The 144,179-nt window shown below is 46.9% G+C and overlaps 3 protein-coding genes across 3 annotated transcripts in view; all 3 read left to right on the forward strand.

The window, feature by feature from the left end:
• The first annotated feature begins 4,319 nt into the window (after positions 1-4,319).
• On the forward strand, positions 4,320-15,248 carry HSPA2 (heat shock protein family A (Hsp70) member 2). Its single transcript, XM_088471243.1, has 2 exons — positions 4,320-5,863; positions 12,750-15,248. The coding sequence occupies exons 1-2, from the start codon at positions 4,436-4,438 to the stop codon at positions 13,227-13,229; spliced, it is 1,908 nt and encodes a 635-aa protein (XP_088327369.1). The 5' UTR covers positions 4,320-4,435; the 3' UTR covers positions 13,230-15,248.
• Positions 15,249-23,254: 8,006 nt separating this feature from the next.
• Positions 23,255-85,989, forward strand: PPP1R36 (protein phosphatase 1 regulatory subunit 36). Its single transcript, XM_088471328.1, has 10 exons — positions 23,255-23,290; positions 23,378-23,442; positions 24,887-25,014; positions 25,302-25,368; positions 27,423-27,521; positions 33,879-34,019; positions 39,133-39,175; positions 54,213-54,397; positions 79,974-80,168; positions 85,291-85,989. The coding sequence occupies exons 1-10, from the start codon at positions 23,267-23,269 to the stop codon at positions 85,511-85,513; spliced, it is 1,170 nt and encodes a 389-aa protein (XP_088327454.1). The 5' UTR covers positions 23,255-23,266; the 3' UTR covers positions 85,514-85,989.
• A 32,551-nt stretch (positions 85,990-118,540) lies between these two features.
• Positions 118,541-144,179, forward strand: part of BRF1 (BRF1 general transcription factor IIIB subunit) — a 328,507-nt gene continuing 302,868 nt past the window's right edge. The window contains exon 1 of the mRNA XM_088471247.1: positions 118,541-118,876. Within this exon, the coding sequence (XP_088327373.1) occupies positions 118,693-118,876 (184 nt within the window). The 5' untranslated portion in view covers positions 118,541-118,692. The remainder of the gene's footprint in view (positions 118,877-144,179) is intronic.

A 144,179-nucleotide genomic window follows, 5' to 3' on the forward strand; every position in this document is an offset into this window, starting at 1 on the left:
CGATGAATTATTCTGCCCGTCTGTAGTCGCAATGTGATTTCTGCGCACGTGCAGTGCGGCTTATACGCATGCACGATGGCAAACAATGGCTCGATCTGCGTGCGTAAGCGCCTTTGTGTCCAGTATTGAATTCTGGCCCTCTGTGCGCACACACTCTAAGGCACACGCAAAGATAGAACATTTTTATGTTGAGCAGTTTATCAAAAAAAGTCACCAGGGCAGCTGAGCGATGCTCATTTCTCCAGCGACACTGGCCAGCAGTGGTCAGAGTAATCTCATCGCTTGCCAGGCCAGTAAGTTGCCCATCAGTACATGCATGAGTCGGCATAATGGGTCTAGTATGTACGCTAGAACTGGAACCCACAAAAAAGAACTGTGCGAATTGAACATTCCACTTCCTTCATAGTTGATATGTGAGGGTCTAGTGTCCAAGTTGACACTTGAGCAGGACAGCTGCCTTACCAGCAGCAAGTTAGGAAATACTGGTTCCACTCAAACTGTGTTGTTCAGAATCTGATTCTTTAGTTTAATGATGTCCTTTAAATGATGGTGAATTAATATCTCCAAAAAGTTGTTTACTAATTTTCAAATTACTTGTCCGTGACAATATTTAAGCGAATAAGTTGAAAAATACATGTAATGATACGTGGAAAGCTTTATGTTCTGTAAAGGAGCCTCTCTCCTCTCCATGGTCCGGTGACCACCACTACAGCCTATTCATCTGTATAGTAGTCAAATGTGAACTCTCATCTGCATGTAATGTTAGCAGTAATGCTCATGTCTACCCATGGCAAAAAGAGCATGCAGGGGGATCATGTGATCTAGACAGTATTATGATTAAGGGGTCGATTCAGCAAGAGTGACGATGTTACCCAGAATATTATTGGGCAACATCGTCACAAGTTTTTATCAATTATGATAATTTATGGCTGCTAATCAGCGATATTTTATGCAGGGACAGCGGTTGTGGTAACACGCTGTCCCTGCGATGTCACAGAAGGCATTGTGTTCGGGATTCCGAAATCAATCCCCCCTGTTTTTTCTTCTGCGCATGCTCAGTCGGTCGGGAACAGTCTCCATCCCTGCTTGCGGTGACTGCCGACGGGGTAAGTACAGCTCCAGCCTGTCCAAATTGATTGAAATGTGTATACAGGCTTTATACTAGCCTGTATACATGTATATTTATGTGTTTTTATATTTAACCTTTGTATATAAATGTTAAATATAATCGCACATAAATATACATGTATAAAGGCTAGTATAATGCCTGTACACACGTCAATTAATTTCGGCAAGTTTAACAGGCTCTAATTGGACTTACCTGCCGCCGATCACCGGGAAGCAGGCACGGAGACTGGACGGGTGTACAAGATGCTGCAGGGACTTATGACAACATTTCCCTCTGTCCCTGCAGTTTTAGGGATATTTAAGTATTTTCCTCATATAACGCCATTCTGAAATGGCGTTATATAAAGCAAATATTTGTCGAGTGATTTAACACTTTTTGCTTTACTGAATAGCAAAAAGCGTTAAAGCACTGTAGATCAATGGCTGATCCCTACAGTGCGGTACTCTGCCAGATGGGAATTAGTGGAGAAGATAATTTGCGTTATCTTCTCCATTATCCCATTGCTGAATAGGGGATTTACATAAAAAATACGGAAATGATAGTTTCCGTAGTTTTTACGTAAAAAAAATCAATGCTGAATAGACCCCTAAGTGAGCAAAGAGTGAGCATGTCACCTATTAATGCAAAAGTGCCTCCTCTTTTGAGATGCTATCATTAAAATATTGTGGTCATTCAATGGACATTCCACAGGATTACTATGTATCCCCGACATAGGTCCACTGAAGCAACTAAGAAACCGTATGTACATCCACATAGGTCCTTATGTAATAAGCTGCTGGACAAAGGCACAGGATGGTAAACATTGGAAAACTGAGCAAAATTGCTTTGGATGAATTGCACTCAAAAATAAACCAATATGAGATATCATTAGCTGACTTATGTTATAGAACATGCTAAAGAACATTTTGGGACTGATTCTGAGTAAGTCCAAATGCAGATATCTGCAGACGATGCGTGCACTGTAGAACAAACAGGCCCGTATTCAATTTGAGGCGAAAAAGTATCACCGATGACGTCATTTCGTCAGGCGGAAGCTTATCCACATATTCAATTCCAAATACCTTTCGCCGATGCAGAAAGTCAATGCAATGGACCCGGCGAAAAAGTTTTGCCTATGAATAGCATGCGGAAAAAAGTGCAGAATTGGGGTTTTGGGGTGAAAACGTCAGAAAACCACCCAGCACCCTTGGGACAGCCTCCCAAAGATATACTGAGTCAAATAAAGTTTAAAAAATACTGCAGAACACCCCAAAAAAGTACTTTCACTTTGAGGGTGAAAAAGACCAAGGTTGGGGGACACACTTAAAAACTAGCGAAATAGACTCCAGGGAGTCCCCAAGTATGCCCCAGGTGTTTTAAAGTTTGCAGGTGCTTGCGGCAGGTGGATTTTTCACGATTTTTTTAACTTTAGCAACTTTAAAATATGCTACCCCCCATTTTCAGGTACCTAAAATTTGCTGGGACTAGTTATTTTCACCAAAAAATACTTCTAAATGCTATTCTTCACCTCTTATGCAAATACGCAAAACAGCACCTATTGAGACCATTTAAATACCCCAAATACCTTCAGCAGGCCAATTCGGGAGTATCCATAGTGATTCCCCATCTCAGTGCATCTTTTGGGTGGTGTCAGGCAGATTACTCCATTTTGGAGAGGACATTCTGCCTATTCAAGTTTCGCCGGGTGCCGTTTTCACGTACTTTCAAATTGAATACAGGGAATCGCAGGGATGCGCACAAAAAATTTTTGCAACCAAGACACGCAATATAGGCGAAAAGTCCGCCAGGCGAAAAAGTATCGCGGGTGCAAATCAAATTGATTATTGAAAGAGAGGACGCTCTGATCTTTCCATTGATAGATCAAGATTTCCGTTAAATGAGTATTTCTGAGTGCCAACCATGCGATCGCACAGAACTGATCTGTCTCCTGGGGTGTCATGGGCCTATAGCCCGCTTCTGTGCTCATTTGCAGTGTGTGGACTGAGATTGCCTACCTCTTACTGATTGATCTTCTGCAGCCAGCATGAGGTGGCTGTAACTCCCAATACTAATGGCGATGGGGACAGGTAAACAGGGCCCAGCATTATGCATGAAGACAGACGGATATTTGTATTAGCAAAAAGTAGTGCGCAGGCTGCCACGGGCGTACGGAAAAGCACCTGCAGATGTGTCTGACTCTGAATGAGGTCCTATATATTTGGTACTGCCTACTAAAGAAAGCAGTTCTGTGACTGCTGTGTCTCCTAGCATTGCTAATCTGCTCTGAGACAAACATTTTTGCGGTCAGTCATAGGACTCTGTGGGAGTGGTATTATGTTTAAATAACAGCAACTGCAGAAACTGGAGATCACCCAAACCCTGACTCGCTGCGCAAACCTGTCAGGCAGGAGATTGCCAGTGTCTGGTGCTCCAAAGCGGTTATTTGATAACATCAATGTTGTAATATCTGTATTCCATAAAGTAATGCAGGACACAGGGAGTAAATTTATTGTAGTTACTGATAACTTTTAAATGCCATTAAAAGTTTGCCATAGGGTTTCTAATTGTAAATGTTAACTCCATGAATTAGAATGAAGATATAACTAAAGTGCAGTAATTCAGATTTTTGTTACACTACTTAAGGTGCACAATTTAGTGACATATAGTATAAATTGTTCTATTGTGTAAATGTTTATATAGTGAATGAATTCTGCCTCAAATATACTGTACATTGTTTCTTTTCCCTTGCTTTTGCAGCCAGATGCATTCAAGAAGCAGAAAGTTGTTATATATAAGCATTAAAGGATAAATTTACTACAGCAGTGTCACCAAAACCAGGAATGATCCAGTATAACCAAATAAGGATAATAAATGCTTCCCAGATGCTGCAAGTTCCTTACACACAGGCATTTGGCATAAACTGGACCTCATGAATTACACAACAGGCCACGCCTACTATTCAAATCTGATCTCGGCTGCGGCCACACCTCCACAAGGATAAGTCCCATTGCCATAGAAACGTCTCCCTGAGTGACTGGAAAGGTGACAGTTTCCAACGCCTCTTTCCCGGCGGCTGTTTTGGATAGGTCAGCCGGTCTAGCGACGGTGTCCAATCACAGCGCTTGACAGGCTCGCGACTGCAGCAGGCAAGGGGCGATAGAAGCTGCCAGAGTCGAGATGATTCGTTGGAAGTTTCCAGACAAATGCGGCACCGGCCAATGAGGAGAGGGCTCGGGAGAGTATAAGAACCAGAGCGCAGGTGAGACGCCGCGCAGTTGCCTCGGAAAGACGCGGAGCAGTGACTGGTCAGCCGTGAGTATCGCAGGAATGTCGTCCAGTCATCCAGCTGTGGGGATCGACCTGGGGACCACGTACTCCTGCGTGGGGGTCTTCCAGCACGGGAAGGTGGAGATCATCGCCAATGACCAGGGAAACCGCACCACCCCCAGCTATGTCGCCTTCACGGACACCGAGCGGCTGATCGGAGACGCCGCGAAGAACCAGGTGGCGATGAACCCGTCCAACACCATCTTTGACGCTAAGCGGCTGATCGGCCGCCGATACGACGATGCGACCGTGCAGAGCGACATGAAGCACTGGCCCTTCACAGTCATCAGCGAGGGTGGCAAGCCGAAACTGCAGGTGGAGTACAAGGGGGAGAAGAAGACATTCTCTCCAGAGGAGATCTCATCCATGGTACTGACGAAGATGAAGGAGATTGCAGAGGCTTACCTGGGCAAGAAGGTCCCCAGCGCTGTCATCACCGTCCCTGCTTACTTTAACGACTCACAGCGACAGGCCACCAAGGACGCGGGCACCATTGCTGGCATCAACGTACTGCGCATCATCAATGAGCCCACGGCCGCCGCCATTGCCTATGGGTTGGACAAGAAAGGCAGTGGTGAGCAGAATGTCCTTATCTTCGACCTGGGTGGTGGCACCTTTGATGTGTCTGTGCTGACCATCGATGATGGTATATTTGAGGTGAAGTCCACGGCTGGCGATACCCACCTGGGCGGCGAGGACTTTGACAACCGCATGGTCAACCACTTTGTGGAGGAGTTCAAGCGCAAGCACAAAAGGGACATCATCAGCAACAAGCGGGCAGTGCGTAGACTGAGGACTGCATGCGAGCGGGCTAAGCGCACCTTGTCCTCCAGCACCCAGGCCAGCATTGAAATCGACTCGCTCTACGAGGGCATCGACTTCTACACCTCAATCACTCGTGCCCGATTTGAGGAGCTGAATGCTGATCTCTTCCGCGGCACACTAGAGCCGGTGGAGAAGTCACTGCGAGATGCCAAGCTAGATAAGTCACAGATCCGAGAGATTGTTTTGGTTGGTGGCTCCACCCGCATCCCCAAGATCCAGAAGATGCTGCAGGACTTCTTCAGTGGCAAGGAGCTCAACAAGAGCATCAACCCAGACGAGGCGGTGGCGTACGGGGCAGCGGTGCAGGCGGCCATCCTAACTGGGGACAGGTCTGAAAATGTGCAGGACCTGCTGCTGCTGGATGTAACCCCGCTCTCCTTGGGCATCGAGACAGCCGGAGGGGTGATGACCTCACTCATCAAAAGGAACACCACCATCCCCACCAAGCAGACACAGACCTTCACCACCTACTCAGACAACCAATCCAGTGTGCTGGTGCAGGTGTACGAGGGCGAGAGGTCCATGACCAAGGACAACAATCTGCTGGGCAAGTTCGACTTGACCTCCATCCCCCCTGCACCCAGAGGGGTGCCCCAGATTGAGGTAATCCTAGTTGCTTACCTATTCTGACATATGGGGTGGGTGTCGTCTAAAGTTCTAACACTTTATTATTAAAAGAGTTGCAGTGGTTCCCAAACTTGGTCCTTAAAACATCCTACCTAACAGTCCAGGTATTAAAAATATCCAGGCTTGAGCGCAGGTGACTTAAATAGTATCCTATTTCATTTTGATAAAACAATCTATGCTCAGCCATTGATATCCTTAAAACTTAGACTGTTAAGGTGCCAAGGCCAGAGGCTGCATACACAGATGCTGTTTCCTGGCCTCGCAAGCCAGCCAGCCTGAGTAAAGGCCCTCATACATCAGCAATTGATTGCAGCAATCGTGTAATTTGCAATCGATTGTGTATAAAAATCTTTCCCATTTTCAATCGATTGCAAATTGCACGATTGCTGCAATCGCTGATGTATGGGGGCCTTAAGCTTGAGGCCTACTCAGCTGGCTGGCACCGTCCACCGCAGCGCTGGTAACGCAAATGCAGCGGGCTGTCATATACCACCTGCTGCATTTGCATGTTTGCAAGGACGGAATTGCAAAGCTGCTTGCGTGCAGCTTCGCAATTCTGTCCCAAGCTGAATCACCCCACAAGTTTGGTAACCTCTTAAGCTGCTTTTGATCTACAGGTCCCAGGTACTTGCGATGCATTCTGGAACTTGCAGTTCTACAGCAAGCTCTTATTTGAATTCTGTTAGAGATTTTTAACTTCGTGGTTTAGAAACTAGTTGTATAAAATGGTATTTGTTAAAGTGATATTTTGTCTTTTCTAGCAAATAAACTCAGTAAGGCATGAGAAGGGTGTGCACTGACTTGCAAGATATTTTGTAATTCAATTAGACGTTATTGACACTATAGGAAAGAGTTGCATCAGTACGCGTTGGTATATGCTGTTATGCTTGGTCTAAGACGCGTCCCCTTTTCGTCACTCTTGGGGGCGTGCCTGGCACTTACGGACACGCCGGGCAGCCCCCAAGCCCTGCAGACAGGGAGAATAGATGCCGGGCGCATGCGCCCGGCGTCTATTCTCCGGCGGTAACCGGGTCACCGCACATTTCTTCACCCGCGGAACACTGCGACCCGCGGGTGAAGACGGTTCCCGCAGGCTGTTAGGGCGCTTTTTGCCCTCCTTCTCCAGGGCAGGGCGCTTTTTGCCTTCCAGAAAGAGTGCAGGGCGCCGCGCCCCGCTAAAAAAACCTAGCGGGAACGCTACCTTTAGTTACTGGGTTACGTCACTGCAGCATGTTGTGCTTGGAACCAGCTCTAGGACGAGTATGTAGTAGTTGTTACTATAATGTGCATATATCCAATCTCCCGATTGTACACTGAATTAATTGGGGGACTAAAACCATTTTTGGGAGACCATTTTTTTCTCTGACACTGCAGGAATGTGCTTTAGCCCCAAGCACAGAAAGGGTTAAAGCAGAACTCGGGTGAAGTCTTTGCTATGGTTAGAGAGTGCCTCTGGCACTGCCAATGTAATATAACCTAACATGGAGCATGGTCGAGCTTACATGTTTATTTCACATTTATAACGCGTATGTGATTATTTGTTCAGTTAGTAAAGGGGCGATGTAAGATTTTGCAGTCGGGTGTGGTAGTTTGATAATACAGTTAGTAAAGGGGCAATGTAAGATTTCGCAGTTGGGTGTAGTATTTTGATAATACCTGGTATGGGATCTGTTATCCAAGTTACTTGGGAATAATTTGATGCCTAAAATGTACAAAAGAATATGAAAAACAGAATATTTTTCTAGCATTATTTATCCTTGTGCATTACAGTGAATTTAGGAGAAGGCACTTAAAGGGTCTATGGGTCTCATTCAGACCCGGCCGCAGGCGCCGATGCGCTCGCAACCGGGTCGATGGTTAGCCCTGCGCACGCACAGCGGCCGCACTGCGCATGTGCAAGCCCCGGAGCGAGAGAGAAACTCTCGTGCCGGAGCTCGCTACCAAAGGGGCGGCTGTTGATGTTAATCGACAGCTTGCCCCGTTTGGTAGGCAGGCCGGGGGGGGGGTAGCTGAAAAACGGCATGCGTTCCTTTCGGAACGCATGCCGTTTGTGGGCGGCCGCACTGACATCATCAAAGCAGGAAGCTCTCTGGGGCTTGCGGTTGACGAGACCCAACCTTAAGGTCTCGTCGCAAGCCCCGATGGTAGCTATGGTCTTGACCAGGAGGCCGCACTAAAAAAAAAGAGGCGCCCACCCTCATTCAGAGAGAGCGATCGCTTCTTGCGACCGCCTCTGAATGAGGGCCTATGTTCTGTGGTGAGAGATAAAGTGAATGGAGATAAAGTACCAACCAGGTCTGGCGCTAGGTGTCTTGGCACCTTGTGCCGTCCCGTGTTCCCCCCGCTCCTTCGCACACCGCGCCCTCCCCCTGTGCTTACATTTTGCACTACTACCGTCGGAGGAGGGCGGGGCTATCCTACTGCCGGACACCGGCACCCCCGTGCGATCGCACAGCCCCGAACATACCTTGGAGCCGGCCCTGGTACCAACCAATCAGATCCTAAATGCCATTTTTCAAACACAGCCTCTAAAGTGAAAGTTAGGAGCTGATTGGTTGGTACTTTATCTCTCTCCAAGGCTTAGTACATAGACTCCTTAGTTATTAGAAGTGATGAGCACGAGGTGCATGTGACACTGTTGGGGACACCGACATATCGCCACCATCAACATTGCTCGTTTTCTCTTGCGTCCCATAGAGGTGCCCAGGGAAGTGTGCGGTCGGGATGGCCATTGGTGGGCTGCTCATGGATGGTCACCATCAATGAGTCCCTAGGTAATTTAGTTGATGGAACAAAACCATCTATGGTAAACGATCAATGGTTGCACCCCTCAATGGCCACCGATGTTGGTGGCACGGCTGGCTGCAGGCCAATCAGCGGCGGGGCTTAGTGTGCCGATGGAGACGGGCTAAGCCAGTGACGTCGGGAGCCAGAAAAAACCAATGGTTCCCAGAACCGTTGGATCTCTGCCATCAATAGCACAACCATCGTTAGTTAACCATCGATGGTTCTTAACTATCGATGGTCATCTCTAATCTGCGGTGTTAGTTTACAGTCATTTCCAGTGATGGGCGCAGCAGCACATTGCGACCACATATCACAGAGATCTGAATTGCCACCTTAGAGACTTTCAGGATAAAAATGTTCCCATACTTGTTAGGTTTGATTTCTTTAGAATATAGGTTTTATTGTATAAACGTGCATAGAATTTAAATCAACTCCTTCAAGATTGGAGTTTATTTTTTCCCTTTTGGTAACATTTTGGAATAAATAGCATTGTAGTTTTTAGAGAATGTAAAGCAAGAAGAGTTTAATAACCACACAGAAATTAATGTCACATTTAATACATAATAGCCCAATAGATTCTGGTTATCACAGTATAATGACCTCCCTTTTGATTTGAACCACGAGTCACCATGCAGATTGTTGGTGCCCCCCACCTCTCAGTTACCATGATCCGAATCAGCATTCCATGCACTGTCTGATTACACAGGAGTCCGAGGGGCTGGGAGACCAGATAAACTCACTTGCTGATTCTCTGCGCTGATTAAACATAGGTTACAATTTATACTATGTGATTAATAACAGACTCTAACGTGACTACATATCGCCAATGTAGCCCTAGCTTTACAGCGCATGGGAAAATTCTATACATTCTATTTACTGATATACAGCACATCGCACATTGGGCCCATTTATCAAGGATCGGCCAGATGTATAATCCGGGACATGCAGGGACACAGGCTTCGAAAGGAGCCTGTCCCTGTGATATCTCCGGAGACCGGCCGGCCACTGCAGGGGGTGGTGTACATGCACAGTCTGGTGGACTGCACATCCACCATAGCCGGGGACGTTTCCGGCGTCTCCCTCCGCCTGCTAATAGTGCGCGGTGTAGCCCAAAGGCCACCTTCAATTGGCGTTAGCTGCCGCATATTGGTAAATTTGCCAGCATCGCTTCCCTCATAGACACCTATGGGGGATGCGGCTGCCAACGGCCATGGAGAGATCACAGCAGGTATCGGAGATACCTGCTGCAGTCCCTCCTTAATATATATGGGGGATACTTAGTATTTGAGGTAAACCGTTTTCGGGGATTTTACCTCAAATATACTTTGAAACTGCAGTGTAGCGATGAACATTGGTGAATAGATGCTGGGCGCATGCGCCCAGCATCTATTCACAGAGAATGGAATTCTTGGGAGCAGCTCGGCATGTACATAAGTGCCGGGAACCCCCTAAAGAGTGATGAAAAGTTGTGCGTCTTAAAGACATGCCCCCTTTTCCCATGGCCACACCTAATTTTCGGGCGCGCACTCCGGAGTGCCCTTTCTCTAAATCCAATGCCCTGCCTGGCGCTAGACCTAGAGTGAACACTTGGTAGCTACAGATCCTTGCATATCACATATGGTAGCACATTGCACATCCCTGCGCAGCCCATGGTAAATGCACACTGCACATCCCTGCGCGTCCCATGGTAAATGAACATTGCACATCCCTGCGCGTCCCATGGTAAATGCACATTGCACATCCCTGCGCGTCCCATGGTAAATGCACACTGCACATCCCTGCGCGTCCCATGGTAAATGCATATTGCACATCCCTGCGCGTCCCATGGTAAATACACATTGCTCACTCTGCGCGTTTCATGGTAAATGCACATTGCACATCCCTGCGCGTCCCATGGTAAATGCACATTGCACAATCCTGCGCGTCCCATGGTAAATGCACATTCCTGCGCGTCCCATGGTAAATGCACATTGCACATCCCTGCACAGCCCATGGTAAATGCACATTGCACATCCCTGCGCGTCCCATGGTAAATACACATTGCTCACTCTGCGCGTTTCATGGTAAATGCACATTGCACATCCCTGCGCGTCCCATGGTAAATGCTCATTGCACAATCCTGCGCGTCCCATGGTAAATGCACATTCCTGCGCGTCCCATGGTAAATGCACATTGCACATCCCTGCGCAGCCCATGGTAAATGCACATTGCACATCCCTGCGCAGCCCATGGTAAATGCACATTGCACATCCCTGCGCGTCCCATGGTAAATGCACATTGCACATCCCTGCGCGTCCCATGGTAAATGCACATTCCTGCGCGTCCCATGGTAAATGCACATTGCACATCCCTGCGCAGCCCATGGTAAATGCACATTGCACATCCCTGCGCGTCCCATGGTAAATGCACATTGCACAATCCTGCGCGTCCCATGGTAAATGCACATTCCTGCGCGTCCCATGGTAAATGCACATTGCACATCCCTGCGCAGCCCATGGTAAATGCACATTGCACATCCCTGCGCGTCCCATGGTAAATACACATTGCTCACTCTGCGCGTTTCATGGTAAATGCACATCCCATGGTAAATGCACATTGCACATTCCTGCAAGTCCTATGGTAAATGCACATTGCACATCCCTACGCGTCCCATGGTAAATGCACATTGCACATCCCTGCGCGTCCCATGGTAAATGCACATTGCACATCCCTACGCGTCCCATGGTAAATGCACATTGCACATCCCAGCGCGTCCCATGGTAAATGCACATTGATAGGAAGATAAGTACACACTTGTCTTCGGAGAAATTGGCTTATTTTAGATATAAACTTGGTTTCATATTATGGGAAATATTTGTTAAAACAGTTCTGCAGGAAATCCCCCCCCCCCCAAATTGCACTTTTTGGGGTTACCCAAAAATTTAATAATCCTCAGGATGTATGTAGTGGGTACTGCAACAGATACCCCCTCCTGATCGCATTAGCAGCCCCCATAGCTTTCTAAGGGGGCTTCTATTTATTGGGTCATTCCATGTCAAGTGGACCAATTATGAAGATCGCCCCCACCTATTTTTAATAATATGCAATAGTAGCAAAACTATCGGCCTCAAAGTGGTGGTGGGTGTTTTGCTACTATTGCATAGTGTGAAGTAACATTTTCCCATAGTTAGTCTGACATATATGCCGTCCTTCATGTAAAATGTTATGATTATTGAAGATGGTCAGGTGGTGACCCCTGGCCCACCTGACATGGAATGACCCTATTTTGAGACTTACCAAGCTCTGGAATGTGAAGAACACCTGAGTTTGGCCTCGGTAGCTAATGCCAGATGGTGTTCGCTATTATAGCCTATAGGCTACACACCGTAACATTATCCGGGTCAGAGATCCGGCATCCTAGAATAAATTCCATTCTCTTTATGTTCTTAATGTCCTTCCTACAATCACAGCTAGGGAAGCCATGGAAACCTGGGATTTAGCCTCAAAAAGTCCAGGATTTTAATCCCTGGATTTCGGGATTAGTTTTTCTGCATTGGGCTTGTAGGTCATATAGATGCGGCCCGGGCAGTGACCTATAAACGGCAGTGCGGCGGAGTGGCGTCATAGGTCACGCAACCATACGCCGTGTCGCCCACACAGTGCTCACTCTAGGTTCGGTGCTGGCACTTCATCGCCCGCACCTAAAAAGGGGGCATGGCCACGAGAAAAGGGGGCATGTCTTTAAGATGCGCCCTCTTTTCATCACTCTTGGGGGAATGCCGACACTTAGAGACATGCCGGGTTGCCCCCAAGCTCTCCTCTCTATGTGAGGAGAACTGTGAACAGTTGCCTTACGCATGTGCTTGGCTTCTATTCACCGGCGGTGATTGCTGCACTGCAATGGGGGGGGGGGTGTTTCTCCTGTTGGGGCCAAAGTGTCTGTTATCAATTAAAAAATAAACGCTTCCTAGGATTCCAAAAATGGGGCGGGATTGGCTTCTAGTCAAAGTTTTACGTGAAATGACGCTTTTTAATTTTAATTAAATAAAAAAAATTTTTATACAACACTATTTTTTCATTTCTTTTTACTTTTTAGGTGACCTTCGATATAGATGCCAACGGAATACTCAATGTGACCGCAGTGGATAAGAGCACAGGCAAAGAAAGCAAAATCACAATCACCAATGACAAAGGTCGGTTGAGTAAAGAGGACATTGATCGAATGGTGAATGATGCTGAAAAGTACAAGTCGGAGGATGAAGAAAACCGAGAGCGGGTGGCAGCCAAGAATGGCCTAGAATCTTATGCCTACCACATGAAGCAGACGGCTGAAGACGACAAGCTGAAAGGGAAGCTGAGTGATCAGGATAAAGAGAAGATATTGACCAAGTGTAGCGAGGTCATTCAATGGCTGGACAGGAACCAGATGGCCGAGAAAGATGAGTTTGAGCACAAGCAGAAAGATCTGGAGAAGGTCTGCAGCCCAATTATTGCCAAGCTGTACCAGGGCGGCGCCTCCAGCGCTGGGGCTGCTGGGGGAGAGAAAGGAGGACCTACCATCGAAGAAGTTGACTAGATTTTCTAGCGGTAGATGTACTGCTCCCTGTCATACTACAGCAGTGGTTAAAAGGCAATAGTATGCTAATACATGTATATGTATACATTTTGCATCATATTAATGTCCCCTTTGACCCCCAAAGGCTTTCAGTCCCCAACATATCCCTCTTAGCAGTTTAAAAGTTGAACTAAGAGCACTTATGTTTTGTTGCTGGATCGGTGGTAGTAGCCAAGTCTGTCTGCAGCTTTGATGCTTTCGCCTAAGGTGAGGGAAGTTTATGGGATTGATTTCATTGAAGGTTCCTATAAAGGGTTTGTCATGTGGTAAAACTTTACCTGCTTATCCTTTTATTAAGTGCACTTGTTAACGTACAACAAAGCCTATGCATGGTAAGAATCATAGGTTATCAAAATTTTGTGATGGTGACATCTTCAGTATAGTGTTTATTAGAAGACTGCGTTTGTTGTATAGTAGATCGGTCATCTGTCTTCTCCTGTACTCTGTTATGTTTTGAGGATTTAATGTATTGTTATACACAAGTATAATGTACGGAATTTCATTGGTCCTTCTGCTCACACCCACCTACACACACTGAATTCAAGGAAATAAAGCTGGTGGGGAAGGTCGGATTGGCTCCAGATGGTAATGCGGCTTTGTGTTCTGGAACAGCATAGGTACTGACCTAGTAGGTTATGGGCGAGTTAGAGCTTGTTCATACGATTCACTTAGTTGCATAATAGCATTATTTTAGCAGCACAGAATACTCAAATTATATATTAATACTTCAAGAAATAATTTATGACTGGAATGAGAGCAACTGATCCTACGCGACTCTAAACTGAGATTAGGCATTTGCAGGTCTATACAGTGTAATGTGCCTGCTTCCTGCACACGTTAAAGACCATTTTGTGGGTTGAGTCAATGGACTTCGTCTATTGATTCACTAAAACTTAACATTGTACATTTTGCGTCAGTGATGTCACTATTTCTCATTGATTGCTTTATTTATCTTGAATATTGGTTCAACTAACAAAATGGTCCAATCTCAGGATACCAATAAGCAAGCACACAGAGCATGCATCAGTTTGGTTGCATCATTGTCTCATCCATGTTATTGCAAACTTAAAGCAAGTCCAGGAACGGAAATTCTGAAAACATGGCTTGTTAGGATTACTTAAGGAGAAGGCATAATCTATGCTGTTCTGTCATTGTTTTGCTGTATCCATGGAATGTGATATAGGGGCTTACACAGGAATTCCACATAAAATGTCATTTTGGGTACAGATCATAGCTCTGTTTATATGGAGTAATAGTACGCTGCGTTCTCTGATCCAGTGGGCCCTTAGAAGTCTACAGTTGACCTATGCGACTCTCATCTACACATAGGTCCAAGTGTAATAGCTTCCGCTTTTCAGAAGATAATATTTGTTGTTGCTCCCATTTGCCTGGAAAATAAATCCTCTAGGTCTGCACCCTGGTTCCATTAATAGCATAGAGTAGAGCAGAACTGGTGTTCTCCAGCCTTTGTGAGATGTCCGATCAGAAGAACCCTACACCTCATGTTATCCCATATTTACTTAGTTCAGGGACAAGAAAATCTTCCTTGTATAGTAGATAACTCTCCCATTACACATTAGGAGAAGTACGTTTTACTCCTGTACGATTGATTCCTCTTTCAAAGTCTGGATTTGACAATAGAAATAAGCCCTCATCCTTGTTAATGCAGTATTGGTCACCAATTTCTGCTATTACCTTATAGAAAATTGGAGTTCCCCAACTATACCCTGCTATATAGGATCCCCAGTGTAGCAATCCCATTGTCCAGGTTGGAATGGTTTACAAACTCCTATTTTTTGGAAAGCCTTAAACTTGTAACTTTCCTAACAGTGATGACTGCTTCTGCCTTCTCGCTGGGAGAATGTTCGGTATCTAGGCCCCTGCTAGCTGCTTGCTAAGCTGGTCTGTTATTGCCATTTTATACATTATTCTTTCCATGTTCAACTTTCAAGCCTTCATTCAATAAAGTATTTTCTTTAACATGTTGATGTGTGTTCCTAAGAACAATGTATGTATTATAAATATGTCTGTTTTTCCGCTTGGGGCAAAGTTTGAATACAGAAAAGGTAATGACTGCGAAATATATGAGTTCAAAGGAACAGCAGATATCAATCACCATCAATACAATTATTTAAAATGCATCAGAACTATCGGTAGAAAGTTAAGCTGCATACACATGTAAAGATTTTCTGTCCAACCATCCAACTAGTTGATTGGTTGGAATGAAAATCTGGTAATGTATGAAAGCAAATGACAATCAGCAATTTGCTCCCAAATGCTGGAAAATGGACAAAAACTGTTATTTGAACAAATTGTTTAGATCAAACATTTAATAAACTTGTCTGACGACCATTTTCACCTGTTTTCTGGCATTTAGGAGCAAATTGCTGACAATCAGTTACTCCCATACGTTACCAGATTCTCTTTCCAACCAATCAACTTTACGTGTGTACCCAGCCTAAACTTTGTGCCTATCCAGAAAGTCACCTTTCTAACCTTAGCCCAAGTATGCAAGAAATAACTGGGGGACCAGAGGCTGATCTGTAAGACCACTGTCTGTAGAGAGATCATGTTTATTTCACCCTTGGAATGACGGAACACAAAAAGGTGGTCACAATGCACAGGAGTGGGCTTTATCAAAACACCTGTGATACGTGATATTACTCCAGTTGCAATTCCCAAGTGATGCTCTGCTGTAAGCAGGCACACTGCACTTGCTGCATAGCAATGGTAACCATAATGCCAAGCATCTATATTCCCTACCACATGGACACTCACACATTGCTTTCATCAAAGGCCAGTATGTATCTAGAGTGGGAGGAAACTGGAGCACTTGTAACAGACAAATACAGGGAGAACTTACAAACCGCACACAGACCCTGGTAGGAACTGAACCGATGACACCAGTAATATGAGGCAGCAATGCTAACCACTGTGCTACCAGTCAAGTGGATATTGTATTGACTGGTAATCTGTATAAACAGCTTGCTATACATACTTGCCAACATGTGGGCTGTGTCGGCAGGGGGCAGCCAGGTAGGCGGTGCAGAGGGTGTGGTGCCACAAATGCGTCATTGTGGCCCAGCCAGCTGCTATACAAAGTTGTGATTCTTGCCACTGTGAAGTAAGGATGGGACCACAATGACGCGATTCAGTGCAGTTCGAGCCATCAAGCCGCCCAGACTGCCAGCTTCACTGGAGGGGTTTGCAGGTGACTTCCTCTTCCTGGAGTCCGGGAGAGCCACCCAAAATGTATGAGTCTTTCAGACGTTCCCGGGAGTGTAGGTAAGTATGCTGCTATTCAGTAACATTGCACATTCTAATTACTATAGAAGTCATCGTAGTTAACCCAACTTTACATATTAATCTATACAATTCTTAGCAATGGTTGTGAGTTGGAGTTACTACCTGGGTAACTTGTGACCAACAACATTGCATGTTTTCCTTCAAAGCCCGTAGAGGAGTGCTGGAATCTGCCATATTGCTGAATGTGCACATATCAGACTCAGGACTCCATTGAGGAACAATGCAGAGCATGGGGGTACATGGAAACTGCAATTCATGCCAGACTGTACCTGTGCTTCAGTAGATCAACATTGTCTAGGGTCAGGGGAACTAACTACCACCTTGTCCCATTGCAGCCATAGACACCCTTGGCTCCCACACTAACTTTATCCCAGGACACCCACAATGTCCCAATCTTCTCCAGAGCATTGCTATATATTTTCTACAACAGCCTATGGTTCATAATGGCTTCTTTCCTTATGACAACCCACTACTGCTTTCATTATCTTGATGCCCTTCTCCATTCAACTCAAACCCAGCTTGATCTGAATTCCAACAAACAATGTTGAACGGGCGACGGAGTATCAATAGATTTGAAACCACGGTTGTGTCTTGCTGCCTTGTTTGGGGATGCGGTCATAATACCGACAGCGGGTCTTCCGACGCTCAGAATGCCGGCGTCGGAATCCCCACACCTGTTAAAATCCCAGCCCTGGCATTCAGACCTCCAGCATCCCACAGGTAAGTAGCGGGGTTAGTGGGGGGTTAAAGTTAGGCACTAAGGAAGGAGGGTTAGGGTGCGGGGCGGGGGAGGTTAGGTTTAGGCACATGGGGGGATGTTAATTAGGTTTAGGCACCAGGAAGGTAGGGAGGGTTAGTGTAGGCAGCGGTGGAGGGTTAGGGTACCGACCGGCAGGTGTCGGTATCCTAACCCTGTCGGGATGCCGGCATCGGAATTCTGACCGCCGGAATCTCGAGTGCTGTCATCCCATACCCAACCCCTTGTTTGGATGAGAGGGGCCAAATGTACCCATGAGAAATTAGAGGAATGGGAGTTTGGTGTGTGCAAGCTTTCTGAGATAGGGGTACAGTGGTAAGTGTGGTGTGCAGGGGCTTTTGCTCTGTGGTGATTAGGCTTATAAAGATACGGAAATGGAATGATCTTGCACCAGACTTAAGGATAGGGCACTCTTAGAAAAAAGCATTTAAAATATAACTTATTTATTAATTAAAAGGTCATTAAGCATTCACAAGAAGAAGAAAAAAAAGAAGAGAATTCTCCTAAAGTGGCCTGCGCGGTCTCCTTTAAATAAACGTAATTTAAATAAATAAGGACCATACAGTTGTCAGGGTGGGAATAATCTGCAGAACACCTATGCTAGATTGCTGTGTCCACAGAGACAGGCATTCTATGATCAATTGTGTTATTGACTCCTTATTAATGTAAGCATAATAACCTATTAAAGGTAATAATTTATACAGATAACCAGAAGTTATCACAACTATAACTGTATTCTGAGTGAAACAAGCAGTAAGTAATATGGTGCATCAATACCGATGATAATATATGTTAGTCACAAAGGAACATGGTAATCATAAGACTCCATTTGTGTCTAAGGGGCCCACTTAATGATCACATTTTGCAATGCGATCAGGACATGCAATACCGCCCCTGATCGCATTACAAAATGCGATCCTATCTGCCGGATGTATTTTCCGTGGCATGGAGGGAGACGAGCTTCGAAAGGAGCCCATCCCTGCGATGTCTCCGGAGGGCAGTCGGGGCTGCTGTGCATGCGCAGTCCCGCTGACTGCACATGAGCGGCTCTCATTGTCAGCGGAGGGTTCCGTGAGATCCCTCCGCTGGCTAAATATGTGGTAAGTTGCCATAGACTACAGCAGCTAACGCTATCTTCAGATGGCGTTAGCAGCTGGGGCCAATATTGATACATTTGGCAGCATCGCATCCCCTACAGAAACCTATGGGGGAGGCGGCTGGCAGCAGTAATGGAGCGGTAATGCCTCCTTCATACATCCTGGGGATACTTAGTATTTGAGGTAAACCCCCGAAAACAGGTGTTTTTTCGGGGAATTTACAGCAAATTCACTTTGGTAAATGGACCCCTAAGGTTGGGTACACATTTGGCGATAAATAAATCGAGTGCATCGGCGGCTGTGTACACCCAATATGTCTGAGGACGACGTCGTTCACAAACATCAGGTCAACCCTGCAGCACAGCCAAAGATATAAATGCCTGCACAGTTATGATGTCAGCCCAGACCTATTGAGCGGCCATTTGTTAAGTGTGTGTATAGCTTACCGGCTGCTAGGATGGTGGATCGGTCTACTGACTGATCCATTGTCCTAGTGTGTACTACCCAGCATGAGTATCACTAGAGAGAGGGAATATACCCTTAATTGACATCAATCTAAAAACAACCTGATATGGCGTAACAGCCACTATATGGCAAGATGACAATATGAAGGAAAAATGACAAACACCAGTTTTTAGTGCAAAATTTCTCAAAATGTGGGTTGCGACCCCAGAGTGGGTCGTGCCAATCTCAGCATGGGGTCGCAACTCACCCACAGCAATTTAAAATGCCTGGACCAGATCCACTCAATGTTGCCCGCTGCGATGTTGATTCGCAGCGGTACGCATGCACCAGCAGTCCCCCGCTGGCCCCTCCCCACACTATGATTGACACCCATGAGACGTCTGGGCGTCATGATGTCACCCGGGTGTCAGTCACAGTGAAGGAGCTGCAGCCTATGTAGTTGGTAGGACGTGAGCTGAGTCACTGCCCTGCACCAGCAACAGCTAGTGGCAGCTAAAAATATAGTATTGAAAAGAGAGAACCATTTTTTATGGTACAGCAAGTAAAGTAAAACGTAGGACTAGGGTGATAAATAAAAGTAGGGTGATGTGTATAACTTTTATGCCACACAACCTTCCTTGTCCATCATCTTCCCTATATTTGTTTTATGCCATAAAAATATCTAAGGAAGATGATGGTCCTAAAACAAATATAGAGAAGATGATGGGCAAGGTAGGTAAAGTGCATACATTTTATGCCTCATCACACCCCCCATGCCCCTCATCTTTCTTATATATTTTTTGCCCATCATCCTAGTACCTAAATCACCCCACTAAATCTAACCTTCCCCCCCTCCCTAGTGCCTAACCCCAACCCACCCTGTAGTGCCTAACGCTAACCCTCCCCCTAATCCGCTACTTACATTTGGAATCCCTGCGGTCAGGATATTGACCCGCATCCCATATATATATTTATTTTTATGAGAAAAATCACTAGATCTTAAAAAAAAAGTGTAAATATATAGGGGCATTGTTTGGCAACGGCTGGAGAGCGTTACAATAATGAGTCTTCAGGCAACAGTGAAGCATAGTGGGGTGGTGTAGGTTCCTTGCAAATTTGGGGCTGTATATCAGCAAATAAAATTGTTGGTTTGGTCAGGATTAATGGTGTCCTTAATGCTGAGAAATACAGGCAGGTACTTATACGTCATGCAATACCATCATTGAGGCGTCTGATTGGCTCCAAATTTATTCTGCAGCAGGGCAACAACCCCAAACATAAAGCCAATGTCATTAAGAACTATCTTCATCATAAAAAGAAGAACAAAGAGTCCTGGAAGTGATGATATGGCCTCCACTGAGCCCTGATATCAACATAATCGAGTCTGGGATTACATGAAGAGACAAAGGGCCTGATTCAGACCCACTCGCGAGCGGCTGTCCGCTCGCAAGTGGGTCGATGGTCTGCACTGCGCATGCGCACGACGGAGGGAGCTCCGTCGTGCGCATGCGCGAGAATCGCGCCGAGCGAAGGACTTTCCTTCGCTCGGAGTGTCTGATCAAAGGGGGCGTGCTGTCGATGTTGATTGACAGCACGCCCCCTTTGGTGGGCGTGCCTCCCAGACGGAGGCGTTCCCAAGGGAATGCCTACCGTCAGAAGCCGGCCCCACTGACATCACTAGTGATGTCAGTGGGAGTGATTTTGGCTCTGATAGAGCCAAAATCACTCCTGGCGTTGCGGTTGAGAAACCATCGCAGTCGCGATGGTCAAGACCATCGCAACCATCACCCTGCACGCTCGTATATGCTGTGGGTGGTGACCCACAGCTATACGAGCGTCCAGGAGGACGCTCCATATTAATGGAGGTGGGCCCTGATTCAGAGCGAGCGCTCTGGTCAGAGTGTCCGGCTCTGAATCAGGGCCAAAGATTTGAGTAAGCCTACACCCATAGAAGATCTGTGGTTAGGTCTCCAAGATGTTTGGAACAACCTCCCTGCTGAGTTCCTTAAAAAACTCAAGGGAAGTGTACCTAAAAGAATTAAAAAATTGATGCTGTTTTGAAGGCAATGGGTGGTCACACCAAATATTGATTTGATTTAGATTTATCTTCTGTTCAGTCACTTTGCATTTCCTTAATTGCTAATTATATACTGCTAACAATTCTATTTTTGGAAGCATTCTTTGCAGCATTTTTTCCACACCTGCCTAAAACTTTTGCCCAGTACTGTATATTTATAAAACGCCAGAGGAGAAGGCACTCCGCACACTATTTAGCCGTGGTGCACTGCATGTAAATAGAATTCAGCATGGTAAAGCAGCACTCATCCAACTTTTTGGAATTTACTCCGTCATCAGGGAAAATATATTATTTTGATGCCTTCCCAAAAACATATACTTTTAAATCAGCATTGGCGCTTAAAGCCCAGTGCTGGTTACACCAAAATCAGGGGAATACTGACAGTTCCCCATGAAATCAGAGTAACCAGCACTGGGCATTACCAGCCTGGTCTGGTAGAGCCATACAGGGTCTCACCACAGTGTGGGCCCCACTTCAGCGTGCCTGCATCCAGCTCCAGGACAGTTGATATCAGGGCTGATTTCTCCAGGGGAGTTGGGCCCGCCAAAAAGTGTGCGGCTCCCTTCCCCCAGGTATAGCCAACTCTGGTGCCAATAGCACTCTTGTGGGTACAGACCCAGGGGTAGTAGAACATTCTAAATAATTGAAAGGGTGGATTCCCCTACTTTAAACCAGCACTGGAGCTTACCTCAAAACCAGTGGAAAAACTGACATGGAGTCCCCAGTAATTTGGGGGCAACCAGCACTGGGCTTCGTATCTACCCATTGGCCAGGATGGCACTCGCCAGGGGCGACGGCCAAAGGGGGGGCGCTGTCCGGCAGTGCCACCAGCAGCCAATGGGTGGATTACCCCAGGGGCTTGAACTAGCCCTGCTAGTCCCCCAGCCCCACAAGTATAGGGCAGACCGCAGTGATAGCTGTCTGCCCTACACACTAACAAACACACAAAGCCGCCAGCGGCGGCTGTGTGTTATAGCAGCCAGCCAATGAGACTCAGACAGATGCTCATTGGCTGCTGCGTCCACGGAGGGAGCCGTCTGGAGCTCACTCATGAGCTCCGCCTTCCGGCTCCCCCCGCAGCGGGTGATGGGAGAGACATCATGACGTCTCTCCCATGCCATAGTGCAGAGCGAGAGCAGGCCCGGAGGAGTGGACAGCGGCGGACGTCGGTAGGAGCGGGGATTCAGGTAACTTGCTTTTTTTTTTCTGTGTGTGTGTGTGTGTTGTTTTTTTCTGCCACAGCACAGGGGGGAGTGTGGCTACTAGGGGGCACTGTATAGGGGGGGCCGCTACTGGGGGCACGTTATGGGGAGGAGAGATGGCCGCTACTGGGGGCACTACATAGAGGGGACTTCTACTGGGGGCACTGCATAGAGGGGACTTCTACTGGGGGCACTGCATAGAGGGGACTACTACTGGGGGCACTGCATAGAGGGGACTACTACTGGGGGCACTGCATAGAGGGGACTACTACTGGGGGCACTGCATAGAGAGGACCACTACTGGGGGCACTTCCTGAAATTATGGGGGGAGGGGGGCGTCAGTCCATTACCTTGCCACGGGCGCTCAGATCCCTAGATACACCCAGACCCTCCAACGTAACCCATTCCATTAGGTACAAAATGCTCTACTCCTGGACTTCCTTTTTATTTGATTAGTGCAGCCAGCTGTTGTGAAACCTGTCTCATCAATTAACTAGCTCAACACAGGTGACTGCAGTCATACATTAGGTGGGAAGTCCAGGAGCAGAGCATTTTGTACCTGATGGGAGGGGTCATGTTGGAGGGTAGGTACACCCCTGCTGGGCTTTACCAGCCCAGGCTGATGAAGCTATAGAGTCCCCCAACGACGGTCACCACTGTTCCAGGAAGAGGCAACCTTGTTTTGAATCCATGATAGCCAGTGTGAAACTGCTCTATCTCTATACTGTAGAGAAGTTTCAAATCGGCCACCTTGGATTCAAAAAGAGGAAGCTGTCCTGGAGCTGGCTGAGATGCTAGGGGGAGCTTCTGACATATAAAAATTGGATACACAAACACTCCCCATTATGTGCAAAAGTGTTATCAGATTATAATCTGAGCAATGGAAAGAAGCAAAAGTTTATTTCTGGCACAATGTATTTCCTTGCCCTTTAGCTCCCTGTATACTTCATTCTGTTACTGCCGCCTGCTCCAGCACATACTATGCCCCGCCCCCTGTCTCAGCCTGCACACTAATGCCCCGCCCCCTCAGTGACACACACAATGAATGGTTACTTAGCAACAAGCACGTTCGGGATGTATTGCACAGTCAGGGAACTGATTACCACAACAACTCGATGTGGTTAAATACGATGGAGCTGGTGAGTACACTAGTATACTGTCAGTCAGTAAAGAACTGTTTTATTTGTGAGAATAGTTTATAAATGTATGCTGCATCCCACCTGCAGATAACGAAGCCCACCCCAGGACAATGGTTTTGGAAAGAAGATTCAAAAACGCTTGAATTCTCAGGGTAAAAGAGACATATATATATATATATATATATATATATATATATATATATATATATATATATATCAGACTGGTTATTACAGCAATTAATATTGTAATTTAATGACACTTTAGAGATTTTTAATAATTAAAAATTGCTCCAAGAAGTAAAAGTATATCAATTATTTATGTGCAATGTTTAAGACTAATGAAAATATTTGGCACTATATTATAGTTTGCAACTTTATGATCAGCTACTACCCAGTATATATATGGGATGTTGTCGGCATCCCGGCGGTCAGAATACCGGCGCTGGAATTCCGGCAGCAGTCGGACCACTAACTAGGGAGGGCCATCGACCATCGATGATTAATAATCATTGATGGTTTATGGCCGATGTCAAATGTTTTTTCCCATCGATGGGGGAGAACCAGCTGGTCTCCCTCCATCGATGGAAGAATATACGGTTACCCAAATATTTTTTTGTATTCTTTTTTACAAGGTGCCAGGACACAGAGTATAGCTCCGCCCTCACAACCACCTTAAAGCCACACCCCGAGTTCTGACTGGCCCATGGGCAAGTCAGTCATGGAACAGGGATGACAATCGGTTGGTGAAGCCATCGATGGTCACCCATTGCATACTTGGTTACCATCAATGGCCACTTTCTATTTTGCCATCGATGGTAATCATACCGATGGCCATCCCTACTACTGACATCCCGACAGTAAGTATTAAGGTTAGGGGGAGGGTTAGGCTGCGCAGAGGGGAGGGTTAGGCTGCGGGGAGGGGAGGGTTAGGCTGCGGGGAGGGGAGGGTTAGGTTAGACTGCGGGAGGGGAGGGTTAGGGTTAAACTGCGGGAGTGGTGGGTTATAGTTAGACTGCGGTAGGGGAGGGTTAGGGTTAGACTGCGGGAAAGGTGGGTTAGGGTTAGCATACTTACCAAATCCTGTTGGGATTCTGACTGTCGGAATGCCACTGTTGATGTTCTGACCACCGGCATCCTGACCGCCGGCATCCTGTACTCAACCCATATATATATACAAATAGCCTTAAATATCAAGGGTCCTGGGGCCTATGTATTAATAATTGTGACACTGCTCGTGATTATCAATCAGTATCAGCGCTGACCGCTGTCCCTGCAGGTTACTTTACAGGCATATTTGAGGAGTCTTTCACATTTGTCAAAGACTCCTTTGGGGGAATCTGACACTGCTCATGCGCGCACAATGTCAGTTCCTGAAGCTGCCCAGAGGCTGTGGGAGAGGGATTGTAAGATTGCTCTCCTGTCAGCTTGCCTCCATAGGATTAAAGCAGTTTAACATGTCATCCGTACCAGTCATTTGCAAAATTTGATTTGAGGAAAATAGTGTTTCAACATCACTCATCTCTAGATATAACTGATATAACTGTGTAATGCAATTAGAGACCCACGTGTAATGTAATCTTTTGCTACCTCTTTAAGAACATGTTCTACTTCCATGTCGTCTGGATCTAAATCCCAGGAAAGAAACTTCACTGACCAGGTCACTAAGTCTCCCAGGCAGATAAACAAGCGACACGATGGTTATGTGACTTTACAAGACGTGAAGAGTGAGTACATGTCCCTCCCATGTATATGAGATCTATGGGTCTTATTCAGCAGTGCATGCTAGTGATTACCAATGGTTGGGACTCCTTCCTTCCTTCCTTCCTTCCTTCCTTCCTTCCTTCCTTCCTTCCTTCCTTCCTTCCTTCCTTCCTTCCTTCCTTCCTTCCTTCCTTCCTTCCTTCCTTCCTTCCTTCCTTCCTTCCTTCCTTCCTTCCTTCCTCTACCCAGATCTCATAATAACTTACTGAATCATGTATCCAAGTCCTATAACGTATCCATTATCTTGCAGGAGTTGCCCTAATATTGCTTCAAGAAGATGAAAGACTTTGTATGGTTTCATTTCTAGAAACAGTAAGGTATGTCAGTTCTGAAACATAATCACATGACAGACTGACAGACATGTTGTCCTCACCAGATTCACTCAGTGTAAAATCTATAAAAATATATTATTCTGTTTATACAATCTTAAACAGATTCTTTTATGAATTTAAACCTACATTTAAACCTACATTTAACCATGTCATTTTAGAAGTGTATTGCCGATTTTGGGCTAGATGTACTAAAGCCTTGGAGAGAGATAAAATACCAACCAATCAGTTACTAACTGTCATTTCTCAAACGCAGGCTGTAAAGTGACAGTTAGGAGCTGATTGGTTGGTGCTTTCTCTCTCTCCAAGGCTAAATCCAGGGGTGCCAAGAAGGGGGAAGGGGGCTATGAATTACCTGGGCCTGGGCTTGCTGGAGGGGCCTGGCGCCGCCCACCCCACCCCACCCTCTTACATCACTGCAGCCCAGCACACACTGCAGGTCATACGATTTGTGTGGTGCTGCTACCGCCGACGTGGGACTCCAGAGAGGTAAATATTAAAAATATGGGTGCGTGGTGTACAATGTGGGCCCCCCTGAACCAAGGGGCCCGTGTGCACTGCACGCTTTATATATATGCCCCTGTATCTACCCCTACGGTACAGTTTCCTCCCCAAAACATCTTATTTTTACTGTTTTTCTGTTAGAACTAAAGCAGTTTTTTTTTTGCTTCTTTCTCATGTCTGTCAAATGTATATTCAGTATTATCACTAAATAAAGTGTGAGCCATTTTGTGCCTCAGTGATGTCACTGAGAACCTGATTCAGATCCGCACGTAAGGCTGATATTTACACAGTTTCAGCGATTGTTAGCGATTTGTTTTGTTATGTGAAAGCCGCACTGCACACGCGCCTCGATTGTTTTGCGATCACCCACACACAGAGGACTCACTCGCAAAGTGAGTGACAAGTGGTCAGCATTTGGGGGAGATAACAGTGGGACCATTAAACACTGTTTTCATGGTGTGCATAAAGTAGTCACTGTGTCCTTACTCGCAGCAGGAGAGTCCTCTGCGTGTGTGGAGACCCCGCTATGTCTGCTCCACCTTAGACTTACTCAGAAGGCTGAAGGACGCCTGATCCGCGTTTGATATTTCTGATGTTTCCAGGGTTGTGCGTGAGCGGCGGATGTAAGATGCTTTCAGTGGGCGCGTCTAAGCACTGGACGGCATGTGACTCATTAGCATATTTTCGCAATTGCGTAATTCAGTGAGAGATCGCAGCTGCAATTACATTTGTGTGCAAATCTGAAGCAGGCCCTGAATCCGAGTGCACTGATAAGTTCAATATTGTTTCAGCCCACAAAATAGCTGCTGCCACCACTGGTAGGTAATGATCACACTTTATCTAGACGCTTGTCATTTTACCGACGCTGGAAGACCGGCGCCCGGCATCCCGATCGAAGTGATGCCGTGCGCCGTGCGCGGGGGGGTGAGGGTTAGGCTTAGAGCTCTCGTGGGGGACTTAGAATTAGGCACCCCCCGGGAGGTTAGGGTTAGGCTAGGGGGAGGGAGGGTTAGGCATCCCCAGGGGGGACTTAGGGTTAGGTGGCGGGGAAGGGGGGGTTAGGTTTAGGCACTTAGAGGGGGGATTAGGGTTAGGCACTGGGGGGAAGGTTAGGGTTAGGGGAGGGAATTAGGTTAGTGAATACTTACCTTAGGGACGATCTGGATTTTCACCCATGTCGGGCAGCCGTTGTTGGGACTCCAACCGCCGGACAGGCGTCCGGTGGTAAATCATACCGATTCCGAATGGAACAAACCCTTTGGAAATCATCCATTATATTTTTCATGCAGCTTTCAGGCATTAGTGACTGGGAAACACATTAGCAGCGGATAAGTGAGAACAGGCCTTAAAAAGTGATATTTGATTCTATATAATATGTTGCTGCCTGCGCATATAGAGGAATAGACACTGATTACCAGAATTGTGGGGGTCTTATACTTTTTCATTCCAAATCAGTGGAAATATGTAGCTGAGAAGCAGCCATTAGCTTACAGGTTAATGTCTGTCTGAAGCTGAGACTTTTCTTCTGTTTTATTCAGTACCCAGCATATTGACGCCTTTCTCATGGCCCTGCTGTATTACCTGTCCTGCTTTTTGGAAAATGCTCAATATGAAAAGAAGCCAAAGTCGGTGATTCCGTAAGTCACATTATAGATAAACATTGGGGCTATGGCGATCTGATCTTAATGTTAAATTGGCTCCTGCAGTCAGCAAGCATATTCTGCCATCTTATTTAAAGTGCTACCGCTGAGATGATGGCATTACTTATATGCTAGCTCAGAGGTTCCTAAACTCCGCTATTACAGTCCAGGTTTTATGGATTTCCATGTTTGAGCACAGGTGACTTAATTAGTACCTCAGGCAATTTGATTTAACCATCTGCACTCAAGCATGGATATCCTTAAAACCTGGACTGCAATGGCGGAGTTTGGAAACCTCTGCTCTAACTACAGATAGTATCTTGAATATTCAGCAGTAGGAACCTAGGGGCTGATGCAGGGATGAATGAAAGTTAGTTTTGCACATGTAACTTGCGTGTTTTTGCACTGCTCATGCTCCGGATCCGAGCGTACACAAGTATGGGCAATTCAGACATGTTTGCAACGGAATCAGTATGAATGACCACCGGACGAGAACCCGGCGGTCGAAATCCTGACGCCGGCAGGCCGAACAGCGCAGATCCCGATGGAGGTAATTAAAGTACCTAACCCTCCTTTAGGGGTGCCTAACCCTAACTTCCCCCTGGGGTACCTAAACCTAACCCCCCCTCCCTGCACCCTAAACCTAACCTTCCCAGGGGGGTGCCTAAACATAACTCCCCCCCGGGGTCCCTAAACCTAACCCCCCCATCCCTGGCTACGTGGATACTTACCCCCGGCGTTGGACGATCGGTCTGGCGCCTATGTTAGATCCCTTGCCGGGATTACACTGTCGGGATTGTGACCGGCGGCTGCAATTGCATCCCATTTGCAACTCATTCACATCTCCACGTGTGGCTGGGGAGGCACTGTAGATGGTTGGTAATGAGGCGTTTGTGTATAGGCGAAGTTCAACTAGGACACGTCACGGGCATGTCAACGCAACTGCGAGCTACGCAGAGTTGTGCGCACACGGAGATACAGCTGTTTTCGGACTAATAACTTGCACTGAGCATAGGGCTGGTGCACGTGGGCAATGATAATTGTGATAGCTATGAGACTAAGACTGCGTTCGGATCTCCACTCCCCGTTTTCAAGCACCTTCCCCTGTTACCACCCACAAACGCCTCATCCTGTCACTCAAATTAGCAGGCACTCACTATTTTGCGGGCACACGATTTCCGACCGCACTGACTGGTTGGCGCATGCACATTACAACCCATACGCATGCGCAGATGTGCGAACATCGCTCGGAGCGAACAAGCGGCCGCTTACGAGCGGCTCTGAATCGGGCCCACTGTCGTCATTGCCCTCTAACAGTCCGGGCTTTAAAGATTTCTATGGTCGAGCACAGGTGAGCAGTGGCGTCACTCTGCGTGGTGACACCCGTTGCGGTATGCATATGGCTTGCGCACGCCTGCAAAAGTGGGCATGGCCCCGTGTCTGTGAACCCATGCCCCCTGGTTTATGAAGTTATGGGGGCATGGCTGCGAATCACACCCCCCATTCTCTCATCCATCTCCGCTGTTAGGTCACATAATCCGAGGGGATGACATCAAAATAGCAGCGCAGACTTGGGAACCAATACTCTAGCATTTAGCAATTACATGACATCATATTTTTAGTAAACTATAGAAAATCCTGCCTATGCGACCAGATGGCAAAGAATTAAATAGCCAAATTAGAAGAAATACACAAATGAGTCTCTATTTTCTGTGCCGTTCAAATATCCTCTGTAATAAAGCCATGGGCTGAGGGGAGCTTTATCTGGCACTTTGGCTGGGTACACATCACAACGATGCCAAAACACACTGTGCAATCCTGCAAGCGACGGACCGAGTTAGGGGGTATCCAATTAGCCACGGTAAATTACTACGCCTAATTACCTCGCCCGGGGCTATCCAATTAGCCCCGAAGCCGGCACTTATCAGGGATTTTGTTTCACCTGCCTGAGGCGAAACCAAATCCCTGATAAGAAGGTGTTTTTCTTCCGTTCACGGCACAGAAAATACATAGGTCCGCGACTTTTCGCAGATCCTATGTATTATCGTGAGAAAGACAGAAAATTTTCGAGTATAATAAACTGGGTTTAATTTGATAGCACGATAAAAAAATTGGCGAAAAATACCTGAACATCAGCGAAAAAACCCTGTTTTTTACGGCCGAAAATTTTTCGGAGCTAATTGGATACCCCCCTTAATGTTTGGTAGTATACAATTTATCATTGCTCCTGTACACACTAGAACAATCTTCTTTAAGAGGTCATGTCTTCAGAGGCCAAATCGGAACAACATATCGCTTGGTCTTCCGATTGTCCATCCACACTACACGATGTGCACCATGTCGTTAACGATATCTTCTGATTGGCCAACCAGAAGATGTCGTATATACGACGCATGCGAGCGCGCAATTTGGCATACACACTGTGCGATCGGCATTATATGTCGTTCAAATGTGCCTCAAAATAACATTGTGCATATATCGCTCGGGTACAGTCAATATGTGCCTTATTAGTTTTTCAGTATGTTTATATATCAGGAATAAGACTTAGATGTGATTAGGATAAAAGAGAATTTGGTATATGAATAGCAGTGATATGATAGATAAGGCTATGGAGAGCATTTCAGAGAGATGGGGGGATTGCTTTGGACACAGGTATAAAATATAATTTATTTATTACTAGTTATTTATATAGCGCACACATATTCTGCAGCGCTTTACAGATAATATTTGGCCATTCACATCAGTCCCTGCCCCAGTGGAGCTTACACTCTATGGGCCTGATTCTGACCTGCTTGCGAGCGCTGTACGCTCGCAAGCGGGTTGATGGTGCTGAAGTGCGCATGCGCACGATGGAGGGAGCTCCGTCGTGCGCATGCGCGAGACCCGGCGAGCGACGAGGAAGCCGTCGCTCGGGGTCTCGCACCAAAGGGGGTCGATGGTGACTGGTGACAGCATGCCCCCTTTGGTGGGCATGCCGGGGACGTGGCTGCCAGACGGAGGCGTTCCCATGGGAACGCCTACCGTCTGGGTCCGGCCCCACTGACAGTGATGTCAGTGGGAGTGATTTTGGCTCTGATAGAGGTCACCCACAGCTATGTGAGCGGCTAGGAGGCTGCTCCATTTTTAGGTAGGAGGGCCCTGATTCAGAGCGAGCGCTTTGGTCAGAGTGTTCGGCTCTGAATCAGGCCCTATATTCCCTACCACATGCTCATACAAACACTAGGGTTATTTTTTGTTGGGGGCCAATTAACCTACCAGTATATTTTTGGAGTGTGGGAGGAAACCCACACAATTAGGGCACTGGTGAGAATTGAACCCATGACCTCAGTGATGTGAGGCAGTACTGCTAACCATTACACCATCTGTGCTGCCCCGATATGGGTCAAACTACCATAATCTCTCCACTAGAGAGTCAAATTGGTTGAAAAAAAGGTTTGGAGTTGCTCATATACATGGTACCAGCATTGTGTCTTTTTCACATAATACGCACTGTAAGCCCCCCAGCCTGGTGCTATGGAGGGGAGGCGCGATCAGTGTGATCGCTCCCTCCCCACAGCCGTAGGAGACTGTTCCGGCTGCTGCAGCAGCCGTGAGCAGTCTCACACAGCAGCCCAGCACAAGCTGTGTGCTGAGCTGCTGTGAGGGAGGGGGGGGGGGCGACGCCGTCCCCGGGCCCCGCCGGGCCCCTCTAGCAAGCTGGGTTCGGGTAAACTGTACCCGCCCCCCCCCCCTCTCGTCGCCCATAGTGGTTATTAAAGATACAGGGGGTGATGCCATTAGACGCTCCGTCAATCAGACATTGGCCTATGGTTGCTCAGAATGTCCGTCAGAACATCGCCACCTGCACCAGTGGAACGGCGACTTTCGACGCAGTCCTTAACACAACGCGTCCCCAACACACCTGCCAATGTTAGCCATTCCTTCCCCCACAGTCACTGCCAAGGAACGCCTTTTAAAATTGCATGGATCTCCGAGGCGGGGTGCAGGTGGGGTCCGGCGCTGTGGAGGAGAAGCAGCTGGTGAGAGAAAGCCACTCCCACATCGGCAGTGACGGCAGATCCATAATATTCCAGTTTTAGGAATATTGGAATATGGGAGACAGTGCCGTAGTTAGCACTCTCTGGGCCTGATTCAGCAAGGAACGCAAAGGAGAGAACGCACGCACTTGGCCGATGTTTTTGTACTGCGCAAGCGTATGCATCGCACTGTGCGTTCGCGAACTGGCCAATGTGATCGGGTAAGCAGACGCAGCGTGGACGCAGACCCCTTCCGATATTGATTGACAGGAAGTGCTGTTTGTGGGTGGTGACGGGGGCTGGTCGAGCGAACGCAGGCGTGCCTGTGCGTTGGGATGCCGTTTTAGGGCGTCCATAATTAAGCCGTGTGGAGACGGACGCAGTGATGAGACTCTGTGCACACGGGAAGTTGTCAAGATCCTGCGCGAGGTCTGGTCAACCACTATTATGCAAATGTGGTCGATGGTTCTCGATGTTACCGATGCTTACGCTATCTTGCGTACTGAGCAGGCTTTGAGTAAAGGGAGATGGGCGGCTACATTTAGGGCTGGGCGTCTGCATCTTGTGCTGCTGTCTCCGTGCATATGCATTGATTAGCATATTCTCACAGTGGACGGGTGCGTGCACCTGCTAGCGTGCGTTCCTTGCTGAATCAGGCCCTCGGCTCCCTGTTCAGGCCACACCCCCTCCGTATGATGCCACGTGGAGGGGGCATGGCCTGCGTCAGGTGCCGGAAGCGGGTGATTAAAGCAATGCCCTGAGCATCCTCAGGATGCTTTGGGGTGCTGTAAGCTCAGCGTTGTGACCATCTGGAGCGTCCTGCTGCAGAGACTCTGGCAGCAGGTTGCTGTTACAGACACCCTTCTAGCCAGATGAAGGTGCTGTGGGTGAGCGGCGGTGCCGCCCCCAGAGCGCTGCGATCTGGGGGTCATTCAGACCCGCTCGTGAGCGGCAGTACGCTCGCAAGCGGGTCGATGTTCCCCCACTGCGCATGCGCACGACGGAGGGAGCTCCGTCGTGCACATGCGCGAGACCCAGCGAGCGACGGGCTCTCCATCGCTCCGGGTCTCGCACCAAAGGGGGCGTGCTGTCGATGTTGATTGACAGCACGCCCCCTTTGGTGGGCGTGCCGGGGGCGTGCCTGCCAGACGGAGGCGTTCCCATGAGTACAGCGTAGTTTTCCAAAAAACGACCGCAAGTTTTGTTCGCTCGTTCAGACCTAGAGGCGTGAACAGACCGCAAAGAGCGAACGGTTCATTTGAATAGCCACCCCTTTTTTCTGAACGAACGACCGCAAATAGCGTCCGGCTCTGAATGAGGTCCTTAGAACTATGACTTCACAAGAATGCGGCAGGTTATTTCATGTTGGCATACATGGATCTGCTGCAATGATTTCTGGGCACGCTGTGCCGGAACAGAATGAAAAGGAAGAACCCGAGGAAATTACTATAGCCTGAAGGGTCCTGCTCAAAGGCAATTATATACCTATCACTCTGTAGCTCGGAAGCTACCATGTGTTCTCCAATAAAGTGTGCTCTATGGGCCTGATTCAGAGGTGGACGGAATTGCAGAGCCTCACACAAGCAGCTATGCCATTCTGTCCATCTAAAGTACAAATGCAGCGGGAGGTGCCTGCATCTGCGGTCAGAGCCTTGGATCCCCATCACGACCATCGGTTGCGATGGTTGCTCCTTTGGACATCCTGCATCTCACAATCACAGATGTGTGCTAACCATCGTATATCTCTGACTAAGGCCCTGATTCAGAGCCGGACGCTCTGACCAGAGCGCTCGCTCTGAATCAGGGCCCACCTCCATAATTATGGAGCGTCCTCCTGGACGCTCGTATAGCTGTGGGTCACCACCCACAGCATATACGAGCGTGCAGGTTGATGGTCGCGATGGTCTTGACCATCGCCACTGCGAGCCGAAGCCTGCGGTTGAGTTTCTCAACCGCAAGGCCCGGAGTGATTTTGGCTCTATCTAGTGATGTCAGTGGGGCCGGCCCCCCATCTGGGAGGCACGCCCACCAAAGGGGGCGTGCTGTCAATCAACATCGACAGCACGCCCCCTTTGATCAGACACAACGAACGAAGGAAAGTCCTTCGCTCGTCGCGTCTCGCGCATGCGCACGACGGAGCTCCCTCCGTCATGCGCAGTGCAGACCATCGACCCACTTGCGAGCGGACAGCCGCTCGCGAGTGGGTCTGAATCAGGCCCTAAGGCCCTATGTGCATAATGCAGTGAGCTTTTGGGAAGAAGTGTAAACCTCCATTTGTTTTTATAAATCACAACCCCAAGATGTAGCCCCCTCATAATAATTCTGTTTGTGTTCCTAGGAACGTAATTGTTCTAAAGCATAAGGAAGGGGCTGAACATAAGAGAAGAACAGAATTTGCTCTTAAGCACTTTGGCTACATGTACTGTAACCTTATTCTCGGAGAAGGAACGGGTAATCAGCATCATATGGCATGTGGAAAGTAAGTTATCCTGTGACTTTATACCCTTCTCAACTTATTTATTACCACTTACTGAATATACAAAAAAAAAAAAAATCTAAAAATTTAATATCTCCCAACTGTGCTGGTTTAGGTGTGACAGTCCCAAATGCAGGGCTCTACCGCCGTCGGGACAGCTTTGCCCTGCGGGTGGGGAATTTGGGCGGTCTCTCTTATTCACAGCTGTGTTCGGTGGCAGGTGCACGCTGCAGTGAATGAGGGGAGTACAGGGCAGTCTAGGACTTGAAAAGCATTGAACACGCCCCATTGTGCCACCTCCTAACCCTATTTCTAGACAGCATAAATGTTGTGACGCATGTAATAATAAATCAAATTTAACAGTCCTCGTTCTGTGACAAATGACCTACATAACTCTGTCTGTACTACACCATACACAACCAAGTCACACTTGCCAACTGTCCGAGTTTTGTGTCATTTTACAGTGGAGGGCAGGGCCACGATGATGCCAATCAATGCACATCTTGTTATCAAACCCCTGGGCCTTGGTCTGCAGGTGGGAGCCTGACCCACTCTTTATGGAAATCTGGGAAAGCCAATCGGAATTCGAGACTCTCCCAGGCCTATAGAGAGTTCAAGGCCTGGTTCCTTGTGATTGGCTGTATGCTCATGAATATTCATTCAGATCACAACATTTTTGCTGATGGAGTTTGCTCCTTTTGATGGTTGCTCCTAGGGAAGAAGGGAATATGTCGGAGTGGAAGTAAAACATGGCATCTAGTAGTAGAATTTCTGCATTTCATGATCAGTATTGTTCTGTAAGGCTGACTTGTTTATAGACCATTGAAACAGAGGCCTGGTATGCTTTGCATGCCTTTCCCCATTCTGAGTTGTTTCCTATGCCCTGATGTGGCTGCATATACCCATTTTAATGCCGTGACAGAACTCTTTGTAAGCTACTGAGCTTAGACGCTGGCACTTTGCTCACCAATGTTTATTAACTGTTTACATACTTGTCCGCCAGCCAAGCACAGATCATTTCAGGACAAGCGGCTGGTAGTTTCTTTGTTCGTCACAGTAAGAGTTTGTTTTACTTGTACTACTAGAAACAAAAGAAATAAAAAAGCCTGCCGGGTACATGGAGAAAGATTATTCTGACTTTTACTCAGCAGATTTATTGAGGCAAGCCCTGACATACCATTTCTGAGATGATGCATTTGATCGTATGTTGGATATGCTGGATAGAAGCCCATGTTCTCAACCCTTGAATTGAAATAAGAAATGTTCTAGACTTTTGCAAGCTTTGGAGAAAGTACAAAGTGCACACAACACATACACACTGGACTAAGCGTAACATACAATAGTCCCGTGGTGCTGAGGCCAAGAGGTGGGTCCCTGCTCAGCACATCAGCCAAAGAGTCTTTTTTCTTTCAGCATTGAAAATTGGAATTTGGGGCCGAGAAATGACAAACAGATGGGGGTTATGTAAGGGGTTTACAGAGCTTCTTCTGCCCTCCTGCAACATGAACATTGATTTTTAATTTTCTATAAGATTTATTTCTGTGCTTGTTTAGGCATGTTTGTATTTTATCATGCAGACAACTACATTTTATTTATTGCCATATACCTGTATGTGCTGGTCTCGTGGTGCCCTGTCGTGGGTGTCAGTGAACATGCATATTGAGCTGCATTAAGATTAGGGATGTGCAGGCTCGGATAGGTTCGAGTTTGCACGTGGAGTTCGGATTTTTCCCTCCAAAAAAACGGAACTCAGAACGAGGCAAAACGTCATCTTACATGGACGAACATCATCATTCCTGGACAAAAGACCAGGAATGATGATGTTCGTCCATGTAAGATGACGTTTTGCCTCGTTCTGAGTTCCGTTTTTTTGGAGGGAAAAATCCAAACTCCACGTGCAAACTCGAACCTATCCGAGCCTGCACATCCCTAATTAAGATCTAATAGGCCACATGAGGATACTCATCTCCAATATACTTAGTCCCCTCACATGATTATACTATCACTGTGCGTCTTTCTTCTATACAGAGGCTACTAATGCATATATCTCCTTGCCAATAATGTAGCACAGTCCTCTTCGCCAGGCATACTGTACAATTCCCATCACCAGGTACACTGCACAATTCCCATCACCAGGCACAGTGCACAATTCCCATTGCCAGGCACAGTGCACAATTCCCATTGCCAGGCATACTGCACAATTCCCATCACCAGGTACACTGCACAATTCCCATTGCCAGGCATACTGCACAATTCCCATCACCAGGTACACTGCACAATTCCCATCACCAGGCATACTGCACAATTCCCATTACCAGGCACAGTGCACAATTCCCATTGCCAGGCACACTGTACAATTCCCATCGCCAGGCACACTGCACAATTCCCATCGCCAGGTACACTGCACAATTCCCATCACCAGGCACAGTGCACAATTCCCATTGCCAGGCATACTGCACAATTCCCATCACCAGGTACACTGCACAATTCCCATTGCCAGGCATACTGCACAATTCCCATCACCAGGCACACTGCACAATTCCCATCGCCAGGCATACTGCACAATTCCCATCACCAGGCACACTGCACAATTCCCATCACCAGGCACACTGTACAATTCCCATCACCAGGCACACTGTACAATTCCCATCACCAGGCACACTGTACAATTCCCATCACCAGGCACACTGTACAATTCCCATCACCAGGCACACTGTACAATTCCCATCACCAGGCACACTGTACAATTCCCATCACCAGGCACACTGCACAATTCCCATCACCAGGCACACTGTACAATTCCCATTGCCAGGCACACTGTACAATTCCCATTGCCAGGCACATTGCACAGTGCCCATCGCAAGGCACACTGTACAATTCCCATCGCCAGGCACACTGTACAATTCCCATCATCACCAGGCACACTGCACAATTCCCATCGCCAGGCACCCTGCACAATTCCCAGCGCCAGGCACACTGTACAATTCCCATCATAACCAGGCACACTGCACAATTCCCATCGCCAGGCACCCTGCACAATTCCCAGCGCCAGGCACACTGCACGATTCCCTTCGCCAGGCACACTGCACAATTCCCATCACCAGGCACACTGTACAATTCCCATCACCAGGCACACTGTACAATTCCCATCACCAGGCACACTGTACAATTCCCATCACCAGGCACACTGCACAATTCCCATCACCAGGCACACTGTACAATTCCCATTGCCAGGCACACTGTACAATTCCCATTGCCAGGCACATTGCACAATGCCCATCGCAAGGCACACTGTACAATTCCCATTGCCAGGCACACTGCACAATTCCCATCGCCAGGCACACTGTACAATTCCCATCACCAGGCACACTGTACAATTCCCATCGCCAGGCACACTGTACAATTCCCATCATCACCAGGCACACTGCACAATTCCCATTGCCAGGCACACTGCACGATTCCCTTCGCCAGGCACGCTGCACAATTCCCTTCGCCAGGCACGCTGCATAATTCCCTTCGCCAGGCACGCTGCACAATTCCCATCGCCAGGCGCACTGCACAATTCCCACCGCCAGGCACACTGTACAATTCCCATTGCCAGGCATACTGCACAATTCCCATCGCCAGGCACACTGCACAATTACCATCACCAGGCACACTGCACAATTACCATCGCCAGGCACACTGCACAATTCCCATCGCCAGGCACACTGCACAATTCCCATCGCCAGGCACACTGCACAATTCCCTTCGCCAGGCACGCTGCACAATTCCCTTCGCCAGGCACGCTGCATAATTCCCTTCGCCAGGCACACTGCACAATTCCCATCGCCAGGCGCACTGCACAATTCCCACCGCCAGGCACACTATACAATTCCCATTGCCAGGCATACTGCACAATTTCCATCGCCAGGCACACTGCACAATTCCCATCGCCAGGCACACTGTACAATTCCCATCGCCAGGCACACTGCACAATTCCCATCGCCAGGCACACTGTACAATTCCCATCACCAGGCACACTGTACAATTCCCATCGCCAGGCACACTGTACAATTCCCATCATCACCAGGCACACTGCACAATTCCCATTGCCAGGCACCCTGCACAATTCCCATCGCCAGGCATACTGCACAATATCCATCGCCAGGCACGCTGCACAATTCCCTTCGCCAGGCACGCTGCACAATTCCCTTTGCCAGGCACGCTGCATAATTCCCTTCGCCAGGCACACTGCACAATTCCCATCGCCAGGCGCACTGCACAATTCCCACCGCCAGGCACACTGTACAATTCCCATTGCCAGGCATACTGCACAATTCCCATCGCCAGGCGCACTATCCCAATAGCCGTACACCTTGCGCAGTCTCCATTGCCGGGCGCTCTGCACAGTCCCCATTGCCGGGCACACTGCACAGTTCGCATTGGCCGGCACACACCCTAAACAGTGCATGTTTTCCAGGTCTCCTCATACAAGTGAAATAATTAGCTCCACCTTTGGATCATTTAAACTGTGTCAGCGAGTAATGAATGCACCTGTGCATCTGCTGGGTGACCTGGAAAACGTGAACTGTGTGGGGTCCTGGGGACCGAGTTCGAGAACTACTAGTTTAAACAATCAGATAGACCAGGTCAGGGAATGGATGGCACTTGGCAACATATCACAGGCTGGTGTCAACCAGTAGTGGCTCCAGGCACGGGCAAGCTGGTCCGTCGCCCGGAGCGCTACTGTTTCCGGAGGGTGCAGGAAAGGCCCACCTCCCTCCCAGCGCTATAGGACATATTTAAGCTCAGGGGGAGGGAGCGGAGGAGGGAAGGGGCGGTAACACAGGACAGTGCTGGGCACAGCACAGCCTAGCGCTGGCCCTGGTCATAAGCTCCGTGAGTTTAAAACCTAACCTCGGAGACAGGTAATACACTTTTCGATACAATGTGCAATGAGTTGTATACTGTACAGGATGTGTAACTCTGTAGTATTGTTTTATATATATATATAGTTATACATATATATATATATATATATATATATAGTACTGGCTTAAATAAGTTTTATGATACCTTATCATTTCAAAAATATACAAAAGCAATAGGAACAATTTTTTTTAATATGTTACAGAAGCAGAGCATCGGCTACACAGAGAGATCGGAGATTCTATGAGGTACTGTAATAGTATGTATGTATTAGTACAGCACATTGCACTGATATTAGGGAACATGATTAGTGAACTTACTTTAAATGGAACTGTGGTCTGAGTAGATGAGGTAGATAGACCTCTGTAGTTTGACGTGAACCTAGAGATTCTATATATATAAATGTATACATCCATACCTACCAAGTAACTAATCATAGGGAATTTATGAAGACCTATATTTTAGTGGTCCATTTTTTGCACATGCATAATTGGAATCTGTTATCATTATTTTCTTCTTCAGGGTCCATAGGCTCAACAGGGAGACCTAGGGGTGTAGGTGATGGGAAACAATCCGGGCACCACGCAGTTAAAGCTTTTAGCTCCCAGGATGCATTGGGTCCACTCGCCCTATACCCTGCCCCCGAGCCAGAGGCACCTCAGTTTCGTTGGTGCCCGGCCGGAGTCGGGTCACCATTTGCAGTGGGTCTGTTCTTCAGCCCCTAAAGCTTATTTTCATTATTTTACTTTTACAAAGTATAGAGCTCGCAGCAGCAGACTGTCCGTGGGACATCTGTGCTGCCGCTCCGTCACCTCTCCGGTGCCGCAATGCCAGTACTGATCTGGGTATCTCGGCGGGGGCGTTCCGGGGGTCAACGCTAACCAGGGCCCCCGTAGAGGACTCAGACTGCACCCGGACATCAGGGGACAGGTACGGTGGGTCGCCGCTCGCAGTGACCCGCATGTTATGGCAGTCGATACCTCCGGTCTCAGGGGACAGACAGGAGGTGCTGGGTGTGGATACAGGCTCCGGCCATCACGTTCCACTGGACCACTAGGGACATATTGGTGCGGGAAACCAGCGTCCCAGGGTTTAATAACCGGCCAGGGGAGACAGCTTCCCTGTTTAAGCGGCTCCTCCCCTCAGCTCAGCGCACCTTTCCACTGTGGTCTGGCTTCCCTGGGCTGCTCTCCTCCTCCGGACACGCCCCCTCTGAAGTCTCCGGCGACCATTTTCTATGTTGCAGTCGCAGTTCTCCCAGGACAATGTGTGGTCCGGTCCTCCTCCATACCTCTCCCCAGGGTCAGCGTACTCTCCCCTGGGTCAGCGTATGTAGCATCTTTCCTGCATTGTATGTGACTTGTGCTAGCGCTATCTATCTGTGTCTTTTATATATATGTCAGCTTATGGCTATACCCTTTCTCTCATTCTGCCCTAATAGAGTGTGCCATATTTAGGCAACAGGTTCCTGCAGCTTACCTAAGCATAAGACAGTAACAGTATATTGCTCCCTGTTAGTATTTATACATACTCGTGGTTGCTTTATACTCAGTACCGTATATGCTGGCCTCTATTGTGGGCCTTCTGGCGGTCCCGGCTGTTTTTCCTCCTATGGGGGTTCCACAGCAGCTCGTCCCTCCCTCAAAGGGACTACCTCTGGTTATGCAGACCCCTCCTGTACCACAGCAGGTGGTCATTCCCTCTATGGGATTACCACAGGGTGGACCTCCACCATGGGTGGATGTTTTCTCTAACTCAGTACAGAGCCTAGCAGCAACCTCTACTGTTCTTCAGACCATGTTGCAGAGTGAGAAGCCCATTAGACCAGCTAAGCGTCCTGTGTTGTCATCTCAGTCCACACAACTATCAGAGTCTGAGATGTCTTCTGATGACGGAGAGGTGGCTGATGCCTCCAACCCTGACTCCCCTCGGCAAGAGGCGGAGCCTAAGTCAAGAATTAATATTCCAGCCTTGGTGCGTGCGGTCAGATCCGTATAGGTTATAGAGGATGACGAGCCAGCCCCTAAATCCAAACACCCCCTGTTTAAACAGTTGAAGGTGACTTCGGCAGTATTCCCTCTGTCAGATCAGATGGTGAATCACATGGCTGAGGCCTGGCAATCGCCTGGTAAGAGGTATCAACTTCAGAAACGTTTGACCTCTTGTTACCCGTGTTCGGAGGCTCATTGTAAGTAGTGGGAATCTCCCCCTGCAGTGGATTCACACGTTACACAGTTAATTAAAAGTGTAACGTTACCTATACCTTCCATTTCTTCCTTAAAGTATCCTACGGATAGGAAGGTGTAAACTTGCCAGAAGTCTATATACTCTCTTTCAGGAGCTGTTGCCCATCCGTCCATGGCTATCACTTGGGTAGCTAAGGCTTAGACAGTTGGGCCGATGCACTTGAGGACTCCTTGGAAGTTCCAGAGGATCAGATGTCACTGGTCGGCCATATTAGTGAGGCCGCTCTGGATGCTAGTTTACTGACGTCCAGGGTCTCGCCCGCAACCGTGTCTGCTCGCCGTTCCCTGTTGTTATGCTATTGGAGCACAGATGCCAATTCTAAGAAAGGCCTGGAGGCCTTACCCTATAATGGGGAGATTTTGTTTGGTCCAGACCTGGACAAGATTGTCAACACGTTAGCCAAATCAAAATCTGCATTTCTGCCCTCAGCATCTGCTCCTGAAAAGTCTCGTAGCTCCTCCTTTCGGTCCTTTAGTCCTCAAGGAAAAGCCAAAGGGCAGTCCTTTCCTAGGCAGTCGTCTGCCGAGAAAACTGCTAAGCCTAAGAAATAGGCCTGGAGCACAAAACACCCGGCCTCCAAACAGGAGGACAAATCTGCAGCCTGACGGGGCGGGCCTCCCTCTGGGGGACCCCAGAGTGGGAGGCCGACTTCTTCAGTTTGCCCAGTGCTGGTGCCAAACCGCCAAGGATGCTTGGGTAAGAGAAGTGGTCTCTCAGGGGTACTCCCTCTCATTCCTTCGAAGGCTTCCCCACCAGTTTTTCTGCACAGGACCTCCTTCAGACAAAACCAAGGCCTGGCAGATCCAGAAAGCCATACAGTTCTTGCTGCAAACGGGGTAATTGTACCTGTTCCACTATCTCAACGAGGGACTGGCTATTATTCTACTTTCTTTCTGGTTCATAAACCAAATGGGTCTTATCAGCCTATCCTCAACCTCCAATCTCTGAACAAGTTCCTCGGGATACCCAGGTTCAGGATGGAGACCTTACGGTCCATCATACTGGCTATGGAACCTGGGGATTATCACTAGACATTCAGGATGCGTACCTACATGTTCCCATAACGCCTTCTCATCTGCGTTATCTGCGGTTAGCTATACTGCAATGACACTTCCAGTTTCGGACGCTGCCCTTTGGCTTATCCACGGCTCCAAGGGTATTTACCAAAATCATGGCTGTCATGGCAGCTCACCTGCGGACAGGGTATCCGGCTCCTATCATATCTGGACGACTTCCTCTTATTGGGGAGTTCTCCAGAAGTGCTTCACCACCACCTGCAACTGACAGTTGCTTGTCTACAAGCACTCGGGTGGTTAATCAATTGGAAAAAGTCCTCCCTAATTCCCTCACAGAGGATGGTTCATTTGGGAGCCCTTCTGGATTCTCACCAGCAGAGAATCTAACTCCAGAGAAGATCTCCACGTTGCAGCTGCGAGTACGTAGATGTTTACGCAGTTGCCGGGTGTCAGTCCACTCGGCAATGCAGGTTCTGGGATCCATGGTGTCCACATTCAACATGATGGAATATGCATTCCAGGCCCCTTCAGGGGCTGATCCTCTCCAGGTGGAAGGGATTACCCCACCGGATCAGGGCTCAGACGATGGTACTCTCTCCGGAAGTGGCTATTGACGTCTCATCTAACCAAGGGTCTCCCCTTTTGGATCCCAGACTGGATACTCCTAACGGATGCCAGTCTCCAGGGATGGGGCGCAGTGACCGGTCCACACTCCTTTCAGGGCCGGTGGACAATGGTAGAGGCATCCCTGCCCATCAACATATTGAAACTTCGGGCTGTGTACAGGGCCCTCATGATGGCAAAGCACATTCTTCATGGAAAGCCGGTGCAGGTTGGGTCCGACATTGCCACCACAGTAGCTTACATCAACCATCAAGGAGGCACTGAAAGTCAGGCAGCAATGTCAGAAGTGTCACGCATTCTGACGTGGGCAGAATCTCATCTCCCGGCTATATCGGCAGTGTTCATTCCGGGAGCTCTCAATTGGGAATAATGATAAATAGTCCCCCTAAGAGAGAATGAGGCCCATGTGCAATCTCTGTACAGGCTTTGGCCTCTCTCGGATCCCTCCCAGTGTTCCCTACGGCGCCTCATTCTGTGCATGTGCAGAAGGATGTCAGAGGGACTTCTGGCTAATAACCCTGGAATTCTCTTTATCGCAAAGGACAGCTTTTATCAGGAAAGTTGTCCTTTGCACATTTCTAGGTACATATCGGCGTTATTAATGCCGGTATATACCTGATAAGCGGCGGGATGTACCGCATCGGCAATGCGATGCTTAGTACATCCCGCCCACAATCGTTTAGTCTCTAATGTTTACACTTCACAAACCATACAAAATGCAGCCACCTCCTCTCTTACACCAGCTTCCCCACTTCACAATAAGCATAAACATTTCAAATGAGCAAAGAGATAGGTGGGAATTTGGGAGGTAGAACGATAACCACCTATATTTCCTTTTCACAAACATCAGAGATCCTTGACGGATAGCAAACTTCAATAGCACATTGGTGGTATTTTCAATGCAATACTAGTATGAAATTTACTCAGATTAAATATCCTTACCTTTGGGAGACTGCCTAACTAGGTCACTCACCCACTTTCCTTTCATTCATCTAAGAATCAAATCAATGAATAGCCTGAATTTGCCCAGCCATGAGACTTTGTAGCTCGCGATGGAAAAGGGTTCATCCCATGTCCACCAGTTACAAGGCCAATATGACAAGGCTAACAACACCGGTACAGGATACTTTGCTGCCTTCTGTGCTATATGGGAACCCTGAAGTCTACAAAACACTATTCTGATTATTTATTCCACGCTGAAATATAGCAATATTACCTTCCTGCTTTTGGTTTGTGATACACTGCCTGCTCATTAAATAATACAGTATTCCTCTTCTCTTGGTTTGTAACATTGATTCAAGTCCAACAATATGTTTCTGCGGAATTTGCATTGCAAAGTATGTGTGTTCGTTTTCATTCCTACTGTCTTCTACCTACACAGCTAAAACACAGATCACCTGCTTTTCATCATCCTATTTTACATCTAATGTTCTGCTATTTAATGGCTTCCACAATGAAAAAATTAGAGTTATGGTAAGAACTTTGTTAACTCTCTTTCTTCGAAGTCTGTAGGGTCCACAGGGAGACCTTGGGGTGTAGGTGATGGGAACCAATCCGGGCATCACGCAGTTAAAGCTTTACAGCGCCCAGGATGCATTTGGTCCACTCTCCCTATACCCCGCCCCCGAGCCAGAGGCACCTCAGTTGGTAATAAGCCAAAGGCCGGAGGTGGATAAGAGAGAAGGAAGACTGGAACACGCAAGAATCACACTCACAGAGAAGAAGATGGGAAACCAGTGACGCCGGGTGTGCCAGGGTGGGTGCCCTGTGGACCCTATGGACTTCGAAGAAAGAGAGTTAACAAAGGTAAGTTCTTACCATAAAGAGAAAAGAAGGGAGCGCTAATAGAAGTCATATACATTTAATAACAATTCGTAAGGATAAAGGTAAAAATCACATATAAAAAGACATATAAAATACAAATGCAATGCACATGAGTAGAGATTTAAACTTAGCCTCATATATTAAGATGAATGAGGACAGCAGCATTAATATACCATATGAATAATATCCGTGGTTCAGAGGTATTTATGCTGTGGCAAGTGACCTATGAGAGATCATAAAATGTCCAATAACATAAAAAAAAAAAAAAAAAAAACCACGGATGATTCAATTTCCAGAAAAATGTATTGGTTTTTGGAAGTTCTGTAAACCCGTGCTATCCTGACTGATGTCCTTGCACTGTGATGGAAAATATGTCCCAATGGATAAAGTCGTTAGCAAGGGTTAACCCAGATAGGCATAATGACTTGAAATATGAATAGATGATTAAACCAGTACTTAACTGATATGTGAAGATGACCGGACCGGTCTAGATTGCAATCAGTCAGTGTTCCTCCTGGTCCTGTCCTCTCGTGTATAGCAGGCAGTGTCCAGAATGCCGCTCTGAGGTGGCCGTGTAGAAGGAAGACAGCGGTGAAAAGGTAATGCTCCGTCTGAGCTGGTTCGTGTATAACGGAGTGTAAAATTCAGTCCTCGCTCTCTCTGGTCACACCGCGAGCAGGACGGATGGAGCCGATACAAAAGCGGCTCACCATTGGCTCAGGGGAAGCAGCGGCTGAATGAAAAGCCGGTCGGCCTGGACAGAGACAGTTCGTGGGAGTCTGAGCAGTCCTGTAAGGCAATAATCCAAAGGTGGTGAGATAATAGGATATCCTAACACGTTTCTCTGCCTGTAGTAGTCTGGCAGTTTCCTCAGAGGTATTGTTTCCTACTTCTCACACAGGCTCAGTTATACCTACATTAATTAGACAAAATTAGGTAGCAGGTGTGGTCTCTGCTGTTGCTCGTATAGGATAACGAAGATTGAATTTGTTCTGATGATTGCTGAATAAATAATAATAAATAAAAAACGGTGCCTTTAGTCAATATTTCCAAAAGTAGAGGATGGGGATGTCCCAAAGCAGTCCTTTTAAGGGTGGGGACGCTCCTGCGCTGAGAGGAGAATCCGGCGCCCAAAGGTAGCATCCTGAGAGGTGAAGATATTAAATGCATAGAACCTCAGAAAGGTCTGGACAGAAGACCACATGGCCGCCTTACAAAGCTGAACAGCCGAGGCGCCACGGCGAGCTGCCCATGAGGGTCCCACAGACCGAGTAGAATGAGCCTTAACAGAAATCTGAACAGGCAGGCCTGCCTGCGTGTAAGCTTCTGAGATAGTCATACCAAGCCATCTAGCCAATGTTTGTTTGTTGGCTGGCCATCCCTTCTTGTGATATCCATAGAGTACAAACAAGGAGTCTGATTTCCGAAGAGAACTGGTACGATCCACATAAATCCTGAGGGCGCGGACCACATCCAATGAGGCCTCACCTGCCGAGAGGTCTGGTGATAGAAAGGCCGGTACTATAATTTCCTGATTAATATGGAAACTAGAAACAACCTTAGGAAGGAACTCAGGGCAAGTACGAAGCATAGCCCTTTCCCGGTGAAATATCAGAAAAGGAGGACGAAAAAAGAGCGATCAAAATTCTGACACCCTTCTGGCAGATGCAATAGCCAGAAGAAAAAGAGTCTTAGCTGTTAACCACTTAAGTTCCACTGAATCTAGTGGTTCAAATGTAGGACCCTGGAGGGCCCGAAGAACTACCGTCAAATCCCAAGGAGCCACCAAGGGGACAAAGAGAGGTTGAATCCGGAGGACACCCTGGAAGATGGTGTGGATATCCGGAAGCGGAGCGATTCTACGTTGGAACCACACTGACAGTGCAGAGACATGCACTTTTAGTGAAGCCAGGCGTAGGCCAAGGTCCAATCCAGCTTGAAGGAATGCCAGTATTCTGAAAATTTGAAACACCTGAGGGTCGTAAACTCTTGTACGACACCACTGGAAATATGTATGCCACACTCTGTGGCAGATCCTGGCGGAGGCAGGTTTACGCGCTCTAAGCATTGTGTTGATGACCGAGCTAGAGAATCCCTTGGACCTTAGGAGGGACGTCTCAAGAACCACGCCGTCAAAGACATCAGAATGCCCACGTCAGAATGCGTGACACTTCTAACATTGTTGCCCGACTTTGAGTGCCTCCTTGATGGTTGATGTAAGTCACAGTGGTGGCGTTGTTGGACTGAACCTGCATGGGCTTTCTGTGAAGAATGTGCCTTGCCATCATGAGGGCCTTGTACAAAGTTCCAACATGTTGATGGCCAGGATGCCTCTACTGTTGTCCACCGGCCATGAAAGGAGAGTGGACCGGTCACTGTGGCCCATCCCCGGAGACTGGCATCTGTTGTTAGGAGTATCCAGTCCGGGATCCGAAAGGGGAGACCCTTGGTTAGATGAGATGTCTGTAGCCACCAAGAGAGGGAAAGACGCACCTCCGGAGAGATTACTATCGTCTGAGCTCTGATCCATAGGGTAATCCGTTCCACCTGGAGAGGATCAGCCCCTGCAGGGGCCTGGAATGGAACTGAGCATTGTGTTGATGACCGAGCTAGAGAATCCCTTGGACCTTAGGAGGGACGTCTCAAGAACCACGCCGTCAAAGACATCAGAATGCCCACGTCAGAATGCGTGACACTTCTAACATTGTTGCCCGACTTTGAGTGCCTCCTTGATGGTTGATGTAAGTCACAGTGGTGGCGTTGTTGGACTGAACCTGCATGGGCTTTCTGTGAAGAATGTGCCTTGCCATCATGAGGGCCTTGTACATAGCCCAAAGTTCCAACATGTTGATGGCCAGGGATGCCTCTACTGTTGTCCACCGGCCATGAAAGGAGAGTGGACCGGTCACTGTGGCCCATCCCCGGAGACTGGCATCTGTTGTTAGGAGTATCCAGTCCGGGATCCGAAAGGGGAGACCCTTGGTTAGATGAGATGTCTGTAGCCACCAAGAGAGGGAAAGACGCACCTCCAGAGAGAGTACTATCGTCTGAGATCTGATCCACGGGGTAATCCGTTCCACCTGGAGAGGATCAGCCCCTGCAGGGGCCTGGAATGGAACTGAGCATCGTGTTGATGACCGAGCTAGAGAATCCCTTGGACCTAAGGAGGGATGTCTCAAGAGCTACGCCGTCAAAGACAGACGATCCAGGTCCAGGTAAAGGCAAGGACCCTGAGACAACAGATCCGGACGTTGAGGCAGCAGAAACGGAGTGTCGATGGAGAGACTCTGAAGATCTGAGTACCAATGACGTCTGGGCCAAGCTGGAGCCACCAGCAGGAAAGTGCCTCCGTCTTGCTTGAATTTCCAAAGAACTCGAGGAAGCAGGGACACTGGAGGAAATAGGTATGCAAACCGGAAGGTCCATTTCACAGACAGAGCATCCACCAGGCTTGCTTCGGCATCTCTTGTTCTGGACCCGTACACTGGTAACTTGTGATTGCAATGTAGGACTGAACCTGCAAGGGCTTTCCATGAAGAATGTGCTTTGCCAACATGAGGGCCCAGTACACAGCCCGAAGTTCAAATATGTTGATGGCGTCCGAAAGGGGAGACCCTTGGTTAGATGAGACGTCAATAGCCACTTCCGGAGAGAGTACCATCGTCTGAGCCCTGATCCGGTGGGGTAATCCCTTCCACCTGGAGAGAATCAGCCCCTGCAGGGGCCTGGAATGTAACTGAGCATATTCCACCATGTCGAATGTGGACACCATGGATCCCAGAACCTGTATCGCCGAGTGGACTGACACCTGGCGACTGCGGAGACATCTGCATACTTGCAGCTGCAGCATGGACATTTTTTCTGGAGTTAGAAAGATTCTGTGCTGGTGAGAATCCAGAAGGGCTCCCAAATGAGTCATCCTCTGTGAGGGAATTAGGGAGGATTTCTTCCAATTGATTAACCACCCGTGTACTTGTAGACAAGCAACTGTCAGTTGCAGGTGGTAGTGAAGTACTTCTGGAGATCTCGCCAACAAGAGGAGGTTGTCTAGATATGGTAGAAGCCGGATACCCTGACTCTGCAGGTGTGCTGCCATGACAGCCATAATTTTGGTAAATACCATTGGAGCCGTGGATAGGCCAAAGGGCAGTGCCTGGAACTGGAAGTGTCATTGCAGTATAGCAAACTGTAGCTGGTGAGAAAGCGTTATGGGAACATGTAGGTATGCATCCTGAATGTCCAGTGATACCATGTAATCCCCAGATTCCATAGCCAGTATGATGGATCGTAAGGTTTCCATCCTGAACCTGGGCACCCTGAGGAACTTGTTCAGAGATTGGAGGTTGAGGATAGGCCGATGAGACCCATTCAGTTTCTGAACCAGAAAGAGAGTAGAATAATATCCAGTCCCTCGTTGAGATAGCGGAACTGGTACAATTACCCTTGCCTGCAGCAAGGACTGTATGGCTTTCTGGATCTGCCAGGCCTTGGTCTTGTCGGAAGGAGGGCCTGTGCAGAAAAATTGGTGGGGAGAAATGAGAGGGCGTACCCCTGAGAGACCACTTCTCTTACCCAAGCATCCTTGGTGGTTTGACACCAGCACTGGGCGAACTGAAGAAGTCGGCCTCCCACTCTGGGGTCCCCCAGAGGGAGGCCCACTCTGTCAGGCTGCGGGTTTATCCTCAAGGTTGGAGGCCGGGCGTCTTGTGCTCCAGGCCTGTTTCTTAGGCTTGGAAGGCTTCTTGGCAGTGGACTGCCTAGGGAAGGACTGCCCTTTGGATTTACCTTGGGTACGAAAGTTCCGAAAGGAGGAGCTCCGAGACTTTGCAGGAGCAGATGCTGAGGACAGAAATGCAGACTTGGATTTGGCCAACGTGTCAACAATCTTGTCCAGGTCTGGACCAAACAAAATCTCCCCATAATAGGGTAAGACCTCCACGCCTTTCTTAGAATCGGCAACCATGCTCCAATAGCGTAGCCACAGGGAACGGCGAGCAGACACGGCCGCGGACGAGACCCTAGATGTCAGTAGACTAGCATCCAGAGCGGCCTCACCGATATATGCGGCTGCATCCCTAATATGGCCGACCAGTGACACCTGATTCTCTGGACTTCCAAGGAGTCCTCAAGTGTATCAACCCAACTCTCTAGTCTATAGCCTTCGCTCCTGAAAGAGAATATATAGTCTTTAGGCAAGTTTCCACCTTCCTATCCGTAGGATCCTTTAAGGAAGAAATGGAAGGTAATGTTGCACTTTTAATTAACCGTGTAACGTGTGAATTTACTGCAGTGGGAGATTCCCAATTCTTACAATGAGCCTCAGGAAATGGGTAACATGAGGTCAAACGTTTCTGAGGTTGATGCCTCTTACCAGGTGATTGCCAGACCTCAGCCATGTGATCCACCAGCTGATCTGATAGAGGGAATACCGCCGAAGACACCTTTATCTGTTTAAACAGAGGGTGTTTGGATTTAGGGGCTGGCTCGTCATCCTCTATAACCAATGCGGATCTGACCACACGCACCAAGGCCGGAATATTAATCCTTGACGATAGGCTCCACTTCTTGCCAAGGGGAGTCGGGGTTAGAGGCATCAAACACTTCTCCGTCATCAGATGACATCTCAGATTCTGACAGCTGTGTGGATTGAGATGACAACACAGGATGTTTAGCTGGTCATACAGGTTTCTGACTCTGCAACATGGTCTGAATGGCCGTAGAGGTCGTAGCCAGACTCTATACTGAGGTAGAGAAAACATCCACCCATGGTGGAGGTCCACCCTTTAGTAATTCCACTGTGGGAATGATCGCCGGCTGTGGTACAGGAAGGCTCGGCATAATCAGTGGTAGTCCCTGTGAGTGAGGGACGGGCTGCTGTGGTACCCACATAGGAGGAACAACAGCCAGGACTGCCAGCATCTGAGAAAAAAAACGCCCGAGGGGGCTCCTGTACTGATGTCAGGGGGTTCGAGGCACATGGTGGTTTATAACACCTCATACATAACCCATCCTGAACCACCTCCTCCTCACTGAAAAGTGCAGTACATTATCTGCAAGATTGCGGCATAAGTACAGGAATGTGTTCATTACCCTTCAGGCCTGCTTGCTAGGATGCGTTCGTTCGTAGCTGGCCGATTTTTGCATTATGCGCATGCGTAGGCATCGCAGTGTGCGTTCACGAACCAGTGCGAGAGATTGGGAAGCGTTCGCTCACTGCGCATAGACAGCCCAGCAGAGTGAGTGACGGGAAGCCGTTTGTGGGTGGTGACGGGCTGGCCATTAATAACGGGGGAGTGGAGGTACGAATGCAGGCGTGCCTGAGCGTCTCAACGCCATTTCAGAGGTGTGCATAATTAACAGGCAGCATCATAATACACGTCACCTGGCTTGTTTTTACACTGAAGTGCTCGCAGTGCTTGCGGTAGTGTATAGTCAGCCTCAAGCGCTGCGATCGCATCTGATGGTACACGATGTACCGATGGTTGGATACACTTCCTGGAGATGACATGCGCTAGTGGGCGTCTTAAGACAGGCTAGTGGGCGTCTGCATTCACAAAGTGATCGCACGCCAAGACATAGTGGGCATGCTAATGCCTTGCTGTGTGATCGCCTGCCTTGCTGTGGGTTAGCCGGATTTGCAAACGCATCTAGCGAGCGGTTCTGAATCAAGCTCGGTGTACAAAGCAACCACGAGTATGTATAAATACTAACGGAGCAATATACAGGTCCTGTCTTATGCTTATGTAAGCTGCAGGAACCTGTTGCCAATATATGGCACAGTGCAGCACACAACAGTGTGTGACACACCTCAGAAATATTGAATTATTATATATACATGAGGTCAGGTATGAACTACCCTAACAACACCTGTATTAGGGCAGAATGAGAGAAATGGTATAGCCATAAGCTGACAGATAGAAGAAAGACACAGATAGATAGCACTAGCACAAGTCACATACAATTATTATTATTATTGCATTTTATTTATAGGGCGCCACAAGAGATCCGCAGCGCCGTACATACAGAAAGGGTACACAGAACATTACATTTCAATACAGTGACCAACTTATAAACAGTGCACAAGTAGCAATTAGCAACACAATTCTCCATATACAGTACAGCTGGGAAGGTGAAGGCTGTCATAGAAGTGCTAGAGAAGAAGGCTTAGAGACAGTGGAGAGGAGGACCCTGCTCCTAGGAGCTTACAGTCTAGGGGGAAATGCAGGAAAGACGCTGCATAGCTGCACTATACTCAACTACGCTAGAGAGGTGTGCAGGGGACCGGACCATGCGTTGTTCTGGGAGAACTGGGACTGCACCTTAGAAAATGGTTTCCGAAGACCTCAGAGGGGGCGGGTCCGGAGGAGGAGAGCAACTCAGGGAAGACAGACCGCAGTGGAAAGGTGCGCTGAGCTGAGGGGAGGAGCCGCTGAGGGGAGGGGCCGCTTAAACAGGGAAGCTGTCTCCCCTGGCCGGTTATTAACCCCTGGGACGCTGGTTTCCCGCACCAATATGTCCCTGTGGAACACTTGCTACTTTATAGTACCTCTCGTTCCCATTCCTTTTATTCTTTTAACCCTAATATTGCAATATAAAATAGTAAAATAGCAACTCAGCTTTCCTACTGCATTACTGCCAGCTTCAGCTACATGTGCAGTGTGCCCAGTATCCTCTCGTATAGTGGCACAATAGCATGCGCCAGTGCACAATTCTCCTAAACACCGAACCGCACATTAGGGCCAGATTTCATCTATCCAGGGACAGGCTCTGCTGGCTTTACCTCTGACTCAACATCCTCCTCCTCCTCATCTCCACCCTCCTGCCAGCTCTTCCTCCTCACTAATCTGTCCCTGAGTCCTCCCTTTACACGCCATCTTCCACCAGACAAAAGACCACCAACACTTAACACTGACAAAATAAAGCCAAAACAAACACATGTAAGGCAAGACACACAAACAGACACAAGGACAAAACTTATAACTGTATAATACACTAGACACACCTTGCCATAAACACAAATCAGTCAGTAATGCAACAACACTACACCACCAGACCACTAAGTCTGTTTACGTATGCACCTTCTAACTGACCACCTATTGCATCTGGCAACTTGCTAAGCAAACTCACTGGAAATGCGCCACACAGGTCTTAGCAGTATGGGCCCTGGGCAAAGCAATGCACTGGGGCCCCTACTCACCCATTCACTGGAAAAAAATGTAAATGGTCAATAAAATTAAACCCTCCTGTATGCCCATCAGACCTCTCACACAAGCCGAGAGACTCTGTCTGAAGCTGGCGGATGAAGTGAAACTGGGACTGAGGTGAGTACTCGTCACTGGTGGGGGGGGAATCAGAATACAGTGCAGCAGCAGCTGGCTTATAAAAAATATCACAAATTTACAAACTGGTCGGGCTGCAGGGGGGCGGGTTGGTGGGCCCCTACAAGCTTCGGGCCCTTGGGCAACTGCCCAACAAGCCCTATGGAAGAGATGGCCCTGGCGCCACAGGTTCCAGACAGATTACTCTCGATGGAAACTCACAACCTTTTGCATCTACCCCTTGGTGTAGAGAGGACTGTAGGACTTGGCAAACATCAGAATGAAAAATGTGTGTAAGATGAAACACACTAAGATTGTTACCGAAAAGACCAACATGCCTGAAAAAATTTGGAACAGGTCTTTTAGAAAACAAGTTGGGAGGTAATGTTTTTAGCCCATCTATATGCTAGATTGGCCTTTACCAGTTTAGGTTTCGGGTCTACAGCAAGTGCCTCATTTTAGCTTGCCTTTGTCACAGCACTGTTTGCAACTGATATAAATCAATACATATGACCCATTGATACATTTAAAGTCAGGAACAGATGCCCCTCACATAATGGACAGATTGCAGAATTGAACGCAAGTCAGCTTTGTGGACAGATCTGTATACAAGTAAGTGACATGTCTATTTGCAGCTGAAAGGGCGTAACTGGCTGGCGACGCGACGTAGGCTCATGTAGGCTATGTATAGTGCGGGCATTCCAATGGAATTGCAGATTATGCAGAGTTGTGCTCACACATAAATAAGCGCCAGTTTTCTGAGGGATCTCTTGCACCAAGATATCAGAATAGGTCTGCACTGATAGTGATGATGGGTACCAAACCAATCGTATAGATAGGCCAGCATAGGTGCATACAACTGTGTATACAAGTTAATGTATGCATTTATATCTGTGCACGCAATATGGGAGCAATTACAGCTTACTTGCGTTAAACTGTGCATCGGCTCCAGAATATTTTAATATAGGTATATGTATTATTTGCACTTATTTAAGATATCTCTCAACACAAAGATAGGAAGACAAGGGTAGTGTCAGATTGGGCCATCCTTCTACACTGGCATATTATAGTGATAAATGACATTTCACGGAGTACCATCCATTACTATATGTCACTGAAATGCCTCTACCATTTGTGAATTGAGCTACCCTTACATGGAAAACATTGTACTGACTGAAATTGGGAACAGGGTATTCATTTTACAGATGAGGAATACAATACACGAAGTTCTCACTCTGTTTGCTTGTTCCATGCAGGGTCTGTACAGCTTCTGTATCCATGTTGGCTGGGTGGTGTTCAGGCGCAAGGAGCTGGCGGTGATTCAGGCAGAGATTGGCAGGCTCATGCGTTCCAACACTTTCAATCCTGCCCTGAAGATGAATGATGTGCAATCTGAGCCAGACAAAATGACTAAGAAGACAACTACATATGCAGAGAACTGGTACAATGCTCTCTTCTATACCTGTGATAAAGCCTATATATCAAACACAAGCCAGGGGGGGGGGGGGGGGGGATTTGCAGCGTGTACTAATAACCTGGTCCCGAGCTTGCTGGAGGGGCTCGGGTCAGCTGCTGAGGAGTACATTGTCCCCAATTGCAGCACTGCTGCTGAGGGGAACTAATAATAGCCATGTGATTACACGGAAATGCTGTAGTGCAGGAATGGCCAACCTTGTCCTCGAGATCCCTTAACAGTTCACATTTTCCAGACCTCCTAGCTGGCGCACAGGTGTGGTCATTACTAACTGTCACATTTTCCAGACCTCCTAGCTGGTGCACAGGTGTGGTCATTACTAACTGTCACATTTTCCAGACCTCCTAGCTGGTGCACAGGTGTGGTCATTACTAACTGTCACATTTTCCAGACCTCCTAGCTGGTGCACAGGTGTGGTCATTACTAACTGTCACATTTTCCAGACCTCCTAGCTGGTGCACAGGTGTGGTCATTACTAACTGTCACATTTTCCAGACCTCCTAGCTGGTGCACAGGTGTGGTCATTACTAACTGCCACATTTTCCAGACCTCCTAGCTGGTGCACAGATGTGGTCATTACTAACTGTCACATTTTCCAGACCTCCTAGCTGGTGCACAGGTGTGGTCATTACTAACTGTCACATTTTCCAGACCTCCTAGCTGGTGCACAGGTGTGGTCATTACTAACTGTCACATTTTCCAGACCTCCTAGCTGGTGCACAGGTGTGGTCATTACTAACTGTCACATTTTCCAGACCTCCTAGCTGGTGCACAGGTGTGGTCATTACTAACGGTGACATTTTCCAGACCTCCTAGCTGGTGCACAGGTGTGGTCATTACTAACGGTCACATTTTCCAGACCTCCTAGCTGGTGCACAGGTGTGGTCATTACTAACTGTCACATTTTCCAGACCTCCTAGCTGGTGCACAGGTGTGGTCATTACTAACGGTCACATTTTCCAGACCTCCTAGCTGGTGCACAGGTGTGGTCATTACTAGGTCACATTTTCCAGACCTCCTAGCTGGTGCACAGGTGTGGTCATTACTAACGGTCAAATTTTCCAGACCTCCTAGCTGGTGCACAGGTGTGGTCATTACTAACGGTCACATTTTCCAGACCTCCTAGCTGGTGCACAGGTGTGGTCATTACTAACGGGCACATTTTCCAGACCTCCTAGCTGGTGCACAGGTGTGGTCATTACTAACGGTCACATTTTCCAGACCTCCTAGCTGGTGCACAGGTGTGGTCATTGCTAACTGTCACATTTTAAAAGATGCGGTGCCGTCATTTCTACAGACACATTCTACAGATCCACAGGTGTTCTGTAAAACATGAAGTTTGAACATGGTCACCCCTGCTGTAGCGAATACAAAACAGCTTACCTAAAGGGGGGAAAAGAGGAGAAGTGCCTGCTGATGTCACTGTCATAGTGTCTGGGAAAACTAAAAAGCAGAGGACCCCTCTTCTCACATTGCAGCTCTGGCTGCAGGGGTACAGTGTGTGTGGCCCCTAGATGCAGACAGGGTGGAGTGTCTGTAGCATAGCGCTCGGGTCCCTGTGTGCAGCAGGTGGGTACTGGGCAGCAGCGACAGCACTGATCTCACATCGCGCCGCTTCTGTGCTCCACCCGGGCCTGCCTAGTTCATGTGCACAGACAATTTGGCAGCTGCCAAGAGAGTAGCCAATCAGAGGCCCCAGCGGGGGTACACGGCAGCTGCTGAGGGGGACATTGTCCCCCTTTGCAGTGTGTTGTGCCACACATAGAGATTTTAATTTTTTTTTGGAGGTAGCATGGCCACGCTTCCCGGATTTGCCACATTCCCGAGTACCTTTGCCCGTGTGAGCTCTAGACAATGGTGTCATGTTAACTAAAACTACTTTTATTCTTTTCGGGTATTTTTATGAACATCCTATTTTTCTTTCCTTTGGTTACAATTTATATAATAATTGTAGAATGTCTGTCCCGCCTCCTCGGTGCGGGCAATAGAAGCCTGGGTGCACAACCCAAAGATTCCCACTGCGTACGAGGTAAATGGGTCAGACTTCGGAAAGGAGGACCGGCCACAGGGAACAAGGGGGTGTATTCACTAAGCCTTGGAGTGAGAGAAAGTGGAAAGAGATAAAGTACCAACAGAGGCGTCACTGGGTCTAGTGACACTCGCTGTGCACTCCGTATCCGCCTTGCGTCCAAAAAGGGGTGTGGCATCATGGGAAATCCCTCTGGGGATGTGCTCAGCATCCCCAGTGATGCTGGGCTGCCCCCGAAGACTAGTTCTTGCACTGTCGGCTCCTGTCACTGAGGAGGAGCCGGCATCTCCGAGAGTGACACCTGATGCGGCCAGCACCCCCATAGTAACACCACTGAGTACCAACCAATCAACTCCTGACTGTCATATTTCAAAGACAATCTGTAAAGTGACAGGAGCTGATTGGTTGGTAAGAATGGAAGAGGGCGGGATGGAGCAAGGAGAGGGGGGGCAGCATTCTAGCGGGACGGAGTGATTGTGGGGGAAAGGCTGAGGCGGAACAGAGGCCCTGATTCAGAGCCGGACGCTCTGAAAGAGCGCTCGCTCTGAATCAGGGCGTCTTATTTTTTTTTTATGGAGCGGCCTCCTGGCCGCTCGCATTGCTGTGGGTTGCCACCCACAGCTAATGCGAGCGGCCAGGATGATGGTCGCGATGGTCAAGACCATCGTGACCATCGGGCTTGCGAAGAGACCCTTGTGGTAGGGTCTCGGTGACCACAAGCCCCAGAGAGCTTTCGGCTCAAACAGAGCCGAAAGCTCTCCCACTGACATCACTTGTGATGTCACTGGGGCCGCCCCCAAACGGTAGGCGTTCCCATGGGAATGCCTCCGTCTGGGCAGCTGACCCGCCCACCAAAGGGGGCGTGCTGTCACCCAACATCGACAGCACGTCCCCTTTGGTGCGAGACCCAGGGCGACGGATTGCCCGTCGCTATCCGGGTCTCGCGCATGCGCATGATGGAGCTGGCTCCGTCGTGCACATGCGCTCTGGGCCACCATCGACCCGGTTGCGAATGCTCAGCGCTTGCGACCGGGTCTGAATCAGGCCCAGAGTGACGGGGGGAGCGTGGAACAGAACAAAGTGGATGAGGTCAGAGTGGAGGGAAGGATGGGACAGGTCCAATAAATTAGTTGTATTATAATTATCATGTTTGCTTTGGGTCACACTCATTGTGATATTGAACAGGTAGCCTGATATTGTCATGTATGTGGATAGTTTTTTAGTTTCACAAATTAGTTGTATTATCATCACTAATAAGTTCATGGTGTTCTACATATCCTGGGTGGCATTTTATATTTAATACCACTGATTATAGGATGTTGTACTAAAATTAGACTAAAACTACACATTTGATTTTAAGCAGCACAATAGAATCAATATATCGAATCTATCTATCTATCTATCTATCTATCTATCTATCTATTTATCTATCTATCTATTTACATTGTTTATATATAGATTTATCATAATGTTAATATATAACATTTTGGTTAAAACAAGCGTACCTTGCATTGTTAGATGTCATAGTAGAGTTAGTAACTGACATTTCTCTACAAAATGGTGACCTTTCTACCAAAGCTGAGTGACATCACAAATGGCTGTTTAGGATGTAAGCAAGTCACATGGTCAGCATACTAAGGTAAACAATCACATTATCCATGCATTTTGCCATTTTATCTATCTATTATTTATATTAAAATAAGCATACACTACACAGTCAGTAGACATATTAACAATTATAGTTGACAACTAACAGTTCTATAGCAAGTCACATGATCAGCCGATTAAGGTTATAAATCACATCCTACCTGCAGTTCAACATTGCAATCTAGCTATCTTTCTATCCTTTAGGTTAAAATAAGTATACACTACACAGTCAGCAGGCATATTGACAGCTACAGTTGATAACTAACAGTTCTAAAGCAAGTCACATGAACAGCTTATTGAGGTTAAAATCAATCTACCGACCCACAATTATTTTCATATATAACATTTAGGTTAAAACACCTGTCGAAGCTGGATTATTGGCTGAGACAAGATCAGTTTAAAATTGAATCGCAGCGACACCATTTCGCGAATGACCGCCTAAGCGCCATTTTAGATAAACTCACTCTTTAGTACATGTGGCGATATTACTAGTAGCATCATGCGATTGCATCTGTGACCATCGCATTAAGTTACGGCGATTCACCAAAAGCCCATTTCATGACTTTACGTAGTTTGGGTGCTCTGGATAAAGTGTATATTATTATAATTCCCCTAAAGGATATTGCATTAGCTAAACAGAGCAAATGGCCACGTGACAACTAGCCTGTGTAGACAAGCTTCCTGGATATAACGTCTGCTCTCACTCCAGGTGGCCCTGCTCGAATACACACCTTACATTAGCAGGCTTCCTGAAATAAAACACCTTCAAAGCCAAGAGTGTTATCTTAGGTTTTGGGTCTTGTAGCTGCTAATTTGCATTTACACAAGAGTCTGGGAGAACAAAGGACTTTACTTTTGAGCCTGGGAAGGGTGGGGGCTGCTGAGAGAGGGGGTTGTGTGGATCTATAAGGATCTGCATTCCACACTGCTAGGTGTTCACTTAGTTTAAGTGAGATCTAAGTGCACCATTTCTCATACACACATTAATACGCACAATTGCGCTGGTAACTAATCGCATATTAGCGAATGCATAAGATCCTATATGAAAACGCTGTTCATTAGCTTTATGCGCACGCATCTGCTCCAAGTTAACTAGCGTCTTTATATCAAACCCCGCATACTCACACAGTACATATCCACATACAAGGTTCCATAAGCTTTAAGGGATAAGATTTAAGTTCGTTCATTTAGTATAAATGCTGTGAAATAAAGATTATTTGGTAACTAAGGTTTTATACAAGCCGTGTTTGGTTTTGTACTGATGCGTACTCTTTCAACAGAATTCCGGTATTATCGGTGTGGAGATTGCATCATGCATTCTAAATTTATGGACCGCAGAGACTTCAACAAAATGTATATAATATGAACAACTGTTTGGATGTTGCATGAGGCGGGAAACCAGACACCCTCAGTTGTTGGAGGCTGGGTTGTGTCTATTTGAATCAGCCTGTTAAATGCTCTGTAACAGATGTATCCCCCTTGGGAACCAATGGCATCAGCAACAAACCTCTATTGTGTTGTCTATTTCTGGGGGGTATAAATGTGTGCTCCAACACTGGGTCTTAGTCTTCTTGCTGAATGCTGATTGACGAAGGGGTTTCTTGCTGATGCCTAACATCTGGTCCGGAAGCGCTGCGTATGTATACTGTACTTGGGTCTGTATAATTTCTTTGCACCGAATTGTGTCTGGATCAATAGCATGTAACTGACTGTACTTTTACTTGAATAATACTTCCAGGTCTGAAGTCTTTATTTACTGTATGACTGCGTACGCAAATTAGCGTCATCCTTAGAAGGTATAGGCAGGATATTAGAAGGTATAGGAAGGAATGTATAGAGGTTCTAATATAGATTCCTTAGTTGGGGGCTCGTAGTGAAGTCACTTACCTGCTCACACGGTACATACGGTTATCGATATTTCAGCAAAGGGTGGAGTGGCCACATGCAGGGTTTACCTGCAACCGCTTTGTGCTGAAAGATCGCTATCCGTTTCCGTGTGAGCCAAGGAAGCTGATTAGAATCCAGGGACAAGAGAGGAAAAAGTTTGTTTTCCTTCGTTGATAGAACCTAACGTTTAAAGGGGCGCCGCAGTATTGAGTACGCGGCTGAGTCACAGTTTTGCACACAGTAAAGACGCATTTTTGCGTATGCAGCTAAAAAGTTGTCATACGGTTGTGTGGTAGTCGCATTATTGTGTATGCGACTGGTCGCACCATAGCGTATACGTACTTCCGGTTGTGCTGCCACGGTGTTTAAACAAAGCTGTTGAGGTTTACATTTTTCAATTGTTATCAATATCTGGGTTAACGTGTATTTTTCTGCGCAGGAAAAAAGTGTGTAACAGTGAATGTTTGTTGGTAGGGGTAACTTGTTCCCTACAGTTAGAGGTACCGTATGACCTTTAAGGGTAAGTGCTAGTCGCTCGGTAAGCAGCTTACCGTTCTATACACAGTAGCAGGTGTACATGTTGTCTTTGTTGCAGAGAAGGTGTGGAAGTTGCCTATTTAAATCTTATCCAGGTGTGGAAGTTGCCTATTTAAATCTTATCCAGGTGTGGAAGTTGCCTTTTTCAAATCTTATCCAGGTGTGTGGGCGCATCCTGTTAATATCGTCCACAGGTAAGTGAAGGTATCTTGATTGTCTTTCACCAGTTTAAATCTTTATTGAAAAGCATAGGAGTTGTCTCAGAATGGGGGTCATGCAAACAATAGAGATGTTAGACAATGATGTGCTGCTAATGGAAGCGCCGATCGGATCGGCCCGTCGTATTATGCATACTAAGTACGGTACTTATGCGATAAGGTATTGTGATGTATGGTTTAAAATGACGATGAAGAGTGTTAGACCGTTTCCCAGAATTGGTAGTTTTGATAAAAATTTATTAGATAATGTCCAGGATCACATCAGTCTGATGCGCTCCCGAGAAAAAAAGGTTAAATATTATGAATGTTTAAATTTGTGGCAGCATGAAGGGGATGCGTGGCTTAAAAATGCGCAAGCGACGCAAAGTAGCGTTGCGAGCGCATTGCCAGAGAATACATCCGCGACGCTAAATTGCAATACGGGCGAGCCGCAAAATGGCGCGCACGTGCGGCAAGGTAGCATTGTGGAGAGTATTGTCAGCAGTTCACGCTCACTTCCCCCACCTTATGTGGATGGAGGTGCAAGTACAGTTATCCAAAATACCCATAAAAATGTAACAAGCAATTTGTACCCTCTCTTAAGCAACCATAAGGAAAATGTTTATGATGTGGATGATGAGCCTATTGTAATGTCTGCCATTTCCCATGCTGTGCAAATGATAGATGCTGCATCAACACAATCACGAGTGGTGCCACCATCTTCATCGGTAACAGCAAGGGAAGTGCTAACACCCTCTGCACCCGTAGAGGAAGTTGTTAATACCATACGTAGCAGCAACAGATTAACCCCCCAGCCAGGTAACAAGGTCAAAGGTAGCAGCGCTGCCGGTCTGCATCCCATTCTGACAATAACCGTTCTGAATGGATATGCAGATGCGAACGGTGTAGTGCCCACGAGAGAAGTAGTAATGCATTGTCCTTGGACAAGAGCAGAACTAAGGGGGTCATTCAGACCCACTCGCGAGTGGCAGTACGCTCGCAAGTGGATCGATGGTCCCCACTGCGCATGCGCACGACGGAGGGAGCTCCGTCATGCGCATGCGCGAGACCCGGCGAGCGAAGGACTTTCCATCGCTCCGGGTCTTGCACCAAATGTTGATTGACAGCACGCCCCCTTTGGTGGGCGTTCCGGGGGCGTGCCTGCCAGACGGAGGCGTTCCTATGGGAACGCCTACCGTCTGAAGCCGGCCCCACTGACATCACTAGTGATGTCAGTGGGAGTGATTTTGGCTCTGATAGAGCCAAAATCACTCCTGGCCTTGCGGTTGAGAAACCCGACCACAGGGTTTCACTCGCAAGTCCGATGGTCGCGATGGTCAAGACCATCACGACCATCTTGTTGGATGCTCGTATATGCTGTGGGTGGTGACCCACAGCTATACAAGCGTCCTGGAGGACGCTCCATTTTAATGGAGGTGGGCCCTGATTCAGAGCGAGCGCTCTGGTCAGAGCATCCGGCTCTGAATCAGGGCCTAAATTCCATCATAAATTATTTCCCTGATCCAAAAAAGGAACTAGCCAAATGTCAAAGATTTTTGAGAAATTTGGGTAGTTCACATGAGCCAACTAATAAATATTGGCGTGTGGTGTTAAGGGCCTGTGTACCACACAATACCGACGTGACAAAATTTATCACGGATTGTGTATTGGATGGGGACGTTCCCTTAACAGACCAAGTAAACCAAGGTAACATTAAGCAAAAGGAGAGTGAATCTGCAGAAGATTATTGCGAACGGGCTCTGCAGGCTATCACCCAGTACACTGGGATAGAAGATATTAAAGATAGCACTCACCACAGGGGAATTATAGTCACGGTACTCATGGACGGTCTGAAAGACGACTTAAAGACTCGGGTTCAGACCTCACAACCTGGCTGGAGGGGAGTCACAATAGATACACTCATAGAATCTGCCATAGAACATGATAAAAATATCACAAAGAAGAGAGAGACCCAGAGTGAAAAACTAATGGCTGTCAGTATCCAAGCTCTGGAAGGAATGACAATAACATCACAGCCAACCGACACACCTGTACCCACACACACCTGCACCTGAACAGTTACACGTCCTCACCAATCCCACACCACAGCAAACACATCCTTACCCCACATATCATACACAACCACAGGTCTCATGCTACCCACAAACTTCATACCTCCCACCATACCCTTTTCCTCCATATCCTTACCCATACCCACCATCTTTTCCTCTTGCTCAACTCCCAGAAAAATCCTTTCATCCACCCCGTTCAAAAAGATGTTTTAACTGTCACCAAGTGGGACACATAAGTAAGTACTGCAAAGTGAAGAACACCACACATGAACACGAGTTTCCCATGGGTTCATAGGCAACCCTAGTATCTTCTCCTAGGCCTTATATGACTGTTTACAATCTTTTCAACCTGCCGATTGATCTGTTCTAGTGTAAGATGTGGACGATTTATTGTTGTATTTAGGTCATGTTTAAATGATATTAAACTGTTGTGCTTTGTCTCCCACTCAGAGGACACAAGATTGCTAAGGATAAACGACAGGCTAATGTCGAATACTCGGAATACTATCCAACCCAGTGGCCCAGGCATTATTTTGAACAGTAGCTATTAATAACAAGATTTAATTGCAGGAACCTGTATGCAGATACTATGGCCCTCATTCAGAGCCGTACGCTCTGAGCAGAGCGCACGCTCTGAATGAGGGCCGGGCTCCATTTTCATGGAGCGTCCTCCTGGACGCTCGTATAGCTGTGGGTCACCACCCACAGGCTATACGAGCGTGCATTTTGATGGCCGCGATGGTCGTGACCATCGCGACCATCGAAATTGCGAGCCGGAGCCTGCGGTTGAGGTTTTCAACCGCAAGCTCCGGAGTGATTTTGGCTCTATCAGAGCCAAAATCACTCCCACTGACATCACTAGTGATGTCAGTGGGCCGGCTTCTGACGGGAGGCGTTCCCGTGGGAACGCCCCCGTCAGGGAGGCACGCCCACCAAAGGGGGCGTGCTGTCAATCAACATTGACAGCACGCCCCCTTTGATCGGACACAACGAGCGAAGGAAAGTCCTTCGCTCGTCGTGTCTGGCGCATGCGCACGTCGGAGCTCCCTCCGTCGTGCGCATGCTCAGTGCAGACCATCGACCCACTTGCGAGCGGACAGCCGCTCGCGAGTGGGTCTGAATCAGGCCCTATATCCCTAGAATTATTAAAAAAATGATAGGGGGACTTATTTTACAGGTGACGTTTCCAAGAACATGTGTAAGGTGATGGGTAACAACACTAAGATTATCCCAGACTGTCTTTTTCTTTATTTGCCCCCCTTTGAGATACTGTTCAAACAGGCAGCCTCATGTGAAAATATGAAAATGAGGTTACTGTGCAGGGTCTCACGAAGATGAATGAGAATAACCGAAATTGAAAGTGTTATTTTCCAACATGTCTGATGCAAACTGTTATGATGTCGAACCTGGGGAATTTGTTATGATCCGAATTTTTTTTAGCTCAGGTTGTTTGACTGATCGGTGGAAAGTCCGTATCTGACGTTGTTGACGATACCGCATCCTCAAAGGGTGTCCGGGGAAGATACGTGGGTCCATTCCGCTCACTGTAGGGAGGTTAACCGGCCGGTGGAGATACAAGGCGGAGACAGGGCCGATGGCGTGGACCTGTCGATTGCGAGCTTGTGCCGGGAGGATTGAAAAGGTGACGGTGAGATATCTGAGCTAAATCAATGTGTAGATCAGTGCTTCCAGCAATGTAGCGGTCTGCTGTGGTCATCCTAGTTCTGTTTTCTACTTCAGGGTCCATAGGGGTCCACAGGGTGACCTTGGGGTATAGCTGGATCCTCGGGCACCACGGAGTTAAAGCTTTCAGCTGCTCCCAGGATGCACTTGGGTCCAACCTCCCCTATACCCCGCCCCCGAGCCACAGGCACCTCAGTTTAAGATGGTGCCCGGCCGGAGTCGGGTCACCCTGCGGGGGGGGGCTGCAGGAGCAGCCCCCTAAAGCTTTTTTATTTTAACTTAGTTAAATTTTTTTTTTACTATTGTTTTTTTCTCCAGAGCGGCAGCGATGGGCTGTCTGTACAGACGCCCACGCTGCCGCTCCTTCTCCCTGCTGGCGCCGCGACGCCAGCACTGAACTGGGGATCGCGGCGGGGGAAGCCAGAGTCTGTACTTGCCGGACTCTGGCTTCCCCCGGGACTGCTGCCGGAAGACGCCGGGGAGATTAAGGTAAGCCGCGCACCGCTGATTAGCGGCGGTGCGCGGGTTCCTTGTTAATGCAGTCCCATGCCCCCGGTCTAGGGGACAGACCGGGGGCGCTAGCGGTGGCGGCGGGACCCCCCTCCAGCGGAGGCATACCCCGCCAGACCACTAGACCAGCAGGGTAAATTATGCGGCAAGCGGGATGCCGGCAACCCGGGGGTTAATATGCTAGCCAGGGGAGGAAGCCTTCCCTGTCTAGCGGCTCCTCCCCTCAGCTCAGCGCGCCTTTCAGCTCGTAGTCTGGCGTCGCTGAGCTGCAGATACTCGGCCACTCCTCCTCTGAGGTCTCCAGCAGCCATTTTCTTTAAGTGGCAGCGCAGATACTCTCAGGGAGCACGCGGACTGGTCCCCCTGTGTACCTCTCCCCTGCAAAAGGACAGTGTACACAGCACTATAGCCCTCCCAGACACTGAATCTGGGAGGTTGATTGTAGTGGAAAGGTGCAGTGAGTATATCTTCCTGCATGGTATGTGACTTTTGCTAGTGCTGCCTGTCTGTGTCTTTTTTCTACTTACTGTCAGCCTATACCTATCCCTTTCCTTCTCCTACAAGCCCTACAGGTGTGCGGGGGAAGGGTGTTTCTACAGACCTCACCTATATAAATCACGTATTTGTGAGGTCCGTCACATACAGTTGTGTGCTACACAGTACCATATTGTGGGCTGTTGTTCAGCACACTGGTGAGTGCGCACGTTTTCTTCCTAAGTCATGTCTGAGGAGGAGATTGAGCACTCCGGGGCTCCGGTATTGTTCTCCTGCAGGCGCTGTTCTGCAGGAGTGGATAGGGAGGATTTGTCACAGGACGGCCTGTGCGGACGGTGCCAGGCGCTCCCTGGTATGTCTAAACCTCCCATGTCGCAGGAGCCACCATGGGCGATGTTTTCCCAGGTGCTGGTGTCCATCGCGGACCGTCTGTCGGTCCCGACTGCCGCCCCTACTAGGGCGTTGCCCCTGCCTGCCATCCCCCATTCCCCGGGTGTCCCACAATTATTGCAGACTCCCCCGGGGTCTCAGCCTGTTGGTCCCTATGCGGGGTTGCCAATGTATATTCAGTCCACCCCTGTGGCACAGCAGGCTGTGGTGCCGTTTCAGGCTCCTGTGGCAGCTCCTCCACCCTGGGTGGATGCGCTTTCCCACACTGTCCAAGATTTGGCGGCAGCATCTTCGGCTTTTCAGTCGATGTTGCGCAGTGACGTGCCCTCCAGGGCGTCTAAACGCTCAGTCATGGCGCAGGCTGCGCATCTTTCAGATTCTGAGGGGTCCTCGGATGATGGTGAGGTGCAGGATGACTCAGCCTCAGATGCCTCAGTCCAGGAGATAGACACTAAGTCTTCCATCAATGTGCGGGCTCTGGTTAAGGCGGTGCGGGCCATTCTTTTGATTGAGGATGAGGCACCTGCTCCCAAGTCGAGGTATCCTAGTTTTAAAAAAGCTAAGGTTACTTCTGCAGCGTTCCCCTTGTCTGATCAGTTGACTGATCACATGGCGGTGGCCTGGCAGACACCCAGTAAGCGTTTCCTGCCACAGAAACGCTTGGCGTCCAATTATCCATTCCCGGAAGCGCATTGTAAGAAATGGGAAACTCCGCCTGCAGTCGATTCCCATGTAACACGCCTCATCAGGAGTGCTACTTTGCCATTGCCGTCTATATCCTCGCTGAAGGATCCTACGGACAGGAAGGTGGAGACTTGTCTAAAGTCTATTTACTCTCTCTCAGGGGCTGTAGCCCGGCCGTCCATGGCCATCTCCTGGGTGGCCAAGGCCATTGAGGGGTGGGCCAACGCCTTGGATGACACGTTTACGGATGAAGCTCCGGACGTACAGAGGGCGTTGTTAGGACAGATGAGAGATGCCGCCTCCTACATTGGAGAAGCATCGTTGGATGCTAGCCTGTTGACCTCTAGGGTTTCGGTGGCAGCAGTGTCTGCTCGTAGATCCTTGTGGTTGCGGTCTTGGAGAGCAGACGCGGATTCAAAGAAAGGCTTGGAGGCCTTACCTTTTAATGGAGAATTACTGTTTGGTCCGGACCTGGACAAAATAGTAGATACCCTGGAAAAATCCAAGTCAGCCTTCCTCCCTTCAGCTACTACACCTGCTAAGGTCCGGAGCTCGGCCTTTCGTTCCTTTCGGGTTCAGGGCAAGGCAAAGGGTCAGTCCTTCCCGAGGCAGTCCGCACCCAAGACCGCCTCAAAGCCAAAGAAGCAAGCCTGGAGTGCTAGGCGCCCTTCTTCCAAGCAAGAAGATAAGCCTTCTGTGTGATGGGACGGGCCTCCCTCTGGGGGACCCCAGAGTGGGAGGCCGACTTCTTCAATTCGCCCAGTGCTGGCACAATACCACCACAGATGCCTGGGTGCGAGAAGTGGTCTCCCAGGGGTACGCCCTGTCCTTTCGGCACAGGCCGCCTGGCCAGTTTTTTTGCACAAGTCCTTCTCAGGACAAAACCAAGGCCTTGCAGGTTCAGGAAGCCATAGAGGCCTTGCTGACGGCGGGGGTCATTATACCCCTGCCACAGTCTCAACGTGGGATGGGGTATTACTCTACGCTGTTTCTGGTGCAGAAACCCAATGGCTCTCATCGCCCCATCCTCAATTTGAAGTCCCTGAACAGGTTTCTCACGGTTCCCAAATTCAGGATGGAAACTTTGCGTTCCATCATTCTGGCGATGGAACCAGGGGACTATATGGTCTCCCTGGATATCCAGGACGCCTACCTCCATGTGCCTATAGCAACATCGCACGTCAGCAACGGATTTTTCTGATTCCAGAGAAGGTCTCCTCCTTACAGCTGCGGATTCACAGTTGTCTGAGCAGTGGCAGAGTGTCGGTGCACTCAGCGATGAGAGTTTTGGGGTCCATGGTGTCGGCATTCGACATGGTGGAGTTTGCCCAGTTCCATTCCAGGCCCCTGCAGGGGCTGATTCTTTTGGAATGGAACGGATTGCCACACAGGATCCGCTCTCAGATGCTGGTGTTGTCCTCGGAGGTGCGTCTGTCCCTAGCCTGGTGGCTGCAGACGGCTCATCTCCTAGAGGGGCGCCCCTTTTGGATCCCGGAATGGGTTCTGCTCACGCCAGATGCCAGTCTCCGGGGTTGGGGGACGGTGACAGGCTCCTTGTCACTTCAGGGTCGTTGGTCGGCGGAGGAAGCGCTTCTTCCCATCAACATCCTGGAGCTGCGGGCAGTATACAGAGCCCTGCAGTTGTCCGGCACCGCTCTTCACGGAAGGGCCGTTCAGGTGCAGTCAGACAACGCCACCACGGTGGCGTACATCAATCACCAGGGAGGGACTCGCAGTCGAGCTGCGATGTCGGAGGTGTCCCGCGTCCTGGCTTGGGCGGAGCGCTATCTTCCAGCTCTCTCGGCAGTTTTCATCCCAGGAGTCCTCAATTGGGAGGCAGACTTCCTCAGCCATTACGACGTGCATCCCGGGGAATGGTCGCTTCATCCAGAGGTATTCCAACTACTCGTGGACAAGTGGGGGCTGCCAGAGCTGGACCTGATGGCGTCCCGTCACAATCACAAGCTGCCTGTGTACGGGTCAAGGACAAGGGACGCAGGCGCAAGTCTGATAGACGCGCTGTCGGTGAAATGGCTGTTTCAACTGGCTTACTTGTTCCCTCCGATATCTCTGCTGCCTCGGGTCCTGCGCAAGTTCAAACAGGACGGAGGCACACTGATCCTGGTGGCCCCAGCGTGGCCCAGAAGGCCGTGGTACTCCGATCTGCGGAGCCTGTCCATCGACGCTCCGTACCTCCTACCTCAACGGCGGGACCTGTTGTCTCAGGGGCCCTGTCTTCACCCAGATCTGGGTCGACTATCTTTGACGGCGTGGCTCTTGAGACAGACGTCCTGAGGTCTCGGGGCTTTTCTAGCTCCGTTATTACCACCATGCTGAGGGCGCGCAAGCCTGCTTCCGCGAGGATCTATCACAGAGTGTGGCACACTTTCTTTCAGTGGTGCGAGGCCAGAAACTATGATCCCCAGGTGTTCCGGGTTTCGCGTATTCTGGCTTTCCTTCAGTCGGGTTTGGAGTTAGGATTACGTCTTTCTTCGCTGAAGGTGCACGTGTCTGCTCTGTCGGTGTGGTTCCAGCGCAGGATCGCTGCTATGCCGGACGTACACACCTTTTTCCAGGGAGTTTTGAGAATCCAGCCTCCCTTTGTGCCACCTGTGGCCCCGTGGGATTTGGCGGTGGTTCTTCGGGCCTTACAGGGTCCGCCTTTTGAGCCCTTGGAGTCAGTGGAACTCAAGTGGCTAACTTTTAAAACTGTTTTCCTCTTGGCAATTGCTTCTGCCAGGAGGGTTTCAGATTTGGGGGCGCTTTCTTGTCGTCCCCCTTTTCTGATTTTTCATCAGGACAGAGCGGTGCTTCGCACTCGTCCTGAGTTCCTGCCTAAGGTGGTTTCCAGGTTCCACATTAATCAGGAAATTGTTGTACCGGCCTTTCAGTCGCCTGATCTTTCGGCTGGGGAGGCTTCCTTAGACGTTGTCCGTGCACTCCAGGTTTATGTGGACCTGACTAGTTCTGTGAGGAAGTCGGATTCTTTGTTTATCCTCTTTGGTTTTCACAAGAGGGGTTGGCCTGCCAACAAACAGACTCTAGCCCGTTGGCTTCGTTCTGTTATTATTGAGGCTTATATGCAGGAGGGTTTACCTGTTCCAGCCTCTGTTAAGGCTCATTCCACTCGGTCTGTGGGCCCTTCTTGGGCTGCTAGCCGTGGCGCCTCTGCTGTTCAGCTCTGTAAGGCGGCCACCTGGTCTTCCATTCAGACCTTTTTGAGGTTCTATGTGTTTGACACCTTTGCCTCTTAGGATGCATCCTTTGGGTGCCGGGTTCTCTTATCAGCACAGGAGCGTCCCCGCCCTTAGTTGGACTGCTTTGGGACATCCCCAAGGTCACCCTGTGGACCCCTATGGACCCTGAAGTAGAAAACAAGAGATATGGTAAGAACTTACCTTTGTTATCTCTGTTTCTACGAAGTCCATAGGGTCCACAAGGCACCCGCCCTGACGCACCTGGCTTCATATGGGCTCTGTGACTGGTCACCAGTTTTCCGTCTCCCATTTCTGTGAGTATGGTTCTTGTGTGTTCCAGTCTTCCTTCTCTCTGTTTCGTCTCCTCCTCTGGCCTGGGCTGCTTACCAACTGAGGTGCCTGTGGCTCGGGGGCGGGGTATAGGGGAGGTTGGACCCAAGTGCATCCTGGGAGCAGCTGAAAGCTTTAACTCCGTGGTGCCCGAGGATCCAGGATCCAGCTATACCCCAAGGTCACCCTGTGGACCCTATGGACTTCGTAGAAACAGAGATAACAAAGGTAAGTTCTTACCATATCTCTTGTTTTTCCAGAGTTTCTGTCGTGATGATCTGTTTGGGGATACCCAGTGTCTGTGATGGAGGACCGATTGAGGAAATGGGAGCTGATGGCAGTGCTGATGGAGTGGAATCAGGAGGAGCGCAATGCCAATCAGGGGAATGTCTGACCAATCTTAGTACTGTTATTGTGTTACCTGGGAAGAGTAGCCCCAGAAGTTATGACCCTCACACATGTTGAAATGCTTGGTATACATATACTTAGACATGCATAGAATGTATTATTGAAATGTTATTTTTAAAACACCTCAGATAATGTAAAGACTGCTTTTATAAGACTGGTGCATCCCTACACCTTTCACATGATATTCCAAGATCCGCGGTGTGCGTATAATAGTAGTTTTATGTCCCCACTCAGAGACACATTATTGATGGATTAAGAACCACCTTGTGCCATCCCATAATAACACTAAATAATATGTAAATGTAAGCCTAAATTAAATTTTAATAGCAGATTGTGATAGCATGTTGTTCGCTATCAAAGGGTGGACTGTCTAAATGCTGTGAAATAAAGATTATTTGGTAACTAAGGTTTTATACATGCTAAGTAAGCCGTGTTTGGTTTTGTACTGATGCGTACTCTTTCAACAGAATTCCGGTATTATCGGTGTGGAGATCGCATCATGCATTCTCAATTTATGGACCGCAGAGATTTCAAGCAACAAAATGTATATAATATGAACAACTGTTAGGATGTTACATGGGGCGGGAAACCAGAGACCCTCAGTTGTTGGAGGCTGGGTTGTGTCTATTTGAATCAGCCTGTTAAATGCTCTGTAACAGATGTATCCCCCTTGGGAACCAATGGCATCAGCAACAAACTTCTCTATTGTGTTGTCTATTTCTGGGGGGTATAAATGTGTGCTCCAACACTGGGTCTTAGTCTTCTTGCTGAATGCTGATTGACGAAGGGGTTTCTTGCTGATGCCTAACATCTGGTCCGGAAGCGCTGCGTATGTATACTGTACTTGGGTCTGTATAATTCTTTTGCACCGAATTGTGTCTGGATCAATAGCGTGTAACTGACTGTACTTTTACTTGAATAATACTTGTGCTTTGGAACCACAGATTCCAGGTCTTAAGTCTTTATTTACTGTATGACTGCATACGCAAATTACCGTCATCCTTAGAAGGTATAGACAGGATATTAGAAGGTATAGGCAGGATATTATATTAGAAGGTATAGGAAGGAGTGTATAGAGGTTCTAATATAGATTCCTTACACCATACCTTACATGGTCAGATGTCATGTCAGCAGATACAGTTGATATCTGATAGTTTTCTACAAAATGGTGACCATTCTACTGAAGCTGAGTGACATCACAAAGGCTGTTTATGATGTAAGCAAGTCACATGGCCAGCAGTCTTGGGTGTAAAATCACATTATAAATGCATTTTGCCATTGCTATCCATCTATCTATCTATCTATCTATCTATCTATCTATCTATCTATCTATCTATCTATTAATCCTGCTCTCTATCATTTTGATAAAAATAAGATTACATTACAGTCAGCAGGCATTTTAACAGTTATAATAAAAAACTATAGCAAGTTACATGACCAACCTAAAGAGGTTAAAATCACATCTCTCCTGCACTCTACCAATGCTATCTATCTATCTTTATTTTAATATATAATATTTAGGTTAAACAAGCATACTGTACCTTACATTGTGAGATGTCATATTAGTAGATATAGTTGATAACTGACCATTCTCTACAAAATGGTGACCTTCCTACCAAAGCTGAGTGACATCACAAAGGCTGTTTATGATGTAAGCAAATCACATGGTCAGCATACTAAGGTGAAAAATCACATTCTCCATGCAATTTGCAATTTCTGTCTATCTATCTATCTATCTATCTATCTATCTATCTATCTATCTATCTATCTATCCTGCTCTCTACCATTTAGGTAAAAATAAGATTAATTGATGAGGGAGCCCACTCGAAAGACGCAATATTAGACTTAATACTTACAAATGGAGATATGGGGCCAAATGTAATAGGGTGAGAGTTTAGAAAAGTGAGAGTTTCTGCCACTTTTTAAACTTTGCCAATGTAATAGAGTCCAAAAACAAAGTAACAGAGTGAACTTGCATGTTTTTTCAGACTTAAAAAACTCTCACGATTTAAAATCTCATTTAGATGTTTTCCCATTTTGAAGATAAAACTCAACCAATGTGAGAGTTTACTGCTAAACTCTCACATTTTCTAAACTCTCACCCTATTACATTTGGCCCAGAATATCTGATGTAAAAGTGGGTGAAAACCTGGGATCCAGTGATCATCAAGCAGTATGGTTCAGAATAAAGACAGATTCTGGCTCACCCCATACAAAAACAAAGGTGTTAGATTTTAGGAAGGCTGATTTTGCAGGGATAGGAAGATGTGTAAACGAATCTTTGGCAGAGTGGTGGAACTTGAAAGAAGTGGTGAGAAAATGTAAAAAGTACAATATTAAAGGCAACAGACCTTTGTATCAAAAGGGTTAGGAAAACCACACGGAAAAGGAAGCCAGTGTGGTTTGGGAACGTGGTAGCAAGTATTGTGAAAGCAAAAAAGATGGCCTTTAGGAAATACAAACAGACGCAAAATAATGAGGACAAAGAGGTGTATCTTGTAAAACAGAAGGTGGCTAAGAAAGTAATCATGTGAAAAGGCAAAAGCTGAGGAGAAGATGGCACAGTCAGTGGGTAAAGGGGCAAAACTTTTTTTAAGTATATTAGCGAAAGGACAAAAAAAAAAGGTGGAATAAAAAGACTAAAGACAGAAAGAGGGAGTCTTGTTGAGGGAGACAATGTAATAGCTGATCATCTTAATATTTATTTTTGTTCAGTACTCACTACTGAGAGAGAGGGCAAGGGGCCACAGTTAAGTTGCAGGTGTAATCAGAAAAATGAGGTAGGAACAAGCACATTTACAGAGGAGAAGATCCTAACAGAACCCTCAAAACTGAAAGTGTGTCACGACCGGCTGTATGGTATCCCCTGCTGAAGGGTGCAAGCTGAGGGCTGAAGAGGGAATCTGTGACGTGGGACCTGTACACAAGACCTCCTCTTCCACGAGTGCCAGTCGTTGGCGAGACCTGACCAAAGGTGCGGAATCTAACCAGCAGGGAGGTGTTCACCAGTGACCCCTCCAAGCGGGATATGGGTTTAGCTGCACCCAGCAGGGAGTCACAGTCCTTTGGTGAGGTGTCTGGTACTCACGGGAACAGAGAATTTTGCTACAGTGGCCCTAGAGGATATTTCTACCAGAAATATTCTATACCACTGTATAGCTTCCAATTTATACACCAGAGGATCTATGAGGCACAATGGCGCTGAGGATTGGCACTTGTAAAGTACACTATTGAGAGGTTCCGGATACACGGTGGTACAAAGAGTAGGCAGGTGTTCGTCTCACAGACGATATGTCGGAGGATGCAGTTTAGCACAATGAAGTGACAATTGCTCCACACAAAGGCGAGATGTACAGGAAGCACTTTTGCGCAACAAGGTGGCAATGGCTTCGCACACAGGCAGGATGTTCAGGACGCACTGTTGCACACTATAGTCGGTACTGGTAAGCACAAGTATAACACAAGGCTAGGACCTGGAACAAGATAGCATCAGTAGACACTGGAAACGACAATATTTCTCAGGCAACTTCCTTCCGTCCGGAGGCAGACTTTATAACCTAAGGTAGCAGATCATAGGTGGACAGCGTCAGCTGACCACTACCAGGCTACCATTGGGTAAAGGGCAGTCGGGTGATATGAACTGTCATGGCCACGTCCATAACGGCGACCGCAGTAACCAAGGCATGGCGTGAGACATGGATGTCCACATGGCTCTAAGAGTAACGCTCAGCGTGTCACCCGCCATTGCACCTGGCGTTTGACCACCCAAGGGATCAGGGGAAGCCGGCACTGTGGTGAGTAATGGCCGATCCTAGGCCGCATCCTGACAAAGTGGATAAATCAATGGGGCCAGATGGGATACATCCAAGTATACTAAATGAGCTTAAAGGGGTGCTGGTAACACCATTAATAGAATTATTCAACCAGTCACTAGCTACTGGAGTAATTCCAGAGGACTGGAAAAGAGCAAACATTGTCCCACTGCACAAAAGTGGAAGCAAGGAAGAGGCAAGCAACTACCGACCAGTGAGCCTTACATCAGTAGTAGGGAAATTGATGGAAAAACTCTTAAAAGAATGAGTCATAGATTATCTCAAATCCAACAATTTGCAGGATCCCAAACAGCATGGATTTACTGGGGGGAGATCATGTCAAACAAATCTTATTGACTTTTTTGACTGGGTGAGTAAGGAAATAGATAAAGGGGGCCATAGATATAGCTTCTCTAGACTTTAGTAAGGCTTTTGACACTGTTCCACATCGCAGACTGTTAAATAAACTGGAAAGCATGGGATTGGATACAAATATAGTTGAATGGATAAGATCATGGCTGTAGGATAGGAAACAGAGAGTTGTAGTAAATGGAGTGCAGTCTCAAGAGGGAAATGTTACCAGTGGAGTATCTCAGGGATCTGTACTTGGACCAGTACTTTCTAATATCTTTATTTGTGACATTGCAAATGGTATTGAAGGGAAACTATGCCTTTTTGCAGATGACACAAAGGTAGGCAACAGGGTAGACACACCAGGAGGGGTAAAACAAATGATTGATGTTCTAGGTAGACTAGAGGAATGGTCAAGAAAGTGGCAACTACAGTTTAATGCCAAAAAATGCAAGATCTTGCACTTGGGTCTCAAAAATCCAAGGGCTAAATATAATATTAATGGCACTATACTGGAAACTACTGAAGAGGAAAGAGATCTAGGAGTCACTATTTCAGGTGACTTAAAGGCAAGCAAACATTGTAACAAAGCAATGAGGAAGGCAAGTCAGATGCTTGGTTGCATAGGGAGAGGAATCAGTAGCAGAAAGAAAGAAGTGATAATACCACTGTATAGGTCATTGGTACGTCCTCATCTCGAATACTGTGTTCAGTTCTGGAGGCCATATCTCCAGAAGGATATTAATACATTAGAGACTGTACAAAGAAGGGCAACTAAAATGGTGCAAGATCTACACCACAAAATGTACCAGGAAAGACTAAAAGATCTTAATATGTATAGTTTGGAGCAGAGAAGGGAAAGGGTGGACATGATAGAAACGTTCAAATATATAAAGGGTTTTAACAAAGTAAAGGAAGGAGACATTCTTCAAAGAAAGAGAAGTATTAGAACAAGAGGACATGTTCTGAAACTGGAGGGTGGTAGGTTCAGGGGAAATTTGAGGAAAAATTACTTCACAGAAAGGGTAGTGGACAAGTGGAATAGCCTCCCATCAGAGATGGTAGAGGCTAAGAGAGTAGAACAATTTAAACATGCATGGGATAGACATAAGGATATCCTTCAGAAGAAGTAAGGATCAATAAGGGTTGAGGTAACAATATGTTTGAAAATGGGGCAGACTAGATGGGCCAAGTGGTTCTTATCTGCCGTCAAATTCTATGTTTCTATGTTACACAGTCAGCAGGCATTTTAACAGTTATAATAAAAAACTAACAGTTCTATAGCAAGTTACATGACCAACCCTATGGAGGCTAAAATCACATCCCTTCTGCATTTTAACAATTTTATCTATCTATCTATCTATCTATCTATCTATCTATCTATCTATCTATCTATCTCTCTATCTATATATTTAGGTTAAAATAAGTATACACTACACAGTCAGTAGGCATATTGACAGTTACAATTGATAACTAACAGTTCTAAAGCAAGTCACATGAACAGCTTATTGAGGTTAAAAATCAATGTATCTACCTACAATTCTTTTCATACAGTATATAACATTTAGGTTAAAACAAGCATACCATACATAGTGAGATGTCATTTCAGCATATACAGTTGATATCTGACAGTTCTCTACAAAATGGTGACCATTCTACTGAAGCTGAGTGACATCACAAAGGCTGTTTATGATGTAAGCAAGTCACATGGCCAGCAGTCTTAGGTGAAAAATCACATTATCCATGCATTTTGCCATTGCTATCCATCTATCTATCTATCTATCTATCTATCTATTTATCCTGCTCTCTATCATTTAGGTAAAAATAAGATTACACTACACAGTCAGCAGGCATTTTAACAGTTATAATAAAAAACTAACAGTTCTATAGCAAGTTACATGACCAACCTATAGAAGTTAAAATCACATCACTCCTGCATTTTACCAATGCTATCTATCTATCTATCTATCTATCTATCTATCTATCTATCTATCTATCTATCTATCTATCTATCATTATTTTCATATATAATATTTAGGGTAAACAAGCATACTGTAGCTTACATTGTGAGATGTCATATCAGTAGATATAGTTGATAACTGACCATTCTCTACAAAATGGTGACCTTCCTACCAAAGCTGAGTGACATCACAAAGGCTGTTTATGATGTAAGCAAATCACATGGTCAGCATACTAACGTGAAAAATCACATTCTCCATCCATTTTGCCATATCTATCTATTTATAATCAATCTATTTATCTATCTATCATTTAGGTAAAATTAAGCTTACACTACAGTCAGTAGGCATATTAACAGTTATGCCAAAGTAGGAAGTAACTAACAGTTCTATAGCAAGTCACATGATCAGCCTATTAAGGTTATAAAACACATCCTACCTGCATTTGACGCTTTCTGTCTGTCTGTCTATCTATCTATCTATCTATCTATCTATCTATCTATCCATACCTTACATTGTGACATGTCATCTCAGATAGTTGATAACTACAACATGGTCAGGACCAGATTAACAATGGGGCGGATGGGACTACAGCTGTCAAACTGGTCACACAGTCAGCCATAAATTATGAGTATTAAAATGTTTTTTTTTCTAGTTTTCTTACAAAATGATTTATTATTTCTATTTTTATGTATTTAGGGAGACAGTGGGATTGATAGTGTATTAAGGTGTACACACACACTTGGTTCTGGTCACTTGTCACACCCACACAGCACTGGTTACAGCTTCTCACCTTCTCAATATAGGCCTTTGAACATTTTCAGCCCTAGGCCCATGTGGCCCTTAATCCGGCTCTGTGTCAAATGGCACCCGAATCGCAGCGGGAGGGAGTTATATCGGATCCAAAACACGCGAAATCCGACGCTGGGAAGATTATATTTTGCCTTGTTTTGGGATCCAAAACAGCGGGGAGATACGGCTCGAATTAACTCGGATTTTTCCCGAAAACCGAACCCGATCATTTCTAATAATAGCAGTTATTGTTGATAACTAACACATCCTACCTGCATTTCACCATTGCAATCTATCTATCTATCTATATCTGAGGCAAGTAGTGGCCTACATGATGAGGCAAAAGCTGCAATGTGCTCAAGGGGTTTACACCGGTAAAATTTACGGGGCCGAAGAGGTAATCTCTGAGTAGGATGTGAGAGTCAGTCACTGAATGCTTACTTCCTACATTGGGACCACAACTAGCGCTATCATTAGGCGAACAAAGGAGCTCACTAAGTTTTGTGATCTTATTTTTCCTAGCAACTCCATCCTGACTGCAGTCCACCCTGGGAATTTCACTGGAACACTGCCCCTTCCTCTTTGGCTGACTGGAGAGAACGGACATGTTTAATTATTTAATTTAACTTGTATGCTTCCTGCCTTGTGCTGTGATGCTGGCCCAATAAGGGAAAGAAGTTACATTTATCCTATCATTCAAGTTATCTTTTCCACGTCAGAATAACCTAATGTCTCTTTGTACCAGCAATGAATCATCTATTCATATTGTTGACTATCACTGTGTTGATATTTATAATGTTGACACCAGAATGACAACATTTTTGATATTTACATGGTTAAAATGTCGACATCATGAAGGTTGACTCCTGGAAAATGTCGACATGGACAGAATGTCAACATATCTAATGTTGCATAGTGAAAATGATGAAATCAGCATTAGGGTTATCGTTAGGGCTACACTTACCATAAGAAGACATTATCAACATTATGGCCAAGTCGATGTAATGTACTGAACCCATCTATAATGCACTATAGACATAATTAATCACCTGAAGCTCATGCAAGAAAAGTACTGCAATGATAGGTGATTGAACTAACTGGATGATGACACTAGTGTACCTAGCAATTAAAATGAGCTTTTGCACGCTGGAAAGAGTTTCAAAACAAACAGTTGGTTTTACATCATTAATTGATTTACACAGCTTAGTCCAAAAACATTTGTTACTTAGTTATCACACTTTTAAAACTATAGCAATACAATAACTTATTGTGGATTTTCATGTACATGTAATTGTGTTTCAGTATATTAACATCTCTGAATATTGGTATGGCTAATCACAGGAGGGACGGTTCCTGTGTTACCAAAGTAAAAAAGTGATTAGAGCCAACCAAAACATTAGCATAGGCTGACATGCCCTCTTTTGGCTAATGTTGGGTCTGTTTAAACATGCTTAGAGTGTGCACCTGCATTCTCTCTTTTGTTTAAACATGCTAAGCACTTGTTTAATAAGCCCAGTGTTTATCCTAGCCATATTACTTACTGCCAGCTACCCAGGGGGCAATATACTGTGCCAGGAAATGTCTAACAGAGCAACTACATTTCCCTGGAGAAAACTTATATCCACAAGTAGCTTGTACACATCAACTAATAGAATGCACAGTTTTTCTTTATAGCTGTGTAAATTACAATGAGACACCACCCTGAGCATTTAACTATGGAGCCTCACGCTCAGATATGCTGTAACTGGGCTCTGTATTTCCGTATATCCTTCAATAATTTCATCTAGTACAATGTACACATCAACATCATATAAAGCTTACAGTTTGCAGGAGAACAAATTTCACCCCTTTTATTTTGGATTCTGCGCCATTTGTAATATCCCAAATTCTGTTAATAAGGATAATAATGCATGTTAACATTTTTCTCTCATATTAAAGTTTGGGTATGTATTCTTGAACCTTAATTTGTTGTAGACACACCCTATTTACTACAGCACTGGAGACCGTGGAGCCCTGAACCAGCCAAGTTCAAACGTGTTCTCAGTGCAATTGTTATTTTTAAGCCAGTTCAATTTGGACTAGAGATTCCGCAGATCGAGTTCTCAGCTCACAGCTACAACAAAAGACGTTACAATAAACTGTACAATGTTGCCTGTTTGAGCTTAAATGGATATATTTATAGTATTGTTCAAACAGTTTTAAAGTGGAACAGCAAACAGTATTGTATTGAGCGCAAGGTTTGCACAAAAAATTACTAAAATATAATATACAATGTGGCCATTAAGCTTTTCTCTGTTCACATTGCAGATTTTTCGTTTAATCTCCATCTTTTTCTTACTGACAGTAAAAAATATGACCATTCTTTTGCATGACTGTTTTTAAATTTACTGACATTTGCCAGCCATCGTACTGTGAGCCTGAGTACATTACCATTAGTCACTGTGTAGGAAGTGATGTTTCCCGAAGAAGGTCTTTATCTGGTGTACTACAGCTGATAGGGCTAAATAGAGTGTCGTGTTTATATTCAAATTCTAGTAACAATATGTTTTTTCTTGGTGAAACAGGATGGTGAAAGCCAAACAACCTGCAATCAAGAGCTTATTTACCCAACGCTCCCCGCTGCTCATGTCGGTCATTCCAAGACCCAAGGAAAGATCTCAGTACCTGTTCCAGAAACATGTTCTTCATCCAGAAGACTGCTCTGAGCCCAAAGGTCCTGCCAGCTGGATGGAAATGTTTCCTGCTGAAATACCAACTCGGTATGGCATTTACTCTGATGCAGCCACTCGCTGGCACTGACCTTGTTTCTATCTCCAACCTTGTCTACATCTGTGTTTAGGCAAAGTACATCTACCAGTCACCTCTATATGTGTTGCCTCATATCACCGTGATTTTCAATAATATCCTTAGCAGCTGTTGGAGCGCAGGACTCGCCTCCAGCATGATGAGGAATGCTGCGGGGCGCATGGCCTAGCGGGCATGAGGCAATGGACCTGATTCAGACCCGCTAGCTAGCAAGCTGCCGCTCGTTGCAGACGATGTTCGCTAATCTGCGCATACATATGATTCGCAGTGCTTGTGCGCAAGACACTCTTTGCAATCTGTTTTTGGTTGCTCGTAGACCACTACCAGGTAGCTACTTTGAGTGACAGATAGCGCCGTTTGTGGGTGGTAACTGGGGAAGGTGCTTGTGAATGGGGGAGTGGTGTTGCGGACGCAGGCGTGTCAGGCCGCCAAAACGCAGTTTAAAGGGCGTGCATAATTAGCAAAGTAGCGTCATTGGTCACGTCACCTGCATGTATTTCAGGCCGCACTGATCACTGTGCTTGCGGCGGGTTAAGGCAACCTCAAGGGCTGCGAGCAGCTCCTATGGCTCTCGATGGTCCCGATTAATCCTACAGTTCCCGGAGATGACGTGTGTTGCGAGTGGCAAGGGGGCGTCTATATACACTTGCGAGCGCACTTTGCCGTAACTCGCAAAGACATAGAAGGCGTCCTTACGCGACGCAGTGCGAGCGCTTAATTTAAATATCTGGCCCCTTTTTGCCAGCGAGTGATCACATCTTGCGAGTGGGTCTGAATGAGCTCCAATATCCCTATTTCGCATACACGCAGGATGTCTCCCCTGGCAGAGCCATAACTAGACTTTTTGGTGCCCTGTGCTAGTGAGAGCATTGACGCCCTCCCATTTTTTAAATAGGGACATAAGATAGTGCACCTGAAAAAGAGCCATGGCTTCATGGGAAGGGCCAGGGAAGAGATAGGGGTACTCCTGGGGCAGCCAGGAGATGCTGGGGATAAAAAAAATGAGGGAGCTACAAGTGTGAATGATAATAGACACGAAAATTGACAGGCGCAAACAGCGCCCCCTGCCCTGCGGTGCCCTGTGCCATGGCCACGCCCCCTTAGAAAAAAAGGCAAAAATAATTTTTGAAACGGCGCTGGGGAGGGGGGTGTTGTGTGCCCCTCAGCCTGTGCACAGCCAATGTTGGGTGTGATCAGCGTGATCACTCCCCCAATAGGCATAGGAGACTGCTCCAGCTGCTGCTTTAGCAGCCGCGAGCAGTCTCCCAGTGCAGCCCAGCACGCAGCAGCGTATGCTGGGGCTGCTGTGAAGTAAGAGGGAGGGGGAGCGGTGCTGTACACTGGCCCCCACCGGGCCCCTCTAGCAAGCCCGGGTAATTAGTACCCGCTCCCCCCCTCTCGGCGCCCCTGGGGCCGGGTATGCAAATTTCGCGATTGCGCTGTCTAGTGTAAGGACGCCCTCTATGTCTTAGAGAGCGACGGCAGAGTGAGTGCACGCAGGTATAAAGACACCCACTTTCCTTTCTTAACACACGTCATCTTCAGGAAGTGTATGATTAATCTGAACCATCGAGAGTCATCAGAGCTGCTCTCAGCCCTTGAGATCGACCCTACCCCGCCGCAAGCACTGCGATCACTGCAGGCTGAAATACAACCAAGTGACGTGTACAATGACGCTTCCATGCTAATTATGCACACCCATAAAACTCCGTTTTGACGCCCAGACACGCCTGTATTCGCAGCACCACTCCCCCGTTCACAAGCACCTTCCCCTGTTACCACCCACGAATGGCACATTCTGTCACTCAAAGTAGCGTCCAGTCTGTGTACTACGAGCGCACAATTCCCGAGTGCCATGAGTGACTCGCGCATGCACATATTGACGCATGCGCAGACAGGCGACTATGGGCCATAGCGTGCGTCCGCGGCTTAGCGTCCGGGTCTGAATCAGGCCCATAGTATTGGAGAACCATTCTTTGTTAAACTTAGGCTAATGGGTGTCAGCATACACAGAGCGATCGCTTCCCATAGCGTCACTTTGAAAAATTTGCATACGCTGGATGCGAGCGGCTCTGAATGAGGTCCTGAGTGCCAAACATGATTAATGTCCTGCAGTCATGTGTGCTGATTGTAGGTATGTATGGGACATCAGCCCTGCCGGAGGTCAGTCATATGCAGCAGTTAGAAGATCTGACTAACAGAGGACATAGGCCCTGATTCAGAGCCGAACGCTCTGACCAGAGCGCTCGCTCTGAATCAGGGCCCACCTCCATAAATATGGAGTGTCCTCCTGGACGCTCGTATAGCTGTGGGTCACCACCCACAGCCTATACGAGCGTGTAGGATGATGGTCGCGATGGTCTTGACCATCGCGACCATTGCCAGTGCGACCAGAAGCCTGCGGTTGAGTTTCTCAACCGCAAGGCCAGGAGTGATTTTGGCTCTATCAGAGCCAAAATCACTCCCACTGACATCACTAGTGATGTCAGTGGGGCCGGCTTCTGATGGTAGGCGTTCCCTTGGGAACGCCTCCGTCTGGCTGGCACGCCCCCGGCACGCCCACCAAAGGGGGCGTGCTGTCAATCAACATCGACGCCCCCTTTGATCAGACACAACGAGCGAAGGAAAGTCCTTCGCTCGTCGCGTCTCGCGCATGTGCACGACGGAGCTCCCTCCGTCGTGCGCATGCGCAGTGCACACCATCGACCCACTTGCGAGCGGACAGCCGCTCGCGAGTGGGTCTGAATGAGGCCCATTGTTCTGCCCAGTAAGTAATTGGCACACAGAGGGCACTACTTTACAATACCAGGAAGGGAGGAAAGAACATTTCTTACTACTTAGGCTTTAAATGTTCTCTGTAACGATAACAAAACTGAATGATTCTCTTTAGCTCATTGCTGGCAAAGTGGCAAATGTTATTTAACTTGGCATAGAACATTCAGACTTTTGGTACAGTCTGTTTTGCTAATAGTTTAGACCCTTTAGACCCATACACACTAGACGATATTTTGAACAATATGGCCGATTCCGACGCATCGGAACAACAAATCGTCAAGTGTGTAGGCACTAAGGGCCTGATTCATAACGGATCGCTATTGAGATAGCAACTGCGATTACACACGCAGTCCCACTGCGAAAATTTGTTAATGATTGCTATCGCAATGCCGTCGCAGCCTAACGTAAGGACGCCCGTTTCACCTTACACACATCCGTAACACTTAGCAAGTCTGCGAAATCATCAGTAACATCGAGTACCTTTGGATCTGCACGCAAACAAAGTCTGATCTTACTCAGAAATTGCTAACTTCATCGCACGCAGTGAAAGCCCAAGCTGCGTATGGCATCACAGTGGCTAATGTATGACACTCACTCTGTGTTGGGTCTGCGTAGTCACTGTGATCGCGATCCAATCGCAGTGGAGCCTTCGCGTACGTGCACTGTGATGCATATGCATGCGCAGTAAATAACAATCGGCCGTCTGCGTGCGTAATCGCAGTTGCGATCGGTAATGAATCAGGCCCTAAGTGCACTCCCGTGGCATCGTCCGTCGCATCTTCAGATCTTTTCTACATGCGGGAAGATCTGTCAATCTCATTAACGATTCCCAGCAAATCGTGCAGTGTGTACGCACTACCGGACGATCAGGCGATATGGTTACATTATATATTTAATCTAACCACCAAACGATGCACGATATATTGTTTGGTCGTTTGTTAGATTGCACGGTGTGTATGCACTAGATCGTTTGTCCGGGAGTTCAAGGTAAATCGCTGGCGACATTGCATCGTTTGCAAGTCGTCTAGTGTGTACCAGGCTTTAGACAAGTATTGATGGAAGTAAAATATGTCCTCTGTGCACCCTGCAGCCTTATTTTGGTGACGTAACATTACAAGCAGACGGGCAGAGCAGAATCATATATAGGAGACATTGTTGAGCATTATTACAATGTACCAAAGGGAATGCGCTGGGAGAAATGTGCTCTGAAAATCATGCAGGTGTCAGGATGATCTCTCCCGCTGCCACTTGTCACATGAGCAGCATTATATCATGTGGGGCACAGCGCCTACGGCCCGTATTTAATTAGCCGCGAAAAGTCGGAATCCACAAAATAGTATTGCCGACTGCGACTTTTCGCCAGGCGGAAACATGTCTCTGAATTCAAGTGCAAACACTTCTCGCATACGCGAAAACGCAATGCAATGTAATAGGCGAAAAAGATTAGTGGAGAAGAAAAGTACAAATCGCTATTTTGGGGGGCCAAGGTGGGGAAACCACTCAGCATCCTTGGGACAGCACCCCAAAGGATAAACTTTACTTTAGCGCCTTTAAACCATGCTTGCACCCATTTTCAAGTTTTACAAATTTGACAGGACTACTTATTTTCTCCAAATAAAAACTTCTTAATGCTATTCTTCACCACTTGTGCAAAGACGCTAATTAGAGGCAATTGTACCAACTTACGTACCCCAAACAGTTGTATTAGGGCCAATTGGGCACTGCTACATTGATCCCCAATGTTTCTGCATCTTTTTGGAGGGTTCAGGCTGATTTCCCCGATTCTGACACCACTTTTCGCCTGTTCTGACTTCGCATGTCTCTGTTTTCGCTTCTTTTGGAATTGACTAGGGCGAATCGGGGGTACGCGCACGATAAGTTTCAACGGCAAAAATACACGATGTAGGCAAAAATTCCGGTAGGCGAAACTTTATCGCGTACGTGAAACTAATTGAATACGGTCCTATGTTGGAGAAGTGCATGCACTTTTTTTTTTAAAATGTAGCCGGCCCAGATTAAAGATCCTTCTGACAGCTGCGCAATCAAACATTTTTTTTTCCTTTACATTTTGGATTGGGTCCTGAGCTAATTCTGTACAAATGCTCATCTGAATGAGCCCCTCTGTCCTTTATAGGAAATATAGAAAAGGTTTGATACCATCAAGGCTGCAGCATGTTCAGATATGCAATAAAAGTCATATATCACTCTGGAGTGGTTTGTACATTTGCCAGACAGTATAAAACTACAAGTCAGGACAGCAGCCATCCTCCTCACTCTCTTGTCTCTGCTCTTTCCAAACAGGATTGGGATATTAGGAGAGCCTCAAAGCCAATATCATTACAATCTCATCCCTGTCGGGGCAGAAGATGATGAGGAGCCTGAACTGCAGGAAAACAAACACACAGAACCCTCTTATTCCCGCGGCTTGTCCTCACAATACTCCCACTTCCGCCCAGGGACTGGACGTCAGAGCATGGTTATGTCAAGAGCCACCACGGAGGCAGCATACTCTGATGATAACTGAGGATTCTGCAATGCACCCAGCGCACTATCGTACATAATAAAGTCACTTTTAACTATATCACAAAAAATTCAACAAGTGCTACATTACATTTTCTTCCCGTGCATCTGTGCCCTGTTTTATGCATCTCAGGAGTCTATTAGATCTTGCAGCATCTGCCTGACTCTGGGTGCCATCACTCAGCTTAATGGCTATTAGTACTATACAGATGTGTCCTCGTACATCTAGCCACAATACGCCATGCAGCACGACTTGCCTGGGGCGTCTTTTTTTTGCAGCTACATTGTAGCACTTCGTATACAGATTCAGAGACTCAGTCACACATCAAATGAATCAGAAAGTCCCTAGTTGCATCGCATTGCATTTTCTGCAAAAAAAAGACACCCAGAGTTTCACGGGACCTGGCGTGCCGAGAGGGGCTTTTTAGCGCAACTGCCGCAATGATGTATAAGGACAAATCTGTTATAGAAAAAAAGCCTAGGTGATTTTTGAGTTCACAAAAGAAGAGAAAAAAGTATTCTTTGGTGTGTACAATACGTCACCCTTGGTATAAGGAGAGTGCAGGTGTTATCATTGAGCTCACTTCCCACTAGGGAATGATAAGAGCAACATTGTTTCATAACGGCATCTTAGCACAATTGGACACATTGTATCCATAATACTGATCCCATCCACTTACAAGAATAGTGGATATAAGCATAACGGCTAGTAAGGGGACACATGATGTCACCAGCATTATTGAAGCTTGCTATTGTATGTGGAACAGCAACGTATTTATGAGAATGAATAACGACAGCCTTGAATAAATTTATTATATGCCTATTAATAATACAGCTGTAGATAATGATCCATTGCTAACTTCAGTATGACAGTGGAGATCAATGCAATGGGCGATTTAAATTATGATGTTGTTGTTATTACTTGTACATGTGAATATACAGAAAATATGCAATCCGCTTGATTAGATGATTATATCAGGTATATAGGACACATGACATATGATATCAAGGTCCTTATGATAATAGTGGATGGACACAAATTCCCCATTTATAGTAACCGATTTTTGTGATTGAGACAGTGAGGATACAACTATTGGATTCCCATTAACAGAGATACAGCGCACCTTGATGTAATATATGTTGGTCTCCTACAGACGCCCATAAGAGACGTAACACTACATTATTTTTGATGTAGCTAGTCCAATAAATATAGAATATATCAGACATTGTAAGGTGGTTATATTAATTGAATTGTTTAGATTTTTATATATTAATTAAAATACCAAAAAATTATTTAGCTGAATCCCATTTTAAGGATTGATTAAAGGTTATGTTTTATTCAATTGGTGTAATTATGGGTCATTATCGTTGTTATATTTTGTGATTAGGTGGAATTAGAATTATTTACATAAATATGTTTGTCTTTGAGTGCCCTGTGATAGGAAAACTTTTTTTCTTTTCTTTTGTGGATATCTATTTTATTCCTAGGTGCACCCCCCTTGATGAGAGTCAAGCAGAATTGCTAATGATTTATAAGGGGTAGGGCAATATCAAACTATTATGATATAATGTAAGTGGTCTTTGCGGATTTCTTTAACTATCTTGTTGTGATTTGATATTGTTGTGATCTCTGAAATTAAGAGGCAGGGCCGGCTCCAGGGGTAGCTGCGCCATGTGCCTGTCTGGTGTAAAGCGTTTCTAGGGAGCGTGGCCTAATTACCATAGGTCACGCCCCCTAACTGCTGTTATTTGGGGGCATGCCGGCATGGCACGCCTCCTGTGTAACGTAGAGGCTTGCCATGCGTCCAATTGGCTGGTGTCCAATTTGCCAGAGACTGTATCTGAGTGGGTGTCTCTCTAGTTGGACCGAGTCAGGTAACAGCAGTCAGGAAAGTAGATGTTAATATCCAAGGAATAGAATTAGTGTCCAGTCAGTGAGGAAAAGTATTTGATGAATCACCAAGAACAAATGTGTACCTAAGCCATTTTTCAAGTCTATCTCAGATCCCCCCAATTGCATCTCATATAAAATAAAGGTAATTATTACAATGGCCTAATAATTCCACATGGAATATCATCCGCTATTTTTCTGCTCAAGACATAATTTGTCCAGAGTCCTTTTGTAATCACTTAATATACTGTGTTGCATTAATACAACAGGAGGAACCACAAACAAATTTGGGAGACTAAATGCTGACTTAGTAATACCAGTAGGACAGTCTGAAATTAGTATAATAAGCTACAGCCAAGAGTTAGCATTGTAAAAGTCACTGGAAAATTTCAGCATGAAGCTCAGGTTGCAGAACATTTATTGGGCCATATTCAGTTAGTGGCTATGTTCAGTCATGAAGTGCAATTGCGCACTTCATTGACTATATATGTTATCCCAACATCTCATCTCTATGGGGTACAAGGAAACCCCGGTGGTCACAAATTGAATACCCCCCATTGAATGAAGTTAAAAATATAACATTTAGTTACGTGTTTTGATGCTACAAGTGACATTATCAAAAGGCAATATTAAAGAAATAAATAATCACTTGATTTAAAGTGGACAAATCCAATCACATCAAAAAATAAATACAAATTAAAGACAGAAATAGCTTATAGCTAAATGTTTCAACAAATTTGCAAAAATCACATTCTCTATTCACAACTGTTTTAGGGAAGGTTCTCAGTTCCTGGATCCTAAGGCAAATTGGGAATTAATGAAACATATTCTGAAAGTGGCCTCATATTGTCGGCATGGTCAAATTGTCACTAGATGGGGTCAAATGAAGAGGAGGTGGGGAAATGTATATGCTGCTGGTGTGGGTGCCAACATTTGTGGTGATGACATGGCCAGAATGGTAAGTATTGCTTTATAGAGTGTGGTTCCCCCAGGCGATTACAAGTCACATATGCTGGAATTTCTGATAACCCACATCATGAGCAATAATTAGTGATAAGCACAGTCAGGGATAATGCCAGAGGTTCGGTACACTTGTGAATCAAAGAAATGTTAGTAAGTGTGGTCCAAGTTAATGCCAAAGGTTTGATATTCTAATAATTAATTCGAAGCACATGAGATAGAGACTGATCTCCCATGGACACAATAATCTGGAAACACTACAGCCAGTTTGTTGTTAATATTGCGCAAGGTGCAAGTGATGATGTCACTCGCAAGTCCATATAGTTAACTCCATCAGAGCATATGCTTGTATGAGACACAGTGCAATAACATGAACCTGCTGGGGCAACTTTGCTAACATCTGCCTGCAAACTAGGCCTCCTACATCTCAAATGAAATGCCAAAGATCAGAAAGCATTTGCAGGCAAGATGATTTTAAAGGCTGGCTCTTAGAGCATAAATTATCGGGTTATACACCAGAGGAGATGGTGTTAAAATTGCTGTGGTTTGTGACATCTGGTGATTTGCAATCATTAATAAAATTAGGTCATCTCTGTAGTGGTCATTTAAGTTTGTGACAAATTAACAATTTGCACAGATGTTGTAGTTTGCCAATAATCTGTCAAAAAATAGTGAAACTTGTAGCACATTTGGTGCCCATTACTGTGCCACAACCTTTAAGGACTTTTACAAACATGCCTTGTTCCTCAATTGAGGGTTGATGCAACATGGGTACTACACCAGGTTGCATAGTGTATCTTATGTGGTTTCACACTGCACATGCCAGAAAGCAAATGCATACAGTACATATACCCAGCTGAGTCATACACACAACCAGAGTGGATGGTTCTCATACAGAAAAAATTCCATAGCTTTTGACATGAGGGGGAGTGAACTTGGAAAAATAAGCTCCCCAGGTCCATGTGTTTCCCATAAGGCCTATCAGAGACCCCACATTCCTCCCATCTCTATGTCCTGTTTTGTCCCCCTCCCTAAACTGTATGTCCAACATAGTAACCCCCCTCAATCAGTATATCATGTATTGCACTCTCCCCCCTCACGTTTGATCTGTACTGTTTTATATCTCGCCCCCCAAAAACTGTATGTCCGTATTGTACTGGTACTCTCCCCCCTCATCTGTATATCCTATAGTGTATACTTCCAATTTCTATGATTTTGTATTGCCCCCATCTGTATGTTGTGTACTGTGCTGCCCCCATTTTGCATGTTTTGTATGTCCACTCTACTCTACTAACTACTCCAGTCTCTATGTTTTGTTCTGCGCTGTCAACCCCAACCCCCCCAATTCACACTCATATACACACAAACTCACATACTCTGTGGCCCCCACCAGTCATCTGCAGTGTTGATGCTTGTGGTTCTTTCAGCCAACAGGGTTGCAGCGCTGCCGTGGAGTCAGAGAGTCACTGGGACTGGCAAAGGTTGTTGCTCTCAACTGCAACCCCTTCCTTGCTGGCTATGCCACTGCTATGGACAAATTACCTCCATGCTATGGTAAGCTTCAATGCTGTGGACATCTTCCATGCAATACTTCACCTGGATCAGATATATTAGTGCCCCAGAGTGCACCATATTTTTTATATATAATTGCACTGAAACAAAGGCAGGGATACCTGTGGCTGGAGACCAGCCACACGTGTGTAAAATGGCCGCTGCGGCACTGATGCGGTTAACCCTCATGCTGCAGTGCCATTTTCAAACAGACCTTTAGGTGCAGGGCGCCATGTCCTGCAAATATATATGTAATGTGTTTTAACATGTTATATTAAATGTGCTGTGCGCAGTTGTGGAATTTAAATATACAGATTATGCACTTATGAGGAATGTATAAGGTATTAAGTTTTAATTTAAAGGGTAGACAAATTGCTCTTTAGACATCCACACATAGGTAGTGATATGATAATGGGTAAACTGGACAAGCCTTTTCTTTGAAATGCAAAGTAAATTGTTTATTTATGCCTTGGTGTAAAATGTCCCAGCAGGTATGGAGAGCAGACAGTCTTTGTTTTTCAGAATCTCCTATTTTGTGTCACTTTCTAAAAACTGAAGGTGTTAAGGCTGGGAAAGCCAAACTGATTCATGCATAGATACTTCTATTTGGAAGGATGAATGTAATTTACCATTTCCTGTGAAATGTTATATCTATATTTTAGGGGAGTGTTATACTGTATGCTAAATCAGTTTGTGTTTAGGAAGCAACTGCTTTTAGGTGGTAGATTGGAAAGGAGGAAATTGGGTAACTCCTTTGAAATGTAAGATGTGGTTATTTAGAGATGTAGTTATAATACTGACGTGCGGCATCCCAGCTGAAGAAATCCCAGCGCCGGAATGCCACTACACGGCTAGAAGACCGGCACCAGAATACCGACAGGAGATGACATCCCGATGCTGGAATCCCGACAGCCAGGATGCTGAACTTAAGTATAGTGGGGTTGGTTAGGACTTAGCCGCGAGGGAAGAGGGTTAGGTTTAGGCATTATGGGGGGGTAGTTAGGCTAGGGGAATGGGAGGTTAGGGTTAGGTACCCCTGGGGATGGGTTAGGGTTAGGCACCACTGTGGGGGGGTTAGGTTTAGGCAGTAATGGGGGGTTAGGTTTAGGCACCAAGGGGGAGGGTTAGGTTTAGGCACTAAAGGGAAGGGTTAGGATAGGGTGGGGGGAGGGTTAGTGTTAGATGTACAAACAGAGGGTTAAGAGGAGAAGGGGGGAGGGTAAGTATACTTACCCGACCCTTGTTGGGATTCTGAACATCGGGATGCAGCTGTCGGTATATTCACAGCAGGCATCCTGACTGCCGGGATTACATACCCATTCCGTTATTTATATTTTGTGAGAAAACATGATTGGATAAAAGGAACACAGGGCCTGATTCAGACCTGCTCGCGAGTGCACAGTGCTCACAAGCGGGTCGATGGTCCCCGACTGAGCATGCGCCACCTCCGGCGTTCGCATGCGCGAGACCCGTACTGTGACAGCAGCTCAGTCGCAATGGGTCTCGCTACAAGACGGGGCGGCTGTCGATGTTGATTGACAGCTCACCCCATTTTGTAGGCGGGGAGGGGGGGTGGCTGCACAAACGCAGGCGTTCCCTTAGGAACACATGGTGTTTGTGGACGGCCCTACTGACATCACTCGTGATGTCAGTAGTGGACTTCCTGCTCTATTAGAGCAGGAAGTCCACTTGGGCTTGCGAGAGCTGAGACCCTACCACAGGGTCTCCTCGCAAGCCCGATGGTCGCGATAATCACGACCATCACCAGGCCGCTCGCAAAAGCTGTGGGTGGTCACCCACAGCTTAGCAAGCGGCCTGGAAGCCGAAAAAAAATACGGATTTACCCCCTGTGGTGTTGTTTGTAAGAATTATATAAAAAGAGGGCATGTGAGCCCTGTATGTGTGTATCTTTTTGAACATCAAGAACTGCTGTAACATCTTTGTATGCTGACTCCCTTAAGCTGAGGGAAGAGTCTTTATTAAGACTATTGAGCAATAAACATCTTTGCCTTTACAACGACTGCATCAGAGTCCTGCGACAACAGAATTGCTATTCCATTCTCCGGCTGTTCTGGATTGAGCCCAGCATCTCCATGCTCAAGCTCTCTGCCAGCTACCTTGCGGAGCCTGGTCCATTGCGAAAGATCAGTGGATATCAGCCAACGCCAACCAGGAGATGTGGCTGCAGCTAGTCGACACATACACAACAGTAAGTAGTTCCAAATGCCGAATTGCAATAGTTTGGTGGTGCCAGCTACATACCTGCCCGGTGTGTAGTGGGTGGAGTCAGTGACAGGCGGTAACTGTTGGTAAGAGGGAATCCCTGATGGGGATCGAAAACCCAAGCTGTGATTGGCCAGCAAGTGAGGTCATCCGGTCACAATACCTCTTTATGTGCAGCTGCTAAGGACACTATTGCGTTGTACCCTAGAGCGCTGTATTCTCATTACCATACTATTATCTTCCATGCAATGGACATCTTACTTTCAAATATCACTTCCCTGTTATGGACATATTACTTCAATGCTCTATGGGCACCTTTATTGATTGCTTTGGACACATTATTATCATGGGGATTCGACAGCAGTTGGAATCCTGTCTCCAGAATCCCAAACACTGTTATCCTGAAGGTAAGTATTAGGCTTGAGGTTAGGCACTAAGGGAAGGGTTAGAGTTAGGCTGCAGGTGGAGGGTTAGGGTTAGGCTGCAGTAAGGGAGAGTTAGGCTGTGGGAAAGGTTGGTTAAGGAGAGGGTTAGGGTTTGCAGGTGTCGGGATTCTGACGGTCGGGATGCCGCTGTCAGTATTTTGACCGCCGGCTCCTGACTGCCGGGATCCTGTACCCAATCACTTCCATGCTATGGACATCTTTCCTCCATGCTTTTGACATTTTCCATGCAATGGACATCTTACTTTCATGTTATAGATACATCATTTCCATGCTATGGACACCTTACTTCCATGTTATGGACACCTTACTTTCATCGTCTGCACTTCTTACTGTTATGGGCAACCATGTTCTGGAAGATTTGATAACATGTACGATCTATGAACAGTATGAGCTAGTATCACAGGAGCCTCAGCAGTACCAGGGCCATGGATTACTCTCAGTGGCCCTCTTGGGGGACTGTACTTTTTCCATGATCTATCTCTGTCTGTGCCTTGCTGCTTTTCTCCATTTACCTCCTCATGTCTTTACATTTGTAAAGTAACGTGGTATTTAGTTATTCTGCACATTGTAGATATGTTGCATTGAAACGATACAGCCTTTTCATATACTATTACATATTTTAACCATATGATAGGTTTTTGCTTGCCTGGAGGAGCTATATTGGTTTTCTAAGTGAAATATTATAAATCTTTACATTCCTACTGGTTGGATAATGTATTATATTATAGCTAGAGGCAAACTAGAAAGAATTTTACATTTACAAAATGTCATGCTTCAGGTTACATTTCAAAAGTACATTTTCAAAACTACGCCTGATTCCCCAACAGACTATGGGCCTGATTTAGCCGAGAACGCTAGTGCACTGCTGATCGCAGATTTCCAATTATCAGGAATGTGCGCATGTGCAGTACGGGACTGCGATCCTGCGCGCAGTCCGGCAGAAGACTGTCAGCGATTGACAGTTTGCTGCCGTTTCTGGGTGGGGAGGGGATGGCGACAGCATCTGTTTCCCAAAACGGAGGTGTGTCGCCGCCATTGGAGGGTAGTGAAGAGGCCAAGATTTCTGTCAGCTGACGGAGGTTCCCTGGCCTCTTTTGTGCATCTGCAGCAGCCGGCTTGCACTCAACCGGACAATAGTAGCACAGATGATCTGTGCTGCGCCCTTGGATGCAGCTCGGATCAGTAATGTATGCAGGAGGTATGACGCCTCCTGCTGCATTACCATATTAGTGCTATGGCAGCTTTGCAATAGCAAAGCCATCCGTTGCTGAATCAGGCCCAATATTAGCCATGGACAATATGCATTTGAATGATATGAGGGCCAGACTGGCCGCGTGCCCTCGACCATCGGTTGCGATGGTGATCTGATGCTTCATCCTTGGATGCAGCACTCAGATCGCAGATGCATGCAGGAGGCGTCTATTTCCTACAGACCCTTCCTGCTGCATTTGCATTTTAGCTGTACGGTATTGCACAACCCCTTCTCTGCGGCTGTGTAATAACGTCGCGTTCTAATACCACCCACACCTGAATCATGCCCTTTGATAACATGAATATTGTGTGCCTTACTGTCAGGGCCAGATTAAAGGCAGGGCGACAGGGGCGGTCATCCTGGGGCCCCCACACACAGTCCCCGACCCCTGGCCACAGCGGGCAGCAGCAGTGACGGCGGGACCCGGGAGCCCTGACAGCGTGGAGCAGAGACAGATACGTTTTTTCACAGGGGTGTGGGCGGTGAGGGGGAGCTAATACTGGGGGCAGTACTTTAGGGTACACAACTACAGGGAGCATTGAAGAAGCGTCACAACTACTGGGGGGCATTGCAAGGGGCACAACTACTGGGGGCATCAGAAAAGGGGCACAACTACAGGGAGCATTGAAGAAGAGACAAAACTACTGGGGGCATTGCAGGGGACACAACCACTGGAGGCATTGGAAAAGGGGCACAACTACAGGGTGCATTGAAGAAGAGGCACAACTACAGGGGGCATTAGAGAAGGGGCACAACTACAGGGGGCATTGGAGAAGGGGCACAGCTACAGGGGGCATTGGAGAAAGGGCACAACTACAGGGGGCATTGGAGAAGGGGAACAAATACAGGGGGCATTGGAGAAGGGGCACGACTACGGGGTGCATTGCAGAAGGGGTACAACTACTGGGGGCATTGTAGAAGGGGTACAACTACTGGGGGCATTGTAGAGGGGGCACAACTACAGGGGGCATTGCAGAAGGGGCACAACTACTATATGTGTATATATATGCATGCGTGAGTGTGTGTGTATATAACTTTTATTGATAGGGGCCCCCACATGTTTGTTGCCCAGGGGCCCCCACAGAGCTTAATCCGCCCTGTTTACTGTGACCTCTAGGTTGACGTCTACATGTAACTATGGGCCTAATTCAGAGGTGGACGCTAATACAGCTGCAACGGCGTCTCTTTACACAGCACGCCTGCTTTATGCTAATAGCGCAGTCGATGGAATTACACAGAGATGCAGCTCTAATCCACCGCATTGCATAAAACGTTAGACCATCTGCTGCACATCATTCGCACCATTGGACATTAGAGCAGCACTATGGTTGCTCAGAATGTTTGTCGGAACATGGCCGCCGGTGCCAGTGCAACTGCAAAAAAGACATAGTCGCTGGACGCGATATACCCGCACCTGACTAGCTGCCCCCTGTTACCTCCCAGGAACGCCTGCTGTAATTACCTCTCTCTACTACAAATTTGGTACCGCTTCCTCCGGCAGTAACCATCAGGACCCGTGCGCAGTGCGACTCGGACGAATGCGTAGTACAAAAAACATCAGACAGCTGGGAAAATATCGGCACTGTGCCCACTTCTTAATCGTGCCCTTTATCTCTACTGCTATTTATAGTGTTGGATCATATGTATAGTGTTGGGTTACTCTTAAACAGTTTATAATCCAGATCCTGCAGGATAAATTTGAATAGTGGATAATTCCAGGCAGAATTGTCACAGCTGTGAGTAACCAATCCCGTGTCATCTTTTCCATCTAATTTCCAAACACCTGCCTCCCTTCCCAGCCAAGAACAACCATGCCTTCCTTTTAGTTATCCACTGGGGCGCTCGCTGTCAAATACAACCAGAGCCAGGTCATCCATTAAGCAAACTAGGCTCCTACATAAGGTATCATGGTAGCTATATTTAGAAAGCAGCGGCTTTCATAAGCTGCCGATTCTCAGCGGGGGATCGGTATGAATGACTGCCGGAGGAGAGGCTGGCGGTCTAAATCCTGACGCCGGCAGGCCGAACAGCGGAGATCTCGACGGAGGTGATTAAACTACCTAACCCTCCTTTAGGGGTGCCTAACCCTAACCTACCACCTTAGTGCCTAACCCTAACCTCCCCCCAGGGGGGTCTAAAGCAAATCCACCCTTCCCCGCACCCTAAACCTAACCCTCCAGTGGGGGTGCCTAACCCTAACCCCCCATTCCCCTAGCCTAACCCTCCCGGGGGGGTGCCTAACCCTAAATCCCCCGGGGTGCCCTAAACCTAACCCCCCCTTCCGTGGCTAGGAGAACGCGTAGACTGTACCTCGATCTGTCCCGCGTTCCCGATTCGGTCCCGATTCTGGCGTATTTCGACGCCTATCAATAATCCCTAGCCGGCTTTCTGCCGTCGGGATTGTGCCGGTCACATGACTGCATCCCCTCGGTGGGTTGGAGCTTTAAATTTAAGGCGGCGCTCACATTCAGTGTAAAGCTTGGCGTGCATTACACTGAATGTGAGTGCCGCTTTAAATTTTCAGCTCCAACCCACCAACAAAAGCCGCCACTTTGTAAATATAGCCCAAGGTGTCCTACTTGGGCTCTGACAACTATTGTCTGTTAATGCTGGCTGGGGTCTACTGTCCCTTTAGCACATTCACATGCACCCATACTGTGTATGTACAATGGGTTGCTCATGGCTGGTGTTTATATTATATTACAATTTATTTTTGCATTTCCACTGTATCACCAACATTTACAATCTATATATTTTTATAGCGCCAATAGTAACTTGTCTTATACAGTGTATTTTTGTCTATAAGGTTCTTTTCTGATCACTGCATTTAGTAGCTTGAATGGCAACCATGCTAATCTTTAGTCTCATTTATTTATATTGCATAGGTCATATAAATCAGTTTTCAGGGGGAATTATCATGATGAATATACATCATGATGATTCTGAGGCACAGGCAGGCCCGGATGCTGTTACATCTAGCGAGTGTTAGCAAACTGCACATGAGCACTTGTGAACATAACGCATCTAGCGTATCTCTGAGCGATTCTGAGCTGGACGGTTCTCGGTGGTCCGTGAAAAGGGTTTTACTGGATGTCAACTGGCAGGCAACTGGGTGTGCGTATGTACAGAAGAGAACGGTCTTGTGGTAATGTCATGGGTGTGCAGCTAGACCTACCCATATTCTGAGTTGTACTATGCCAGGAGGGATGAAGATAGGTGTGAGTGCCGATACCAGAGCCAGCCCTAGGCATAGGCATTCTAAGCAAATGCCTAAGGCATCTGCAATGCCTAAGGGCATTCCACGGCTCTGCAGCTCAAACCCTCCCCCCCTCCCTGTGTGCCGCTGCCTCAATCGGAGCTTATCGCAGCAGTCAGCCAGTCATGTGACTGGTGACAGCCAGGTCAGAATGAGCTTCTGCACAGAAGCTCATTCTGGCTACAGGAACCAAGGAAGATGGTCCCATGGTCCTTTGCAGAGCAGAGCCATGAGTCCTTATTTTAATATTACAAATTTAAGAGAAAAGAATTGCCATTCAATAATATGGCTGATATGGCAGCTGCCTAGTCAGGTATACTGTTTGTTATTGAGTTGTAATAAATCAATATTTAATTTTTGTATTTCTTAATAGTTCATAATAGTTTCCTGATAAAACTATTGAGCCTGACTGTTGAAAGTTTGAAAATGTTCTTGAATATGCGACTTTTCCATAATGGATCTGATGGTAAAATACCCTGTTCCTTCATTTAAACATGGCATGAAAATAGCACTTAATCATAAGATTAGCCTACAAAATATGTCCTGTATTCATACTTGCATACTGTACCGGAAGTGCCCCGCAGCCCCAGAAGAGAGGCCGGATCACCCGCTCTCCTAGTGAAGTGCGAAGGATGGGGAGATAATATCAGGAATCACCGGTATGTATAAAGGGGAGGGGCTAAAATGACACTACAGTTCTGCCCCACCCCCTAATGTGGTGTTATTATTAGTATTATTATAAGGCGCCACCAGTGCTACGCAGCGCCTTACAGAGGGCAAAACAATAAGGAAGTACAGGGTAAAACAGTACAGTACAGTACAATACAGTGCACAAGTAACAAATAGCACTACAACTCTTATCACAGCAACTGATGCAAGGGGTGCAAGAGAAATATACAGCATAAGCTGAAACTTGTACCTATCAGCGTGGGCGCAGATAATGGGTCTAGGTCGTCTGAAGAAGCAAAAACAACGTAGGAGTAGAGACAAGGGTCAGAGACCCCAAGGAGGAGGTATAGAGTGTAGCTAATGTGCAAGAGAAGTAGGTAATGAGAAGAGGAGGGTCCTGCTCATGGAGCTTACAGTCTAAAGGGAAAGGGGAGACAAACGGAAGACACAAGGAGTGAGCCAATGTAATGGGAGCTAAGGGCAGGAAGCAGGAGTGGGAGAATTAGAGGGTGCAAGAGTGTTGTCAAGGTCCGCTACAAGGGATTCCTCGGAGGACTGGGAGTCAGGGGGTTATGGTGGCTAGGAGGCAACTGATGGGTGTCAATAATAATGTCCTCTTTATTGGTCAAACCCAGGTGTTGGCTCAACCTGACCAGAGGCGCGGAGTCTAACCCACTTCGTGGTCTTCACCAGTGACCCCTCCTATTAGGATTTTGGTTTCACCGCACCAAGGGCCTGATTCAGACCCGCTCGCAAGCGTGTAGTGCTCGCAAGTGGGTTGATGGCCTGGCAGTGTGCACGCACAAGCCACGGAGCGAGTGAGAAATTCACTCGCTCAGGGGCTCGTTACAAACGGGGCGGCTGTCGATGTTGATCGATAGCTCACCCCGTTTTGTAGGCGGGTCGTGGGGGTGGCTTGCCAAATGGAGGCGTTCCCGAAGGAATGCCTGCCATTTGGGGGTGGCCCTCCTGACATCACGAGAGTCGATGAGACCATTCTGTTCTGGAGTGTACGCAATGGTTAACTGGTGCTCGAGGCCATTTATTTTTAGATGGTCACATTCTTGTGTTCGGGTTGTCCCGTCATTGTCAGATCTCAATATTTTTAATAGCTGACTCATTTGAGTGTCCACCAGACTTTTGCAGCCTGCTATTTTGTTCACTACTTCACTCTTGGCTTTGATGATGTAAACGTGTGTCATTCTCGTGAAATTTTTGAGTGAATGTTATCAATTTAACTTCCACTTAACCACACGCGTCTGTATGCATCAATGCTAACGGTGCCTCAGCTCCTGTTGCTTACTTTGGGAAGGGACAGAGGGTCTGCTTACTTATTATACAGATCTCACACACCAGACTCTCAGTATCACTCATAGCTAAAGTATATCCATCACCATTCCATCAAGAAGTTTTTGGACGTTATCATACCCCAGGTGGCCTAGCCGACCGCCCCTCCTCCCCCAAAATCTATTTCCAGCTGCTCACACTTGACTTTGGACTATAACAAATATTCTTACCTGCTCCTGGTTGGCGAGGCTGCTGTCCAGATACAATGATATCTGATTCCAAATGCTGCCTAGACTCCACTGCTGCTAGATGGGATGTGGAGGAGATACTAGATGTCAGGACAAAGTATGAAGAGATTTAACACATTGATGGTCAGATGCGGCCATTCTGCGCATGCATGACCCAGTATTGCCATATAATGCAGGCGCACTGCACGGGAAGCCTGGTCTGAGGCCTCCAGGTACAGATTCAATTGAATTAATATATGGAATTAGCATAAATATATATACACAAGTATATAGCTATATTACACTTTTAGAAACAAGGAAAAATGCTTTATTGTACTAATAAAGGCCCTGATTCAGAGCTGGCTGCTCGTTCGCTCCGAGCGATGTTTGCCCAACTGGGCATGCGTACGGATCGAAATACGCATGCGCGAACCACTCAGTGCGGCCGAAAATCGTGTGCTCGCAAAATAGCGAATGCCTGCTATTTTGAGTGACAGAATGAGGCGTATGTGGGTGGAAACAGGGGAAGGTGCTTGAAAACGGGGAGTGGAGATCCGATCGCAGGCGTGCTTAAAGGTCAAAACGGGCGTTTTATGGGTGTGCATATTTAAAACAGCAGCGTCATTGACCACGTCACTGGGTTAATTTAAAGCCAGAACTGCTCGCAAGATTGTGGTAGCAAAAACCAACCACAAGAATAGCGAGCAGCTCATACCCTGTTCGATGTACTCGATTAATCTAATAAATAGCGGACATGACGTAGGATGCGAGTGGCCAGGGGGCGTATTTTTCCAAAAAACGAACGCAAGTTTTGTTCGCTCGTTCAGACCTAGAGGCGTGAACAGACCGCAAACAGCGAACGGTTCATTTGAATAGCCACCCCTTGTTTTAGAACGAACGACCGCAAATAGCGAGTGGCTCTGAATGAGGGCCAAAGTATTTTCTTCCTACAACAGTCTTCACAATCGCCATCTTTGTAGAGTTGCTTGGGTGATCATGTCTGGTCCATATATATATATATATATATATATATATATATATATATATATATATAACAAGATCCAAATGTATTTACATAAATATCAATATATCCCCTTCATTAGCTTTCAGGCGAGCTGTCCCCCCTTCTCCTCTTACCTGTCAGCAGCAGCTCTCTCTTCTGTCCCGCACACGCTGCTGTGTGCTGGGCTGCAGTGGGGTCAGGAAGGCTGCTGCCGCAGAGCGACAATCTCCTCTGCCTGTGCGGGGGTTGGATGGAATGGGGGAGCTATCACACTGATTGCTCCCACCCTGGATTTGCCCCTGGCTAAGGAACTCACAATGCTTTCCTAAGGGGACATGGCCATGGCCATGCCCCAAAAAAGTACTCGGACCCTGCCAAGCTTTCTACGGCCCTAAATATAACCCCCACCCAGCGCCGGCTAATAGAGCCCTTGTGCAAGCCTACTACGGCTAGCACCTAAAAAGGAGGTGTGGCCTTGCTGGGATGGAGTATGCCCTCAGTTTCATCACCACCCCCAGAGACTTGCCCTGCACTGCTGGCTCCTCTTCAGTGACCGGGAGCTGCACAATAACATCACAGTTCAGTGCCCGGCTCCCTATCAGATTGACTCAATTGTAGTACATCGCGGTCAGCCACGTTCTGTAATGAAGAAAGAGGAGGTAGACTGGCCGGAGGAGAGGATCGGGGTCCTTCGCCTTCCGCCCCTTCCCTCCTCTTACCTGCAGCTCCTCCTTTCAGAGACCCAGAGGTTAAAATACATTGTCCCTGCTGGCTGCCAATCAATCAATTCCTGTCAGAGGAGTCACAAAGCGCCCATCATGCACCGCCCAATAGGTGATGTGGGTGGTGCCTCCCACTCTGCCTGTGACTGGTACAAAATGCGGCTTAGCTGTCTCATTCCAGTTCAGAAGAAACTCCCCGATGGGACACTGATGGAGCAGACGCCTCTTACACGGACCACCACTGAGGAGACTGGAATGGAGGTTTGCGGCTGCAGCTTGCAGCAATGATAGAAGCTGGCTTGGCAGCGCTATGGCCAATAACATCTAGAGAGTAAAGAATATAATGGTGGAGTTTGGTGGGTGGTCAGGCGCAGGGAAAATGGCGCTGGTGATCTCCTTTATGACTCCGGTCAGTTGATCACTTGGATCCTGGTCCGTGACCCCGGTCAACTGATCGCTGGGCTCCTGGTATGTGACCCCGGTCAACTGATCGCTGGGCTCCTGGTCCGTGACCCCGGTCAGCTGATCGCTGGGCTCCGGATCCATGACCCCAGTCAGCTTGTTGTTCAATTGACCGTAGTCACAAAGGAGATCAATAATCACCATGCAGGAGTTAACTAAGGAGGGATTGCAGGGTGGGGGGTTGGGCGGTCATGGGGGGTAGCCGGCGGCACATGCACGGTCACACGCTCAGGGTATTTTTTGAGACACAAACCCTGAGAAGTTCAGGTAGAGGATTAGTAGGGACAGAGCTTTTTCGCAAGCACTGTTCCTGCATGCAAAATTTGATACATGCTTGTGGGATGAGGTCAGGAAGCCGGAGGTCGAAATGCCAACTGCCGACTTCCCGACACTGAAAGCCTGGCATGGGACTAAAGATAGGCGTCTAAATACCGAATGTAGGTAAGCCAGGCGTCGGGAGCTCTTAGCTGCGGGGGGGGGGGGGTTTACATAGTTATTTTTTATACATTTTACTTACTTTTGCGCAATATAGGGTCGTTTTCAAAATTTTAATTATATCTATTAAAAATTATATTTTACACTTGGAAATTCTATGTGATTATCCACCTTAAGAGTGCCCCAGCAACGAGCTATTCTATTTCTCCTTTTTCTGTGCTCTATGGTATTATTTGGGCTTTGGGAACACCACCAACGATAACTGATGAGTCATTATAATTTGATGTAAAATTGTTGGTATCTAATCACTGAGTATTTGTTTTGGTTCTGTGCGGTACCCTCCTTTTTCTGGTTCTAAGTAGTTGGTCATTGGATCAGAAGATCAGCTGAGTGACGGCAGGACTACCATTGGGAAAGAGTAATCAGGTTATATGGACCAACATGGCTGCGCCCATACCCACCACCACGGGAACCAGGACGCACGCATGGAATCCCTAACAGATCCCGGGGAGAATACTCAGCCCACCACTCACCTCCACCCCTGTCGACTGAACATCTAAGCTCAAGGACACCGGCGCAGTGGTGAGTAGCAGCACCACCGGGAGGAGGTTAGGCTTAGGCACCCCCCCCCCCCCGAGGAGGGTTAGGTTTAGGGTGCGGGGAAGGGGGGTTAGGTATAGGCCCCACTGAGGGGAGTTTAGGGCTAGGTACTGGGGGGGAGATTAGGGTTAGGCACCAGTAAGGGAGGGTTGGGGGGGGGGGGTGAGGAGTAGGGATAGCCTACTTACCTCCCCTGTCGGAATCTACATCTGCCGGCCTTCCAGCATCGGGATTTCAACCACCGGGCTTCCATTCGGCGGTATTACATGCCCAACCCATCCTTGTGATGTAATCAAATATTGCATTGCGTATTTGGGCAATATTATCACATCCACATCTGAGATGATGATTGTACTATATAAGCCCTATAGTGTAATAAATGCAAAATAGATTACATTTGTTTTTCTTTTGTGTGTTGGAGGGGGGTCTGGCAAAGAATATTGTTGTAGTTCCGCCACTAGAGTCATCACTTCTTCATAAATCAACACCTAAATTATAACTCCTGTAAAATAAAACAATATATTGACAAACAATACAAAAAATTAGAGAAAATGTACTGTGCAATTGCTTAGTGCTGAAAAATAGTGTTTATACCAGGAATAGACCTTAGAGTCTGTCTCTGGAAATTAGGGAAAGTTGACATCTATGGCTTTTGTATACTAGTTGTATATACTGCAGCGCCATCTATTGATTGTTCATTGTCTAACTATGATTTTTGGAAGGGGGGAACAGCAGAGGCGAATTTTAGGGGTCAGACCTCCTTTAGGCGCAACATTGAATGGCCACCCCCTAAATTTACTCTTTTCATTATTAGTTTAAAAGCCTTAATTTGGCAATTGTCAGTATAATATAATAATAAAACAAGCCATGAGCTATGACATTTCAATTAAATATTTAATTATGCACACATATTTACTAAGTAGGACAGTTTACATGGGCTTCCTTCTTCCTTTCAAAATTTGCTTTTAAAAAATGTTGGTCTGACAGTAATAAAGTAGACGTCCAATTGGCACCCCTAGGCACATGCCTCAAGTGTCTAATGGCTAAGTCATCACTGCGGAACAAGTATTTGGATTCTTCCAAAGATAAACAATATTGTCCAAATAATGGTATAAGAGGAGGGTGCCCTACCAAGGAGAAAACATTTTTTTTTGACCAATCAAGTTTAAGGTTTTATTGATTAAACTAGCTGTTGCTGCAGCTTCACCCATGATGAAATCGCTTCTGCCAACATTTTTTTATTTGTTATTTGAAGTGTTCTAGTTGTATTGCTTTACATAGGGGCCCTGTCGTGGGAGAGGCCAGCAGGTGACCAGCAGCGCTATACAGACTGGTGGCAGCAGCACCTTCACCCACCACTCCCACCAATGTCACTGTATGCCCTGTGCACAAACTGCTATGTAGTCTATACTATTCACCCATCACTCACACCAATGTCACTGTGTGCCCTGTGCATAGACTGCTATGTAGCCAATTCCTACTCACCCGCCACTCAATGTCACTGTGTGCCCTGTGCACAGACTGCTATGTAGCCTGTCATATTCATCCACCACTCACACCAATGTCACTGTGTGCCCTGTGCACAGACTGCTATGTAACCTATCCTACTCACCCACCACTCACACAAATGTCACGGTGTGCCCTGTGCACAGACTGCTATGTAGCCTTTCATCCTATTCACCCACCATTCACACCAATGTCACTGTGTGCCCTGTGCACTGACTGCTATGTAACCTATCCTATTCACCCACCACTCACACCAATGTCACTGTATGCCCTGTGCATAGACTGCTATGTAGTCTATACTATTCACCCACCACTCACACCAATGTCACTGTGTGCCCTGTGCATAGACTGCTATGTAGCCTATCCTACTCACCCACCACTCAATGTCACTGTGTGCCCTGTGCACAGACTGCTATGTAGCCTGTCATATTCATCCACCACTCACACCAATGTCACTGTGTGCCCTGTGCACAGACTGCTATGTAACCTATCCTACTCACCCACCACTCACACCAATGTCACTGTGTGCCCTGTGCACAGACTGCTATGCAGCCTATCCTATTCACCCACCACTCACACCAATGTCATTGTGTGCCCTGTGCTCAGTCTGCTATGTAGCCTATCCTATTCACCCACCACTCCCACCAATGTCACGGTGTGCCCTGTGCACTGACTGCTATGTAGCCTATCCTACTCACCCACCACTCACACAAATGTCACGGTGTGCCCTGTGCACAGACTGCTATGTAACCTATCCTACTCACCCACCACTCACACCAATGTCACTGTGTGCCCTGAGCACAGACTGCTATGTAACCTATCCTATTCACCCACCACTCACACAAATGTCACGGTGTGCCCAGTGCACAGACTGCTATGTAGCCTATCCTATTCACCCACCACTCACACCAATGTCACTGTATGCCCTGTGCACAGACTGCTATGTAGCCTATCATCCTATTCACCCACCATTCACACCAATGTCACTGTGTGCCCTGTGCACAGACTGCTATGTAGCCTTTCATCCTATTCACCCACCCTTCACACCAATGTCACTGTGTGCCCTGTGCACTGACTGTTATGTAACCTATCCTATTCACCCACCACTCACACCAATGTCACTGTATGTCCTGTGCACAGACTGCTATGTAGCCTATCATCCTATTCACCCACCATTCACACCAATGTCACTGTGTGCCCTGTGCACAGACTGCTATGTAGTCTATCCTATTCACCCACCACTCACACCAATGTCACTGTGTGCCCTGTGCATAGACTGCTATGTAGCCTATCCTACTCACCCACCACTCAATGTCACTGTGTGCCCTGTGCACACACTGCTATGTAGCCTATCCTATTCATCCACCACTCACACCAATGTCACTGTGTGCCCTGTGCACTGACTGCTATGTAACCTATCCTACTCACCCACCACTCACACCAATGTCACTGTGTGCCCTGTGCACTGACTGCTATGTAACCTATCCTACTCACCCACCACTCACACCAATGTCTTTGTATGCCCTGTGCACAGACTGATATGTAACCTCTCCTATTCACCCACCACTCACACCAATGTCACTGTGTGCCCTGTGCACAGACTGCTATGTAGCCTATCCTATTCACCCACCACTCACACCAATGTCACTGTGTGCCCTGAGCACAGACTGCTATGTAACCTATCCTATACACCCACCACTCACACAAATGTCACGGTGTGCCCAGTGCACAGACTGCTATGTAACCTATCCTACTCACCTACCACCAGGGGCGGATTGGCCGTTGACTTCATCGGGAAGATTCCTGGTGGGCCGACACACGTGGGGCCGCCTGCCGACCAGCTGACTTTTTTTTTAAGTTAAACATGTTGTTGAGGTTGTTGCCCTGTCCCGGCGGAACTACTGGAGACAAATTGCGTCCGAAATGCTGTAGCCCCACCCCTAGTAGTGTCGTACTCAAGCAGCCCTCCGATGCCTGTCATAACTTAAAACAAAGCTGACCGCAGAGACTGTATTAAGGCTTGTACCGATGGAGCCACCATCCTTGCTGAAGTTGGGGGTGTGGCTCACTCAGCGCGATCCTTCTCAGCCATTACCTAAATAAAGTCTATAGGTAGTAGCCATGCAGGCATTAGCTACAGAGCACAGCATTGCCCCCAGCTCCTCTCTTCAGGCACCTTACATGGCGTGGTGAGATCTTCTCCCACTGCCCGTGTGGTGTGTGCTGCAGTGGGGCTCCGAACTGACTGTCCCGCTGCTGAGCTTTATCATGCAGGTAGCAGAGAAAGGGAAGGCCTGAGCTGGGACTCGGAGGCACATAGCCATGTGACAATACCAGCTCATGTGCCAGGGAACAGACACCTCTCCAGTCAGCAGCAGCACAGCAGCCTGTGTAATACCAAGGGAAGCATGAGATCACAGCTCTGGGTAAGGCACTTTACAGAGAACTATGGACTGAATAGGGTTATTCTGCTGGTAGTGGTACTAATGCTGGCACTGGGGCTGGGTGCTAGGGGCTTCAGGTTCTACCCATCTGCTTGTGACTGGACAGTGAGGTATGGAGAGGGTGAACTGCTGGGGACCATAGAAGTCTGCAGGGACTATATGGTTCAGAGGAGCACTGGACTATAGGCAATTGGCTATCACTTCGTGCCCCCAAGTGCAGCCCAGTAACTTCAATATTATATTATAGGGCAGCCAAACCAACAATCATGAAGCTCAGCTTCTGCAGTACATCTTATCAGGCAGCAGTGAGAATGGTTGTAGAACCTGGAACCATGTCCTAGAAAGATGTTCTGCAGCAGCTTGTCCAGCCCCTAGCTGGGAATTACTAAATATGCCAGGATGCAAGTGTTACATTGCTGATGGTGTTATATGAATGTTAACATAGCATGTAAGTGTTATTTTATGAGAACTATAAGCCCTATTGCATGCTACATGGATTTAGTTTTCTAATACAAATCACCAGGGTATATGTCACTTATGAATGGTTATACTGTATGTACTCCATTACAACACTTGTATATGATTTTGATTTAGGCAAAAATTAAATGTACATGCAATATTGTAGGGTGTATATCCCAAACTACTGACAGTAAATCTATAGATTTATGCTCTGCATACATTATACAATTATCTGGCTGACCCGCCAATTATTGGCTTTCCGGACAGATAACTGTATAGTGTATGCATGCGACTGACCTCAAAATATCAACCATCATGTCCGTCAGATGCAATATTTTTAGTTGCAAGCTGGCCGCATCTGGCAGTGTATGCGCTGCTGCGGCTGAATGACCAACATTTTCCATGTTACTACACAGGGGAGGAACCCAGATATTGTGTGGCCATACTCTGATATATCTCACAGTCAGTGTACGTCCATGATATCTGCTGTGTGTCAGGCTGCCTGATGAAGAGCAAAATTTACTAAGTGGCGAGTTCTAAACCCCGTGGGTTTGATGGCGGGTTCTATTCTGTTCTAATCCCAGTGGTTTGGTGGTGGTTTGATGACGGGTTCTATTCTGTTCTAAACCCCGGGGGTTTGGTGGCGGTTTTGCAGTGGTTTCTAAATGATAGCCCTGTTCTATTCTATTCTAAAATGTGTTTTGACGGCGGTGTTGCAGCGGTTTTGACCTTAGTAAATCTGCACAATACCGCTGCAAAACTGCCATCAAAACACATTTTAGAATAACAATATATATAGAGAAAATCCAAGTGCTATACCTATAGAATGTTATAATATTCTCTAAATATGTAGTACCTAATGAAAAGCCAGCCCTCTACAGTGGGGAAACTGGAAAATCCCCCCAAAAAAGAAAGTATCAATAATGAAGAAATAGTGGGGTGCTAGTCATAGATAAAATTATGAAGGCATTTAATGATAAAGGGCAATATAAGTAAACTCCAAAAGGTAAACACACATATAAAAATACATCAATAATATTAATAAGGTAAAAAACATCCAAGATAAATAAAATCAAATACAATACATAAAGAAAATAATAAAAAGAAATAAAATAAAAAGAAAATAAAATAATTAAATAGACACACAATGTATGCATACACAATAGTAATAAATCAGCATGCATCACTATTTGTATGGTGCTACACATATAACCACATATAGTATAATAAACCACAGAGCAATGATATATGATAAACACATAAATATAGCAAAATGGTTTGGTTGGTGTAGATTGAAATAATAATACCACTTGGCAAAAAAGATACGTGTCCTTTGAAAAAATATATTTATTTTTATATATGGAATTGTTCCTGCTAGAAAAATGTTTCCAAACCAAAAAATTCCCTGGAACAAGGTATTAATAAGTCGTAGCTCGTTGGTATGTAGCAATCCTAATTAGAGCTATAGATAGATCCAAAGGGAATATTGGTAATTGAGGGCTATGGAGTTGCAGCATGGGTTGCCAGATGGGAAGAAGTTAACCACATGCATGTGTATTTAGTAAATGTCCCGCTCAGTTTTTCTACCCTGATGGTGTCCCTTCTATTTAGACAGAATGCTGCATGGCCAGCAAGCCAGCAGAGGTAATTGCCACGATGATGGTCAGATGAACAGGGACCCATGATCAGGGGAAGCAGTAGCCCATACACTGTAAGCCTCTCCACAGCGGGCACTCGTAACGCGTTTCTCCACCTAAAAGCCCATCAGCGGTTTCCTCAGACAATGTGACTCACAGATCCGGCAGCCGCTATAAATACCATCTCCAATTAAATGGTAGCAGGTGTTTTTTCCGGACTTAATGTAGCGCATGTGTACTCTCATATCAGTGTCTCCTCGGTTAATAGTAGAAGTGTTCTTCAAACTACTGTTGCACATGCGTATTCAACTGTCACATCAGACTCCATTCCGAATATGTAAAAAAGCCAATTGTGAAGATTGCAACATTGTATTTATACGCTGATTGCTAAAGATGTTATAAAGTATCCAGTTATAAAGATAGCAGCATTATATTTGTATATTGACTACTGAAATTGCCAACTGTTTTGATCACTTGCTCTGATGTAAATCATCCTCTTAACACAATAATATGTTTATAAAATAGATGTTAATAAAAATAAAGTATTATTAAATTAAAATATAACATAGAAGGCTGCCCATATTAAAAAGCAGCCCTCGTGTGAAACAGAAAGAAAAAAATAAAAATAATAATACATTGTGTGTCTATTTAATTATTTGATTTTCTTTTTATTTTATTTAGTTTTATTATTTTCTTTATGTATTGTATTTGATTTTATTTATCTTGGATGTTTTTTACCTTATTAATATTATTGATGTATTTTTATATGTGTTTTTACCTTTTGAGTTTACTTATATTGCCCTTTATCATTAAATGCCTTCATAATTTTATCTTTGACTAGCGCCCCACTATTTCTTCATTATTGCTACATTTTAGAATAGAATAGAACAGGGCTGTCATTTAGAAACAGCTGCAAAACCGCCACCAAGCCCCCGAGGTTTAGAACAGAATAGAACCCTCCGTCAAACCGCCACCAAACCACCAGGGTTTAAAACCCGCAGCTTAGTAAATTTTGCTTGTTATGTCTGTCTGTCTGACATTTTATCTGATAGTGTAGGCCCAGCATTAGAATGCATCATTAAGACCACGGGTGACTTTGGACAATTGTATTTTTGATTTTTACTTGTGTCAGGCATCACATTATAGTGTAAGCACGCTGGTCTTACACAGAAAGACAGAAAGAATTGCGCATGAGCAGTATGGAAAATAAATATTGTATTAGATCATGTGCATCCATGTCATGCCTGTCATGTGTACACAGGGGCGGATTGGGAACTTAAAGTGGCCCTGGAAAAAATGCTGAGTGGCCTCATTCAAATTTGGCGTCCCAAAACAATCATAAGTTGTGCTAGCAAACAGCCAACTTGACAGCCATACAATACAGAGAGCACCTTTGTGCCTGCCATACAGCACAAACAGCATCCCAGCCAAGGGCATAGCTATAGTAGGTGCAGAGAGCAGGGGCAAACGCAGGAATTTTATAGGGGGGTTTCCAAACGGTTGATTAAAAAAAAAAAGCACCCACAACTACATATATATTTGTGTGTATGTATATCACACACACAGCACGCAGCACACACTCTGTCACACACAGTATGCACCCTGTCACACATCACGCAGCACACACTCTGTCACACACAGTATGCACCCTGTCACACATAGCATGCAGCACACACTCTGTCACACACAGTACGCACCCTGTCACACGCAGCACACACTCTGTCACACACAGTATGCACCCTGTCACACACAGCACGCAGCACACACCCTGTCACACACAGCATGCACCCTGTCACACACAGTACACACCCTGTCACACACAGCACGCACCCTGTCACACACAGCATGCATCCTGTCACACACAGCTATTGATACCATTTAAACAGTATCGATATTAGAGAGATTTGATTGCACAGACCAGATTGCCCATACCTCCCATCCCAATATAAAATAACTTTGTCACACAGAAACAGTTTGCGATTCCAGCACACACAAAGGTACTATTGTAAAAAGGGTATAATCAGCCTTAATCTATACAATGCAGCTATATACAGGATAAAGACAAAGATACAATTACCAATACTTCGCCATGCGGTCTGGATCCAGACTAACAGCTGTCTCTCAGATAGCTGGGTGTTTCTCCAGGGTCAAGCAGAGAAGGACAAAGGGAGAGGAAGAAGAAGTTGGGATCCAGACTGCATAGGAATTTATAGGTGTACAATTTCCTTTGAACATAAGTTAAATACTCAGAGGGGCTCCCTATTGGCCCTTTATTACTGAGTCACAATGGTTGTTGCTATTCATTGGTTAGCAGATGGTTGACGTCACTGGAGGTTGAACTGTGTTAGAAGATCCCTTTGTCCTACCCTTGGCATGCAAATCTACAGGGGATGTGCACAGTGATTTTTACAGTATAGAGTATAATTCTTGGCAGGTCTTCATAACTCGATAGTGATCCCTTCCATATTCATTCTGTTGGTTTCATATTCCTGTTGAGACAGAGGGAAATCGGTAGATACTACTCCTGACCCATTTATCTTATTCCTAAACCCAGATATCATATAACTGCTATTTAACATGTAACATTCACTGTATACCTTTAAAACACATAAACTTCTATGTTTGGAACATTTATTGTGTAAGTGGGTGAATATTTGTATGAGAGGAAAGAGGTGTTTATGTACTGTAAAATGGCGCCTAACCGTTGTGAGCACAGAAGCATGGCTCGCCATTCACAATATGGCGAGTTGCGGGGGCATGGGATGCGTGTGCATGTATAGCGAGCATGTGCAATTGCGCGTGCGCAAGTGCATGCACGAATGCGGCGGGAGCGTGTGTTCACATAAAATGGCCGTGGATGATCAAATCGTCCAATGGATGTCGTGTTGCGATTCGTGCACAATTAAGCGATCGCAACCAATTTATACGGTTTCGACACAGCAGACTGTCACAAACAGCATGCACCCTGTCACACACAACAGACCATTACACACAGTATGCACCCTGTCACACACAGCAGACCGTCACACACAGTATGCACCCTGTCACACACAGTATGCACCGTCACACACAGCAGACCCTGTCACACACAGTATGCACCGTCACACACAGCAGACCCTGTCACACATAGCAGCAGAACACACACACAGTATGCACCATGTCACACACAGCAGACCCTGTCACACATAGCAGCAGAACACACACACAGTATGCACCATGTCACACACAGCAGACCCTGTCACAAACATCAGCAGCACACACACACAGCACGCAGCACACACTGTCACACACAGTATGCACTCTGTCACACACAGGGCACACCCTGTCACACACAGTATGCACCCTGTCACACACAGCACGCAGCACACACTCTGTTACACACCTCTCTGCACAAATTACTTACTTCCTGCATCCAAGGAGTTAATCATCACGAGTCAGCTTGCCGGGCTGAACGGGACCCTGGAGCAGTGTAGGGATGAGGAGTGCAGGCTGCCTGTGTTACTCAGTCAGTCACAGGAACACACACTGCACTTTTGAATTTGCTGCGTTTAGCTTCCCCGCACATGGACCCCATTACACTTATTATAAAGAACGCTACCAGGGCTATTAATATACCAGTGTGCCCCCTCAAGCCCCAAAATACCCCTGTACCTTTAGTTTCACAGCTGCTGTTCATCCCTTTACTCCACTGCATCCCCGGAGGTGGCCCAGTTCTCAATCAGAGTGTCCTCCTCTGCTCTGCTGCGGACCTCCTTCTAAGTGCAGGACTGCTGGGTGATCCTCGTTCTCTCTCCCACTGCCACGCTCCCTCTGGGAGGACTATAAGGCAGTGTACGGGCAGCTCCGATCGTGGGGGGTGGCCTGCAAGTGGTGCAGAGACGGAGACAAGGCTGTCTCCGTCTCTGAAAAAAAAATTTGGTCCCTCAGGGGGGGGTTTCGGGGTACTCAGAAACCCCCCCTGTGTGCGCTACTGGAGAGTGCGGCTGCTACGGGCACCCTCTCCCTGCACTGAGTTACACTGCCATTTCCTGAGCCCCTACTTTTCTATTCTCACCAGAGTGCTGCTGCAGGGCATCTGTACCCAGAGCTGATCCAAGCTACAGCCATCTCTAGCTGTTGCATACATGCATTGTGATGTCACAATGCAGGTCACAGCCCTATATAAAGGATGCCCAGCTACTGGCAGCCATTTTGTGGTGACATTTGTCCTACATTGATACTCTCTGAGTAGTTCATGTTTTATGTAGGCGACTGGATAACGACTACTGATATGAATTTTGGATTATATCTCCCAATAAGGTCCTGAACAGCAACATTTTTAGAAAAAGAATCTGAATAACATCTTAAGGTAAGGACTTTATAACAAATTTTGGCCTGCCACCCTTACCCCTCCTTCCATTTTACCTGCAATTTTTAATTTAGAAACAATGGATAAAGCAAATTATTTATCTGATATGACACTGCATGACTTAGAGGGGTATTCAATATGAAACGTTAACTTCACTGTCGAAGTTAACGTTTCATATCAGAGTTTTTACCTGCGTTAAAGTATCGGGCGCGCTCCCGCTTATACCCGTATTCAATATAAAGTTAACGAAAATGGGAAACTCCGAAGTTGGATTTGCGTAAAGTTATGAATTTTTCCTTAAAAATATTGTAAGACCCCCTAAAGTTGTAAAAACATGGGGATCACTATGGGTACCCCCGTTTTAGCCTTTAATTGAAAGTCGGGGATTTAAATAGCCGCAGCAGGTGTTTTTTTTCCCGACATTGAAGAAGTGATGCAGAAGAGCACTTAGGTTATTTTTTTCTTTTTTTTAAGTGGTCCCATCAAATTTGGGGTACATGAAAATGGGTACTAGCATATTTTGATGTCCCTAAAGTTAGTTTTTAAAAATTCTGCATTTGTGCACCTGCCGCTATAATTCTATTCTTCAAAACACCTGCCGCATACTTGCAGAATAGCCCTGAACCTATTTCCCTATTCTTAAACAATTTTTTCCCATTTTTTTTTTTTTCACCCCAATTTTTAAATTAATTTTTTGGGGTGTCCCTATTTTTTTTAAAACTTTTTTTGACACAGTTCTTTTTTAAATGTCATTCCCAGGGGTGCAGGCTATTTTTTGTAAGCCTGCACCCCTAAGCCCCAATTCTGCACTTTTTTTCGACACCTATTCAATGGTGAAAAGTTATCCCCATTTTATATCAAAGACTTTTCAAAACTGCGATAAGTCTTTGAAATTGAATATGGTGTAAAAGTCAAACCTGCGATAATGACGTCAAAACTGCGATATTAACGCAAAAACGATGTTATCGCTCCCATATTGAATACCCCTGTTAGATGGATACACCCTTGTCCAAGTGGAGGATTCAACTCCAGGCCAGACTGTTAACACAATCCTACTGGAGACCTGGATGCAGATTCAACATCCAATATATGCCTACACACCTGCACAATTTTGTAGCAAATCTCAGACAGTAGGTACAGAGAATGGGGCTGCTACAGGGCCCAGGCGGCCTTTCAGTGTTGCTGCGGGGCATCTGCTGCCACTGGCCCAGTCGTCTCTGCCTCCACCTCTCTTCATTAACTGATTTATTAGTGAATCATAGCCTTCTTATATACCATGTTGTTTTCCAGAAACATTTAGGATTAGGGAGACTATATATATATATATATATATATATTATATATATATATTATATATATATATAGTATAGAATAGTGTTCACCCTCCGGGGTAAGTAACACTGCACGGCACTACAGGACTTAAATAAGTAGAAGTTTATTGCCATATATATGTATGTGTATATATATATATATATATATATATATATATAATATATCCATGATGGTGGCACTCAGGAAAAAAGACAGACCCGCAGGGTGAGTAACCAACATTTCAATGCTGTCTTGGGTAGTGCATTTTCGTCAGTCTTGCACCCTGACGAAAATGCACTACCCAATACAGCATTGAAACGTTGGCTATTCACCATGCGAGTCTGTCTTTTTTCCTGAGTGCTGCCATCATGGCTATATGACAACTTCTTTGCACTTTGTGTACAGCTGTTTGGAAGGCACCAGATTTTAGGTATTTATTGCAGTGATTTGCACATATTGCGGAGTGCTGCATCCTTGCAGTTTATATATATATATATATATATATAAATTTTTTTATTTTTTTTCGTTTTTAATGCTTACTATATGCTAATTACAATTTATTTAATATTACATGTCAGCTAAGTAGATAGATGTTAGGTAATTTACAATCAAAATTTGCCTGGGTGGGGGGCTTTGGAAATTTTGCTATTGGGCCCCCATAGGTCTTGCTTGTGATCCCAGTAAACATCTTGCAGTACAAAGAGCGTCTCATTCACCACCACCAGCTTGGTTACCACCATAAAGTACATAAATCATTCAAGGGACTGGCACACATTAAATTGAGCATCCTAGTGACAATACAGCACAAACAGCTACCACCATACAGCAAAGGCTATATCCCATCATCACAGCATCCCAGTGATTGCCATAATGTACTGACAGCACTCCATTGAATGTCATACAGTACATTGAGCAACAAGGTGATGCCATACAGTACATCATAATGTACATAGCACCCCAGACTTGTAGCTTGATCACTTCTGGGTGACAAACTCCTGAAACACCAATCTGGCCATAGCCCATGTCCAACAGACTGTGTGGAGACAAGCATGGGAGATCACCATACTTGAGTGACCCTTGTTGCCCAATTACTGTTGCATGTTGAACAAAACAAATTAAATAATCTACCAGTGAAGCCTACAACCAATCCTCCCTGCTGTTTAGGTGTGCATAGTTATTCTAGTCTACATCAGTAGTTTAAGTAATTGTTTCCTATAGATTAGTAAAATTAGCCAGTATTTTGGTTTAAGTTATTATATAGAGATATGTTTTCTCATAACCTGCCACTAGTTAAAGTTAGTATTCTGCAGACTAGAATACGAAAATGCCAAATTATGTACCCCTGAGTTGGTTTAATCACAATTGTAATTTGATTGCTGGCAATCTAAACAAGGTGTGCTTCTGTTATTTTGATAAAGGGATCTTCATATGTTCATATGTGTTCTTCTGTTTTTTTGATAAAGTGATCTTCATATGACGGCTAGTCCGCATGGAATCTGCTGAAAATGGCCATCCAAAGCTGACCGCCGCCAAGGAGGAGACAGACTCTAGAGGTCCAGTAAGGACTCCTAGCATCTGTCTCCTCCTTGGCGGTGGCCATTTTTGGATGGCCGTTTTCTGAATCTGCAGCCCCCAAGCCACCGTGAGTCAGCCCTTTTTCACCCCCTGCATACTGGCACCGGGTGCACGTGCACCTCTAGCCCCCCCCCTAGTTGCGGCCCTGATATGGGTAATCCACTACATGTTTGTGATTTCAGTGTGGCTCCTTTCGCTTGTGCATGTGAATATTTTCTCTGTTCAGTGCTGTGCATATAAATAATATGGCAGAATAGTGATAATGTTGTCTTTGGTGGTGCCCCAAACTAGTGGATATCAGTGGGGTAATGCATAATTAGGTAGGGGTATGGGCTGCACTTGCCACAGGAAAAGGAGAACAGAATAGGGTTCATGTGAGTCTCATATATAATTGGGCAAAAGGGAGAGGAAACTCTGAGAACTGGGATTTGTTTGTGAGGGGTCACGGAGCGTAAACAGACAAGATTGGTACACATAGGTCAGAAGATGTGTAATTCTTAATGAGATACATACACAGCCTCTTTGTTCTTTCACTGCACTGAATTGTTTAATTACAATGGGGCTGACACAGAGTGCAACGCAAGTTGGCAGTAATAGCTCTATCATTGCGTGTTTGGAACAAAATACAGATATTCACCCACATGCTGATGTACTGTAAGCATCATTGCCACCAGACTGCCACAGTCCAAACGCTTGGCTTCCTAGCCGTCATTATTTTCGGTGCACAATTGCACCAGTGTATTTACAGATGTATTTACACTTAGGAACGACTCTGCATAGCCCGTAATTCCATGGACATGCTCCTAATAAACTATGGGCCTGATTCAAACCCACTCGCAAGCCGCTGTCCGCTCGCAAGTGGGTCGATGTTGTGCACTGCGCATGTGCACGACGGCGGGAGCTCCGTCGTGCGCATGCGCCAGACGCGACGAGCGAAGGAAAGTCCTTCGCTCGTTGTGTCTGATCAAAGGGGGCGTGCTGTCGATGTTGATTGACAGCACGCCCCCTTTGGTGGGCGTGCCGGGGGCGTGCCTCCCTGACGGGGGCGTTCCCAAGGGAACGCCTACCGTCAGAAGCCGGCCCACTGACATCACTAGTGATGTCAGTGGGAGTGATTTTGGCTCTGATAGAGCGAAAATCACTCCGGGTCTTGCGGTTGAAAACCTCAACCGCAGGCTCCGGCTCGCAGTTTCGATGGTCGCGATGGTCACGACCATCGCGGCCATCAAACTGCACGCTCGTATAGGCTGTGGATGGTGACCCACAGCTATACGAGCTTCCAGGAGGACGCTCCAGAATTATGGAGGGCGGCCCTCATTCAGAGCGTGCGCTCTGCTCAGAGCGTACGGCTCTGAATGAGGGCCTATATCTACTATATCTAATTGTAACTCATAGAGGAAACAATTCCCCTGTAAAATGTTCTGTCCTAGGTCCAGGGAATATTTTAAATGTCAATACCCTGGAGCCACAACAAAATGGGGCACAGCATAAAATTTGACCTTTACATTAATTAAATACGTGGGGTATAGTACAATACTTTATAGCTTTGATTTGTGTGTTAGTTCTGCCTACTTTTTATATGTTCCCCCAAATATAATTTTACCATGTTGCTTTAGTCTTGACTAATCGTGTGCTAATCCCGCCTACTTTTATGTTAGCCACACCCATTGTTTTTGTTCCCACCCACATGGGGCCACTTTTAAAATAATTTCCAGGGCCATTTTAAATTCCCAATCCGCCCCTGCCTACCACTCACACCAATGTCACTGTGTGCCCTGCACTCTTACTGCTATGTAGCCTATCCTACTCACCCACCACTCACACAAATGTCACGGTGTGCCCTGTGCACAGACTGCTATGTAACCTATCCTACTCACCCACCACTCACACCAATGTCACTGTGTGCCCTGTGCTCAGACTGCTATGTAACCTCTCCTATTCACCCACCACTCACACCAATGTCACTGTGTGCCCTGTGCACAGACTGCTATGTAACCTCTCCTACTCACCCACCACTCACACCAATGTCACTGTGTGCCCTGTGCACTGACTGCTATGTAACCTATCCTACTCACCCACCACTCACACCAATGTCACTGTGTGCCCTGTGCACTGACTGCTATGTAACCTAGGCTGAGAGAGGCTGAGATGGTACTCAATTGTACCGATGGTTTTGCTCTTCTACTAAGTATTACGGATTTGTGCAATGTAAAGTGGGCGTCCTTATGTTGTGCTGAGTTTGCATTGCGATCGCAATGGATTAGCATAATATCGCAGTTGTACTGCGTGCATAAGCAATATTGCGTTCCGTAGTGAAACAGGTCCTGGGCTTGTGTGTGTGGGGTGGGTAATATTGTAAGGTGGGAACTGGTGTATGCATGGAGATTGATGCTCTCCCAGACCCAGAAATTGGTACAAGCCCTCAAAACAAAAAATATACTTCATGTTTGTGATCAGTTGGGATGTATATTAATGGACTGCCACAATTATTATCACACTGTTGTATGTGTATATGTGTGTGTGTATGTATGTATAGTATGTATGTATGATGTATGACTATGTATGTATGTATGAGTATTTATTTATTTATTTATTTATTTAACAGCCACGGGGAAGTGGCGTTACAAATAATTTGTCAACATATGCAAACCAGCAATATGTCGTCCAACGCTGAAGGTGGCGACAGTTTCTGAGCGCCTGGTAACACTATACCCGCAGCGCTAGAGGGCGTGACGTTCAGTGATGTTACGGCGACATCTAGTGGTGAATGTCCATAATGAAGGTTCGCCAGCTGAGTGTGAGTTCCCGCGAGATGCAGGCCGGCCGTGTGTAGGCCGTCACTGAGCCGGCTGCTGCTCCAGCTTGGGGGTCCCCGACTCTCCGCCGCACGTGTGGTGTTGAGAGGCGGCCGCCGGTACGATGAGCAGCCGGGTGTGTAAGAGCTGCGGCTGCACGGACATAGATGTCGACGCGGCCCGAGGAGATGCCGTGTGCACCGGCTGCGGCTCCGTGCTCGAGGACAACATCATCGTATCCGAGGTGCAGTTTGTGGAGAGCGGAGGTGGTGGCTCCTCTGCTGTGGGACAGTTCGTCTCGTCAGAGTGTGAGTGACATTTGTGCTTCTGTATACAGCTGGCAGGAGCTGGGCACCAGGGGATTGAGGCTGTGGGCACGGAGGGCAGGAGCTGGGGACACAGGAATTAGCAGACTCTGGGCAGGAGCTGGGGGTGCATGGGGCAGCAGACTGGACAGGAGTTGGTACATGGGGCAGGAGCTGGGGGGGATACAGGGTGCAGCTGGGGGTGCATGGGGCAGCAGACTGGACAGGAGTTGGTACATGGGGCAGGAGCTGGGGGGGATACAGGGTGCAGCAGGAGCTGGGGGTGCATGGGGCAGCAGACTGGACAGGAGTTGGTACATGGGGCAGGAGCTGGGGGGGATACAGGGTGCAGCAGGAGCTGGGGGTGCATGGGGCAGCAGACTGGACAGGAGTTGGTACATGGGGCAGGAGCTGGGGAGGATACAGGGTGCAGCTGGGGGTGCATGGGGCAGCAGACTGGACAGGAGTTGGTACATGGGGCAGGAGCTGGGGAGGATACAGGGTGCAGCTGGGGGTGCATGGGGCAGCAGACTGGACAGGAGTTGGTACATGGGGCAGGAGCTGGGGAGGATACAGGGTGCAGCTGGGGGTGCATGGGGCAGCAGACTGGACAGGAGTTGGTACATGGGGCAGGAGCTGGGGAGGATACAGGGTGCAGCAGGAGCTGGGGGGGGACAGGATTTAACAGACTCTGGACAGTATATGGGGCAGTAGACTGTGGGCTGGTGCTTGGGGTACAGGGAGCTGCAAACGGGGGCCAGGAGCTGTGCATGGAAGGCAGCTAAATTTGAGGCGGCGCTGAGTACGGGGGATAGAGGAGCAGGGCATGCATGGGAGGCTGCAGACTGTGGTCAGGACCTGGAAACTGGGGGCTGTGGATGGGGTAGCGGAAGGAGGTGGGCACAGGGTGCTGCAGGCAGAAGGTGGGCATGGGGAACTAAAGGCAGTTGGTGGACACGAGGGACTTGAAGACTCTGCAGGTACTAGGCAAAAAGAGCCGCAGACTGGGCAGCACCTGGGCACAGAGAAGCTGCAGATTGCGGGCAGGACCTGTGCACAGGGGAGCTGCATACTGCGGGCAGGACCTGTGCGCAGGGGAGCTGCATACTGCGGGCAGGATCTGTGCGCAGGGGAGCTGCATACTACGGCCAGGACCTGTGCGCTGGGGAGCTGCATACTGCGGGCAGGACCTGTGCGCAGGGGAGCTGCATACTGCGGGCAGGACCTGTGCGCAGGGGAGCTGCATACTGCGGGCAGGACCTGTGCGCAGGGGAGCTGCATACTGCGGGCAGGACCTGTGCGCAGGGGAGCTGCATACTGCGGGCAGGACCTGTGCGCAGGGGAGCTGCATACTGCGGGCAGGACCTGTGCGCAGGGGAGCTGCATACTGCGGGCAGGACCTGTGCGCAGGGGAGCTGCATACTGCGGGCAGGACCTGTGCGCAGGGGAGCTGCATACTGCGGGCAGGACCTGTGCGCAGGGGAGCTGCATACTGCGGGCAGGACCTGTGCGCAGGGGAGCTGCATACTGCGGGCAGGACCTGTGCGCAGGGGAGCTGCATACTGCGGGCAGGACCTGTGCGCAGGGGAGCTGCATACTGCGGGCAGGACCTGTGCGCAGGGGAGCTGCATACTGCGGGCAGGACCTGTGCGCAGGGGAGCTGCATACTGCGGGCAGGACCTACGCAAATAGAGCTGCAGCACCTGGGCACAGGGGGCTGCAGACTGCGGGAAGGATATGTGCACAGGAGAGTTGCAGACTGCGGGCATGAGCTTGGCATGGGGGCTGCAGATTGTGGGCAGGAGTTGGGCACAAAAAGCTGAAGACTGGGCAGGACCTGGGCACATGGGGCAGCAGACTGCGGGAAGGACTTGGGCACAGGGGGGTTGCAGACTGGGTAGAACCTGGACACGGTGGGGGAGGGAGGCGCTGCAGGCAGCATCCTGTAGATTGGCACATTGGATTGCGGACTGTGTGCTGTAGCAGGTGGCAGCTTGTAGGGTGTTTTATGGTCAGAGCTGGGTTATGTTGATTTGTGAACAATGTGTGTAGGAGCCGAGTGGTGTGGACTGGGCATACATTCTATGGGCAGGAAATGGGCACAGGTGGCTGTGGGCATTGGGCACAAGATGGAATTTAAGTGTCATTGTATGCTCTCAGTGTGCAAGGGTCAGTGTCACGAAATAAAATTGTAATTGATTCTGTTAGCGATACGATAAATATCTTACTAGCTACTGGTCGTACAGTGAAAAGTTACTTAATGCAACAACATAGAGTTGCGCTACTGATGCTGATATTGCTCATTTGCCTTGTTTTTTTCAAGGTTTTATTAAATTCCTAGGCTGGGTACACACCTGAACGATATCGGCCCAAGTTGGCTAAATTGGAACGAAAAATTGGGCATATCGTGCAGTATGTATGCCCGATTTGCGCACTCCCACGGTCCCATGCAATATTCTGTGATTGGCCGTGCTGCACAGTCAATCACACGATAGTAATTGTTCCCTCGTTCATTGAATCTTTTAAGTAAAGTGTGTACCGGCAATCATGCGATGTCCAGGGTGAAGGCAAATCGCTTTGAACATTGACATGATTGCTGGTCGTTTGGGTGTGTACCCACCCTTAGAGGTTAATTTACTAAAGTGAGAGTTTTTAGAAGTGAGTTTTAGAAAAGATGTTGCCCATAGCAACCAATCACATTCTAGCTATTATGTTCTAGAAGGTGCTAGTTAAATGTTAAGTAGAATCTGATTGGTTGCTATGGGCAACATCTCTTCTAAAGTTCACTTCTAAAAACTCTCACTGTAGTAAATTTATCCCATAGACTTAGGATGAGATTTACTAAAAATTACTTTTCTACTGCTAACTGCTGGGTTTACTGTTCAGTGGTTTGAAGGGTGATTCTCACCGGCTATCTCCATGAGGAGGAGCAATACACTTATTAAAAGTTCAGCACAATCATTATTTATTGATTGAAGGTCAAAAATCATTCATTATTACCTTATGAAGTCAATATTATTATTTTAGGGGCACAAAATCAATTCTAATCTTCTTCAGAGCAATATTGTTTAATAAAAAATATGGGCAATATGAATTAAATGATAATAGGGGCAATAAAATGTATTTGACAACAGTTATTTGATGATGTGGGCACTATTTACAGAGTCATAAAATAATTGTTGCTAACATTATAAATACATTTTGAATACCCCCATTAATTATCCGTTATTTCCCCTAAGGCTGGGTTCAGACCTGGGCGTTTTGGCCGCAGAACTAGGGATCTGCAGCTAATACACACTTTCCAATCTGCCGCTTGATATGTCTGCGCTGACATCTTAACATGGTGGGCATTTAAATTTGCCTGCCCAGTTGAGATGTCAGTGTTCGGCGGTCCCTGCAGCAAGTGTACGGGTGGTCGTTTGTCGCCTGTACACACAGCCAGACGTGCCGATATATATCTGCAAGGTATATCCGCATTGATAGTACTGCAGGGCCAATGTGATATGTCTGTGAATGACGTCGTTCAGACCTATCTCTGCCCTGCAGCACTGCCGATATCTATTGTCCACACAAACAGATGCACTAGGTGATATGTCGTTCGTCTGCTGATTGAACGACATATCGCATAGGGTGTAACCAGCATTAGTTTCATTATTAAATAAATTTACTATCAAAATTATACATTTACTTTTGCCTCTATAAAATGCCAAAATAATATTGCCCCCATGAGATAATTTTTAATTTTTGTCTACGTAATAAATAATGCGTAGTATAGCGCCACCTCGTGCTGCAGGTTCTCTCGCCTGACACGACCAATTCTTGTTTCTGGCAGTTTAGCAAACCGCAGATTGGTACATTTTATACTTTCTATTACACTTACAAAAAAACCCCCAAAACAATAAAATAACAAAACAAATATCTGACCAGCGTTTTGGAAGGTGGTTTTAGTAAATCTGGTTTTAGAACCATCGGGGTAAAAAATTGCAAGAGAGAAAACCCTTCTACAAAACTGCTATTTAGTAAGTCTCCCCCAAGTGTTTTGTCGCTGCTCTAAAAACATGATGTGAAAAGCATTTGTACAGCATAACCCATAATATCATTTTCCACATTGTTTGTCAAATTGATGTAACTTTTTATTAAAAGGGTAGTTAGGGCTCGGCATGTAAACAGGTCTGTAGTCGAATCCATTCTTTGTAGTGTTACCGTACCCACTGCCGTCTTTGTTTGCGTTGTGTTTAAAGGGGCTTTTTTTTTTTTTGCGTTTCCCACTACAAATGATGCATTGTAAATGTCTACATTGATTTTTTTAATAGTAAAACCCCAGGGGTTATGTGGCCTAACATTTTTGATTCTGTAGTCAGTTTCTTTTAGTCCTTGACAAACCCAGCCATAACAAAAATAGGCGCCGTGTTGGGCTTAAAAACGTTCACAAAAATTTCAGGAGTTTGAAGCAAACTTACATTTAATTTGACATTTATGCAGCAGGATACAGTTATATGTTAAAGCAGTGGCTATGAAACTGGGTACCATGGGGCATTTGCAGAGGTGCCATGGGTTGGTGGTCCAGGACCGAATGAAAAGATTTATGGTCAATGTGATAGGCAAAACTAGTGCTGGTGGCTGCCAATCATAAAATATATGGACAAACGGAAGCACAACCAACCAACCAACCAACAACCTGTACATCAACACATAACTGAATATTAAGCTGTATACATACACAACGAATTAGTAAATGAACAATCTTTTTCAAGGGATAAATGAACAAAAATCGTTTACTAAAATCTTTCATTTACTAAATGTAATGAACAATTTTTTTTGAATTACAAAGATTTTTACATATTTCCTTACTGAAAATCGTTCAGTTGGTCAGTCTGACTGAACTACAAACGTGAACGTGCGTGAATGATAATCGTTCATCGTTTTAACTCAGAAAGTGAACGCTTTTTTCAACGATTGAATGGTAAACGATATAGTTATCGATAATCGTTCAAAAAATCATTGTGTGTGTATGCACCTTAGGGATAACAGTACAGATGGCTGCTGAGTGAATGTTTCGACACATTGACTAGAATATTTTAAATGTTAGAATGATTCGAGTCGCTAAAAGTTTGGTGTGTCGAGACATGACAATCAGGGTCTCATTCAGACCCGCTTGCGAGCACTCGCAAGCGGGTCGATGTTTCCCAAATGCGCATGCGCACGATGGAGGCGCCTCTGTCGTGCGCATGCGCGAGACCCGAATAACGATGGGGTAGCCGTTGTTATGAGTCTCGCACCAAAGGGGGCGTGCTGTCGATGGTGATTGACAGCACGCCCCCTTTGGTGGGCGTGCCAGGGGCGTGGCTGCCCAGATGGAGGCGTTCCCATGGGAACGCCTACCGTCTGGGTCCGGACCCACTGACATCACTAGTGATGTCAGTGGGAGTGATTTTGGCTCTGATAGAGCCAAAATCACTCCAGGGCTTGCGGCAGACGAGACCCTACCGCAAGGGTCTCGTCGCAAGCCCGATGGTCTTGACCATCGCGACCATCATCATGGATGCTCGCATAAGCTGTTTGTGGTAACCCACAGCTATGCGAGCGTCCACGAGGCCACCTCGCTATAAAAAAAAACACACCCTGATTCAGAGCGGGCGCTCTTTTAGAGCGTCCAGCTCTGAATCAGGCCCCCAGTCAGCAGCCTCTCTGTCAGTCTCCCCCAGAGGAACATGCTGGTGCTGCGATGCTGAGCTGCTCAAAGTCAAACACAAAACTGCTGTAACACTAACTCAGGGACGAGCAGTGAGTGACGTGTGAGTGGTGTGTTGCTTTGCTCTTACTTACAGCAGGTACCTCCACTCTGAGCTTGTTGCTCCTCGGCTGCCTGGGCTCCCAGCTCCACTGCCCTTTAGGCACTGGCCAGTGGCCAGCACGCCTGAGCCTCCCCCGATCACTGGTGACTCCCGGACAGTGGGGACACAGCACCCTGACCCGTTGTCACCTAAGTCTGGCACCTTGCTGGGGTGAGTGGGTGGGCTGCTGCTGGGACATGGTGAGTGCTCTCTCACCTCCTGAGGGTGTGCGCACTGAAGTGATGGGTGACATACAGTTAGTGCCCGAGTATGGGCACTGCCGGCATTCTCTCTCTGCAATGCAGTCCAAAAAAACTGTGTGCCAGGACACTGTCTCGAGCCACTCCACTGAGCTAAGTCACGTGACTCCACTCAGTTCAGTGTCTTGCTTTGCCCTTCTCTAAATGACAGGAAAGCACTATCTACTTAAATTAATAATTTTTAGTAAATTTCTCAATAAGTAACTTTTGGCCTAGGGGGTGCCATAAAATACATGCTAGTACTATAGGGCAGTGCTTCCCAAACTCATACTTGAGCACTAACAGTGCATGGTTTCCAGGTTTCCTAGTTGGTGCACAGGTGTATTCGTTACTGGCTGACCCATTTGAAAAGATCCATAGGTGCTGCTAATTATTTCACTTGTGATTCTGTGAGGAGATCTGGAAAACATGCACTGTCGGTGCTCCCTGAGGAATGAGTTTGGGAAACACTGCTCTAGGGCACCGTGCTTCAGGAAAGTTTGGGGACCGCTGTGTTTATAGTGTTGTGGAGATACAGAGCAGTAGAATGTATTTGGTGTATGTAACGTTCAGGATCCTGAGAAAATGGGAATGATTCTGTAGTTAGGTGCCAGCAGTAATTTTAGGTTCATTGGTCTCCTGATCCCTGAGATGGTATGCGTTCAGCATTCTGGTGGTCGGGATGCCGACGCTTACATTGCCAGTGTCAGTATCCCGACTGTCGGGATGCCGAAGATAAGTAGCTGGGTTGGGCGGAGGGTTAGGTTTAGGAATTAGGGTTGGGCACTAGGGGGAGGGTTAGGTTTAGGATGCAGGGAGGGGGAGGTTAGGTTCAGGCACTAAGGAGAGAGGTTAGGGTTAGGCACCAAAGGGGGAGGGTTAGCATACCGACCTACAAGTGTTGGTATGTTAACCCTGTCGGGATCCCGGCATCGGGATTCTGACCACCAGGATCTCGACTGTCTGTATTTTCATACAGATTCCCCTGAGATGTCTGGCCCTGAACGTCTTTGAATACTGTACAGCGTGAAGTAATTCATTGCATTATCAGTCTGTTACTAACTCACGATTGTTGGGCACTTCCTAATTACTATTTAAAGCTTTTGTATCGGCCAGTGTAAATAGCTTATTTAAAAGTATTTAAACCCACTATTTAGGCAGCACGTTTGGTGTAGTGGTTAGCATCACTCACCGCTGAGGTCATGAGTTTCAATTTCTGACCAAGACTCTATCTGTGTGGGGTTTGTACTGTCTTCTCATGTTTGTGTGGTTTCCTTCAGATCTTCCGTTTTTTCCAACTCTTCATAAACATCCTGGTAGGTTAATTGGCTACTGACCAGAAAAACTAAATAAAAAAAAATAACCTTAGTGTGTATATGAGGTAGGAAATATAGATTTAAGACTGATGTGAATGACTAAATATTCTCTGCAAACTGTGAAACACTTATTCAAGTGCTAGTAAAGAAATAGCAATGTGACGCCTTCTCAGGGGCCACTGTAATCCAGTTCAACCGGCAGAAAACCACACCAGGCACATTAAAAATGATAAACTATAATATTAAAACTGCAAAAAATAAAACAATGTTCCAAAATATACATAAAACAATCATAATTACAAATATGACTACACTTACAGTGGCGCTTAAAAGTTTGTGAACCCTTCAGAATTTTCTATTTTTCTGCTGAAAATTGACCTAAAACTACCTTTCACACAAGTCCTAAAAGTAGATAAGGAGAAGTAAATCAAACAAATGAGAGAAAAATTAGACCTCATTTTTTTGGCGGAACATGGACCAATATTACATATGTGAGTGGCAAAAGTATGTAAACCTTTAAGGTGCATACACACGTAACGATTTTTTGAACGATTTAACTATAACGACGTCGTTATCGTTTAATCGTTGAAAAAATCATTCAGTTTCTGAGTTATAACGATGAACGATTATCGTTCATGCGCGTTCCCGTTTGTAGTTAATTTCTGACTGACCAACTGAACGATTTTCATTAAAGGAAGGGACATTTTTCGTTCATTGTTGAAAAAATCTTTCAAAAAATTATTCGTTACACTTCAAGAAATCGTCAAAGGAAAAATCGTTCACTAACAAAATCGTTACGTGTGTATGCAGCTTTCGGCTTAGCAGATATTACGAAGGTGATATTAGTCAGGTATTTTCAATCTGTGGGATTATAATCTGGTGTGAGTGGACAACCTGTCTCTTTAAAAGAACAGGCAACTATCAAAGTCTGATGCTCACAACACATGTTTGTGGAAGTGTATCATGCCACGAACAAAGGAGATTTCTGAGGACCTCGGAAGAAGAGTTGTTGATGCTCATCAGGCTGGAAAAGGTTACAAAACCATCTCTGAAGAGTTTGGACTCCACCAATCAAAAGTCAGAAAGATTGTGTACAAATGGAATAAATTCCTAACCATTATTACCCTCCCTAGAGTGGTCGACCAACTAAGATCATGCCAAGAGCAAGGCGTTTAATAGTTCGCAAGCTCACAAAGGAACCTAAGGTAACCTCTAAGCTATTGAAGGCCTTTCTCACATTAGCTAATGTTAATGTTCATGAGTCCACCATCAGGAGGACACTGAACAACAATGTTGTGCATGGCAGGATTGCAAGGGGAAAGCCACTGCTCTCCTAAAAGAACATTGCTGCCCATCTGCAGATTGCTAAATATCACCTGGACAAGCAAAAACACTATTGGAACAATGAAGTCCAAAATAGAGCTTTTTTGATTAAATGAGACGCGTTCTGTTTGGAGAAAGGAGAATACTGCATTCCAGCATAAAAACCTCATACCATCTGTGATACACTGTGGTGGTGGTGGTGGTATCATGGTTTGGGCCTGTTTTGCTGCATCTGGCCCAGGAGGACTTGTGATCACTGATGGGACAATGAATTCTGAATTATACCAGTATATTCTAAAGGAAAATGTTAGGACATCTATCCGTGAGCTGCATCTCTGAATTCAGGGAGGGCGCAGCGCCCTGCTAAAACAGCCTAGCAGGAACCCGGATGTGGATTGAAAGATCTATAGTAAATAGGTAGACAATGTATAGATAGACAGGCAATAGGTTGACTTATAAAAGGCCGACATGTAAGGTCGACAGGGTCAAAAGGTCGACATGTATATGGTCGACACGAAAATGGTCGACACTCTTCACCCTAACCGTCCCTCCTGGTGCCTAACCCTTACCTTCGGGGTAGGTGCCTGACCCTAACTGTCCCTTCTAATGCCTAACCGTTGGGATAAGTGTCTAACCCTAAAAAAAATCATGTGTCGACAATATTAGGCAGGTAGTTTTAATGTTATGGCTGATCGGTGTATATACAGTATATCTTGATCTCCCACATAGCATAAATCGGTTTGAAAAAGTATCCAAATTAGAGTGACTGAGAACACCGCTGATAATGGTAGGAAGTAACAGTTTATGTATATCCAAAGGTAAGTAATCTGGAACAAAAAGTCTCTTAGAGTATACCTGCAACACTACTGAACTTACTCGATCGTATTAGCAGGACCATTCCCTCAGCAAAAAGATATGTACCGCGTTTTGGATGATCTCTGAATGTTAGGTAGCCATCTAAGGTCTGTTTTTTTAGTTGCACGCAATTCTGTCCGTGTACACATCTCATGATTTTTAACAAATTGCACATATGTCACGGCTTGCATATACAACTAAGGATATCTACGGAAGATTCCGAGTCATAAGGATCTCTGTTGCATCTCTGCAATTAGTGCTGATGGTGATGGCTGTTGAGCGTATGTATGTATGTATGTATGTATGTGTGTGTGTGTGTGTGTGTGTGTGTGATATATATATATATATATATATATATATATATATGTGTGTGTAATATATATATTGTATATGCATACAGTGGGGCAAAAAAGTATTTGGACAGCTACCGATTGTGCACGTTGTTGCACTTTAAAAGATGAGAGAGGTCTGTAATTTCCATCATAGGTACACTTCAAGTGTGAGAGAGAATCAGAACAAAAAATTCCGGAAATCACATTGTATGATTTTTAAACAATTTATTTGTATATTCTTACGGGAAAAAAAATATTTGGACAATCAAAAAGTTAAACTCAATACTTTGTAAAGTAACCTCGGTTGGCAATTACAGAGGTCAAACATTTCCTGTAGTTCTTGACCAGGTTTGCACACACTGCAGCAGGTATTTTGGCCCACTCTTCAATGCAGATCTTCTCTAGATGTGGCATGTTTTGGGGCTGTCACCGGGCAACATGGGCTTTAAACTCCCACCACAGATTTTCTATTGGGTTGAGGTCTGGAGACTGGCTAGGCCAATCCAGGACCTTGAAATGCTTATTATGGAGCCACTCCTTAGTTGCCCGGGCGGTGTGTTTGGGGTCATTGTCATGCTGGAAGATCCAGCCACGTTTCATCTTCAATGCTCTTACTGAGGGAAGGAGGTTTTTCCCCAAAATGTCACGATACATGTCCCCATTCATCCTCTCTGTAATACGGATCAGTCGTCCTGTCACCTTTGCAGAAAAGCATCCCCAAAGCATGGTTTCCACCCCCATGCTTCACAGTGGGTATGGTGTTTTAGGGATGACACTCATCATTCTTCTCCCTCCAAACACGGCGTGTGGAGTTTATACCAAAAAGTTCTATTTTGGTCTCATCTGACCACATGACATTCTCCCAATCCTCCTCTGGATTATCCCGATGGTCACGGGCAAACTTTAGACGGACCTGGACATGTGCTGGCTTAAGCAGGGGGACCTTTGGGGCGCTGCAGGATTTGAATCCATGATGACGTAGTGTTACAATGGTTACCTTTGTGACTGTGGTCCCAGCTGTCTTGAGGTCATTGACCAGGTCCCCCCGTGTAGTTCTGGGCTGATCCCTCACCGTTCTCAAGATCATTGATACCCCACGAGGTGAGATCTTGCATGGAGCCCCTGGTCGAGGGAGATTGTCAGTGATCTTGTATTTCTTCCATTTTTTAATAATTGCGCCAACAGTTGATCTCTTCTCACCAAGCTGCTTGCCTATTGTCGAGTAGCTCATCCCAGCCTTGTGCAGGTCTACAATTTTGTCCCTGGTGTCCTTAGTTCTCTCGTCTTGGCCATGGTGGAGAGGTTGCAGTCTGACTGTTTGAAGGTGTGGACAGGTGTCTTTTATACAGTTAACCAGTACAGGTGCCATTAATACAGGTAAAGAGTGGAGGATAGATGAGCTTCCTAAAGAAGAAGTAACAGGTCTGTGAAAGCCAGAATTCTTGCTGGTTGGTAGGTGTCCAAATATTTATTTTCCGCAAGAATATACAAATAAATTGTTTAAAAATCATACAATGTGATTTCCGGAATTTTTTGTTCTGATTCTGTCTCTCACAGTTAAAGTGTACCTATGATGGAAATTACAGACCTCTCTCATCTTTTAAAGTGCAACAACTTGCACAATCGGTGGCTTTCCAAATACTTTTTTGCCCCACTGTATGTGTTTAAATATAATATAGTACAGTTGTATAGAGGCAGCCGTCCCTGAATACAGGCGGAAATTCACATTTATTTCCAAATGTGTAAAGCTGCTGGAATTGCGAGCGCTTTACATGCAATCCGAATTAGGCTCCTAATGTGCAAATAATGTTCCTTCCACGTTGTTAAACGCCAGAAGGTGATAATCTCATTGGGACCATTTCAATAGTAAATGTACCTTACGTTCTTATTTCATATATGAGATATGTGAATATTCTCTGTATAGTGCTATGTAATGTGTGTACAATATAAATAATGTTGCAACTATGCACCTGCACATAAAAATGTTTTCAGTCTTGCTGATGGTGCTTTCATTATTACAGAGGTGCAGATAAGGAACATTAATTACTCACTATAGTGGACATGGGAAGTATGTGGACCTTTCACTTCTACCCCTTTAAAACGTTTTGGTATATTTTAGATGAAAGTGATCTCTAAGACGTCACATGCATTTGGGCAAAAGCACCCGGTGTCTGCGGGGCACAAACCTTCTGGAAAGAATTGGTTTGCCCTGCAGAGTATGAGTTACAGATCTGTCCTCATACACCTATCCATGCATGGAGCGACTCCACCAAAGGCATAGTAGCAATTACCAGATATTTTACGTTCTAGAAAATGACAGCGCTCGAATAAGACAGGACTCTGGTGTTTCCAACAAGCTCGTAAAAACAAAAAACACCTTTGATATAAAAACACATATGGTAACAATCTATACTTATAATAAAATTGTAATGGTTGTGTCTGTACATATAAATGTTTTTGGAGAAATGTACTCCTTGGGACTGTGTATGAACTATGGAGAAATTTTTTGTTTTTGTTTCAGAATTTTTGTCTGTTCGTTCTGGCATTGCGCAAAAACTACGGGATGAATTAGGATTGTGTTTTTAATATTGTATAGTTTAGTCACCTAGAAAGAAGCAGAGGTATGTATTATCTCAATGTGACATCAGGGAGAGGAGCAATAAAGGAAAAACCAGGCGCTTGACACTTTGCGCGTGCAGGCTCCTCTAGCCAAAAATTATTCTATGTATATAAATATAATTTTTGGGGGACAAATATACTTTTAGGGGACTGTTTTTGAACTATGGAGACCAAACTTTTTTTTTTTTAATTGGAATTTCACAGGCTCCTCAAGTCCAAAATGACCATATGTTATATATAAATTACAGTATATTCACACTCCGAACGCAAACAGTTATATATGTATGCATACAGTAATACACACACATATATGTATATGTGTGTGTATATATCTATATATATATATATATATATATATATATCTCCCATTAAGGCTGCTTAGACATGATCTGAAAATTTGCAAACCGGGCCACCTGCTGGGGGGAAGGGCAACAAAATGGTACACTAACGCAGGTGGAAGAGGGGATAGCACACAGGAAGTTGGTTTGGGAGGTGCAGAGTGCGAGACGACTGTAGGCATGTGGGAGCTTAAGGCTGCCGCCCCCCAGGTTAAGGTCCCGCAAAATAAAATATTTAAAAAAAATGGTGGGTGTCTGTTTTATTTTAATATTTCTTTTGCAGGGGTACTATAGGTACCAGCAGGCCCTTAGTGCCCCGCCTGCTGGTACTTGTGGTTCTCTAAGTGCCTGCTGTGACCTGTAGTACTACTGCAATAGACAATATTTATATATTCATACACAGCACAAATCAACCCAGCACCCACCGCCCAGGGGTGCTGGGGATAGCCCCGTGCTATCAGCCTGGGGTGCCCTGGAGAGGGGGGACCCCTTTATTGGAGGGGTCCCCAACTCCCCAGGGATCCCCGGCCTGGGCTGACTAACGGTCAGGGGTGAAGCTGTGGGGCCCGGTGGAAGGGCTCCCCTGGCTGTGGCATCACCCCCCCCCCCTGCTAGAAGGAGGTCCGGTGCTGTTTCTGGTAAATACGGGGGGGCCTCTATGGATTTTTTCCCCCCTGTATTTCCAGAACCAGGACCACCTCAGAGCCCTGTGCTGGTTGTGCTAAATACGGAGGACCCCTGCGTCATTTGTCCCCCGTATTTTGGCAACCAGGACAGGTTCTGAAAAGCCCAGTGCTGGTTGTGCTTCATATGGTGGACCCCTATGTCGTTTGTCCCCTGTATTTAGCACAACCAGTACTGGGGCTCCAAAGCCCGGTGCTGGTTGTTTTCTGGGGGGCGGGGCCACAAATTTATTTTTTTAATTAAACACAGAAGCAGGTATCATGAGTACCAGATCCGAGCCTGCTAAATCCCGCTACTGTCCCCGGGTTCTGGCCGCCGCTAGCTCCCGCTACCCCCCCGTGCCTTTCCGCAGGCTCCTACTGCAGCTAAAACCAGCTTCTTTTCCCTGAGCCCACCACCGCTAAAGCCCGCAAACGACGGCCATATTTGTGCACCCAAGTGAAGCCACAGTTATTACACCTGCTGGAGGCTCCTGCAGCTGCACAACAAGTTGAAAAGGCCTATCTCTACAATGGCGCGTTCTTGAGGTAATAGTTTAAAAACTGTAACTTTCTAATTTACCTGAACCCCAAAAGCACGTACCCTGGCACAATAGCTACCTAATAAAACAAACCCCAAGTCTAAATTCCACCCCTACCCTGAGTGTTGCCTTCCCAAAAAAACCCCATAGACTACAGCAGACAAGTGGTCCTAACTGAGCGTGTCAGAAAAAGTGACAGTTGGAGCTTTAGATTACTCCCAAATCCTCATTAAAAAAAAAAGTTTTTGTCCTGAAATTTGGCATGCAGCACTCAGTGACAGTTCTACCCGGCCATGCCAAATTTCAGATCCGTACCTCTAACAGCTTTTGAGGTGTAGCCCCTTAAACACCATGCCCCCCTCCTCCGGAATTCTCTATGGAGAAATCCGTTTTTTTTTTAGATGTGCCCTTTATAATATGTGTGTTTGTATGTGTGTATCTCAAGATCTATTTCGCAGCAAAATCCAACTATATATTAAGCACTAATCAGGCAGCTTATCTTGACTCCTGAAGTTGCTGTATACATGTCAATCCAGTAGATGACGCACCAAGACAAATGCTACATATCATAAAGTCGCTGCTCATGTTACTTGCAACCTTTCAGTGTTACTGTAGGTTACGCTGCAAATATTGTTTACAAAGACATTTTTTTGATCAATGTCTACAATATAAAATAATCATCAAAATATTAGATGCCACTACTGTCTTTGTAAAATTAGTTCCACTGAGTAATAACCCATCCATGCGAGCAAAGCTACTGGTAAATGCTAGTATAGAATAAAATAAAAAATTACAATTAAAATAAAAAATTAGGGATTACATTTTGGCTTGAGGAGCCTGCACTCGCCAAGTGTCTGGTTTTCCCTTTATTGCTCCTCTCCCTGATGTCACATTGCGAGAATGCATACCTCAGTTTCTAGGTGATTAAGCTATACAATATTGAAAACGTTATTCAAATTCATCCCGTAGTTTTTGCGTGATGCTGGAACGAACAGACAAATTTTTTTAAAAAACATGTTTTTGTCTCAGCTGTCATTTCTCAAATTATATAATTTCTAAACCACACACATGACTGCTGGATTATACAGCTAATATATTGAGCCTAAGATAGTGTTCATTCTAGGTCCAGCGCCGGGCAAGGCTCCAGACCGTAGAAAGAGCGAGCCCGAAATAAGGGGACCTGTCTTTAATACGCTCCCTCTTTTCATCACTCTTGAGGGCGTGCCCGGCACTTACGGATATATCGGGCTGCTAAAACAGCCTAGCGGGAACGCTATAAGAGGTAGTCCAAGTTGGTGTGTGACACAACTGTTCCCTGATTTTCCTTTTCTTCCCCAGTCATTTAACATCTTGTTTGCATTGTAGCCGCATACAAAGTTGTCTATAGTGTACTAGGCACGTAGGAATGGTGTCACAATGGGATTGGTTAGTGTTCACGCCAAACTGGGAGCAGAGCAGGGATGCTCCTGAAAAGGTGGTGTGGCCAACTGGGGAACCGGGGCGTTTCCTTGTTATTTAAAAGTTGCAAAATGCTCCCTGCCCTTATAGCGGCATTTCCCTAAAGCAGCATGTCCGGTGCCGTCCCCACCCACAGGGACGGCACTTAAGGGTAGATTTGCTATGTTGGTTTTTCAAAGCTGTTGATGGATTTCAAACGGCAACTGTGATTAGTGCTAAACAAGCCTAATTAAGCCATAATTACTAGTGATATTTAAAATCCATGTGTCAAAACCGCCAGACAGTAAACCGCCAATTGAAAATACTTATTGCACAACACACTTTTTGTTTTGCATACCTGACCATTACACCAACAGGGACTGTAATGACATTGTATTCAAATGCATATACTTTAATATGGAGTTGGTCCCCCTTTTGCAGCTTGTAACAGTTTCCATTTTTCTTGGAAGGCTGTCCCACAAGATTTCTACTTCAGGGTCCATAGGGTATCCACAGGATACCTTGGGGTATAGGTGTGACGTCAGTCGCTGGGCACCATAGAGTTAAGCTTTCCAGCCTCCCAGGATGCACTAGGGTCCCCCTCCTATACCCCGCCCCCGAGCCAAGGCACCCCAGTTTAGTTTGGTGCCCGGCCGGCGTCGGGTGCACCTGTCGGAGTAGGGGCTAGAAGAGTCCCTGAAGCATTCTTCAGTGCAGCTGTGGCTGCACGTCTGGATGTACAGCATGGACAGTCAGTCCTGACGTCCATGCTGTCTTCCCTACACCCCCGCCGGTACCAGAACGCCGGTACCGATCCGGGGATGCTGGTGAGCATCTGGGGTCACAGCTAGCGGTGACCCCAGATGTTCCGGACCATGGCCGGATCCAAGGGGGACAAAGGTAAGCAGCGGGGTCCCGCGGTGGGTCCCCGCTGGTCACATGGTCCTAAGTCCCCAGGCAGGGGGCTCCCTGGGGACTGGCTGCAGCGTGGAGCCAGGCGACCAACCTGCGCTTTCCACTACCCCCTGGGACAGCGGAACGCAGCAGCGCGGTAGCGCTGCGGCGTCCCAGGGGTTAAATGCATGCCAGGGGAGCGCGCCTTCCCTGTCTCACAGCCGGCGCCTCCCCCGCTGCACACAGCCCTCTCTGTATGCTGCCGACTTGTCCTGTGGCAGCGCTCCTCCCCCAGGCCAGCCTCCTCTCTGCTCCTCGGCGGCCATCTTCTCCAGAACGCATGGTGAACGCTGCTGGAAGCGCTGGACGGAAGCATCGTGGTCTGGGTCCCCCCGCATACCTCTCCTCCGCTGTGGTCAGGTCTGTGTATGCAGCGCTGTGTCCTACCAGGCCCTGTGTCTGTGTAGTTGAGTGATCAGCGCTGTTAGTGCAGGAATTGATTTTCTTTGCATTGTATGTGACTGTGCTAGCGCTGCTGCCTGTAACTTTTCTCTAAACTGTCAGCTTTATTACTGTCCCTGTTCTTTCTGCTAAGCCCTTGCGGTGCGGTGCTGCAGGGTGGTCTCTCGCCTATTTAAGTTATAATTGGTGAGAGAGGTCACATACGTGGTGCCATCATGTCCGAAAGTGATTTTTCCCTCCGGCTACAGTGTACTACGTGTAAAGTACCGTTAGCGGAGGGGGAGGGTAGCGCGGAGGGCCTTTGCCGGCAGTGTTTGTCCATGGCGCGGCCTCTTACGGTTACAGCACCGGTACAGGAGCCGCCCTGGGCTTGTTTCGCTCAGGCGCTTACAGCCTTAGTGGGCCAGTTAGCTCCGCAGCCCGCATTTACACCGATGGGTTTATCCCAGCAGTCAGTGGTATCGTCACCCATGCAGGGTTTCCCACGACAATTGGTGGTACCCCACAGTCTCTCTATTTCCCCGCTCCCGGTTTCTCAGGAGCCAGCGTGGGTTAACTCCCTGACGAGTTCTGTACAGCACTTGTCGGATGTGTTGCAAGGGGAGTCTGTGATGCGGCCGCATAAACGGCCGGTGGCGTCTCTGTCGGCTCCTTATGAGGATGACGAGGGGACGTCTGATGATGGGGAGATTCTGGATCCTTACGATCAGGAACCTCTCCATACTAAGGACGCTGATGCTAAGTCCAAAGTATATATTCCTGGACTTATTCGGGCGGTCCGCACAGCCTTGGTGATTGAGGACGAAGTTCCCCCAGCGGCTAAATCTAAGTATGCCTTTTTCAAAGATGTGAAGGGCGATGCCACAGTCTTTCCTCTTTCGGGTCAGTTGGTGGACCATTTAGAGGAGGCGTGGAAACAGCCTGGCAAAAGATACCAGCTGCAGAAACGCCTGGCGGTGGCTTATCAATTCGCGGATAATTATTTTGCAAAGTGGGAATCCCCTCCACAGGTGGATTCTCACGTGACCCGTCTTGTCCGTAGTGCCACATTGCCGATGCCATCCATGTCCTCCCTTAAGGACGCTACGGACCGCAAGGTGGAAATCTGCCTGAAGTCCGCTTATTCCCTTGCAGGGGGGGGGGGCAGCACGGCCGGCTATGGCCATTTGCTCGGTTGCCAGAGCGATGGAGCGCTGGGCGGATTCATTAGAGGCTTCTTTTGATTCCGACTGTCCGGCCGAACAGGCGGAGTTGATTGGCAATCTCCGTGATTCGGCCACCTACATCAACGAGGCAGCCCTAGACATTAGTACTCTGGTGTCTAGGATTTCTTCAGCAGCGGTAGCTGCTCGTCGCACCTTGTGGTTGCGATCCTGGAAGGCGGACGCAGATTCCAAAAAGGGTCTGGAGGCGTTGCCGTTTACCGGAGAAGTTCTCTTCGGTCCGGATCTGGATAAGATTGTCGCCACGCTGGCGGCAGCCAAATCGGCTTGTCTCCCATCGGCCGCTGCTCCTTCTGGTTCTGGACCATCGTTCTTTCGGTCATCTAGGGCCCAGGGCAGGCCCAAACCACAGTCGTTTCCTCGACAGGCTGGTCCTAAGAAATCGGCCAAGCCCCGGAAGCAGGCATGGAGTATCAGACGTCCGGCCCCCAAGCCAGATGACAAGCCTGCGGCCTGACGGTCCGGGCCTCCCTTTGGGGGATCCCAGGGTGGGAGGCCGCCTGCTACAGTTCGCCCAGTGTTGGTCGACCACTACGACAGACACTTGGGTTCTGGAGGTGGTTTCCCACGGATACGCCCTCTCCTTCCGGCACAGACCCCCGGCTCGATTCTTCACCACGGGTCTGCCATCAGACCGGAACAAGGCTACGGAGCTGCGGAAAGTATTGCACACTATGCTCCAGGCTGGAGTTATAGTGCCTGTTCCATTCTCCCAGAGGGGCCAGGGTTTCTATTCAAATCTATTTTTGGTACAGAAACCCAATGGGTCATATCGTCCGATTCTCAACCTCAAAGCACTCAACAAGTCTTTGCGGGTCCCGAAGTTTCGGATGGAGACCCTACGGTCCATCATTCTGGCGCTGGAACCTGGGGACTACATGGTGTCATTGGACATACAGGACGCTTACCTGCATGTCCCTATTCTTTTGCGCCATCAACAGTTCCTCAGGTTTGCAATCCGCGGCGACCACTTCCAGTTTCGGGCGTTACCTTTTGGCCTGGTGACAGCACCACGTGTTTTCACCAAGGTGATGGCGGTCATGGCGGCTTCTCTGCGGCTGCAGGGAGTCCGCATGTTGCCGTATTTGGACGACCTGTTATTGGTGGCAGGATCTCCAGAGCTCCTGTTACGCCACTTGGACCTGACCATTGCACTGCTGCAACGGCACGGCTGGCTAATCAACTGGCAGAAGTCCACTCTAATCCCGTCTCGGAGGATTCTGCATCTTGGAGCCTTATTGGACTCGGGACAGCAAAGGATCTTCGTGACGGAGGACAAGATCTCTGCTTTACAGTCAAGGGTGCGCAGTTGTCTGCACAGCCGCCGGGTGTCCTTACACTCGGCGATGAGGTTACTGGGCTCCATGGTGTCTGTGTTCGACATGGTGGAATACGCCCAGTTTCACTCCAGACCTCTGCAGCACCTGATCCTGTCCAAGTGGAACGGGCTGCCTCAGTCTCTGAAGTCCCAGACGATTGTACTCACCCCGGAGGTTCGCCTGTCCCTTGCGTGGTGGTTACAGACGACCCACCTCAACAAGGGACGTCCGTTCTGGGTTCCAAATTGGGTCCTGTTGACAACGGACGCCAGTCTTCGGGGCTGGGGAGCAGTTTCGGGTCCACACTTGTTCCAGGGCAGGTGGACGCCGACAGAAGCGGAGCTTCCAATCAATATCTTGGAACTCCGTGCGGTCTTCAATGCTCTCCAGCAGGCACAGCGGTTTCTCCAGGGTCACCCGGTGCAGGTCCAGTCGGACAACGCTACCACCGTGGCCTACATAAACAGGCAAGGAGGAACTCGCAGTCGGGCGGCTCTCGTAGTGGTCTCTCGGATCCTGGTTTGGGCGGAGCGCAATCTTCCGGCCATATCAGCGGTCTTCATCCCGGAGTGCTAAATTGGGAGGCGGACTTTCTAAGTCGCCAGGACGTTCATCCGGGGGATGGTCCCTGCACCCGGACGTTTTTCAACTACTGGTGGACAGGTGGGGTCTTCCAGAAATCGACCTCATGGCGTCCCGGCACAACAACAAGTTGCCGGTGTACGGGTCTCGCACAAGAGACGAAGGGGCGTCTCTGGTGGATGCTCTGTCCGTCCGGTGGATGTTCCGGTTCGCATACCTGTTCCCTCCGGTCTCCCTTCTTCCACGGGTAATCCGGAAATTCAAACAGGAAGGAGGGACGCTCCTGTTGATAGCTCCCGCGTGGCCCAGACGGCACTGGTTCTCAGACCTTCAGGGTCTGTCCGTGGACAGTCCTCTGCGGTTGCCGCTACGACCGGACCTTCTGTCTCAGGGTCCTTGCCTTCACCCGGACCTGACTCTGCTGTCTTTGACGGCGTGGCTGTTGAGACGGCCATGCTGAGGTCCCGGGGGTTTTCCAGCTCTGTGGTGCGTACCATGTTACGAGCTCGGAAACCGTCTTCCGCGAGGATATACCATAGCGTGTGGCATACGTTCTTCCAGTGGTGTCGACCGAGAGGTTATGCACCGCGGGAGTTTCGTCTGTCTCGGATTCTCGCCTTCCTGCAAGCGGGACTAGATCATGGGCTTCGCCTTGCTTCTTTGAAGGTACAGGTTTCGGCCCTGTCTGTCTGGTTTCACCGTAGGATTGCTACAATCCCGGTTGTGCGCACCTTTATGCAAGGTGTTCTCCGCATTCAGCCGCCCTTTGTTCCACCTGTGGCGCCTTGGGATTTGGCTGTGGTCCTGAGGGCTCTCCAAGGACCTCCGTTTGAACCACTGGGCTCAGTGGATCTTAAATGGCTAACAGCTAAGACTGTTTTCCTTCTGGCCATTGCTTCGGCCAGACGTGTTTCTGAGTTAGGGGCTCTTTCTTGTAGACCCCCTTTCTTGTTTTTTCATGGGAACAGGGCAGTGCTCCGCACTCGGCCCGAGTTTCTTCCCAAAGTTGTTTCCCAGTTTCATGTTAACGAGGAAATAGTTGTTCCGGCCTTTAACTCACCGGGTCTTTCCGTGGGTGAGGCCTCTTTGGATGTTGTGCGGGCCTTAAGGACTTGTGTTGACCGCACTTCTTCGTTTAGGAAGTCGGACGCTTTGTTTGTCCTCTATGGCTTCCGTAAAAAGGGTTGGCCTGCTTCAAAGCAAACTTTGGCAGCCTGGATCCGTATGGCTATTTCTGAAGCTTATCTTCATGAAGGCCTACCGGTCCCTCCTTCTCTGAAGGCTCATTCCACTAGGTCTGTGGGTCCATCGTGGGCAGCTCGACGTGGTGCCTCGGCAGTTCAGATCTGCAAGGCTGCTACGTGGTCCTCTGTCCATACCTTCGTGAGGTATTACAGGTTTGACACCTTCGCCTCTCAGGATGCTTCCTTCGGGCGGCGGATTCTCCTTTCTGCACAGGAGCGTCCCCACCCTTAAAGGATACTGCTTTGGGACATCCCCAAGGTATCCTGTGGATACCCTATGGACCCTGAAGTAGAAAATATGAGATATGGTAAGAACTTACCCTTGTTATCTCTATTTCTACGAAGTCCATAGGGTTCCACAGGACTCCCGCCCTGTCGCACCTGTGCTGCAGATGGGCTTTGCTCTGGTCACCGGTTTTCCGTCTCCCTCTGGTGAGAATGTGATTCTTGTATGTGTCCAGATCTTTTTTCTCTCTCTTCCTTCTCCTCCTCCGGCCTATGGCTTGATAACTAACTGAGGTGCCTTGGCTCGGGGGCGGGGTATAGGAGGGGGACCCTAGTGCATCCTGGGAGGCTGAAAAGCTTAACTCTATGGTGCCCAATGACTGACGTCACACCTATACCCCAAGGTATCCTGTGGAACCCTATGGACTTCGTAGAAATAGAGATAACAAGGGTAAGTTCTTACCATATCTCATATTTTTGGAGTGTTTCTGTGGGAATTTGTGCCCATTCATTCTGTAGAGCATTTATTAGGTCAGTCACTGATGTTGGACAAGAAGGCCTGTCTTGCAATCGCCGTTCCAGTTCATCCCAAAGGTGCTCGATGGAGTTGAGGTCAGGGCTCTTTGTGGGCCAGTCAAGTTCTTCCACACCGAACTCATCAAACAATGTCTTTATAGTCCTTGCTTTGTGCACTGGGGCACAGTCATGTTGGAATAGAAAAGGGCCTTCCCCAAACTGTTGCCACAAAGTTGGAATCCTAGCATTGGCCAAAATGTCTTGGTATGCTGAAGCATTACGATTGCCCTTCACTGGATATAAGGGGCCTAGCCTAAACCCTGAAAATTATCCCTCCTCAACCAAACTGCACAGTGGGCACAATGCAGTCAGATAGCTAACATTCTCCCGGCATCCTCCAAACCCAGACTCGCCCATCTGACTGCCAAACAGAGAAGCGTGATTCGTCACTCCACAGAATGTTTCCACTGCTAAACAGTCCAGTGTCGGTGTGCTTTACACCACTCCATCCGACGCATGGCATTGGACTTGGTGATGTGAGGCTTGCATGCAGCTTCTCGGCCATGGAAAACCATTCCATTAAGCTCCCGCCACACAGTGTTTGTGCTTACATTAATGATAGTGGAAGTTTGGAACTCTTCAGCTACGGAATCAGCAGAGCGTTGGTGACTTTTTTACGCACCATGCGGCTTAGCAGACGTTGACCCCGCTCTGTGATTTTACGTGGTCTTCAACTTCAAGGCTGAGGTGCTGCTGTTCCTAAACGCTTCCACTTTCTACTAATATCACTTACAGTTGGCCGTGCAATATCCAGCAGGGATGAAATATCATGAACCGTCTTATTGCATAGGTGGCATTCTATCACAGTACCGTGGTTGAAGTCACTGAGCTCTTCAGAACAACCCATTTTGTATCACAAATGTTTGCAGATGGAGACTGCATGGATAGGTGCTTGAGTTAATACACCTGTGGCAACGGGTCTGATTGAAATATCTCAATTCAATAATTAACAGGTGTAGCCAAATACTTTTGTCCATATAGTGTATTTATAAATATTCAGTTTTAATTCTAACGTGCAGCTCTGTGTTCCAATTGTGAGCTAAGAGTTTACATGATCCTGCTTACCATTCATTGTCTATCCTCTATAGCAATGAGGTTTGCTGTAATGGGAAGCCGACGAACGCAATCCCGACCGTGGGCTTCCCCCGGCAAAGTACAGATGACAGGTAAGCCGGACGCGGACAGCCGCAGGGGGGGGTGGGGTGTTAGGTTTAGGGCTCCCGGGGGGGACTTAGGGATAGGCACTGGGGGGAGGTTAGGGTTAGGCACCCCTAAGGGAGGGTTAGGGTCAGGTGGGGGGGGATAGATTAGGGTCACTTACCTTTAGCAGCAGTCGGGATCTTCACCCCTGCCGGCCATGGGGCCGGCAGTAATACATACCGATCCCGCTGTAATATGCCTGAAGTGCATAGTTGGCGATATATTAAATTCATTTCCAGGGACTTATTCTTGTCAGACAGGTTCATCTAAGGGCATCACACTTGGTATTGGTGCACTACAGTATATCCCTTATGTTATATTACTAAACTTGTTGTTTTTTCTTTTTTAATAATGCATTTTTATTTTATTTGTAATACACCTTCAACATAATACAGTATTGCGTACTCCTAGAATATAAAGCCTAGTGCACGGATTCCCAAATGTTCTCTGATCAGGTGCCATAGAGTCTTAGCAGTTTGGTATTGAGATACTTGGCAACATGATTAAAATATGAAAATTGTACTTGCCTGCCATATGTATTAGGTAGTAGTTTACATGTTTGCACTTCTGTTCGTCCATACCAGCATTGGTTCTGCCTATAACATTGAGCCAAAGAGTAGGAAAGAAAACCACAATGGGGAAAGGTGTGGTGCAAGTGGACAGTAGTTTTTGACAGCAGATGGGAGAAAATAGAGGGTAAACAGATGGGATGGGGGTACATATTTGGAGTCATATGCACAGAGGGGGGAGGGGGGGTGAGAGAGACGGGTACACATACAGAGAGTATGGTGCACATACATGTTAGAGATAAACTAATACAAAGATGGTGACATACACACAGTGGGGGAGCGGAGATGCAGAGGGTTTGGGTACAATATCCCGGCGGTGACCATCCCGACAGTAAAATCCAGACGAATTAGAGTGAGTATTCTAACCCTAACCATCCCCTGGGACCCCAGCCTAATCCTAGTACTCACTGTCGGGATTTGTCTGTATTTTGACAGTCTGGATACTGCTGCCGGTATTGTGACCATCGGCATCTCATACAGAGCATTTGATAAAAATGTGGGGAAGGGTAGAGTCAGGGATGGGCATTGGATGAGAGGGGTCCTTTCTTAAATTGAGGTCTGTCAGGAGTCTTGGTCACTGGATTATCTCAGTTTAAGAAGGTGCCCCCCTCCTCCCAAGCCTAACCCTGACTCTACCCCTCTCTACATGTTTATCCCATGCTCTGTGTGTCCGTTACCATCTTTGTGTTAATAGGAAGCCGCTAGGAGGAAAATGGAGGGGAAGAGCAAGAGGGGGCTTGGTTGCACAGATGCACACAAAGCAGCGCAGTCTGTGTAAATAACCTTATTCTGTAAGACTATAGGCTTTATCTACAAAGATGCCAGCCCAAATCATATATTATTTTGGATTAATCACCCTGTCCGCTCTGGCTCATTGTTTTGGAACTGCTGAGCTATTGCAAACTGCTTTAAATATGCAGGGATTCATTTGCAATGAGCAATCTGTGCTGCACGGAATGTTTTGCTTTTCGACTGGTGTTTGAGTTGACCACTCGATGCGTCAAGGTGCAGAACAACTCTCTGTTTTTGTTTCTAATAGATACTGTTTAGTTGGAATCATTTTAGTCTTCCCACTGTAGTTATACCCAGTTGAGACAGCCGTTTGTGTGGGTTACACCAATATTCGAGGACTTAAGCTTAAGAAATATATTAGAAACCAGCGACAGGAATGAGGCGTTTTGCCTGTAAGAAAACTTGTTTATTCTCAGAAAAATGATTTACCTATAAATATACTAATTTAATGTATTCAAAGAGCAGGAGAGCTACCTTCTGTTGCTGGCACTCATAGCCAAGGTTATCCTTAAAGCTCTGGACCATTAGGATGCCTTGGGGACCGGGTTTGGGAACCTCTGGTCTAGTGGTTAAAGGTCAGAGCTGAGACGAGAGGAGTGAGTGTGGCTGTGAGTGGAGATTGGGACAGCAGTGTGGAAGAAGCCTTTTAAGTTCCCACAAGAGACAAAGCCCTGGTCAGAGGTTAGGCTTGGACACGAAGGGGGGAGACTTGGGTTTAGTCAC

Source organism: Taudactylus pleione, unplaced genomic scaffold (genome assembly GCF_031769625.1).
Source record: "Taudactylus pleione unplaced genomic scaffold, aTauple2 ptg000113l, whole genome shotgun sequence".
Classification (NCBI taxonomy): Eukaryota; Metazoa; Chordata; class Amphibia; order Anura; family Myobatrachidae; genus Taudactylus; species Taudactylus pleione.

Coding starts and splice junctions, on each gene's coding strand:
- HSPA2 (XM_088471243.1), top strand. CDS start 4,436: ATGTCGTCCAGTCATCCAGCTGTGGGGATCGACCTGGGGACCACGTAC. Junction 5,864..12,749: donor GAGGGGTGCCCCAGATTGAG/GTAATCCTAGTT, acceptor TTTACTTTTTAG/GTGACCTTCGATATAGATGC.
- PPP1R36 (XM_088471328.1), top strand. CDS start 23,267: ATGTGGTTAAATACGATGGAGCTG. Junction 23,291..23,377: donor GGTTAAATACGATGGAGCTG/GTGAGTACACTA, acceptor TCCCACCTGCAG/ATAACGAAGCCCACCCCAGG. Junction 23,443..24,886: donor AAAACGCTTGAATTCTCAGG/GTAAAAGAGACA, acceptor TACCTCTTTAAG/AACATGTTCTACTTCCATGT.